The following is a 111171-nucleotide window of genomic DNA, read 5'->3' as shown; positions in this document are numbered from 1 at the left end:
TCTGTTAGTTCAAAACCTACCCTGAGGAAGGCAGAGAACCAAGAGTGGGAGGTGACAAAAGGTATGCCTAGGTCAGAGCCCGGTGAGAAGGTGGTCCATGCAGGGTATGTCAGGTTCTGCTCTAGGTCTCTCCTTGAAGACTCCATTTTCCAGTGGGCCGCATCCCGGGTACAGATGACTGCATCTGGGGCATGGCCCTGGATCTGACGGGTTATTCACTGGCTCAGAAACCTTTGGAGAGAACTTTTCCTGGTAACCTCCACTCAAGTGTTATTCCCAAGATGCACACTAGATGGCAGCAGAAAAGAGCTTTTCCCTGCCTTAAAAGCTCTGCTCACGAAGGCAATGGCACCCCGCTCCAGTACGCTTATAGCCCATGGACGGAGGAGCCTGGTAGGCTGCAGTCCATGGGGTCGCTAAGAGCCAGACACAACTGACCGACTTCACTTTCACGCATTGGAGAAGGAAATGGCAACCCACTCCAGTGTTCTTGCCTGGAAAATCCCAGGGACGGGGGAGCCTGGTGGGCTGCCGTCTATGGGGTTGCACAGAGTTGGACACGGCGGAAGCGACTTAGCAGCAGCAGCAGCAGCAGGACGGTCTCTCTGCTTTAGAATGAGAATCCAGGCCCACTGCTCCTAAGCTCTTTTGCCCAATGTGTGCGCTCAGTCATGTCTGACTCTTTGTACCCTTTGGATTGTAGCCCGCCAGGCTTCTTGTTTATAGGATTTTCCAGGCAAGAATACTGGTGTGTGTTGTCATTTCTTCCCTTAAGGGATAGTCCCAAGTCAGGGATCACAACCTTGTCTCCTGAGTATCCTGCTCTGCAGGCAGATTTTGTACTGCTGAGCCACTGGGGAAGTCCTAGTTGCCAGAGGAGTCTGGGTCAATTATTAACCTCATTTTACAGGTATTTAAACTGAAGATTTATTGTAACCCAGTTCTGGGACCAGAACAAAGACTTAAATCGACCAATATGGAACAGAAGGGCATGCACACACAGCATTCTGGACAAACGTGTGTGCTTCGTTGCTCCATGCAGTTGAGTTTAGTTGTTCATATGTGTCTGACTCTTTGTGACCCCATGGACAGCAGCACACCAGGCTTCCCTGCCCAACATCAACTCCCAGAGCTTGCTCAAACTCATATCCATCGAACTGGTAATGCCATCCAACCATCTCATCCTCTGTTGCCCCCTTCTCCTTCAGCCTTCAATCCTTCCCAGCATCAAGGTCTTTTCAAGTGAATTAGTTCTTTGCATCAGGTGGCCAAAATATTGGAGTTTCAGCTTTAGCATCAGCCCTTCCAGTGAATATTCAGGACTGATTTCCTTTAGGATTGACTGGTTGGATCTCCTTGCAGTCCAAGAAACTCTTAAGAGTCTTCTCCAACTCCACAGTTCAAAAGCATCAATTCTTTGGTGCTCAGCTTTCTTTATAGTCCAACTCTTACATCCATACATGACTACTGGAAAAATCATAGCTTAACTAGATGGATATAGTTGGCAAAATAATGTCTCTGCTTTTGAATATGCTATCTAGGTTGGTCATTAACTTTTCTTCTGAGGAGCAAGTGTCTTAATTTCATGGCTGCAATCACCATCTGTAGTGATTTTGGAGCCCCCCAAAATAAAGTCTGTCACTGTTCCCATTGTTTTCCCATCTATTTGCCAAGAAGTGATGGAACCGGATGCTATGATCTTAGTTTTCTGAATGTTGAGTTTTAAGCCACCCTTTTCACTCTCCTCTTTCACTTTCATCAAGAGGCTCTTTAGTTCTTCTTCGCTTTCTGCCATAAGGGTGGTATCATCAGTGTATCTGAGGTTATTGATATTTCTCCTGGCAATCTTGATTCCAGCTTGTGCTTTATCCAGCCTGGCATTTCTCACAATGTGCTCTGCATATAAGTTAAACAAGCAGGGTGACAATATACAGCCTTGGTGTACTTGTTTCCGAATTTGGAACCCGTCTGTTGTTCCATGTCCGGTTCTAACTGTTGCTTCTTGACCTGTATACAGGTTTCTCAGGAGATAGGTCAGGTGGTCTGGAATTCCCATCTATTTAATAATTTTCCATAGTTTGATGTGATCCACACAGTCAAAGGTTTGGCATAGTCAATAGAGCAGAAGTAGATGTATTTCTGGAACTCTCTTGCTTTTTTGATAATCCATCAAATGTTGGCAACTTGATCTCTGGTTCCTCTGCTTTTTCTAAATGCAGCTTGAACATCTGCAAGTTCATGGTTCACATACTGTTGAAGCCTGACTTGGAGAATTTTGAGCATTACTCTGCTAGAGTGTGAGATGAGTGCAATTGTGCAGTAGTTTGAACATTCTTTGGCATTGCCTTTCTTTGGGATTGGAATGAAAACTGACCTTTTCCAGTCCTGTGGCCTCTGTGGAGTTTTCCAAATTTGCTGGCATAATGAGTGCAGCACTTTCATAGCATCATCTTTTAGGATTTGAAATAGCTCAATAGGAATTCCATCACCTCCACTAGCTTTGTTTGTAATGATGCTTCCTACGGCCCACTTGACTTCACATTCCAGGATATCTGGCTCTAGGTGAGTGATCACACCATCATGGTTATCTGGGTCATGAAGATCTTTTTTGTATAGATCTTCCACATATTCTTGTCACCTTTTCTTAATATCTTCAGCTTCTTTTAGGTCCATACCATTTCTATCCTTTATTGTGCTCATTTTTGCACGAAATATTCCCTTGGTATCTCTAATTTTCTTGAAGACATTTCTAGTCTTTCCCATTCTATTGTTTTCCTCTATTTCTTTGCATTGATCAGTGAAGAAGGCTTTCTTATCTCTCCTTGCTATTCTTTGAAACTCTGCGTTCAGATGGGTATATCTTTCTTTTTCTCCTTTGCCTTTAGCTTCTCTTCTTTTCTAAGCTATTTATAAGGTCTCCTCAGACAATCATTTTGCATTTTTTCCCCTTGGGAATGGTCTTGATCACTGCCTCCTGTACAATGTCATGAATCTCTTTCCAAGTTCTTTGGTACTCTGTCTATCAGATCTAATCCCTTGAATCTATTTCTCACTTCTACTGTATAATCATAAGGGTTTTTTTTTTTTTCAGAAATCTTTCAGTTTACTTATCCTTTATCATCTATTTGTTCTGGGGGCATGTTTGGTCCCTAAAGAAATATAGATAATCCCCCTTTCAACAAGATTTTATCACACATAATTCACTGTTTTTTTACTGAATATAGTTGATTTATATTAGTTTGCTTTTTATAGATTATACCCCTTAAAATTATTATAAAATATTGGCTATATTCCCTATGAATTTATTTCATGCATAGTAGTTTGTACCTCTTAATCTTATGCAATGATTTTGCTCCAACCCCTTCCCTCTACACTCTGGTAACTATTTTCCCTAGGTCTGTGAGTCTGCTTCTCTTTTGTTACACACATTCCTTTGTTTTATTTTTTCAGATTCCACATATAACTAATAACATACAGTATTGTCTTTCTCTGTCTGACTTACTTAACTAGCATGACACTCTCCAGGTCCATTTATGTGGTTGCAAATAGCAAAATTTCAGTTTTTCATGACTGAGTAGTATTGCCCATTCATCTGTTGATGAATACTTAAATTGCTTCTGTATTTCGGCAACTGTAAATAATGCTGCTATGAACATTGGGGTGCATGGATCTTTAAAATTAGGGTTTTTCCTTTTCTTCAGATATCTGAGTGGAAATGCTGGATCATTGATAGTTCTATTTTTAGTTTTTTTAATATCTATACTATTTTTTTTCATGCTGTACCAATTTACATACCTGAATAGTCTAGTGGTTTCCCCTACTTTCTTCAATTTAAGTCTGAATTTGGCAATAAGGAGTTCATGATCTGAGCCACAGTCAGCTCCCAGTCTTGTTTTTGCTGCCTGTATAGAGCTTCTCCATCTTCGGCTGCAAAGAATATAATCAATCTGATTTCAATATTGACCATCTGGTGATGTCCATGCGTAGAGTCCTCTCTTGTGTTGTTGGAAGAGGGTGTTTGCTATCACCAGCTCATTCTCTTGGCAAAACTATGTTAGCCTTTGCCCTACTTTAGTTTATATTACAAGGCCAAATTTGCCTATTACTCTAGGTATCTTTTGACTTTCTACTTTTGCATTCCAGTCCCCTATGATGAAAAGGACATTTTTTTTGGGTGTTAGTTCTAGAAGGTCTTGTAGGTCTTCATAGAGCCATTCAACTTCAGCTTATTTGGCATTAGTGGTTGGGCCATAGACTTGGATTACTGTGATATTGAATGGTTTGCCTTGAAAATGAATAGAGATCATTCTATCATTTTTGAGATTGTATCCAAGTACTGCATTTTTGACTCTTGTTGACTATGATGGTTACTCCATTTCATCTAAGGGATTCTTGCCCACAGAGGTAGATATAATGGTCATCTGAATAAAATTCGCTCATTCCAGTACATTTTAGTTCACTGATTTCTAAAATGTTGATGTTCACTCTTGCCATCTCCTGTTTAACCACTTCCAATTTACCCTGATATATTGACCTGCCTCTTGAGAAACCTATATGCAGGTCAGGAAGCAACAGTTAGAACAGGACATGGAACAACAGACTGGTTACAAATAGGAAAAGGAGTACGTCAAGGCTGCATATTGTCACCCTGCTTATTTAACTTATATGCAGAGTACATCATGAGAAACACTGGGCTGCAAGAAGCACAAGTTGAATCAAGACTGCTGGGAAAATATCAATCACCTCAGATATGCAGATGACACCACTCTTACGGCAGAAAGTGAAGAGGAACTAAAAAGCCTCTTGATGAAAGTGAAAGAGGAGAGTGAAAAAGTTGGCTTAAAACTCAACATTCAGAAAACTAAGATCATGACATCTGGTCCCATCACTTCATGGAAAATAGATGGGGAAACAGTGGAAACAGTGACAGACTTTATTTTGGGGGGCTCCAAAATCGCTGCAGATGGTGACTGCAGCCATGAAATTAAAAGACACTTACTCCTTGGAAGGAAAGTTAATGACCAACCTAGACAGCATATTAAAAAGCAGAGACATTACTTTGCCAACAAAGGTCTGTCTAGTCAGGGCTATGGTTTTTCCAGTAGTCATGTATGGATGTGAGAGTTGGACTGTGCAGAAAGCTGAGTGCCAAAGAACTGATGCTTTTGAACTGTGGTGTTGGAGAAGACTCTTGTGAGTCCCTTGGACTGCAAGGAGATCCAACCAGTCCATTCTAAAAGAGATCAGCCCTGGGATTTCTTTGGAAGGAATGATGCTAAAGCTGAAACTCCAGTACTTTGGCCACCTCATGCGAAGAGTTGACTCATTGGAAAAGACTCTGATGCTGGGAGGATTGGGGGCAGGAGGAGAAGGGGACGACAGAGGATGAGATGGCTGAATGGCATCACTGACTCGATGGACGTGAGTTTGGGTGAACTCTGGGAGTTGGTGATGGATGGGGGGCCTGGATGGTGCAGTTCATGGGGTTGCAAAGAGTCGGACATGACTGAGTGACTCAACTGAACTGAACTGAACTGAACTGATGGACCAATTACCTAACTTTCCAGATTCCTATGCAATATTGTTCTTTATAACATTGTACTTTATTTCCATCGCCAGGCACATGTACACCTGGGTGTTATTTTCGCTTTGGCTCCATCTCTTCATTCTTTCTGGAGTTATTTCTCTGTTCTTCTCCATTAGCAAATTGGGCACCAATCAGTTGTTCAGTCATGTCCAACTGAATGCCTAAGCATACACTTTTGTACAGGATACTAATCCTTGAAGCTAGTTCTTGAAGCTTTGGGCTGAATCTTGGTCATTCTATTTGAATAAAATCTGCATAATCCATTTAAACTAATGATCCATTTTGTCTTGCCCTCACCCAAGGCTGTTTTTGGGGCAGTACTCAGGGAGGCAGTTAAGGATGGAGACAGGTAGGGAGAGAAATGAGCTGACTCTTTGCATGAGTACAAGCAGCACCAGATCCCTTGAGCAGGGACTTCCCCTCTATTCCCTGCCTGTGTGCCAGCCTTCTGAAAGCTGCTCTTCAGTCCAGAGCACAGGTCTGCTTTTGCCCATGTTTTTTCCGCTGAGGTCTCAACTGAGACTTAACTTCCGCTCAGAATGGAGTGTAGAATGGAAGTCTCCTTATGGTAGGGGGAGCACCAGGCAGGAGCAGAGCTGACTTCCTGCCCACCACCTACTAGTCGTGTGAGTTTTGGGGAAGAAATGGGAGCTCAGTGTCCTAGTCCATCCTGCTGGCAGGGTGGGTGAGCATTAAGTACACATTAGCTGGATCAACATGATCAGCACTGCCTCCCACGAGCCTTCTCAGTGGGCTGTCTGCTTCTTGTACCTCTCTCAGCCAGTCCAACCTCCTCACTGTGACTAGCTTGATCTTTCTAAATTAGGAATCTAATCCTGTCATCTCCCATGCTCAAGAACTACCAACAACTTCTTCCTGTCTAAAGAATAAAGTCTCTGTCAAGTGCCAAGACCTTCCATCAGGCCCTAGTCTCTTCTCCTGCTCTCACATCTATCGTTCCACTCCAGTTTGGTTGCCAGGTACCCCAGTGGTCAGTGCTAACCTCAGACATGCCAGCTTTTCATATAGGATCCCCAGATGTCTACCATCATATGTCTACATCTTCCTATAATCTGAGCCCCTGCCCCATAGCAAATAGTGCTTTAAACAAGACTGTCTCCATTGATCCACCAGTCTGTTGATCTCCAGTTGATCCTACCCATCCACCCCTAATTTTATAAACTAGGTGATTCACCCTTGAGTGGAGCAGGCCTTTGAAGTCAGGTGCAAATGCTGCCTGAAATGTTAGAATTTGCTTGTCTTTGAGCCACACAGTTTATATAAAAAGGAATTTGGGGTCACTTATGCTTTAGTGCTTAGCCCATGAATTGCTGTTAGACCACTCTTCCTAACAGCAGTGACCACTCTGAGCCCCCTAGAGGAGTTCCTCTGGTCTTCTCTCTGAGCACACTCTGAGCATTCACCACCACGTCTAATACGCCTGCTGGAACAGGTAAATCCTCAACCCCTATGCAACCCGGGACCCAGCTCTGTTGGTGGGCCCACAGGACTGCCCCAGCATTATCCACCTCTGACTGTGCCACACCTCACCTGGAGCCACGGAAACCGAAGCACTATTGTCTTTATCTTGTTTCAACTATGAAATCTACCACAGGAGCAAAAGAGTGTTTAAAATATGAATGTTCAGTATCTTCCAGAAATCAATCACAGGAGGTAAGGAAACAACATTACCAGGAACTTTGAAGCTACTCATGGGCCCCTCTTTAGTAGCACACTCTTCTAGCTGGACTTTGGTTAGTCATTCCTTCTTTTTTGTTAGTTTTACCAACTGTGTATATGTTTCTAAATAAGATATTGTTTAGTTTAGCCATTTTTGAACTTTAAATAAATAGAAACATACGTGTGGTACCTTCTGTGGCCCACTGAGTATGCTCCCCAGAGCTGGAGCCCAGTCTTCTTCACTGCTGTGCAGAAGTCCCTCACATGACTATACCACAACTTATACACACTGCTGTCAATTGGCATTTTGGGTTGCTTCCAGCTTTTGGCCAGTGTGGACAATACTGGTATGAACAATACTGGTGTGAACAGTCTTGAGCATGACTTGTGATGAGTGTGCATAGGGTGTGTCCAGGACTTAATCGGACCTGAGGCATGTTGAGCATGGCTTTTGATGAGTGTGTATAGGTTGTGTCCAGGACTTGACAGCACCTGAGGCATGTTGAGCATGACTTCTGATGAGGGTGTGTAGTGTGTGTCCAGGACTTTATAGGACATGAGGCATATTGAGCATGACTATTGCTGAGTGTGTATAGAGTGTGTCCAGGACTTGATAGGACCTGAGGCATGCATAAGTTCATTTTTACTGGGTGCTGGTGAATGTTTTTTCAAAGTGATTATACAAATTTTTCCCCCTATTGAAAAGTTTACATTGCCTTCCATCCTTTCTACCAATCCAAGAGGTGCAAATAGGTATCTCACTATGGTTTAAATTTGCATTTTCATGACTACTCATTACTTTACCATATTTTCCTGTATCTTAAGCTATTTGTATTCATTCTTTTGTGAGTAGAGTGAGTGTCTCTTGCCCATTTTTCTGTTGGGTTGTTTGTCTCTTTCTTATCAATTGTATGAGTTCTTTACATATTTTGAACACTGATCCTGAAATCTTTACAAGTTCGACTATATTTTCTCCCAGTTTGAGGTTGGCTTTTCATTCTTCTTGTGTGTGCTGGTTGCTCAGTTGTCCAACTCTTTTGACCCCACTGACTGGATGAAGCTAGTTTCTTCTGTTCTCGGATTTCTCCAGGCAAGAATACTGGAGTGGGTTGCCATTCCCTTCTCCAGGGTATCTTCATGACCCAGGGGCCAACCCGGGTCTCCTGCATTGCACTCAGATTTTTTAGCATCTGAGCCACCATGCAAGCTCCATATCTTGGTCCCCCATCTTGGTAGATGGGACAGTAAATCCTTCTGTTTTCTGTTTCAGGAATGTGTTGGCTATTCTTAACTCGTTCCATGTACATGTTAGAATCATTTTGCCAAATTTCATTAAAAATTCTGTTTAGGTTTTAATATGAACTATATTAAACTTATAGGTTAATTTAGGGAGAATTTGTATTTTTATTGTTTTCTATTCTAAAGACATGGTATATCCCTTTATTTAGTTTTATCTTCTAAAAGTAGCTCAATAAAATTTTGTAATTTTTTTCATAAAGATCTTATACATTTCTTATGATACTTATTCCTAGGTTTTTAATTTTTGGTAAATTTTATCATTTTTAAAAATTAAAGTTTTTCATTAATTGTTGCTAGTGTATAATAATGTCAATGATGTTTGGATATAGATGTTATGCTCAGAAACTTTTCCAATCTTCTTGTTAATTTCAGTGATTATTCTGCAGAAAGTTCTATGTAGACAATCATATCGCCTCCATGAATGTGTTGTATATTATGAACCTTATGACCTTTGTTTAATTTTCTTTTGTCTGCACCCCCAGTATGGTGGTAAATAAAAACAGTAACAGTGGGCATCTTTATTTTGTTTCTGGCCGGATAGATGTTTGCAACAGTCAATCTTAAGTATGCTATTTATTATAGGGTTCTTGTAGATCCCTTTTATAAGACAAAGGGAGTTTCTTTCTATTCCTAATTTGCCGAGAGTTTTCATAAGAAGGGCTGTGATGCAAAATAAATGAGTCACCAGCATGAAATGTACAGTGTCAATAACAATGTTGTATCTTTGTATGGTGACATATCATAACTAGACTTATTATATGATCATTTTGAAATATATGGAAATATCAGATCACTATGTCACTTAATGGGAACTAAATTAGTGTTGAAGGTCAATTATACTTCAAAAACACCCCAAACAAACTCACAGAAAAAGAGTTCAGATTTGTGGTGTGGTTTTCAGGGGCAGGGCTTTGATAAGATGGTGGAGTAGAAGGACGTGCGCTCATCTTCTCCTGTAAGAACTCCAAAGTTACAACACACTGCTGAACAACCGTCGACAGGAGAATGTTGGATCCACCAAAAAAGATACTCCACATCCAAGGGCAAAGGAGAAGCCCCAGCAAGATGGTAGGAGGGGCAAAATTGAGTTTTGAATCAAACCCTGTACCCATCAGAGACTCTCAGAGGGCTCAAACAAAACCTTGTGCTCACCAGGACGCCACAGAGACTGAGCCAGACCTGCCTTTGAGTGTTTCAGAGTCTCCTGCAGAGGTACAGGTCAGCAGTGGCCTGCCACATGGGCAGGGGCTCTGGGTGCAGCAGACCTGGATCACACAGCATGTGGCACAAGCTCTCTTCAAGGAGGTCACCATTCCCCACCATAGAGCTGCCAAGAACACGACCCACAAACTGCAGAACAATTATACCAAATAAATTCTTGCACTGTTAAAAAAGTTCTAGGACCCACAACTGATTTCCCAACCTGGAGATCTGGCAAAGGGACTGAAAATTCCCAGGGAATTTGACATTGGAGGCTGGTGGGATTTGATTACAGAACTTAAACAGGACTGGGGAAACAGGCTTTTGGAGGGCACAAACAAAACCTTGTGCACACCAGGACCCAGGAGAAAGGAGCAGTGAGCTCACAAGAGACTGAGCCAGACTTGCCTGTGAGTGTCCAGGAGTCTCTGGCAGAGACATGGGTCGGCAGTGGCCTGCTGCAGGGTCGGGGGCACTGAGTGCAGCAGTGCCTGCATGGGACCTTTGAAGGAGATCACCATTCTCTTCATTACCTCTGCCATGGTTTGGTCTCAGGTCAAACAACATGGAGGGGACACAGCCCCACCCATCAACAGAAAACTGAATTAAAAATTTACTGAGCGTGGCCCTGCCCATCAGAACAAGACCTAGTTTCCCCCACAGTCAGTCTATCCCATCAGGAAGCTTCCATAAGCCTCTTATTCTGATCAGAAGCCAGACAGAATGAAAACCACAATCACAGAAAACTAATCAAACTGATCACATGGACCACAGCCTTGTCTAACTCAAAGAAACTATGAGCCATGCTGTGTAGGGTCACCCAAGACAGATGGGTCATGGTGGAGAGTTCTGACAACACATGGTCCACTGAAGAAGGGAATGGCAAACCACTTCATTATTCTTACCTTGAGGACCCCACAAAAAGGCAAAAAGATAGGACACAGAATGATGAACTCCTGGGTCGGTAGGTGCCCAATATGCTACTGGAGAAGAGTGGAGATATAACTCCACAAAGAATGAAGAGACGGAACCAAAGCAAAAATAACTGTGAATGTGACTGGGGATGGAAGTAAAGTCCAATGCTGTGAAGAACAATGTTGTATAGGAACCTGGAGTGTTAGGTCTACGAATCAAGGTAAACTGGAAGTGGCCAAACAAGAGACGGCAGGAGTGACACCAACATTTTAGTAACCAGTGACCTAACATCGACTGGAACGGGCAAACTTAATGCAGATGACCATCATATCTACTCCTGTGGGCAAGAATCCCTTAGAAGAAATGCAGTAGCCCTCATAGTCAACAAAAAAGGCCTTAAAAATGCAGTACTTGGATGCAGTCTCAAAAATGATAGAATGATCTCTGTTCATTTTCAAGGCAATATCACAATAATCCAAGTCTATGCCCCAACAACTAATGCCAAAGAAGCTGAAGTTGAACGGTTCTATGAAGACTTACAAGACCTTCTAGAACTAACACCCAAAAAAGATGTCCTTTTCATTATAGGGGACTGGAATGCAACAGTAGGAGGTCAAGAGATACCTGGAGTAACAGGCAAATTTGGCCTTGGAGTACAAAATGAAGCAGGGCAAAGGCTAACAGAGTTTTGCCAAGAAACCTCACTGGTCAGAGCAAATACCCACTTCCAATAACACAAGAGATGACTCTACATATGGACATCACCAGATGGTCAATACTGAAATCAGACTGATTATATTCTTTGCAGCTGAAGATGGAGAAGCTCTATACAGGCAACAAAAACAAGACCAGGAGCTGACTATGGCTCAGATCATAAACTCCTTATTGTAAAATTCAGACTTAAATTGAAGAAAGTAGGGAAAACCACTAGACCACTGAGTTATGACCTAAATCAAATCCCTTATGATTATACAGTGGAAGTGAGTAATAGATTCAAGGGATTAGATATGATAGGCAGAGTGCCTGAAGAACTATGGACAGAGGTTCATGACTTTATAGAGGAGGCAATGATCAAGACCATCCCCAAGGAAAAAAATGCAAAAAGGCAAAATGTTTGTCTGAGGAGGCCTTGAAATATCTGAGAAAAGAAGAGAAGCTAAAGGCAAAGGAGAAAAGGAAAGATATACCCATTTGAATGCAGAGTTCCAGAGAATAGCAAGGAGAGATAAGAAAGCCTTCCTCAGTGATCAATTCAAGGAAATGGAGGAAAACAATAAAATGGGGAAGACTAGAGATCTCTTCAAGAAAATTAGAGATAACAAGGGAATATTTCATGAAAAGATGGGCACAATAAAAGACAGAAATGGTATGGACCTAACAGAAGCTGAAGATATTAAGAAAAGGTAACAAGAATATATGGAAGATCTATACAAAAAAGATCTTCACAACCCAGATAATCACGATGGTGTGATCACTCACCTAGAGCCAGATATCCTGAAATGCAAAGTCAAGTGGGCCTTAGGAAGCATCACTACAAACAAAGCCAGTGGAGGTGATGGAATTCCAGTTGAGCTATTTCAAATCCTAAAAGATGATGCTGTGAAAGTGCTGCACTCAATATGCCAGCAAATTTGGAAACTCAGCAGTGGCCACAGGACTGGAAAAGGTCAGTTTTCACTCCAATCCCAAAGAAAGGCAATGCCAAAGAATGTTCAAACTACTGCACAACTGCACTCATTTCACACTCTAGCACAGTAATGTTCAAAATCCTCCAAGCCAGGGTTCAACAGTACATGAACTGTGAACTTCCAGATGTTCAAGCTGGATTTAGAAAAAGCAGAGGAACCAGAGATCAAATTGCCAACATCTGTTGCATCATCAAAAAAGCAGGAGAGTTCCAGAAAAACATCTACTTCTGCTTTATTGACTACAACAAAGCTGACTGTGTGGATCACAACAAACTGTGGAAAATTCTTAGAGTGATGGGAATCCCACACCATCTTACCTATTTCCTGACAAATCTGTATGACGGTCAAGAAGCAACAGTTAGAATCGGACATGGAACAACACACTGGTTCCAAATAGGGAAAAGAGTACATCAAGGCTGTATATTGTCACCCTGTTTATTTAACTTATATGCAGTGTATCATGGGAAATGTTTGGCTGGATGAAGTGGGAGCTGGAATCAAAATTGCCGGGAGAAATGTCAGTAACCTCAGATATGCTGATGATACACCCTTGTGGCAGAAAGTGAAGAACTAAAAAGCCTCTTGATGAAAATGAAAAAGGAGTGTGAAAAAGTTGGCATAAAATTCAACATTCAGAAAACTAAGATTATAGCATCTGGTTCCATCACTTCATGGCAAATAGATGGGGAAATAATGTAGACAGTGACAGACTGTTTTGGGGGGGCTCCTAAATCACTACAGATGGTGACTGCAGCCATGAAATTAAAAAACGCTTGCTCCTTAGAGGAGAAGTTAATGACCAACCTAGACAGCATAATACAAAAGCAGAGACATCACTTGGCTGACAAAGTTCTGTCTAGTCAAAGCTATGGATTTTCTAGTAGTCATGTATGGCTGTGAGAGTTGGACCATAAAGAAAGCTGAGTGCTGAAGAATGGATGCTTTTGAACTGTGGTGTTGGAGAAGACTCTTGAGAGTCCTTTGCACTTCAAGGAGATCAAACCAGTCACTCTTAAAGGAAATCAACCCTGAATATTCATTGGAAAGACGGATGCTGAAGCTGAAACCCCATACTTTGGCCACCTGATGCAAAGAACGAATTCACTGGAAAAGACCCTGATGCTGGGAATGACTGAAGGCAGGAGGAGAAGGGGATGACAGAGGATGAGTTGGTTGGATGGCATCACTGACTCGATGGACATGAGTTTGAACAAGCTCCGGGAATTGGTGATAGACGGTGAAGTCTGGTGTGCTGCAGTCCATGGGGTCGCAAGGAGTCAGACATGACTGAGCGGCTGAACTGAACTGAGTGAGGCAGGGATGGGGGAAGAGGGAATTAGATGAAGACAGTCTAAAAATATAAACTTCCAGTTATAAATAAGTACTGGGGATGTAATGTACAACATGATAAATACAAATAACACTGCTGAATGTTACATATGAAAGTTTAGAGAATAAATCCTGAGTTTATCACAAGGAAAATATTTTTTGTGTTTCTTTAGCTTTGCACCTATATGAGATGATATTCACTAAATTTTTGTGATAATTGTTCCATGGTGTCGATCAAATCATTATGTTGTACACTTGTATACAATGCTGTATATCAATTATATCTCAAAGCTGTAAGAAAAAATCTAAGGAATAAAGCTGAGACATTGTAATGTTCTAGAAAATAAGTAGAAGGGCTGTGAATTTTATCATATGGTTTTCATTTATAACACTTTTTGCTTTTATTCTCTTAACATAGTACATTACAGTCCTCAGTTTTCTCTCTTAAGCTCATCTTGCATTCCTAGGGCAAATCTGAGTCTTGATAGCTTACAGTTTTGTATATCACTGGATATGGTTAATATTGTGTCTCGTGTTTTTGCACTTATTTATTAATGAATAAGATGGGCCTGTACATTTTCTTTCTTACATTCTAGGATGTCCTTGCCATCTCTTGCTGCCTTCTAGGCTTAAACTGAATTTTGCTAAACTTATAAAATGAGTTGGAGAGGTTCAATCTTTCCATTCTCTGAGTTTCATTGAAGGACTCATCTATTTCTTGAATGTTTGTGCCATACTTTCACAGAGGATGATTTGTAACTGCTAATTAAATGTCTCTTTGTGGTTACAGGACTGTTGAAATTTCTAGTTTTCCTTTAGTAGATTGATGGCTGAAACTCTATTATTCTCTGGGCCAAAGTTCTCCCCTTCCTCTTCAGTGAATCTAAGCGTTGTATCTGGTGGCATTAGAGCCTGCTTTTATTTACTCAGAGTACAGTATCCTGTGCTTCTGGTACAGCCTTCATTTGAGATAAAGTTGGGGAGGTTACTGGTTCTCTCTTTTTCCCATCTGTCCCTCCCAAGTGGCCCTGGAGAGGATTGGGTCAGGTTGCACACCCATAATCTCAGAAGTCAGTGGGGTGGACTCAGATTGTTGAAGGTCCCATGGACAGTTACAAGTCTCCTGGAAAGGCAGCCCATCTAGACACACCATCCTTACCTCCTCCCACTAAAGAGTTCTCAGATACCCCCAGGGATCTCCAGGGGGTTCAGGCTCAAAGAACTAGCTTCCCCTATGCCTCTCTGCTTCCTTCCTTTGCCCTGACCCCAACCCCTACCCAGAAGGCAAAGGCCTCTGGATGCCACTCTCCCTCCAGTGTAAGACCTGGGAAACACTTGCAACCCTTGACCCTAGGGCCTGCTATTGATGAGTTTGGGGAAAACTGGAAGGGATTGTGGCTAAGGGATCAGCACCATGAGAGCTACAAATGGAGAGGTATGGAAAGGCATTTTAGATAGAGCTGCCTCTAAGAGGCTAGCGGAGGCCATATCAGGAGTTGGGGGGTGCTAAAGGACCCCTGGACACCCCTGCCATGTCATGCTGCCAGGCAGCTAGTAATACAGTACTTCTGCTAAGCATCTTCACTGGATGCCACCACACAGGTCAGTGTGGAGTCCCTTCTAACAAGCACTCCTGGAGTTCATTCCACCTTTCTCTGCTGTTAAGAAAACCCATTTCCTCCTGTTCAGATCTTGGTGCAAAGTGAAAATAGCCAGTCATATATTAATTAAGCCAATAATTAACTCAGTCATTCAGACAAAAAAGTGTTTTTTAAATACATCTCAAGTAGAAAAGCATAGCTTCTGAAAGCTGACTGTTCAAATTCCCTTGGGCCTTGCCTCATTTTATTTAGCACTGGGAGTAGGGAGAAGAAAACACACAGACTTTCCTGGCACTCCCCTCTCCTCCTTGGCCCCCAACATACGGCATGTGAAATCTTGGGCGTTTGGGATGGCCGCACCATCATCCACTTCAGACTGTCTTTGCTATTTCCAGCTGTTGCCTGAGCCAATAGCAAACTGACAGCTCAAAGCAGCCGGGAGCCCAGGCTTAGCTGAGGATGTCCTCCCAGTCCTCCCATCCTCTCAGCCCCTTCATTTCCTGGAGACCATGCTCCAAGAAAGGACACCGAAGGGGCAACCTCAGAAGGAGAGGCACCTGGATGAAAAGGGCAGAGGGACTCAGTGTCCATAACTTCCATCATCACTGTGACTTGCCCTTGGCTTTCCTCTGAGACAAAATAGCTGTGGTACTGGGGAGCCAGACCAGTCTAAACCAGCCCAGACCACAGGCCTTGGGTCTTGTTTTCCTTAAGGTCCTTCCTAGCATTAAATATGAGAGCCTGGAGCTATAGTAATAATTCACGCAAGCTTATTTGGACCTCTGTAGGTCTGGAAAACTTCACCCTATTGATTTTTAAAGTAAGCCCTCAATTAACACTCTTGGCTTCTCTGTGTCCATGTGTAAGTCTTGGGCTCCCTTCCAGTGTACAACCCAAGGCTCCTTCACTCACCCTTGGCCCCCTGAAAGGCAGACTTCAAATATGAGGAGCTCAGACTGTGTAACACGAGCCAGGGCAGGATTTGAAGCCAGACATCTGGAACCCCTAAAGTCAGAGTACGGAGAGATTGTCACCCCGTCTTGTTCCTACCACTGTCACCCAGACTGAAAAGTGACTTGATAAGGCAGAACGTATACTAGGCTTTACCTCGGCCTCCCTGTGTGGCCTTGGGCAAGTCACTTCTGATCCTGAGTCATTAGTGTCCTGCTGTACAGCGGGTGGTGAGACTTACTGGCCACAACCAGCCACCACCAACCACCGAACACCTCTTCCCAGGAAACAGCATGGGGAGGCCAGAACCTCCTTTTGGCTTAAACATTTCCCCCTCACTCTGTTCTCCCAACTGAAAGGCCACTTTTAATATAAGTCTTGAGCTGAATGTTGGGAACATGCCCTGTGAATTTCTCCTACACACACACACACACACACATGCATAGGAAATTTGTGCTTCCTTGGCCAAGCAAAGGAGCTGCAACACTAGAATGGGGATTTTCCATTGCCCTTCATGCCAGAATCTGTCTTAACATATTTCTCAGGGTCTCCATCTCCGCTAGCAGACTTCAACCAGGCCTTCCTTGCCCTTGCCTCTGCCCTGTTCCACATCTGCAGGGGCAGCCTCAGAGCCAAAGCCAGCCAACAGCTGAGCATAATGTTCTGGCTGTGCTCCAGAGCATCCTTGGAGTGATTCAGAGGTCACTGGCCTCTGGGGGACATCCAGACCTCCACTCCCCAGTGGTGGAGCGATCTCTCAGCACACCAGTCCTCAAATGCCTTGAAACAATCTCTCTCCAATCCTTTAATCCAGGAGGTTGGACCATTTTCTATTAAGAGACAGTGACCTCAGTGGAAACAACAAAACATCCGTGGGTCATATAATCACATAAAATTGCTTAAGTTAGGTGTGGATGCTGCTGCTGCTCCTTTTTAGCTTAAAGAGATGTATAAGCATTAAACACACCTAATTTTAAAAGGTAAACAAAGCTATACTAAATAATCAATGTTTTTAAATACGTCTTTAATCTAAAGTTTGGTTAGTTGAAACGATACGACTTGAAATAATGTGAAGGAAAGCACAAATAAGAAATTTGTGATGGAAGAAAAGAAAGAAAAATAAAGGGTAAGAAAAAAGGTGAAGCAGTGAGAAAAGTCAGGGAGGAAGAGGGAGATGGAATTAGAAGAGAGCAGGGAAGACTTGTTAGGACAACTGCTAATAATGCCTCACCTTCTGAGCTTCATGTTCCCAGTCATCCCTAACCTTATTAAGCTTGTTTCTAAATTACTACCCGGATTATAATTTACCATTCGTAAAGAGTCAACATGGTAGATGCTTATTTCTATCATATCATTTAATTTCATAAAAATTCTAAAAATGAGATCTTTTACAAATGAAGAAATTAAGACCCAGAAAATTTGTCCAAGTTCACACACCACTAATAATTAGAATCAGGACTCAAATTCATCCTTTGTTTTAAAACTCTATATACTATGCATCTTTTATGGGCTATCTCACTATCAGCTCCCTATTGAACACTTGTTTCCCATGACACAGTTACTCTCCCCTCCCTCTAGTCCTCACAGCCTTTAAACTCGCTCCGTCTCTTTTCCCGAATTCCCCAATCTCAGAGCTTTGTGTTCCCCCCTTCACGGACTGCTCTTTTTGCCTTTCTGTGGCCACTCATGCTCATCCTTCAGGTCTTTCCTTAAGACCCACTTCTTCAGAGAGCCCTGGCACTCATTTTCCAGTTACACTATCACATCATTCTGACTTATTCTTTATCATGGCACTTACCACTAACTGATGTTTTCCTTGCTTATCATCTGTTTCCCTGGGTGAGAACAGAATCTCTACCTGAGTAAGAACTTAGCAGTCTTATTACTCTATCTCCAGCATCTAACATGATTTCTGGCACATGGAAGATACTTAATAATTGTTTGTTGAATGAATGGATGGGTGAATGAATGAATGAATGAATGGATGTTATCCCTTTATATACTGCTTTTAGCAGAGAGATGAATTTTTCCCAGAGAACCAATAAAATTAAGTCCTAGGCTGCATTTCCCACATCATTTCAAGTTTCCCCCTACAACTTTAATCAAAACTCACCCATTCCACAAACTTTACAGGATCTCTGCTAAGACTGTGGATGGAGATAAATGAGATTTGGGCCCCAGACACAGGGCTTGATCTCCTGGAGTTTATAGAACTAGAAGGGGCAACATGCATGCCTGAAGCATTATACTCCAAGATTAAAATGCCAGAAAGAATGAAAGAGGAACAAAGTAAACATGTTCAAAGGGAAGAGAAATTTTCTTTGGTTGGGTGCTGGGTGAGGGCTTTAACAGAGGTGCCAGCACTGAGACTGAGCCTTGGATGTGGGTTCAGATCCTCCTCAATCTCAGAGGCAGAGCATTGCCCAAGCAAGGACTGAGTGCCAGGATCCCCAGGGCACAGCCAGACTGACTGGACATGGCACACGCAAAGGAGGCACACACAAGACAATGATGGAAGTAGAGGTTGGGGCCAGATTGTGCAAGGTCGTGGACTGGACCTAGCCAGGGGGGAGTGAGCCACAGTGCGCCTTGACCTAGAAGCAAAGCGAGCAAGTGCAGCCAGGTTCCCTTCCCCCATCAGTGGATGGGTGGGGGGAGGGTGGGCAGAGGAGGGTCTTCACTTGCAGTCATGCAGGGGCTGAACTGGCTTCTCTCTGAGAAGTTCAGTGAGACACATTTCTCTTCTTCAAGCAGTGTGAAAAACAAGCTGGTCGACATACACGATTTCTCAACAGTAAGAAATTAAGCAACAGTTTTTGAGACAACATCCTGCCTTGAGAGAGGGCAAGGTGCCAGAGTAATTTTGCTCTGTAGTCAATCCTGTTTTTGAAAGCAGTTTTCTTTGTAAAGGGTGCTAGTCTGTCTGGGAAGGGGTGGAGACCTGGGGCTGGAGACAGGGATGGAAACTAAGAGTGATCTGTATGGAGTTGGCATGGACAGTGGGCATTCTGGTGGAAGAAGACTAGGGTGTGGAGGGCGGGGGAGAGGTGAAGTTGATGGTGAAGTTGAAGTTCAAGGAGACTCGGGGAGTCTCACGGGAGATCCACCAGATCAGGAATAATTCCAAGCCTCTGCATCCTTTCTCTTCACCTTCCAGAGGCTCATGGCCCCTCCCATAGACTCAGCCACACTCCCAGTTTCAGAGACCAGCAGACATTTTCAGCTCCTTCTCCTGGGTCCATCTCTACAACTGCTTTACCACATTGTGCTGTAATTACAGGTTCATACACATGCTCACACGCACTGTGAGCTCCTGAGGGCAGGGGCCGTGTCCTCCTCCTCTGGTGTCTCTAGCATCTGTGCAGCCAAGCCTGTAGGCTGGACAAAGTGTTTGGCTGAATGAAGTGGCTCCAGCTGCACCTTCTGGGCGCTACTATCTCTGCCTGATCTCTAACCATCACGGGGCTTGGACAAGGGCTGGCTGCCCTTCCATCCCTGGAAGATCTCATCCATTCTCATGGCTTTAAATAGCATGTTTATGCTAACGACACCCATACTTCTATCTCTGTAGTCCAAGGCTCCCCTCTGAGCTCCAGACATATATATCCATAAGCCTTCATGTTATTTCCACCCAGAGGAAGTGTAAACAGCTCATCTTTACCATGTCTGAAACAGAACTCTTTACTCTAAAACCTATCCTCACCCCAAATATTCCTCACTTTAGAAAATTACCACAATCCTCTCCAAGTTGCTAGAAGTCCAAGGTGGTTCCTGATTCCTTCTTTTCCATCATCCATTTACATCCAACTCATCAGTAAGTTTGTTAATTCTCCTCCAATAAATGTCTAGAATTTGCCCACTTACCTCCATTTCCATCTCTACCAGCCTGGTGCAGGCCTTGATGTCTCTTGCTTCGACTCTTTAATAGCTATTTATGTTCTTACCTCTTTCCACTCTATATCTATTCTTTACAGAGCAACAAGAGTGGCTTTTAAAAACACAAATCCTACCACATACCTCTTTGCTTAAACATTCAGTGTCATCTGATTGCACACAGAGTAAACTCCCCCCATGGGTTACAAGGTCCCCCTGACCCAGAGCTTCCTCTCTCTCTCCACTGGGCTTCCTGCCTCTGTGCCCCTTGGCTCAGTCTGCCATAGCCACAGTGACTGTCTCTTTCTCTTACTTAAAAAATAAAATATCAAAGCTGTTTCTCACTCCTGGGACTTCACATATGGTATTATCTACCTAGCTCACTTTCCCATTTCTTGGCATGGCTAACTTCCTATCCCTCAGATTTAAGCTTAAGCTCACCTCTCCAGAGAGACCTCTCTGGCCATGCAGGGTAAAGTAAGTCCCTCCACGCACTCATCACTCCTACCCACCCTGCTTAGCCCAGGACTTGGCATCTAATAGGGCTCAGCAATTACTTCCTGAAAGGATGGTAGGTGCAGCCCTGGGTCCCATCTCCTGTGAGTTCTTTTCTTCCTCCTTCCATACCACCAGGGATTCAGCACTCTCCCCCACATTTTTACAGTTTCTCAAACCTGCCCACACAAGCACCATATTGTAGGATTTCTTTCTCCTCCAAAATTAGCTGCAAAATTGGACAAAGACTCCTTTGCTATCTGCTTCCTGGCCGTCACCTTCAGTTTCAGGTTTAAAAGCTAGTCACTGCAGGGAAACAGTGGGGAGAATGGAAAATCACCAACAGGGAGAAGTGGCTGAGTCCAGAGCCCGATGCAGTTCCCGGAGACGTGGTCGTGCTCTATAGTTAGCTCCTGACTGCCTCTCTTGGCAAGACCCCACCAGTTATCTAGGACAGCCCTGATTTCCACTGATCTGTTCTAGTGTTTGACTATGTACCATGAGCCTTCTTACCATGCGGTCATTCTAACCTTTTCCTGCTCTTCTCCCAAGACAGCAGGCTTTCTTAAACCACCCCCACTCTCAGTAGTTGAAAGGCCACAGTCTGGTCCAAACCCTTGTTCTGCCACATTAAAATCTGCATGACTTTGGGGAAATTACTTATCCTCTTCATGTCTCAGTTTGCTCATTTGCGAAACAAGGATAAGAACAATACCTCCATTCCAGGAAGTGCCAAAGCCGTGACTGGCATAATAAGTGTCAAGTATTTGGAACCCATAAAAGTGCCCCCATTTCCCTCAGAATGGATAAATGGTATGACAGAATCCTAGGCTCTAGTGAACACTTTAGTGCTTTGACCAGTGTACACATGATATGGCATTGGATGACTGTTACATTCCTGCGGGCTGGGTTGTGAGCCAGGTCACGTCTATAGGTCAGGAGTTCGGTCTCTCTGAGGAGAGGAAGAAAGTGTGGGGACTTTTTCTTCTAGGGACTCAGGTTTGCACTTTAGTGGGGAAAGGGCAAATCTTTATTGGAAATCAGAGCTCCTAAGACTGGTCTTAGGCAGACAATAAAGGATCTCCAGTCTTTTGGGCATGGTTCTCTTAACCCCAGCTCAGGAACAGGGGTGCATCCCTGAAAAGTGGTTGTGAGATGGCACCCTTCCTACAGCATCAGCGGGAGACCATAGCTGGAAGGTCTTCTTCCTGTGGAATCCATCGCTTAGTGCTCACTTCCCTTTGACACCCCGGAGCCGCCCCTAACGTCTTAGTTGAATCCAGTGGCTCAGACCCAACTCTGCAGAGGGAAGGCGTGCCACCTCCTGGGCTAGAGTATTCATTGAGGGACAACCAGTGTCCCAAGTCCACTTTGCTGATAGCCTCTCAAGGTGGGATCACGTGGTCCAGTTGCCCTTCCCGTGTATGAATTCTTCCAGCGCCAACTCAGGCAGTCCTGTCTGAAGTTTGCTTTTATTAAGGGAGCTGCAATGGCCCCTTCAACATTCCAGGGGCATTCATTTCACACTGCGCAGGTTTTACCTCCCAAGGCTTTGCAGGAGAACCCTCACTTTCAGGCATGGCCTCATAGTCCCTGAGCTCAGGTCTGCTTTACGCTGTGCCTGTTGGAACAAAACTGAAGTCTGGGCTCTAGGGCAGGCTCTGTCACAGCGGAGGAATGACCTGGGAATTCACCTATTCTATTTCCTTGTTGCTAGTTGGAGAAAACAACCTCTGTGTTAGTTTCCTACTGCTTCTGTAACAAATTACCACAAACTTTAGTAGCATATTTATTCTCTTACAGTTCTAGAGGTAAATTCTGTGGTGCTAGAATCAAGGCATCAGCAGGACTGTACTCCTTCTAGAGGCTTTGGGGTAGAATCCATTTGCTTGCCTTTTTACTGTCAACAAGCCACGGCATTCCTGGGTCTGTGGCCCCTTCCTCCATCTTCAGAGCTGATCACTCCAACCTCTGCTTCCATCATCACATCCCCTTTTCTGTGTTTGAAGGATTATTATGATTACATCAGGCCCACCCAGATAATCCAGAGTAATCTCCCCATTGCACAATTCTTGATTTAGACACATCTTCAAAGCTCTTTTTGTGTGTAAGGTGCTGTATTCCCAGGTTCAAGGATCAGGACGTGGGTATCTTTGGGGAACCCATATTCTGTTTACTGCAATGTCTTAGTGTATAAGCTATTCTTTTCAAACTTCATCTATTTCCCAGGCTCCAAAAGAGATTTTGTTATCTTAGTCCAAAGTGCCTGGCTTAAGATTCTAAGAATGGAGGATCTATCTGATGCTGGGAGGGATTGGGGGCAGGAGGAGAAGGGGACGACAGAGGATGAGATGGCTGGATGGCATCACTGACTCGATGGACGTGAGTCTGAGTGAACTCCGGGAGTTGGTGATGGACAGGGAGGCCTGGCGTGCTGCAATTCATGGGGTCGCAAAGAGTTGGACACGACTGAGCGACTGATCTCTGATAGATGTTTCTAGTTGCCTGTTTTAGTGTTGAAAGCCCTTAAAGGAACCATCTCCTGGCTATGGTATAAGAGATCCATGTAGCTCTGCATTCACTCTCTCACACAAATGGACTGAATATTGTACTTGGATGAAAAAGGCTCTACAATCCTACCCCATCTTTTGATTAACCAGAACCATGTAATCTTATTATTACAGATGATAGTTTATTAATCATAATTACAAATTAGTTTTCCTTGTGTCTACTAAAGGCCCCTGCTATAAGCTGAAAAATCAGAAATTCAGTCTTCTGAAAGAAATAACTAACAAAGGAACGTCAATAAAACAAAACAAAACCCTGAATCTGGTTGGTACTCTTGACTTGAACCCCATAGGACATACACTCACAGGTACAGTTCAGTTCAGTTCAGTTCAGTTGTTCAGTCGTGTCCGACTCTTTGTGACCCCATGAATCGCGGCACGCCAGGCCTCCCTGTCCATCACCAACTCCCAGAGTTCACTCAAACTCACGTCCATTGAGTCAGTGATGCCATCCAGCCATCTCATCCTCTGTCGTCCCCTTCTCCTCCTGCCCCCAATCCCTCCCAGCATCAGCGTCTTTTCCAATGAGTCAACTCTTCGCATGAGGTGGCCAAAGTACTGGAGTTTCAGCTTTAGCATCAGTCCTTCCAAAGAACACCAGGGCTGATCTCCTTTAGAACGGACTGGTTGGATCTCCTTGCAGTCCAAGGGACTCTCAAGAGTCTTCTCCAACACCACAATTCAAAAGCATCAATTCTTTGGTGCTCAGCTTTCTTCACAGTCCAACTCTCACATCCATACATGACCACTGGAAAAGCCATAGCCTTGACTAAACAGACCTTTGTTGGCAAAGTAATGTCTCTGCTTTTCAATATGCTGTCTAGGTTGGTCATAACTTTCCTTCCAAGGAGTAAGCATTTTTAATTTCATAGCTGCAATCACCATCTGCAGTGATTTTGGAGTCCCCCAAAATAAAGTCTGACATTGAAACAGTGTCACTTCTATGAAATGATGGGACCAGATGCCATGATCTTCGTTTTCTGAATGTTGAGCTTTAAGCCAACTTTTTCACTCTCCTCTTTCACTTTCATCAAGAGGCTTTTTAGTTCCTCTTCACTTTCTGCCATGAGGGTGGTGTCATCTGCATATCTGAGGTTATTGATATTTCTCCCGGCAATCTTGATTCCAGCTTGTGCTTCTTCCAGCCCAGCGTTTCTCATGATGTACTCTGCATATAAGTTAAATAAGTAGGGTGACAATACACACCTTTTTATACACACCAAATAGGAAAAGGACGTACTCCTTTTCTTATTTGGAACCAGTCTGTTGTTCCATGTCCAGTTCTAACTGTTGCTTCCTGACCTATGTATAGGTTTCTCAAGAGGCAGGTCAGGTGGTCTGGTATTCCCATCTCTTTCAGAATTTTCCACAGTTTATTGTGATCCACACAGTCAAAGGCTTTGGCATAGTCAATAAAGCAGAAATAGATGTTTTTCTGGAACTCTCTTGCTTTTTTGATGATCCAGCAGATGTTGGCAATTTGATCTCTGGTTCCTCTGCCTTTTCTAAAACCAGCTTGAACATCCGGAAGTTTACAGTTCACGTATTGCTGAGGCCTGGCTTGGAGAATTTTAAGCATTACTTTACTAGCCTGTGAGATGAGTGCAATTGTACGGTCGTTTGAGCATTCTTTGGCATTGCCTTTCTTTGGGATTGGAATGAAAACTGACCTTTTCCAGTCCTGTGGCCAATGCTGGGTTTTCCAAATTTGCTGGCATATTGAGTGCAGCACTTTCACAGCATCATCTTTCAGGATTTGAAATAGCTCAACTGGAATTCCATCACCTCCACTAGCTTTGTTCGTAGTGATGCTTTCTAAGGCCCACTTGACTTCACATTCCAGGATGTCTGGCTCTAGACCAGTGATCACGCTATCGTGATTATCTGGGTCATGAAGATCTTTTTTGTACAGTTCTTCTGTGTATTCTTGCCACCTCTTGTTAATATCTTCTGCTTCTGTTAGGTCCATACCATTTCTGTCCTTTTTCGAGCCCATCTTTGCATGAAATGTTCCCTTGGTATCTCTAATTTTCTTGAAGAGATCTCCAGTCTTTCCCATTCTGTTGTTTTCCTCTATTTCTTTGCATTGATCTCCCTAAATAAATGGACATCCTTACCATAGGCCTATCAGGCTGAGCCAAGTCACCAAGTCAGACTTTCTAGAGTGACTTTGGTCTAGATTTGAATAAGGGTCAGCAAATTATGGCCCTTAGGAGAAATCCAACTAGCTGTTTGTTTTTGTAAATAACACTTTTTTGGAACATAGTCACGCTCATTGAGGGGTTTTCCTGGTAGGTCACTGTTAAAAAAAAATCCCCCTACCATGCAGGAGTCACAAGAGATGCAGGTTCCATCCATGGGTAGAGAAGATCCCTTGGAGAAGGAGATGGCAACCAACATGATTATTCTTACCTGGAAAAATCCCATGGACAGAGCAGCTTGGCAGGCTACAGTTCATGGGGTTGCAAAAGAGTCAGATAGGACTTAGTGACTGAACAACAACATGCTCGTTGAGTCACTGTTATCTATGGCTCACTTCCCACAACAGCAGAATTCAGTGGTTACATACAAGGTATGCAACTCACCTAAAAGTATAAAACTTTGTAGAAATAGACTGCTGCTGTGGCTAAGTCACTCAGCAGCAACCAACTCTTTGCAATCCTATGGACTGTAGCCCATCAGGGGTCCATGGGATTCTCCAGGCAAGAAAACAGGAGTGGGTTGCCACTTCCTTCTCCAGAAATAGACTACCTAACCCCAGATCAATAAAATTAAAATGAATTACCTACAGTTAAATAGACTAAAGGGACTGATCTCATATTATTAACATTTATATTAATTGGCATAAGGATAAAACCTTTCTTTTTAATCTATTTATTACCCTCAACTTAGAATATACTTAACTTTTAAATAATATACTTTATTTAACCCTATGTAATCCATAATATTAACATTCCAACATATAATCAATGCAAAAAATATTACAGATAGCCTATATTTTAAATTCTCTGTCTTCAGTTTTATTTTAAATCTAGTGTTTATTTTTATACTTTAGAGCCTACTGAATCACATTTTGAATGTCATTTTGTCCCAATTGAACTTTCAGATTTCAAAAGGAAAAAAAATAATACCTGACTTATCTTAAAATAGATTATAAGCTGATATATCATTAGCACAATTTAAAAAGAACAATGTTGTAAATTATAATGATCTGTATTGATGGGGCTTGTCTACAGAACAATGATAACACAGGTTAAATAGTATGGAAAGTGCCTTTACTGATTTCCTATACTTTTCATGGCCAAATTCCGTATTTTATAAGTTTGAGGCAATGTAACCAAACTGATATAGCTTATTTACCTTTACAGAGAATTAATACTTGTGATCATGTAGATTATTTATATAGGCTCAGTAAGAATCTATCCATTTTTCCTACCAGAATATAATTGAATATTGACTATGCCAAAAATTCCACTTAATTAGGTGTGATAAGCCCTTTTTAAAGGAACAAAGATTATATTTTACATGTAAGGATGACATGAAGTCTTCTCAGGAAAAGTTTTCTGGGACAGCTTTATGGTTTGTGAAATTCAAAAATTTCATTTATTGGCAGACATATTAACAAATATGGGAATTTAAGAGAAAAAAATACTAATAAGGATGGTAAAATTTCTCTGACACATAAAAGTAATTCCCAGCCTAGGAGTTTCACAAGCCTCCAGACAGAAGTTCATTATATGGATATAAATCAAAAACAACAGGCTATCCTGACTGGTTTCAGACTCCAAAATAGTAAATTCTGACTATTTCTCATAAATATGGACTTTGGACAAAAGCTATTTTCTCCTTGATTTTTACCATGCTAACAAGTGAAGATAAACTGAATAAGATGGACACTTAAGAAAGCTGCTGATTTCTACTATGAACATAGTAGCCTTAGTCATCTTTTTTCACTTTTTAAATACTTGTTGCAATTTGTATTCAATAAAGCTTTCTTTCTTAAGTTACTTTTGCAATTGTTTACTTGTCCAGATGTTTCTGTGTCTGAGTCTTTGATAGCATTTACTACGTGCTGGCACTAATACCATGCTGGAGCCCAGGATTTGGAAATGAATTTGAGGAAGAGACCTGCCTATGAATAAAGAACTTCCCCTCAAATACTTGGTAGGATGTTAACATCACCTTCATTTGTTCTGACGCTCCATGCAAAAGGAAAGGATCCTCAAAACAGTTATGCCTGAGAGGCTATCCCTGGGATCCAGAAAGTTGTCCTCTGACATGGTTCTGTCTGCCCACAGCCTCCTGATCCAGCCTTATCTGTGCCTCCCTTGCCCTACTTTGCTCTTCAAAGTGAAAGAAAGAAAGCGAAAGGCGTTCAGTAGTGTCCTACCCTCTGTGACCCCATGGACTGTAGCCTGCCAGGCTTCTCTGTCCCTGGAATTCTCTGAGCAAAAATACTGGAGTTGTTATGTTAGCCACTCCCTTCTCCATGGGGTCTTTCTGTCCCAGGGATCAAACCCAGTTCTGTATTGCAGGCAGATTTTTTACTGTCTGGGCCACCAAGGTGCCTCCCTTACCCTACTTCGTGCTTCAACCTCTTAAATCCATGCAGATCCTGGAACATGGCAGCCTCTTCCCATCACAGGCTTTTTCTGTTTCTCCTGCCTCATATGTTTTTGCCAGGTTAGCACCTGTTCTTCCCCTTCCAACTGAAACATCATTTCCCAAGGAAGACTTCCCTGACCACCCACAGCATTTGTAAACTCTCCTAACCCTCAGAAGTACTTTGTTGAACTTTTCACAGTTGTAATAAATAACTGATTTATATGAGCCGCTGTTTAATGTCCATCTTCTTTGCAGACCACGTGCTTCATGAGGACAGGCGCTGATTCTCTGATTTCACTGTTTTCTGCCTCCACCGCCTCCCACAGTACAGGGCAACTGTAAGTGCTCAATTAGCATTGGTTGCACGAGTAAATGAAGGATAAGAGCAGACGATTAGAATGACTGGATCAGGGAAAAATTGTCAGGGTGCTTTCTTTGGGTTTTCATTGTACCTCCCGAGTTGGTTATTCACAAGGTGACATAACTATTGAAAAGATGAAATTTCTAGCACCTTCGGTTCCAAACTCAAAGCAGAAGAGTTTGGAGTTTTGTACCATCCTGAGATCATTTTTTCATTTATCCAGTCACTTAATAAATACTTCCCTAAGCATCTACTATGTGGCAGGCACTAGGGATGAACACAAACGTGAGTAGAACAGGACCCCGTCTTTGCCTTTACTGAGTTTATAGACTGGTGAGGGAGGCAGACATCAATGACATCCGCACTCACACACAAGACGTAAGATTATAACAGAGTCATGTGCTAGGAGGAGAGGTACAAAGTACTCTGACAGCCCCAGTAGGGATCTTCCCTCACAGGGGAATCTGCCTTTTCTGAAGGTGCTTGCTGAGCTGCAGTCTGAAGGATGCGTAAGTGTGTTAAGTTGAGAATATGCAGATTATGACCTGCAGACCGAGGAGGCATGAGCCATGCACACAGGGTGGGCAGGAGGCTCCTTCACTATCAGCTACGACTTTGGGGAAATGAAAACCCTGGGGCTGTTTTGATTGAAGGTACGGTTTCAATACACAAAGAAAGTGAAGTGACAGGATTACTTACAGACTCCAGAAACAGAGGAGGGAGGCGTGCAAGGAGCTGGGGCCAGTGCAAGGAGCAGTGATCCGTCCTAGGTCACAAGCCGGCAGGAGACAGAGAGCAAGCACCTTTTACTTACAAGGTGGTTGAGGAGCACCACTTACTTTTTGAGGGCTCAACTTTAAAATTTTATTTTAAAAGCTGCCCAGGGAAATGCAAAGCAGGACCTTGTGGCTGGAATCCTAAACGCAGGTTCTTATCTAAATTGCCAGATTCTGGGTGTGAGTAGAGTTGTCATACTGTAAAATGCTTAGGCAGCAACTCAAATAGCTGCCTCATCACAAGAAATGATGCAAACATGGAGTTCATGCTGCTTGTTGTGACATGAAAAGTCCTTTGTCTCTGCCCTAAGGTTCTGTGTCTTCTGCCGGAATCCATAAGACTGGCTGTCTATCTCATTAGCTTGCAAGTAGTAGAAAATCTCAGGCCCTTCGTCGTTATTGACATGCAAGTAGACGGCATATGCAAAAGCTGTGTGGTGGATGAGAGCAGAGCAAATATAAGAAAGTTCAAGAAGGAGGGCATCGGGACTTCCCTGCTGGTCCAGCAAGGAAAATTCTGTGCCTCCACTGGTTTCGAACCCTGGTCAGGGAACTAAGAGCCCACATGCCACGTGGCGCGGACAAAAAGTAAAAAAAGAAAGATGGAATGAATGGATGGGTTACAGGGGCTGAAGCGGGCAGGACATGAGATGAGGTTGGGAGGTGCTCTGGGACCCTCGGCCAGTCATGCTGGGGCAGCCCCAGGCAATGTCTTGGCCTCTTCTGGCCACATTCATGCACGACATGTGGAACCGATGAACTGGGTTTAGGGGAGCACAGGATAAAGCTTGGGCCAATCTAAGCCTATGAAATAATTTTTAACAAAGGAGGAGAGTGAAAGTAGGTGTTTTCTTAACATCCTGCACCCTGTTATGAAAATTTTTACATACCTACCACTGTAATATTTCTATTAGACTTAGAAGAAGTCTATTTCCCAGTGCCCCAAACAAAGAAAGGTTATTATGAACTATCATTTCTGTCAATTATCTAGGGTACAAAAGAAGGCTATTCACCTTAAGAGGGTGAAGCAATGACCCTTTAGTGTTCATGAGTATGACTCTGGACAAACTGCTCTCTGATCGTTTCTTTCAGTGAAGAGTTGTTTCAGTTTTACAGAGAGAGGAAGGAAGAGAAGTGCACAGAGAGATAGACCTCACCAAGAGAGGGCTGTGAAACCAGTGTGGCTAACATCAGATTAGTACCGAATGTTAGTGTCAAAGTAAAGGTATCTATTGAGAAGCCCTCTGACCTCTTCCAGCAACTGGAGTTCTGAATTTTTCACTCCCTGCCTATTAATTCATTTGTAGCCTACAAAGAATGGAGTTGTCTAGGATCTTTGGATCAAAGTGTATCCACAAATAAGACAAATCATGCAGAGCCTTGTTAAGAAGCTTTGTTCTTATCTGAAGAGTGACCAAAAAAAAAAAAAATCACCGAGGGATCTAGAAAGGGGTGGTATCATTACACTTGGGTTTCAAAAGAGAGGAGCTGAGGGAATGGGGGTTATTGATCTTCTGAGATTATCTGCTCCTGGGGGAAACTGAGTAGTCTGCATTTTTACTTCTTGGTACTTCACCGAAGCCCCAGACTTGCCAAATTCTTTCTCATTCATTGTAACTGGCATTTCAAAAGGAGGGAAAGCAGCAGCAGGTCTCAGAGTGCCACTCAGCACTTCCTACTCCTCTCTAGCTTTTCTTGTTAAACAATCAGCATGTCAGTTGCTGAAAGGCTCTCTGGCCCTCACCTTGACCTTCAGGCTGCTATGGGAAGCAGGCTTGGAGAGGAGGAGAGGAGGTCAGGCAGGGTGATGCTGGGGTCAGGGAGAGAAGAAATAACAGCCTTGTTTAGAGGTGCTGCGGGTTGCAGAATTCAATTGTGCCCAGTTTCAGCCTGGCCAAAGGCCTGGACAGAGGGCTGGAGAGGCAAAGGTAGGGGTTGCCAGAAAAGCAGGGGAACTGCTGACTTTTGGAGAAAAGTGAGTGGGAGGCTGAGTCACTGGGCCCAGGAGCCCCCAGATCATCCCTCTAATGGCTGTTCTACTGGCAGATGCCTCAGGAAGACTTGGCCCAAGTTTTCAAGACTCTCCAGGGTTTCCCAATCTGCCTCTCGTGGCCCACAGTGCTCCTCCCCCGCCACTTCACAGTCTGCCAGTTCCTTCACTGACACACAGCTCAGTTTCCAGTAAAGGGAGGATTGCGGTGCAGGGGAGTGGAGAAGGGTACGTATAAGAGGAAGCTGGAGGCCCAGGAAGCGTCCTGCTCAGGCAGCTGGGGAGCAGGAACCTGAAGGCACAGGAAGAGGCCGCGCCATGCCCTCCTCTGCTGCAGCCAGGATGGGGCTGAGGGCGGCTAAGACAGGTCTCTGGGTTGGCCGCAGAGCTACTGCTTGCAGAGACTGGCCTCCTACCTGCTGTGGGGAGAGGCAGTGGGCGGGAGAAGGGGTGGTGCAGAGCCAGGGGGGAGAGAGGAGGTGCCTGGTGTGAGGAGGCCCTGGATTCCATGGTGGTGGCGGGGCGGGTGCAGGGAGCAGGAGGGAGGACCAGAGGTGCTTGCAGGGGGTCTCATCCTGGATTTCCCTTCAGGTTTTGTGGTCCTGCTGCTGCTCCAGAGCTGTAAGTAACCTTCTTTTAACTCATGGAAGGTGGGGGTGTGGTGAGGGCTATATGGAAGGGAACTTGGCACTTTTCCCCAGTTTCTTCTGTGATGCAAATGGCTCAGAAACATTAGCATTTGTTAAACCAAGGTGATGAGTATATAGATGTTTATTATACTACTCTCTACTTTTCTGTATATTTAATATTTTTCAAAATTAAAAACTTTCAAAGGCTCAGGTTCAATGAAGGCTTCAACCAATAGCCTAGTGGGAACCACTAATAGGAGCCCAGGAACAGTGTGCATGAGTGATGCCCACTCCAATCAAGAGGGCAGAAGAGGCCTGCTCTGCAGCAGCAGAAATTAGAAAAAGAAGAGAGCAGGAACTTTCCAGTCCACTGGGTTATTGTGTCTCAGCTAGGGGGATGGACTGAGGGGCCGGAGACTGCCATTCTGGGTGGGTTACAAGTCAGGGGTACCTTCCCCATGAAGGCAGAGAAGAGACAGGCCAGAGCCTCTCAGATCAAGGACTCCTGAAAGGCAAAGGTCTTCTAACACTGGCTGTTTGGAGCTAGGCCACTCCTTTCCTTCAAAGCCTCCAGGGAACCTTCCTTACTTGTACCAAGTCCCATCTCATCTTTATTCATTAAAGCCTCCTCACTCCATGCAGTGTTCTGTTCTTAGTCTGCAGTATATTTATATACTTTGATCTTTCCTAAGCATTTTCAAAATAGGTTTTATTTTCACCAGACAGAGAACTCCCTTGAGCCAGCTGCTTTCACTGAGAACTTTAACTATGCTCACAATTCTACCCATCCATCCCACCCCTCCCCAAAACCCCACTGGTGCTCAGCTCAGGGCCCCAGCCAGAGGGTCCCTGGCTCAACTTGGCCCAGGGCTCACCCTAGCCTTCTCCTCAGGTGCTGCATACAAGCTGATCTGCTACTACACCAGCTGGTCCCAGTACCGGGAGGGTGATGGGAGCTGCTTCCCAGACGCCATCGACCCCTTCCTGTGCACCCATGTCATCTACAGCTTTGCCAACATAAGCAACAATGAGATCAACACCTGGGAGTGGAATGACGTGACGCTCTATGACACACTGAACACGCTCAAGAACAGGTTAGGCCACTGACTAGCCAGGGCAGGAGAAAGATGGAGGTCAGGAGGGCTGGTTTCAGGGTAGAGTGTGCCTGCTCAAGGGGATGGGCAAGGTCTCCGGGACTCACTTCTGGGTAGAGAATTGGAGGGCCTTGGCTCAAATGGGAGGAAGTGATGAGGGCAGAGGTCAGGGTATAGAAGAAGCCTGCAGAAAAAGGCATAGATGAACTCCCCTGGGAGAAGGAACTCTCTCTGTCCCCTGTGGGTGCCTCTCCACAGAGAAAATGTTCATGGTTCTATTTTGCCATATCGTGGCTTCCCACTGGAGGGAACAAAAATGGGCAACACATCTCAGAATACATGCCACAAATACTTAGAAAACCTTAGAATAGTGAATTTCAAGGTTGGAAGGGCCTTGGAGGCCTGATTCAGCCTCTACCCAAAGCTAGAAGCCTACTACAGCTTCCTAAACATGGGGCCACCCCATATCATGGCAACTTCACTCAACCCCAGCCTTCCTGCCTCTCTGTGCCCCACAGGAACCCCAACCTGAAGACCCTCCTATCTGTTGGAGGATGGAACTTCGGTTCTCAAAGGTAGGATGCATCCCCCAGAGGATGATGGGATAAGAGGAAGCATAGGTTTCTCTACACCCATGGGATGAAGGTCACAGGGACCCCAGAATGGTCAGGCACAGGGACGTGAATGGTTGTCAGGAGTTTGCATCACGTGCAATCATGAAACCAGAGCCCAGAAAGGGGAAGGAACTTGCCAAGAGACACACAGCAAGATGGCAGTCAATGTTCTGATTGCTTGCCAATGCTCTTTTTACTACTTCTCAGACATGAAAACAAAGAAATTTGAGGGGATACTGTCCTAAGGGTTGGAAGGAGCAAGATGGAATGATGGGAATTTGGGAGTGGAGACCCTGGGAGGACTTCCTGGAGTGGGTAGAGTTGGAGCAGCTTTAAAAAGAGTTAAAGTAATGGCTATAACAGCTCTCATTTATTGAGTGGTTGCTATGTGTCAGGCATCCTGTCCAACCACTATCACATGTAATCCTCATAATAGCACTGTGAGATATTACATTTATGCCTGTTTTACAGATGAGGAAACTAAGGCTCAGGTTATAATCTGCTCAAAATGGCTTGGCTACTAGGTGATAGAGCCAGGGATATCTGATTATAATGCACATGTTCTTTCTATTAATAAGATGATTAGAAGTGGGTCCTGTCCAAACCATGCCCTCCTATAGCTGTGTGAGTTCAGGCTCCCAGCTGCACATGCCCCAGAGACCACTCCAAGGGGCCAAGGCACCCAGCATTTTGGTGCTGAGCACTCTACTGTGGTGATTTTGGTTCTAGATTTTCCAAGATAGCTTCCAAGACCCAGAGTCGCAGGACTTTCATCAAGTCGGTGCCACCATTTCTGCGGACCCATGGCTTTGATGGACTGGACTTAGCATGGCTCTACCCTGGGTGGAGAGACAAGCGGCATCTCACCACTCTGGTCAAGGTGCTGGTCGGGTCGGGGAAAGGGGCAGGGAGGTGGGGAGCACCAAGGAGTAAGGAGGGCAGAAGCTATCTTTGGGCATGTTCTCCTGAGGCAGGCAAAAGGAGACTAAAGCCTCCTTGCTGCAGAGTCCTGAGATCTGGACCAAAGGTAAGACAAACAGGCCTGTGTCCTGAGGTCTGACACAGCAGGGAAGACATCCGCTGAAAACAGGGGAGGTGGGCTGGGGTTCTAAGAGGCAGCGTTCACTAACCAGGGCACCTACTCCTCACTGCCACTTAGTCGAGCATCATTGTCCTCTATTCATTCTCAAACTGACACTGCGCACTCCCGAGCATGCACTAAATCAGGGATACTCAACTCCATCTGGGGGCAGCCCAAGCATCTCTAGTTACCCTAGGGGCAGAGCAATCAAACAAATTGTTTACAGTATCAGTAACATTTGCTGGATCATAGAGAAAGCAAAGGAATTCCAGAAAAACATCTACTTCTTTTTCATTGACTACAATAAAGCCTTCCACTGTGTGAATCATAACAAACTGTGGAAAACTCTTAAATAGATGGGAATACCAGACCATCTTACCTGTCTCTTGAGAAACTATGTGGGTCAATAAGCAACAGTTAGAATCTCAACAACTGACTGGTACAAAATTGAGAAAGGAGTATGACAAGGCTGTATATTGTCACCCTGTTTATTTCACTTATATGCAGAACACATCATGCAAAATGCTGGGCTGGCTGAATTACAAACTGGAATCAAGATTTCTGGGAGAAATATCAACAACCTCAGATACGCAGATGATACCACTCTAATGGCAGTAAGCAAAGAGGAACCAAAGAGCCTCTCGATGATGGTGAAAGAGGAGAGTGAAAAAGCTGGCTTAAAACTTAATATTAAAAAGAAGAAGATCATGGCATCCAGTCCCATCACTTCATGGCAAACAAAAGGGGAAAGGTGGAAGCAGTGACAGATTTCCTCTTCCTGAGCTCTAAGATCACTGTGGATGGTGACTGCAGCCGTGAGATTAGAAGATGGTTGCTTCTTGGAAGGAAAGCTATGACAAACCTAGACAGTGTATTAAAAAGCAAAGACATCACATTGCCGACAACGGTCCATATAATTAAGGCTATGGTCTTTCCAGTAGTCATGTATGAATGTGAGAGTTGGACCAGAAAGAGGGCAGAGCACTGAAGAATTGATGGTTCAAACTGTTGGATTGGAGAAGACTCTTGAGAGTCCCTTGGACTGCAAGGATATCAAATCAGTCAATTCTAAAGGAAATTGATCCTAAATATTCATTAGAAGTACTGACACTGAAGCTGAAGCTCCAATACTTTGGCCACCTGATGTGAAGAGCCGACTCAATGGAAAAGACCCTATGCTGGGAAAGACTGAAGGCAGAGGAGAAGGGGGTGACAGAGGATGAGATAGATGGATGGCATCATTGATTCAATGGACATGAACTTGGGCAAACTCCAAGAGATGGTGAGGGACGGACAAGCCTGGTGTGCGGCAGTCCATGGGGTCGCAAACAGTCAGACACAGCCTGGTGACTAAACAGAGTAGAACAACAGACTGAACAACAATCAATATGAACCACTTTAACTTTGTGTTCTCATTTACTACCTTAAACAAAGCAGAGACCAACAGGCAAATGTCTTCCAGCTCTATCTGTGGACTAAGCGGGATGACTCTTTATTCTCATGGTCCCTGAAGGACAAAGAAAAATGGAATATTGATGAGTACACACGGGGTGTAGGGATGAGATCGGCCCGAACTGTTTTTAGGAAAAGGATGGGTGAGCCTGCAGATGGGACCACTTTATCATTCCCACTAAGCTCCGGTCTGGTTGGAGATTACAGCAGACAGGGAAGGCCAATGACATCCTCAAAGATCTTTCTCCACAAGGCTTGTTGTCACTCACCTGCCTCTCTCCCAACCAGGAAATGAAGGCTGAGTTTGTAAGGGAAGCCCAAGCAGGCACAGAGCAGCTCCTGCTCAGCGCAGCAGTGCCTGCAGGGAAGATTGCTATTGACAGAGGCTATGACATCGCCCAGATATCCCGGTGAGTCTCCTGATCTACTCTGCCTTAGCAGTCTGTGTACAATCAGAATACTGGGCTTTTGGTCCCAATTTCTCCAGAGATGAGTGACTTTGAGCAAGTCACATCACTTCTCTGTGCCTCAGTCTTCCTATCTGTCAAAAGGGGTATAATAATCCCTATCTTTCCTTTTCACTTGGGATATTGTGCTGACCAGTTGAGAAGATTGCTATGAATGTATGTTTGTGGGAAAAGAAGTAGAGAGAGTTATACAAATGAGCCAGTCACTAGTCTCTGGAAGGGCAAAGCAGCAGTTAACAATACCTTTCATTTCTAGGCTGCTGGAGAGTCCTCAAGGGACTCTGTCTTGCAGAGACTCCCCTTTCTTGTCCACCTGTCCCTTCTCCTTGCCTTGCCTCCTTATGCATGTGGCGATGAGCAGTCTCGAGCCAAGCAGCTTGATTTCTTGGTGGAACAAGACATGGATCTTAGGAAACCCAAGAGTAAGAGACAAAGACTCTTCACTCTGACTAGAATCTTCTTTAGGGTCTCAGGCACATGTAGATTCATTGTTTTAATTGCTTTAATTGATCACTTCAGTTCAGTCACTCAGTCGTGTCTGACTTTTTGCAACCCCATTGACTGCAGCATGCCAGGCTTCCCTGTCCATTACCAAACTCAGGTCCATCAAGTTGGTAATGCCATACAACTATCTTATCTTCTGTTATCCCCTTTTCCTCCTGCCTTCAATTATTCCCAGTATCAGGGTCTTTTCAAATGAGTTAATTCTTCCCATCAGGTGGCCAAAGTATTGGAGCTTCAGCTTCAGTGGCAGCATCTGTCCTTCCAATGAATATTCAGGACTGATTTCCTTTAGGATGCACTGATTGGAACTCCTTGCAGTCCAAGGGACTCTCAAGAGTCTTCTCCAACACCACAGTTCAAAGGCATCAACGCTTCAGCACTCAGCTTTCTTTATAGTCCAACTCTCACATCCATACATGACTACTGGAAAAAAACATAGCTTTGACTAGATGGACCTTTGTTGGCAAAGTAACGTCTCTGCTTTTTAATATGCTGTCTAGGATTGATGATAGCTTTTCTTTCAGGGAGCAAGCATCTTTTAATTTCATGACTGCAGTCACCATCTGCAGTGATTTTGTAGCCCCAAATATAAAGTCTCTCACTGTTTCCATTGTTTCCCCATCTATTTGCCATGAAGTGATGGGACCGGATGCCATGATCTTAGTTTTTTTAATTTTGAGTTTTAAACCAGCTTTTTCACTCTCCTCTTTCATTTTCATCAAGAAGCTCTTTATTTCTTCTTCCCGGGTGGTGTCATCTGCATATCTGAGGTTGTTGATATTTCTTCCAGCAGTCTTGATTCCAGCTTGTGCCTCATCCAACCCAGCATTTCACATGATGTACTCTGGATATAAGTTAAATAAGCAGGGTGACAATATAGAACCTGACATACTCCTTTCCCTATTTGGAACCAGTCTGTTGTTCCATGTCCAGTTCTATTGCTTCTTGACCTGCATATAGATTTCTCAGGAATCAGGTAAGTTGGGCTGGTATTCCCACCTCTTAAAGAATTTTCCACAGTTTGCTGTGATCCACACAGTCAAAGGCTTTGGCATACTCAATAAAGCAGAAGTAGATGTGTTTCTGGAACTCTCTTGCTTTTTCGATGATCCAACAGATATTGGAATTTGATCTCTGGTTCCTCTGCCTTGTCTAAATCCAGCTTGAATATCTGAAAGTTCACAGTTCATGTACTGTTGAAGCCTGGCTTGGAGAATTTTGAGCATTACTTTACTAACGTGTGGAATGAATGCAGTTGTGCGGTAGTTTGAACATTCTTTGGCATTGCCTTTCTTTGGGACTGGAGTGAAAACTGACCTTTTCCAATCCTGTGGCCACTGTTGAGTTTTCCAAATTTGCTGGCATATTGAGTGCAGCACTTTCACAGCATCATCTTTTAGGATTTGAAATAGCTCAACTGGAATTCTATCACCTCCACTAGCTTTGTTCATAGTGATGTTTCCTAAGGCCCACTTGACTTTACACTCCAGGATGTCTGGCTCTAGGTGAGTGATCACACCATTGTGGTTATCTGGGTCATGGAGATCTTTTTGTGTACATCTTCTGTGTATTCCTGCCGCCTCTTCTTAATATCTTCAGCTTCTATTAGGTCCATACCATTTCTGTCCTTTATTGTGCCTATCTTTGCATGAAATATTCCCTTGGTATCTCTAATTTTCCTCAAGAGATCTTTAGTCCTTCCCATTCTATTGTTTTTCTCTATTTCTTTGCCTTGATCACTGAGGGTGGTCAAGTGATCATTGATCACTTAGAGGGTGGGAATGAGGTGGCTCTCAATCATTTGCCCCAAACACCTAAAGCTCATATTCATGCAATCCACCTGGAGACCCCTAATCTGTGTGTGTAGAAAGCTTACTCCGTATTACAAGGAATCATAGTTTCAGGCCATCCTTTGGTCCTGCTCTTTCCCCACAAGGCTAGTTACTGATGATATTAATCTGCTTTCTCGAAGATGAATGTGGCTGGAGAGCAGGGATTGAGATGTGCTGGAGGGCAGCTCCCAGTTGTGTCCTGGGTGCAGACAGGAAGAGCCCTGTTCTTGCTTTGAATGCTCCTGTGGGACCCTGAGCAGGAGCCTAGGTCCAGCAGCCTAGTCTGGTCACTGGGTTCTACCAGATTTTGGATTAATGACTGCCTGTTCTTCTTGCTCACATCCTGTTGGGGTGGTGTGCTTTTAAACTTTTCTCCTTGCCCTGCATCCACTCTTCTATAGACACCTGGACTTCATCAGCCTTTTGACCTATGACTTTCACGGAGCCTGGCGCCAGACAGTCGGACATCACAGCCCCCTGTTTCGAGGCCAGGAAGATGCAAGTTCTGACAGATTCAGTAACGCTGTGAGTGTCCCAAAGGAGGGAAGGCTGAGAGGGGGCCACAAATGCCTGCCGCCTGCCAGAGCTCACACACCAACCTCTCCACTGCTTGGTAATCCTGTAAGGGAGGGGTTAGGGGCCCACTTCACAGATGAGGATCTGAGGCGCAAAGTTCATGCATCCTCCATGGCTCTGGGAACTGAGGAGGTGATATGTACATACAGAATCAAGATACCTCCTGACGGGCCTACAGGGTGAAGGCACAGGGCAGGTGGGAGAGAGCAAAAGAGGGCTGGGGGCTGAGAACCAGGAGTCTAGTCTAGCCCTGCCATTTGCTTGCTGTGAAATGTGAGCCAGTCACCTGATTTCTGCAACTATGAAACAGCATCTTCTCCTATACCTAAGAGGATTTCTTTGAGATGGAAACTGTACAGTGCTTTTTAGACTGACATTATAAGTTCCCGGAAGGAAGGGAATTCCAGGTGCATCTAGATCTGGAACTCCCTTCAAGGCAGCAATGGGAATTGCACGACCTTTTCCCTCCTAGACTAACTGCTCTAGACCCTTCCCACACCCAGGACTACGCGGTGAGCTACATGCTGAGGCTGGGGGCTCCAGCCAATAAGCTGGTGATGGGTATCCCCACTTTTGGGAGGAGCTACACTCTGGCCTCTTCCAAGACAGATGTGGGAGCCCCCATCTCAGGGCCAGGAATTCCAGGCCAGTTCACCAAGGAGAAAGGGATCCTTGCCTATTATGAGGTATGAGCTAGGAAGAAGGTAAGATTTCCCACAGCATCGGCAGCCCTGGGGAAGGTGACCCTCCAAATCGTCCTCATTTTACTCCTTTGAAAATTAAAAAAATTAAAAAAAAATTCCAGCAGACTTAGCACTCTAGAGAAGAGGGAGGAGGAGGGCAGGCATATCACGTCTTCATCCCCTCTGGCCACCAAGTTGGGGCCTTCCTTTTAGCCCAGGAAAAAGCAACAGCCAAGAGGTGGGTTTTGTTTTGTTTTGACCCAACTTCTGCTGCTCTGAGTTGCCTTGGCCAGTCCTCAGTGTCAGTGGAGAGCAGCCACAGAACCCCGGGATATTTGCATCTATTTTAAGTAAAGTTGCGTGAAATCTGCAGGTTCTAGGGGCAGTGCAACCTGCAGGATGAAGCAAGGGGCTGCAATAGATTTGGGGGGTAACATCCCCCCAGTGACTGGCAACGTCTCAGCACAGCTCTCCAGCCACCCCTGCCCTGTTCTCTGCTCAGATCTGTGACTTCCTCCACGGAGCCACCACCCACAGATTCCGTGACCAGCAGGTCCCCTATGCCACCAAGGGCAACCAGTGGGTGGCGTATGACGACCAGGAGAGTGTCAAAAACAAGGTATGTTCACAAGGCCACACCCCCCAGATGAAAAGCGAGAGGGACGCCCCCTGCACCGAGGGTGGGACTTGGCTACAGGGGTGTTTCGGGTCCCAGTGTCGTCTAGATAGCATGCCCCCATGTGCACCCTGGCACGGGAACCCAGCCACGCCCGCCTTGGGTCTCCCCACCAGGCACGGTACCTGAAGAACAGGCAGCTGGCTGGCGCCATGGTGTGGGCCCTGGACTTGGATGACTTCCAGGGCACCTTCTGTGGGCAGAACCTGGCCTTTCCTCTCACAAGTGCCATCAAAGATGTGCTTGCTGAGGTGTAGCCTTCTGCCCTTGGGCTCACAGTGGGGCAGAGACGCCTCTCACACTTGGCTCTGACTGACCAGAAGCCTGATCTCCTGCCCTGCTGGGGCCCCGCTGAGCCTCAGCCTCCCTTCCTTGGGCCCATGTGAGGGCCATGGCTCCGCAGTCTGAGCTCAGCTCTGGTTGAGGGGCAGGCCGGGGTGGGGCTGTGGGGCCAGCACAGCGCACAGTGCAGGGTCAGCATGTACCTGCTGACGAACAAGAATGCTCAGCAGCGCCAAGCCCAACACCGGGAGATTTCTTCCCCTTGCTTACTCTGGGGCCTGATGCCTAAGGACGCCATTTTGGCAAGCTCTGCTGCCACACAGCCTTATAAGAAGCAGCAACCACACTAATTACACTGTCTGCAAGGCCTGGCTTGAAACCTTTTCCCGGGAACATAACTGTATCTCCATCCCACTTCCCCTTGCTGGTTCTGGATCTGCTCAATAAAGCACCAGGGTTCACCCGTTGTTGGCGCTTGCTTCAGTATCTGTGGCCCCACTGGGCTCACCTCCCACCTCTCTTCTGGAATCCTTTCTCTCAGACTTGGGAGCCCTGAGGTGCAGAAAGTGAGACCACCCTGTCCTCTGCTGCCTCCAGGGCATCCCCCAAAGCGGCAAGCATCACCAGATTCATCGGTTGTGGGCTTAACCCAAGAGTGCTGGAGGCCTTCTAGATCTTAAATTCATTGTCATCCAGACTTCTCTATATGGTTCTTTGTTGAAAGAAGCCTTTTCTGTTTCCAGGGGCTAGCAGGCACTAGGAAGGAAACCCTTTAATCCCAGCCCTTCATCTCTTCTCACCCTGGGGAGGGGTAGGAGCCAATATAGGGCCAGGTTAGAGACAGCCCTGACCCTGGACTCAGAGGTAGGAGACACCAATGTTACCTCACACACTGTCCCACAATCACTGGTCTAGAGTCTCTGCAGATCTTGAGAGCTGGCCTTCTAAGCTCCCCTCACACTCTCAGTGAGTAGTTGCTCATCACCTTAGAAGAGCCCTTTTTATTGCTGGACTGAAATTGGTCAGATGTCATAGGGCTGTAGCCTAGCCCTCTGTCTCTCTCCTCTCAGGACACACTTAGCCCTCAGCCCATGCAGAAATCAAGGCTCCTTGGCCCAGCCTGGGACACGAGGTGGGGGCCAGATGAGACAGTGTGGGTCAGATAGGATGAGCTCAGATCAGCCAGGCTTCCAGTCTTCATGAAGTAGAGATGCTCTTAACAGTTTCTGCACACTCCAAGAGCCTTGGACAAGCTTTGTATCCCGAGTTCATCTGCATGCTCCAAAATCAAAGAGAATTTATTCATGGATTCCCAGCTGTTTGAATTATCTGTGACTTGGCCCAGTGGTTTGTGGCACTACTTTGAGGTGTGGGGAAAGGAAATACCTATCGGCCTCCCTGAAATCTGAACTAGCTGGAGCAGGGCAGAAGCAACTAATCCCAAGGTCACTGCCAAGCTAAAGGCAAAGAGTGAGAACTTGGCCAGAGCTTCAAGGTTGCCTGGCATTTCACTGCAGGCCAGTGGGCCCAGCATTCCCAATCTGTGCCTACAGCCCTCCCACCACACTGGGGTCTTTGAAATGCCAGGAGCTGTGAATCCTCCAGTGCAGCTACCCCCCTCCCCATCTCCCCCGGCCACCCTTCCCCCATCCTGGGACAGGCTCTGCAGGGCTGACTCAGGGTCCCACAGAGTTAGTCACATTCACTTATAGCTGCAGAGTCAGAGCCCAGGGATGGGGATCGGGTCTCGGACCTAAATCCCGCCCGGCAGGACTCTGACTCACCCAGCAGAGGGCTCGGGCACCCAAGCAGGGCAGGATGAAGAGGCTCCTGAGGCCCTCCACTGCCTTTCCCAACAAGGACAGCCACCATGGGACGTGGCCACCACACTCCTGTGCCCTCAGCGCTGGGGAAGGGGCAGAGTGTGAACGCGACTGATGGCTTGAAATAAATTACACGGGCATTGATTTTAAAATGGTAGGATATATCATACATGCTGAAGAGTGCACAAAATGTATTTTCTATTTTTTAATTTAAAGAATTACTATATAGTGAAAGGCTGTATAACTACTACTCAGGACAGGAAACAAGACCTCATTTGTGCCTCTGAAACTCCATATCTCTGTCCCTCCACCCAGAGGCAAGCACTATCCTAATCTTCCTTGCCTTCTTTTGTGGTCTTATCACCTAAAGATGCCCACTGAAGAAGAGAGCTGGTGCTGCCCGTGTTTGAATTGAGTATGAATGAGGTCGCATCACTCTCTGTGCCCAGCTTCTTTCACTCCCTGTTATGTCTGTTAGATCAACCGAGTAGCTGAAGTTTGCTCATTTTATTCCACTTTTGGTTTATAGGTGCACATATACGCCACTTATTTATGCATTCCTCTGTTGAGGCAGAGCTGTGTTCTCCAACTTTAATGTTATACACAATGCTGCTGTGAATGTTTACATGCATGTTTCTAGGACTGTAACTGCTGGGTCACACACTTTCAGTTTGACTAGATACCATCTCACTTTTTTCAAAGAGATTGCTCCCATCTACACTCCCGCCAGCAACAAATCTTAATGTTTTATTGGATGAATGACTCAGTGACTAGAAATCTGGCCATACCTGCCTCATTTCCCCCGTGGCACACAAATGTCCATGCCATGTTCTGCTTCGAGGACTCTAGAAGTCTCTGAGTGCTGTCCTCCTCCAAGATCGCTTCCAGATCTGTCTTACGACTTGATTTCACCCCAAGGGCTAGGGGACTGTCATAGTGTCCTCTGTAACAGACAAGGAAACTGAGGTCCAGAGCAGGAATTTGAGAGGCTGGGTAACCTGGGGCCTTGGACTTCCTTCCTGGGGTCCCATTGTTAGAAGACTTCCTGCAATCCAGCCCACTTTGGGCATCTCAGCTCCCTCCCTCTCTAGGCCCTCAGCCTCATACAGCCCAAGTGAAAATTCCCAGGGAATGTGAGGGCTAGGGGAGTGTGGGAGCCCAGGAACACAGTTGGGAGTGCTCTAAGAGAAGGCTGTTGCAGGCTGTGTGCACCCAAGCCGAGAAGCCCTGAGCACAAGTGGCCCCACAGAGGCCAAACACACAGAGCCTGATCTGGGTTCATTATCCAGATGGAAGCTCTGGTTCCCAATGCCCTGACCCCTGGCACAGCCTCCTGGCAACGTCCCATCTCACTGATCTGTGCCCTCCTCCCATCTGGGCACAAGAACCCTGTCTCTAAGATTCAATCGGGATGATGGACGAGGTTGTGCGCTCCTCAAGGGACCCTTGCAGTTCCTCCCCCAGAGCTATTCCTGGCCTATGCGCCTCCCTCTCCCTTCAGTCCCCCTGCCTGACCTGACCCCACAGCTGGGAACATTTGCTTGGGGGTGGGGCAGCCCCCTGACTATATAAGACTGAACCTAGGTAGTCCCAGGCACCCTGGAAGCACAGCTCCTCCAGTGCTAATCCCTGCACACTCCAGCTTGACCCTCCAGCGGGCACTGCAATGACAGAAAAAGCCACCTCGGAGGCCCCTGCCTGTGGTCTGGAGGAGACCACCTCTGAGTCTGCACATGTGCCCCTTACAGAGCCCTCTGGAGACACGGCAGCTCCGCAGGCTCCTGGGGGGGAGCAGGCTCCCAGGGGACAGCAGGCTTCTGACCCACAGGAGTCTGCCCGTCAGCCTCCTGACCCCGCAGCCTCTGCAGCCCCCGCAGGCCCTGCAGCCACTGACCCTGCACTTCCACGTGAAGGTGATGAGAGCTGGGGCGGGCGGAGGGGGGAGGCAGTCATGGCAGGGAGCGGCGGGGGGCGAGGTCTCGGCTGCAAACCCCTTCACCGCCCCCTGCTTCTCCCTCAGATGTCCCCAGTGCCCCGCTGCTGCTGGCCGTGGAGGATGTGAGTGACAGCTCGGTGACTGTGAGCTGGGAGCCTCCAGAGAGGCTGGGGAGGCTGGGGCTTCAGGGCTATGTGCTGGAACTCCGTCGAGAGGGAGGTGAGCTCCGGGTTAAGCCCTCATATACGGAGGGGAGGTGGGCCTGGGGGGCAGAAGGGACAAGCCCCCAGACTCTGCAGTTGAGTCAGAACAGAGGGAGACGCAGAGCGGGAGTGGAGGCAGTCTGCTTAAGCCTCATGGACAGCGTCTTGCTCACCTACACATCTCTGAAAGCAGGAGGGCATCCAAGGGGCCTCAGCAGGTGCCTTGTCCTCCAGCTTCAGGAAGCCTTTGAGTAACAAGGGTAAAATGGTCGGTGACACTGCGGTTCTCCTCTGTAAGAATTAAGGAGGTCCTGAGTCTCAGAGGACCCTGCTTGTAAAGAAGCTGAGGGAGAGGGCTAAGTTAGAACAAGAGACAGTGAGGAGAAGGAGCGGGGCTGTGGCCAAACTCCTGATGCCGCCATCTTGTCCGCTGCCGTCTTGTCCACCTCCGCGGCAGGCAAGTTCAGTCTGCCTCCGCCTTGCTGTGTGACTTGGTGAACGTGTCCAAGCCTCTCTGGGCTTCAGGAAACCCGTTTCTGGCCACCACTCAAAGGTTCTGACACAAGGTGTCTTTGATGCCATTTGATACATGAGAAGTCAAGGAGGGACAGCAGAAGGAAAATAAGGCCCGGAAAGGGAGGCCAGCTTCCCCAGACCGTCAGTGAGAAGGGAAGCCCCACTGAGAAAGGGTGCTGGCGGCCATGGGGCCAGGCAGGACCTTGTACTGTCTTCATTCCTCTCAGCCTTGGACTGGGTGCCTGTGAATGCCCGGCCCATGATGGTGACCCAGCAGACCTTGCGGAACCTGGCTGTAGGTGACAAGTTCTTCGTGCGCGTGGCTGCAGTGAGCTCTGCAGGGGCTGGCCCACCGGCGGTGCTGGAGCGGCTCATCCACATCCAGGAGACCATCGGTAAAGCCCATCCCTGCTCCCCAGTCCTTCCCAGGCATCTTAGCTAATGGATGGAGAAAAGGAGGCCAATGGATAGAGTCGCTTCCCCACACTCACGTGCACAAGCCACCTGCTGGCGCCATCTTGCCTTAAGAAAGTTCCAGGTTCCTCAGCAGCAAGGAGTCTCTGGAGGTCAAAGAGGTCAATTTTCTGGGTGGTCCGGCTTGCAAGCATTGGAGGAAGGGCTTCCCGACCCCCAGAAACGAAAGCTCACGCTGCCCCGGTCACCTGCTCAGAGTCCCAACACTTAAGAGTCATTTCATTCTTCCTATCTAATCGTAATCCCTTCAGCAGCCATAGAAGCTCATTTTCTGCTCATTTCATATGACCTGGGTTCCAGATTCTCCCAAAGGTTTTGGAACAGAGAAAAATCTTTGTTTGCCTCTTACTGTACCAAGTCCCTAGTGGAAAGAAGACGAACACCCTGCAAAAGACCTGTTAAAGTTTCTCCATCCCCAGAGGCCAGTGCTGAACTGGAAACCTGGGAGGCCAGCTGCTGTCTCCTTGCTAAGATTTCTATTTGTAGGGTGCATTAGCCTCAAGCCTACCCTTGCTCCCCTCCCAAGGCTGGTCGGGTTTCAGTCTGTTAATGGCAGTGAGTCATTTGGTCTGATCCAAGGTCTCTGGGGACAGCCCAGAGCCCCAGAGTGACAAGAGACATGGGCCAGCAGGTGGCCTGAGGCCTGCTCCACCTTCCTGCTTGTCCTGCCCTCCTCTCTCCCAGAGGCAGAGGGGCACCCCGCAGCTCTGGACAAGGCCACCAGAAAGAGGGGGCTTCATGGCCACAGAAGGGAGTCAAGTTTGGATTCAAGGAAATACTTTCCAGCTTTAAGGCCTGAGAAATGTGGGAACCACAGGGCTAGGCAATATAGAATTATAGATTGTCATGGCTGGTCCATCCAAGCCAAGACACCCCAGGACTCCCTTGAGGTCACCCAAACTATTAGTGGCAGTTCCAGAACTGACTCCCACAGAGGACCATTCCTGTCCCACCAGGTGGCAAGCAATCTCTTCTGGTGAATTTCAAAACCAGAGGGCATGTCCATCCTTTGAGTCTGGGTGAGACATGGTCCCACCTGGCAGCTCAGTGTGATTCTAGCCTGGAAGTGGTGGGGAGACCTCCTGGTTGGGAAGGGGGCGTTGGCAGGCATCCTGGACCCTCCCTGATGGCACAAGGAGTTTGGACTCTGAGAGCTTGTTGGGGCCAGGACCTTCGACTTCAAGGCCTAACGTTGGAGGAGTCGGCTAGACTCGGCACCCACTACTCCATTAAAATTCCTTTGGCAGGAAAGAAGGGGATTTCCTGGAGAGAAGCGGGCAGGAGGAGGTTGTGAATAAACAGGGAGCAGCCAGGCCCTTCTTAGGGGCAGGGCAGGGTGGGGACCCTGTATAGAGTCCTCAGCTGCTCAGCTGTCCCTCTTCAGCCACCTGGAGCTGCCAAGCATTCCTGGCCCCCTGCAGCTGCCTCTGGAACATTCCACCCCGGGTGCTCCCAGGGCCAAGTGCCTGCGCAGCTAGTCCTCAGAGACACCGTGTTCCTTCTCACTGTCCCCTGCCTCTCCGCCCTGCACGCCACTAACCACCTGCTGCCACCTGTTTGTCACTGAGGGGCCTCAGCCACCCCCACCCCCACCCCGCCTAGGCAGAGAGTTGCGAGGGTGTTGCAGCTCCCCGTGGAATGCCCAACAGCTTCAGTGGTTGCACCTGATGAGGTGATGGTCAGGAATGTGGTTCTCCACTGGAGCACGGGTCGGAAGTAAGGTGTCAGGAAGGACCTCCCAACCGCAGACTGAAAGGTAGTGGGAGGGAAAAGAGAAGGAAGCGGGTATGCCTGCTCTGGCTCCCTTTAGCAAGGGAAAGACCCCAGTTCTCTCACCTGGACTGGGGACAGAACAGTGTGCAAATGGGTCTCACGGGGCGTCTCTGAAGGCCTGGGCTGGTGCGAGGCAGAAGGGCAGAGGCATTAGGAAGGAGACAGTTGGCCATCCTTCTTGGGAATGCAGGCGACAGGTGCACACTCACTGCCCACCAGGGGGAGCCCGGGAGCCAGCAGGGCCCATCTGGAGTCCAGGAATGCCAGGGCTGCAGGGCAAATCCCAGCCTGGCAGGGTTGGAGCACCAAGGGAGTGCCTAGGATGCCTACCAGTTCACACCGTGGAGGTCCTGCCCTCCTGGAACCTCCTGTCTCTCAACTCCCCAAGGGCCTCAGGGGATTCTGGCCCCTGAATCTGGGGAGTGAGCTTTGCCCTGCCCACAAGGAGGCAGTCTCAGAGCATCCCAGGAGCCCTCCTGCGGGGCGCAGCCTCACTGTTTGTCCCGTCCCCTGCCGCAGAAGCCTCTCAGCAGCCCCCCTGCTGTGCTAAGCCTAGACTCTGGTTCTAATGCAGAGGCCCCCAAGATCCGTGTTCCCCGCCACCTTCGTCAGACCTACATTCGCCAGGTGGGAGAGTCGATTAACCTGCAAATCCCCTTCCAGGTGGGTATGCCTCCCTCCCAGGGTAAGAGCATGGGTGGAAATACAGGGCCCCGCCTGAGGTGTATCGGAGGAGCCCAGAAAATGTCAGGGTTCCCTTGGAGGTCTGCTGAGACCCACCCATCAAGATGCGCGTGACTCAGTCGATTCTCCAGCTGGCGAATAGGACAGGTGGCCCCGGGGCCGGCTGGACAACCGGATGATGAGGGTCTAGGAAGCACCTGTGGCTCTAGCCGCTGCTGCCCTTCCTAGGCAAGGCTGGTGCGGCCAGCTCCCTTGAGCACAGCTCCAGAGAACCCTGGAGCGGTGGTGGGGGCCTGCCACCTTCTGCTCCCATTCAGAGTTTCTCCCTCCCAGGGGAATCCCAAGCCTCAGGCTTTGTGGACCCACAACGGTCATGCCCTGGACAGCCAGCGGGTGAGCGTGCGCACTGGGGACCAGGACTCCATCCTCTTCATCCGCTCCGCCCAGCGCTCTGACTCAGGCTGCTATGAGCTCACTGTGCAGCTGAAAGGCCTGGAGGCCAAGGCAGCCATCAACATCCTGGTGATTGGTATGGGACCAGGGGAGGCAAGGGCTGAGGTTCCCCTGCCCCAGGACTGATGGTCAGGGGGGTCAGGCCAAGAGAGAGCGATAGGAGCCCGATCGTGTTGAGGGAGGGGTTGCTGCGAGCCCAGCCCTCCTCCTTACTCTGTGGTCCTGCAGAGAAACCTGGACCCCCCAGGAGTATCAGATTGCTGGATGTCTGGAACTGCAACGCTACCCTCGAGTGGACACCGCCCCAGGACACAGGCAACACAGAGCTCCTGGGCTACACGGTGCAGAAGGCAGACAAAAAGACAGGGGTGAGGCCTGTTCGAGCAGGGTGTTAGGGAGGAGGGTCTGACTAGAGGTGGCTCTGGGGGAGAGGAAGTGGCCGAGGTGGTGGGGAAGGCCTGTCCACAGAGAGTACAGGAACTGAGGCCTTCTGGTCTGCCCACTGCCATCCTGACTCGCTGTGTGGGTTTTGGCAAATCTCTTTAAACTCTGGACTTCAGTTTCCTTCTGAAGACTGCAAGGACTGTTCTCTGGGGCCCTTCAAGCTCTAAAGCAGTGCTTCTGAAAATGTAATGTACATGTGAATTACCTAGGAATTTTGCTAAAATGCAGGTCTTAATTCAGTGGGTCTGAGGTGGGGACTGAGATCCTACACGTCTCTGAAGGTCCCAGGTGATTCTTTGCAGGTCATCTGGCCACACTTGGACCAGTAAGGTTCTAGAATTCTCTGAGGTCCCCAGAGAGGTCGCCTTCTCCCAGGAGTTGCTCCTCTGCACTCCAAGCCCCTCAGAGGAGAAGGCCCCAGGGGGCGCAGGGAGGGCGAGGGCATGGGGAATGAGGACAGCTGGGCCGGGCTCTTGCAGCAATGGTTCACAGTGCTCGAGCGCTGCCACCCCACCAGCTGCACTGTCTCCGACCTCATCGTGGGCAACTCCTACTCCTTCCGAGTTTTCTCAGAAAACCTGTGTGGACTCAGCGCCTCAGCAGCTGTCACCAAGGAGCTCGCCCACATCGTAAAGACAGGTAGGTCTGGGTCCAAGACCAGAAAGCAAGCCAGGCATCACCATGCCCGTCTCTTCCATGCCTTGGAGTGTCAGCACCCCTCCCTGGGTGCATCTCACGGGAGTCCACTTGCCAGAACTTTGGCTGCTTCTCCACACCCAGGCCACCGCTATGCAGACACACACATTCACAGAGTGACTGTAAAAGATGGATGTGGTTGACTGATCGTAACAAACACATCAGAGTAAACCACGCAAATGAGCAGCACCCCTTGGGAGACTGCACTTATGCTAAAGATGCCATGTGGTTGCCAACATCATAGCAGTCACTGGGTCTCATGTACAGCGTCCCAAGAGAACCACTTTGAAGGACAGTGTGTGTGTTTAGGTAGACTGGCGAGTTTGCTAAAAGCAAACTCCCAACCCTAATATAGCACCACGTAGATGGACAACAGAGATATGGTTATTTACTGTTTCTACATAGACACATTGTCCTCTTGCGTCAAATGTGAAATTCCTGGTCCTTTCTCCCTGTCACCTTGTGTGTCACCTGGACGTTGGGCCTAAGGGCCCCACACAGTCCGTGTGGGCCACAGAAAGCACACTCTTTTAAACACCAGCCTAAGTTGCACAGAATTAGGAAAAAGGTTTTGTTTAAAAATAGAAAGCCAGTAAAGTCTCCAAAGACAAAGAGAAATAACATGTGGACTTGCTGGGTTTTAGTCCCCACCCTCAGTCAGCCACCCCCCTCCCTGCCTCCCTGTGACTCTCCCAGCCATGGTTTTGGCTTTCCTCTGCCTCTCTGAGATACTCTGTCTTTGCTCCTGCATGTTGGCTGTGCCTGGCTTCCCAAAGATCTCAGGAGCCTGGGGTCCTGCCATGGGGCTCCAGAGGTGGAGGCAGGGGTGAAGTGGGCTGTCGCCTGCCCTCAGCCTTCCTCCAGACCACTGGCTGTCTGCTCAAAGAGCCACGACCAGCACGTGGCCTTCCACCTCTTAAGCCACAAACTCACTGTGTGAGATTGGCAAGTCCCTCATCCATGAAGGGTCTTAGTTTTCCATCTGTTAGCTGGGGTGATAAACGTACCCTTCCAAAGGAATGCTGTGTAGATTAAATGGGATACCTAGGTGTAAGCTATAGTGATTATTTCAGGAAAACAGATGAGGTCAGTCTTAAGAGGTCTCGTCCTGTAACCTCAAACTCATCCCCTCTTTCTCCTCTGAAACCAGATATTGTTGCCAAACCTAAAAGCTTTGTTGAGCGAGACTTCTCAGAAGCCCCCTCGTTCACTCAGCCCCTGGCTGACCACACCTCCACCCCCGGCTACAGCACACAGCTCTCCTGCAGTGTCCGAGCTTCACCCAAGGTGAGGTGAAGAATCTTTCCAGACAACTCTGCCTAAGCCTGAGGGTGGCCTTCGGGGGCTTCATCCTGGCCCACACCCTTCCCAGCTCTCTCTGACCTTGCCCCCAGCCCAAGATCATCTGGATGAAAAACAAGATGGACATCCAGGGTGATCCCAAATACCGAGCTCTCTCTGAGCAGGGTGTCTGCACCCTAGAGATCCGGAAACCCAGCCCCTTCGATTCCGGAGTTTACACCTGCAAGGCCATCAATGTGCTGGGGGAGGCGTCTGTGGACTGCCGGCTGGAGGTGAAAGGTGAGGCCTGAGAGAGGCTGCTTTTTAGGAATCTTCTGATGCATGGGAGACCAGGAGAAGCCATCTTTTCTCCTGCTGGACTAGATGAGGCTGAGCGCTGAAAATCAAGGCAAGATGAGGAAGTAAAGATAGAAGTCAGGCTCTCAGGAGGACTTTCCAAATGTGGGAAAAGGAGGGCTGGAGTCTGCCTCTCAGACACACGGCTCACTGGGTGAGGGCTTGAGACTCACTACCTCCCACCCTGCACTTGGGTCCCCAGCAGACACCCACCCCCTCCCTGAGCTCTAACCTTCAGGTCTCTCCCAGCCTCAGCCACACACTGAGGAGCCTCTGGTGGAAGCTGTGAAGAGGAGAAAGGTAACTGCATGCACCCCCTCTCCTGCCTCTGGGGGTGGAGGCCTGGAGCAGGGGTGGGCTTAAGAAGGGAGGGTGGCAGTCAGCTGAGTATAAATCTGCAGTCACAGGCAAGATACCTGCACAGTCCTGGTGGTGCTCTGGAGACCCAGCACAGTAGGGTGATGCTGGCAAGGCCTGGAAGGCTTGGGCATCCAGGGGACGGGCACAGGACAGAGTCTAGTCCCGACTCTGAATGACCTTAGGCTGGGGCATCCCCATGGGATAATTTCCTCAGCCAGAAAAGTAGCAGAAACAACCATGCCCTGACTGCCCTTCCCAGGTGGATCTGAGGTTCTGGACGGGTGAGGGTATATCCTAGAGCTGCGGGAGGCAGAGCTGGAGCCCGGGCTGCGGGTCTAGGGCCTGAGGGGAGGGGGGCCGGGAAGGGAGGCCTTCTCCCCCTTATCATCTCTTCAGCAGGCGCACGTCTCCCACCTCTGCCTACCAGCAGGGCTCGTGAAACGTTCTTTGCCAGGTGCCACAGGCCTGAGGGGTCAGGGCTGCCAGGCCCAGAATCAAGCGCCTCAGAGGCCCGAGGTATTCACCCCACAGCGACAGTTGATGGGCTTTGCTCCTTGGTACCTGCCTCGCCTCTGTCCCTCCGCTGGGAGTGGGCCTAGCAGGCCTCTGGACAGGCTTCTAGACACCAGGAGCCCTGGAAGTTGCAAAGATTGGAGCTCTCCTGCAAAGAGTCGTATGCTGGGCGGGAAGCACTTGAATAAAGGTGTTTGGTGTTATGCTGCAGCGCCTCTGTGACAGTGAGAGTCAGCGTGACGGGCGCTGTGTCCCCAGGAGGGTGGGCTGAATGTGTCCCCATGATGGAGTCTCCACCTCTGACACTGTGAGGAAGGTCCAGTGGGAGGGGACCCGTGATCTCATGGAGGTTTTCCAGATATGAGATCTTTTAGGATCTTGTTTCACATTCAGTTTGCTGACCTTAGAGGATAACTATAGGAACAGACACACCCTTCTCTGGAACCCTCCTTGCTCCAAACGCCTCCATGCCCTCCTGATTCCCTTCATTTCTCCCCAGACACCACCACTGATTTCTATCTGTTGAGGTTGCCTGTTGCCCTCAGTGGTGGAGTGCATTCTCCATGAGGGTTGACGGTCTTTTATTAGTCAAGTGACCTCCCTGGGAGCCAGGGGACATTCCACCTGAGAGAGGGAAGGGCCTGGAATCAGCCCTGGAGTTGCTGTTCACACTTAGAACCTGGCCCCTCACTCCTCTGTATAAGGAGCTTTGGTTTGGGCCAGGAGTAGGCCCTTGCCGAAGGGTCTAGTCTAAAGGCCTAGACTCTGCAACAGAGCCTCAAAGCCCGTGAATATAGTACTAAGTGCCTGGGGTGCTTAGGGTACTTAAAATCCGGTAAGACCTTCCTGTCCACACACTCCAGAGGGGCATCTCCTCCGGCCTGAGCAGCCTGTCACACTCATCCCACGGTGCCCATGGCAGCCCACTTTCCCTTGTTCGTCTCCTCCCCAGGCAGGCAGCATGTTCCCAAGAGTTGACAGGTCTGGAGTTCCCCAGAAGCAGCAAAGAGGGGTGTCACCTAGGAGGGTGCCCAGCACAGAGGACTGGAGGAGCTGGTAGAGCTGGTGGCCCAGATGACAAGCCGCAACGCTTCATTCTCTTACTTGGGATGCTCAGGGCAAGAGTCAGGGCTCAATGCTTCTGCCTCGTGGCTGTCTGAGGCCGACACCTGCCATTCCACACTAATTCCAGGGAGCATGGAGCTCCCACTCAGGGACCAAGGGCTAGTGGAGAATGAAGCAAACACTGGAAATGATTTCTGGACCCGTTCTTTCTGCCTCTCACAAGTATAACCTTGGAATCCCGGGGGTGAGGAGAGCAGGCACCCTGGCAAGCATCATGGTCAGGAACACAGGGTTGTGGGAGGTGGGGACTAAAGGCTCCTTGATTCCTGCCTGTCAGTGGCTCTGGCCACCTTCTTCTGCAGAACAGGAGAGAAAACAAGGCCAGGACATCCACTTTCTCTCCTTCTCTCTGTCTTGGCAGGGAGCTTCTCTCCTTAAGCTGGGTCCCAGGGCTGCAATCCCAGCACCTGTCAGACAAGCCGCTGTCCTGCCTGCTGTGGGAGCTGAGCTTGCTCTTCTGGCCTACGTGGTCCCACGGCAGTCTCAGGGTCTCAGGCCCACTCAGGCCATGGCACTGGGCTGCCTTGGGTTGATCAGGCAGATGGGGAGGCCCAAGCCACTTTCCTCTTTCCCTCAGGTTACCTGGTTCTCTCCCCATAGACTGACCTCCCAAACCTCCCCCAGGACCGTGAGGGGCGGGTCACAGCCACAGCCCACAGCAGGGAGAGACCAGGGAGACGAGTGGGATAGCAGGGAGGGGAGCCCTGGGCTGAGACACCCCAGATGCGGGCAAGGGGGGGTGGCGGGCGGAGTCTAGTCATCGGGTCTCTCTGCTGGGGCATCCTCATCAACGGGGGGCGCAGGCTGGCAGCGGAAGTGGTCATTCCAGATCTTAAGGAAGGTCACTCGAAACTTCTGGATGCGGAAGGCGTAGACGATGGGGTTCATGGCCGAGTTGCCGTGTGAGAGGAAGATGGCGATGTATATGAGGATCCTGGGCATGTGGCAGGAAGGGCAGAAGAGGGTGATGCAGTTGAGGATGTGCAAGGGCAGCCAGCTGAGGGCGAAGAGGAAGAGGATGAGGGCCAGCGACTTGGCGATCTTCAGCTCCTTCCCATAGTACTTCTGCGGGTCTCCGGAGGAGGCCGACACCTTCTTGTTGAGCTGCTTGCGGATCAGATAGAAGACCTCCATGTAGATGAGGACCATGAGCAGCAGCGGGGGCAGCACCCACACGAAGAAGTTGAAGTAGACCATGTACTCCATGCTGATGACCTTCTCGAACTGGCATTCAATCACAGGCTCGCCCACGCTGCCATTGGCCAGCCAGTCCCGCTCCACCGCGCTCAGGTTGTTCCAGCCGAACATGGGCGTCAGGCCCACCACGAAGGAGAGAATCCAGCAGCCAGTGATGGCCACCACAGCCCTTCTAGGAGTCACCACTGTCTTGTACCTGAGGGAGAGGAGGGCAGAGTGTGAGGCCCCCTTCTCGGTTCACCCAGCCCCGGGGGTCTCTAAGAGAAGCTCCTTGCTCAGCCAGGGCCCAGTAAGTGGGGAGGTGCATGTCTTTGGCTAGAGGGCAAAGTCTTTGGGATCTAAAATTTAGGCCAGAACTTGCAATGCACTGGCTCATGTCGCCTGCTGAGGGTGGGAAAAATCTAGAAGGAAATAACAGATGAACTCCTTTAGGAGTTTTACTAAAATTACCAAAGTAAAAATTGTTCATATGCACTTGGAACACCCCCACTGGTGACCTTATCATGGCTTCATGACAGTCCCCACGTGGTAGAAAAGCACCACCAGAATGAGGGCCCATTTGACAGCTGAGAAGACTGATGTTCAAGGTAATCAAGTGTTCTTCCTGAGGCCACACGGAGGGTGCAGGCTATCCTGTGCTTCCTAGCTTACCACACAACAAAATGATTAACAAACCACCCCTCCCCTTGGGCCAGCTGACTCACTATCATAAAAAGCTCTCCCACACCCGCCTCCCATGGCTCCGTCCCATCTCCCCACCTCCATCCTAACCTCCCCTCCTTTTACAGTCATTGTACAATGCTTATCTCCTGAAGGGTTCATCTCAAGAACCAGCTGTCCTCCCCCAAACTAATTGGGAATTATTCTCAAGAAAGAGAACTGACGGTTCCTGAGGACTGCATGCAGGGGACCTCAGTTTAGGCCTGCATGCCTGGGCAAGGTCATCCGTTTTCTGAGTGCTTTCTGAGTGCCAGGTGTTGGTCCCTGTGCTGGGACCAAGATAAAGAACCCCTTCCTCTACACAGCTCACATTTTGAGTGAAGAAACAGAAAACATAAAAGAAAGAAAGAAAGAATACAGCTACAGGTTGTGATATGTCCTTTGAAGAAAATGAACAGGACCATATTAAGGGACAGAGCCCCCAACCCTCTTCAGGCCATAACATACACAGATATGAAACCATTAGGAGGGCCTTGAGAATGGACGCGGCTGCCCGTGGGCCATGCCTCTCTCTCTGCCACTGTCCCCACGGTGGAGGAGATGCAGTCTAGAGGGGCTCCCCACTTCCCTTTAAACCAATTCAGCCAGCAGCCGGCATGTCCTTGGCCCACGCACTGGCCTTGGGATGAGTGCCAAAGGCTGGGGCCTGCCTGGCTCTGGGCCAGCAGCTTGCCCAGTTGTTATTTTCCGATGCAGTTTCTGAGATGGATGGAGTGGCCTCCTGAGCATGTAAACAGCTACTGAGGCCCACGGGTGTGAAGGCGGAGGCCTCCTTCTAGCTCCATTTTCTTCTGTCCTCTGCCTGGAGAATCTGCAGCTTTGTCCTCCACAGCAATATTTACTTTACTGGAGTGGAAAGGGGGATGATTTGGGGGATGTGAGAAGCTGGACCCACTCCCACCCCGCCTAAAAAATGAGCACTAGAAGGGACCCTGGGAACCTCGTTTCCAATCTCATCATCCCAGTGGGGAAACTGAGGCCCTTAGAACACTCCAACACCACAGCGTGGTTCCCGTCCCCTACTCTGTAATCTTGTGTCCCCAGAGCTCTGAGGAGTCTTGAAAGCTGCCCAGATTGCTTGTGCCTATCTGAAGTTATGGTTTTTCCTGTGGTCATGTATGGATGTGAGAAATAACTTGGACTAGAAAGAAACCTGAGCATCGAAGAATGATGCTTTTGAACTGTGGTGTTGGAGAAGACTCTTGAGAGTCCCTTGGACTGCAAAGAGATCCAACCAGTCCATCCTAAAGGAGATCAGTCCTGGGTGTTCATTGGAAGGACTGATGTTGAAGCTGAAACTCCAATGCTTTGTGGCCACCTGATGGGAAAAAGTGACCCATTTGAAAAGACTCTGATGCTGGGAAAGATTGAAGGTGGGAAGGGAAGGGGATGACAGAGGATGAGATAGCTGGATGGCATCACAGACTCAATGAACATGAGTTTGAGCAAGCTCTGGGAGTTGGTGATGGACAGGAGGGTCACAAAGAGTTGGACACGACTGAGTGACTGAACTGAATCCTTGCATTCTTGCTGTAACTAAAGCCTATTTCTGCCTCTTGAATCCCCAGCAGAATAGCAAGCCTGGTGCATACTTTGGAGCCACAGATCCATATCTGAGTCCCAGGTCTGCAACCTACTTGGTCAATTCTTCCTCTGTAAGATGAGACTATGGGACCTACTTCGGATGAGTTAATATATGTGAAATGCTCTGTAAGCACCCCACCAACATTCCTGTGCCTGAGCTCCTACCCCTCCAAAGCTCCTGAAAACACACACACCTGGGAAACCCTGCTATCTTTAGATGTTCAGCAAACGTAGCCCAATGTGTCTGCAATCATCTGGCTCAGGATTTGTTTCTGATGAGCTCCAATTGCTTTCCCATGTGTCCCATGGTGAAAGAAGTTCTGGCAGAGTCTATGGGCTGTGACTAAAGGACTGAAGATCATTCTACAAAAGAGAAAGGCACTCTGTCACAGCTGTCACAAGCAGGGGGCAGGGCCCTGGGGTGAGCCTCAGCAGGGCCAAATGGGGCTGCAGCTGCAGAAGGAAGGGTGGAGGCAGGCGTTCCCTGTCACAGTTTATCACCTCTGTGTTCACATCACGTGTGCCACTTATAAGGTGCTTTCACATTCATGTCTCAGGTCATCCGCACGACCACCCTGCAGGCTGACTATGGGTTGTTTAGTTGTGGATGATAAGCAGATTCGGAACATCCCTTTCTGACAAGCTTTAAAATGCCTGTCCACAGGTGGTACTACCCGGAGAAGGAAGGGTAGACACGGTGAGCTCTGGTATTGCCATCCAGCCTGAGGACTGGAGGCGGGGTGCCTAGCCCAGGACTCACATCTGGGCAATGACCCACCAAGAGAGGACCTGAACTCTGACAGTGTCCCAGATGGGAGACAAGGAGGAGGCAGCTTCTGTCTAAAGAGGTGCCCCCCTTTTCTCCTTCCCGCACCTTTCTCAACTGCCTGGAGCCCTGGGGTTAAAGCTTTCCTGGGGCTCCTCCAGGACCAGGTCCCAGCAGACCCTGCAGCCTACGGTATCAGTTCTCATCTGTTTTTCTTGCTATTTTTTCCATAGTGGGAAAGGATTAGACTCAGAACCTTGGTGGGGTAGGGGCAGGCATTCACAGGAAGGGCTATCTCCCGGGGCTGGGAGAAAAACTCACTTCTCCTTACATGTGGGAAAGAGCAGCAGAGGCTGCAAGTTCTGGGGTGCACATAGAGTGGGGCATGTTCAATAGGACAAGTGCTTGTCCCCCTCAAGTCATGGTCTAAGGCCTCATCACCCCTGGGGCTGTGCTGAGAGCTAGTCAGAGAGATGACTGCCCCAGACAAAGGGGAAGCAATAGCGTCGAGGCACTGAAACACCATGTGGGGCCCCACCGCAGGCAAGCGGGGTGGGCAGCCCTTCGAAGACATCACTGAAGGAACCAGGGAGAGCCCTGCCCACCCCTGTAGCCTAGTGAGGGCAAGACACAGGGCAGGGCAGTCAGAGCTGTGGTCTGGGGGAGCCCCCTGGGCTGGGCAGGTCACATGAAAGATTTCAAGGTTTTGTTCTGGTGCAGGGAAAGCCGTTGTAAGCAAAGCAAGAATATAATCCAATTTCGGTTTTTAAAAGATACCTCGCGCTGCAGTGTGGAGTGTGCTTTGTGCAGCGGGGAAAGCAAGAACACCACAGGGAGCCTATTTCAGCTGTCCAGGCAAGAGGCAGGGATTCCCTATTCCATGGTGGCTCAATGGTAAAGAACTCACCTGCCAATGTAGGATACATGAGAGACGTGGTTTGATGAAAAGATCCCTTGGAGGGCATGGAACCCACTGCAGTGTTCTTGCCTGGAGAATCCCACTGACAGAGGAGCCTGGTGGGCTCCAGTCCATGGGGTCACAAAGAGTCGGACATGACTGAAGTGACTTACACGCATGAAGGCGAGAGGCGAGGTGGTGACCTCGGGTAGGTGACGGTGGGGGTGGGGAGGAGCTCCCGGCTGTCAGAGGTGTTGGGAGCACAGCCCACAGGACCTGCTGCTGAGTTTGGATGTCCAAGTGAGAGAGAGCACCATCAGGCTGAGACTCAGTTTCTGATCCCTACCACTGAGGGAACAGTGGTACCCCGCCTTGAGCCTGACCCCTCTCTCACCAGGGGCCCTTCTCCTCTCCCAACCCCTCAACGTGAATAAATACACGTAAAAATGGACACATGAATCCATATATCCATTTATTCAATCTTTATGATTTACGCAGTGGCAACCACATTTTATTCAGCAACAAATAAAAATGACTTATTTGACCATTCATGATTGATTGAGGACGAGGGCCTCTTCTGAGCGGTATGAGTGAGTGTCACCAGGCCGCCAGCCAGGCTCCAACACACACAGCAGTCCTGCTCCCAACACACAGTGAGACCAGCAGAGGCTTCCCCAGCCAGAACCAGTCTCCCCAGAGTCTCCCAGAGCATTTCCATCTCAAGCTAAATTCCAGCAGGAGCTATGACCATGCCTGAGCTCTGCATTGGCCCTTTGCATTATGAATAAGCCCTCTTCATGGGTTGGAGACCCGACTGCAGAGAGGCCTGGCCTCTGCCTGCCTACAGCGTCATAGGACGGCTCTTCAGGGACACCGTTGTGGACTAATTTTTAGGCAGACTCTGATACCATGAACAATAAGCTCCTTAGAACAGGAAAAGCTTAGAATGCCACCAGGTGATAAAGAGACCCGGGGACCTAGGCAGGAAAGATGCACTGGACAAAGAAGAGAGAAGGGAGGAAAACAGATCCTCAAAAAGTCTTTGGTGGACAAAGAACTGGCCAACAGAGCAAGGCGCTCAGAGAAGCTGCTCCAGCCCTGCACAGACAAGACAGGTGTGCTGTCCTCAGGCTGGGCACCCTACCCGCCCCACACCCCCGACCCTGCCCTGTTCTGAGTCACAGGGGATGGGGGCTAACTCCTGAAGCCTGCATCTCCCAAGGGCCTGGGTCACTCAGTTCATCGAAGGCATTGGACTGCTGGAAGGAGGAGATGGAAGGATGTTTCCACCCACCTCTCTGTCACAGGAGGGTCTCAGGCAGAGGTTAAATCTCTTCCTTGGCTCCACCTCCGGCTATCAGGCCCACTGTGGTTCCAGCTTCCACTAACCGCCCACAGCCCCTGGGTTCTGGGACCACCTCCTTTTTTGTCCTTCAGCCTAGGGGTAGCTTCTTTGTTGCTAATGTCTGAGTTACCTCACTATCCCCTCTTTGACTTTTCAGATGCTTCATGGCCTATGTTACCAGTTCCTAATGAAGGCATTAAAAGCCCTCGGTTGTAAACACCTAATACTTTCTGTGTTCCAGGTTAGATCCCAATGGTTCAGGAGTGAAGCTGGAGCAGGAGCAATTGAGTGTAGTTATCACAAAGAACTCCCTGCTAGAGAGACGAAAGACCTGGCCAGACTTTTAATAAATATGTGTTAACTCAAAAGAAGAGAGATAATCCAAAGAATGAGTGTGGAAAAGGCTACACATGGTTCTGTTTGGAGGCAGGGGTGACGAAGTGTCCTGTGAACTGCTGAGACCAGGGCAGGGTCCGCAGGCCATCGTCACCTGCTTCTCACCAAGGCCTTAGGCATGCAGACTGAGTAGGGGACTGGAAGGGGCCCACACCTTTCTGCAACATGCAGTTTGGATAGTCTGCGGCTGAATCCTCCATCTTCCCTTCCCTTTCTTGCCGTGTGAGAAGGAGTCATATTCCACAGCTCGGGTTACCTCCTTCCTTGCCTCCCTTCTTATCATAGATCTTAGCTACTTATAAATGGAAACTTGGATCTCAAGATCAGGGACGTAAGACTTTCAGACTACTAAACTACTTCCTGCAGAGAAATTCTCCCTTTCAAAGGAAACAGGAAACCATATACAATGAAAAGCACACTCCAGGGACAAAATATTTAATAGTAACATTCCCCCGGGAGTCTGGATCAGAAGCCCCAGGGAAGGACCAGGATGTCTGGGTCCTAATTATCCTGCCTTGAATATTGTTTGCTTTAGGCCCTGTGGCATTACCCACCACCTCTAAATATCAGTGTTACCAATCCCCAAAACAGGATCCATCTGAAACCCTCAGGGCTACTTTGCAGAGCTACAGACAGTGGGGGAAGACACTAAACTCCTTGAAAGAACAGAGCTGGATAAATTAATTATGCTAGTAGGGTAATGGACCTTGGAAATAACTCCTGGTCATGTTCTGAGGACAAACAATTCAACAGACCGGTAGGAAAAACAATTATATCTATGTATGTGACCCAGTTGGAGAAGGAAATGGCAACCCACTCCAGTGTTCTTGCCTGGAGAATCCCAGGGATGGTGGAGCCTGGTGGGCTGCCGTCTGTGGGGTCACACAGAGTTGGACGCGACTGACGCGACTTAGCAGCAGCAGCAGCAGCATGTGACCCAGTAACGTCCTCTATTCTGAAACAACTTCCCCCACCCTCTCTGCTTCAGATTCAGAGCTTCCTTGAATCTGGGAATGAGTGGAAGACACATGCTATTCTCTGCCCCAAGGGAACTCCCCTTCTGACAGGGGAGGTATAGCTCCTAAATCTCTGATGGAAGAGCAGTCCAGGCTAAATAAAACACACAAGGCCAATAAAAGTTCCTGGCCTCAGCCCCAGACTCAAAAGCAGTCCAGATAACTGACATCACAAGCTCCTCTAGAGGCCTAGGAGCCTGTGACAAAGCCCCTCTCCTCTCTGGCTGTGTCCTCTCATCCTCACGAAGAGGGGTTGGGATTTGTTCAGAGCATCTGATGCGGAGGACGCTGCAGGGGGTAGGGTGATTCAGGGAAGGCATGCTCTCAAAGTATGAAGGTGAAAGTGTTAGTCACTAAGTCGTGTCCTACTCTTTGCGATCTCAGGAACTGTAGCCCGCCAGGCTCCTCTCCATGGGATTCTCCAGGCAAGAATACTGGAGTGGGTTGCCATTCTCTTCTCCAGGGGAATCTTTCTGACCCAGGGATTGAACCTGGGTCTCCTGCAGTGCAGGAAGATTCTCTACTGTCTGAGCCCCCAGGGAACCTTGCCTACATCCCCAAGCCTTTCCTGCAGTCCAGGGCATATCAGAACATCCCTACACAAGCAGCAGGAGACCCGGGACTGTGCTCTGACACAGTCCCCTGGGTGACTTTGAGATGCTGTCACTTCCTCCCCAGCCCAGTACTCTGACTCCTGAGACCAGTGAAGCCCCACATCCCAGGAACAGGGTGGTCTGCAGGGAGGAGAGTGTCTTACCTGAACTTCAAACTCAGGAAAACAGGACCCAGACCTCAGCATTCCTGGCCATTTCCTGCTCTCAGATTTGATTGTCTCCAGTTCTTGGGGGTAAGTCCAGGATGGTGAAAACATCAAGGCCAGATAGCCCCACCTGCTGTGGGAGACTTTCTGACTCATTCGGTGGCATGGAAAAAAAAAATCCTGTCTGCATATAGATTTGATGACCTATGAGTGGTTGGCACGGTGAGGCCTTTCTGGTTTGACCACGGTGGTAAAGGGTGTCAAATTCTTTTCCAACAGAGTGGAAATACCTGATGTTATAGGAAAATGGAGCTGAGTTCTGGTCCAGGCTTTGCAGGAGGGAATGAGCTTGGGTGAAACTCTTTTCCAATGAATGAAGAATGCTATGGAGTCAGATCTGAGTTTAAGCTTTGGCACTACCAGTTAACAGTCTGTGGCCTTGGCCAAGTAACAATTCCTTGAGCCTTGCTTTGTCCTCAGCACACTGGCACAAGAGGACCTACTTGGCAAGCTCACTGTGACCACAAGGCCCCTCTGTGAATAGTAGCAACTGGTGCCTCCTCTTACCACCGCCCCTCTCCCAAGGACACCCCTGGCTCTACCAGAAAACACAGTCAGCTCCTGAAGAGAAACAAATCAGGTTGCAGCAACTCAGAGCAACAAAAAGTTACTTGTTTCACTTCAGCTCCCCTCCTGAATTCAGCCTTGGTACAGAACTAGTCTGTGTCCCCTGATCTGACTAGTGTCTGAGTCTTTGGGTGGGGAATGGACGGGCATGGGGAACTTGCTGAGCCCAGCACTACACCCCACACAAGGCCCTGGAGAAACCTTAATTCCTGGCTAAGTCCAGTAAAGCTCTCACAAGTAAGCGGCCGGTGCAGAGAGTGGAGACGGGGGGACAGTCTTGGGGGGCTCTGATGCTGTCTCCCACCCTCCTCTGCTCATCTTCTAGTCTGTCTGGAACTGTAGAGTACTCAATATCTGCCTGAAGGCCTGTTTCCCTCAAGGGGCCATGACCCATCCTGGGTAGAGAGACAGTGAGCAGAGTCAAGAGCAGCCCAAAGGGGGTAGCCCACTGAGACCAGAGAGCAGACCAGAGCGTGGAGTCACAGGGGCGCCCCCCAGGCCTCCCCTGGCCTGGGGGTGGTGGTGCTCGCCCTGCTGAGGCCGCTGCTCTCAGAGGACTCGGGTCCTTACTCTGCTTTAGCCTCCTGGGCCTCATTGGTGTTGTTTAGTCATTAAGTCACGTCCAGCTCTTTTGTGACCCCATGGACTGTAGCCCACCAGGATCCTCTGTTCATGGGATTTCCTGGGCAAAAATACTGGAGTGGGTGGCCATTTCCTTCTCCAGAGGATCTTGCCAACTGAGGGATTGAACCCAAGTCTCCTGGAGTGCAGGCGATTCTTTACCAGTGAACCACCAAGAAAGCGGCTTTGGCTTTCAGGGTCCCCTAAGTCACAGCATCAGCCCTCTAGGAAAGACGCAACAGATGTGGGAGGAGGACAGGAGAACAGGGAGACCCTCCTCTGTGGAAATCTTTCCAAAGAGAGGTCCCATCTCACCCACAGGCCTTTATTCCATAGCTTGTACTTTTACACCAGAAAGTCCTACCCAGGATCTAACTTCAGTCCCTCCTGCTGTATCCCAACCCAAGGAAGTACTGCTCTTGGGACCTGGAAGAAGCTGCAGTCATATTTTCCCAGGTCCTGTCCTTGCTCCCGCCTCACGTTCAGGTTGGTGGAAATTTGGAGCCCCAATTACAGCAGTAAGAACTCCAGCACCCAGCAGCTTCCCATCGTCCCTCCTTTGTGCCTCTTCACGCTTCCTTTGTCTTGAGCCCCACCACAGGCCTACTCACTGATCTCCGCAGTGTGCAGGACATTCACACGAAGCTGCAGGCCAGGCCCAGTCCCCGAGCCAGCGCAGCCACTCGGGCAGCAGCACACAGCAAAGTTCAGCAACGGCTGCCAGCCCTGAGCCCTGTCCCACCCTGCCTTTCCGACTTTTTGGACTGGAGGCTTTTCTCCTCTTTTCTGTAGCACCTCCAGAGATGGGCTGGGGAGAAGGAGGGTCCTGATGCAGTGAGAGACGGGGAAGCACCCAGCATTGCCCAGGTGCCCTTCCCAGGCCTTCTCGCAGTCGGCTCACCTAGATCAAGGTGGAGGCTGATACCGTCCTCTTCGCCATGCGGGGCAATCACTAAAACTATGTTTTCCTCCCTGAGCATATAACTGCAAGTTCCCCAGTGACGGGAGTCAGGTCTGGTTCAATGTTGTATTCCTAGCACCGGCCATGGTACTGGTACACAGTAGGCACACAATAATATTTTTAGAAAGGAAAATAGATTCACATAAAATGCTCAATTAAAACCAGAGACGTCAGAAAAACAGAAGGTGGGAGAGAAACAACAAACTCAGTGAATAGAAAACAGGCACTAACATGGTAGATATGTTATCATGGTAGATATGATATCATTGGCCATTTTAAATGGGAATAAAGCAGGAAGGAGAGGAAGAGGAAGCTGCTCTGAGGCTTTCTGCTTCTTGCCACAACATCCCTTCTGCAAGGAGAAGAACAGAACATGCACCCAGCCCACCAGCTGAGGAACCTCCCATAGACTCCTTGAGATTTCCAATCCTAAGTTTCTGCCCCAGTTACTCAGCCCACTTTCCATTCTAAGTCACCCAGCGTAATACATTAAGCTACTTAATTAGGTGATTCTAGCCTATTTAGAGTCTAACTACACTTCCTCCTGCTGCAACGCTAGCCTTTCTCCTTACAGCTGCTCCTGGGTGGAAGCAGGGGACAGTCTGTTCTCAGCAAGCTGGCCTACCTCCCCGTGACTTGCATCAGGATAATGGAGCAGTATGGAGCCACTGGCAGCATCCCAGAGCAGGGACCTGGTGAGGCAGCTTCTCGGAGCCTTGATCAATGACCTCATTTTCAGTCACTTCTGCCACTTCTGCAAAGCCTAATAAATCACTTACATCTGCCACAACCCTGGATGAGGGAATCTCACATTATGATGTATGTGGGAGAGGAGGAAGCTTATTAAAAATCAAAGCCTTTTTTCCTGTCTACCATTCACAAAAACTTCAGAGTGCTGGCCTCAGAGCCGCAAAAAGTAAAGGCAGATTGTGGGCAATAATGGACCCTGGGGACTCAACCAAGCAAGGATTAGGTGGGAGAGGCATACCAGGCACGTGGCGGGGACCCCACAGTGGCTTCCTCTCCCAGCTGATGTTGATATCAACAGTCTGGGCCATTCGAAAGGTCCAACTCAAGTGCCCCACAAAGGGACCTGACCACCCACTACTCCCCCTCTCCTGGGGAAGCCGCTACCAGTATCTGCAACAGAGTCACACTAGTTGGCCAGGGAAGCAAGAAGCTCAAGATAACAAAGCACTGGCAGGCATGTGACAGGCATCAGAGGGCCGGGGTTCGAGTCAGACTCAAACCTGCTGTGTTAGCAGATTGCATCACCTCTCAGAATCTTAGCAAGGCAGATATCAAACGGAGCTGATATCTCCGGAGCTGCCTCACCCACCTTCCAGTGTTTCCACAGTAACTACTTGGCACTGAGCCTTCCGTGCAGTCTCTCCTTTCCCCTTTTCAAAATCCTCCTGGGAAGAAGGCAGCATCTGCACAGATGAGACTGGGTACTCTCTCAAAGTCATACAGCTGGTGGTCAGAACTGGGATTGCATCTCAGGCCAGCTCCCTCCAAGACCAGGGTTTGGTGTCTCACACAGTCATATCCCCATGAGGCAGGGCAGACCCTGAGAGCAGGGACTGTAGCCTTATGTCCCCAGTGTCCCTCACCGTCCAAGCTTCTCAGACTTCAGTGTGTGTCGAAGGAGCAAGGCCCAGTGGTATTCAGCCGAATGGTTGGCACAAAAAGTTACCCTTCCCACCCTTGTTTGTGCAAAAGCCTGTCTGAGGAGCCCAGGAAAAAGAAAGGCATATGTCTTGGATCCTGTAGGAAATAGAAACTCAAATCCATGCCAAGTCGCCTGCAAACCACCAGTGTGACTTGCTTCTCTTTATGGAGAGCCACCTCCACCATATAGAGGGAGCAAAGGCAGGGAGCCAGAACGGGAGAAAGAAGGGCAAGAGGCTTCCACCTCAGCGAAATGACAGTGGGGCGGAGCACCTCCAACCAAGGATCCTCCCTGTTGCACACATTATCTTGTCTGACCAAAAGGATAGCTTTTGTTGTTGACATTTCACAGGTAGGGAAACTGAGGCCTAAGAGGGTTCAGCCATGCAAGGCTGGTATAAACATCATTTTGACAAATAAAGACTTAACCAGGTTCCTCTGACTGTGGCCCAGTGCTCTTTACAGGGTTCCTGCTACCAGCGGGTGGCAGAGAAAGTTTCCCAGAATCTCTCACAACACTAAGCCCTAGGACCAAGCCCAGCGTCTGCTGGGCTGCCTCTTTAGCCCATCTCCTCCATCTCACTTCCACAGACCTCACTGGACTATTTCTACTGCCACGAGGCTAGCAACACCTCCTGATTTAGCTTCCTTGCACTTGTGATTGAAGTAGCTGTGCAGATGAGCACACGCAGGCTCTGGAACCTGAGAGAAAGCAGACAGGGCCTAAAGGAAACCAGACGGTGGGTCAGGCCAGGCCTGTGCCCACTGCTAGCAGCCCCTGTCCCGGAAGTCTCAGCCCTCTCAGCCAGTTTCTCTTATCTGAAAAATCTTGTGTGTTCCAGCTCCGTCTCAGCCTAGAAGCTCTCTGAGGACAGGGACTGCGGTTCCCCTGGAAATCCCTGAGCACAGTGGCCGGGTAAGTGGGTGTATCACAAATAGCATTCACTTTGGTGTCTGGCAGGCAGGTGTTCAAGCTCCACTTTTGCTAATTACTAGTTGGATAACAATTTTCAAGTTCCTTTACCTCCTTGGTTCTCTATTTCTTTATTTGTAGAAATGATGTTTATACCAGCCTTGCACAGCTAAATAAAATTGAATATGCTGCCAAAGAAGTCACTCAGTGCTGCTCCTGACATTGAGGAGACACTTAGCACGCAGCTGCCTCCCCTCCCCTCAAGATCACACGCCTCCTTCCTCGGGACCCTTTGTCAGACAGCCTCGGGGCTCATGGAGGAGCTTCAGGCAGAGGGAGGAGCCCTGGGCACTGTACCCAGAACAGTGACGGAGCACCACCTCACACTCAGCGCGCCTCCCAGCCTGCCGCAGCCACCTCCCCAAGGTAAAGACGGGACGCTTGTGAAGGAGCCCTCAAGAAACAGTGGTGCAGGTGTGTGTTAACTGTCCACCCCGTTTGCAACAGAGACAGACAGACAGACAGACAGACAGACAGACACACACACACACACACGCTGCTATCCATCTATTCTCCTCCCTTCCATGAAACAGCAGGAAAGGGGAAGAACAAGCCCTGTGGTACCAGAGAAAGATGGTGGGTTTATATTATTTTCACGTGTAATCCTCTCAGCTGTTCAGTGAGGTAGATATCCTTATGTTCATTTTTCACATGTAGGAACTGAGGCTCAGAGAGTTCTGCCAAGATCCCAGAACAAGTGAGCCGCAGAGTCAGGACGAGGAAACCAGCCCTGCCAGCCTGACTCCTGAGACACATAGTTCTGCGCCCCTCAGCTTGCCTCCCTTCTTCAGACTCAGCACACGAGCTGCCCCCTGGGTCCCTGCAGCCACTCTGAGAGGTCAGTAGGGGCTGCGATTCCCGGCTCCTGGTGGGGATGTGGGGCTAGAGAAGTGGGGCGGCTTGTTCAGGTGGTGCAGTCTGATGGGTGCAGTCTGATGGTGCAGTGTGATGATAGGTGCAGTCTGATGGGTGCAGTCTGATGGTGCAGTCTGTGGGTGCAGTCTGATGGGTGCAGCCTGATGGTGGGTGCAGTCTGATGGGTGCAGTCTGATGGGTGCAGTCTAATGGTGCAGTCTGTGGGTGCAGTCTGATGGTGCAGTGTGATGATAGGTGCAGTCTGATGGGTGCAGTCTGATGGTGCAGTGTGATGATAGGTGCAGTCTGATGATGGGTGCAGTCTGATGGTGCAGTCTGATGATGGGTGCAGTCTGATGGTGCAGTCTGATGGTGCAGTCTGTGGGTGCAGTCTGATGGGTGCAGCCTGATGGTGGGTGCAGTCTGATGGGTGCAGTCTGATGGTACAGTCTGATGGTGGATGCAGTCTGATGGGTGCAGTCTGATGGTGCAGTCTGTGGGTACAGTCTGATGGGTGCAGTCTGATGGTGGGTGCAGTCTGATGATGGGTGCAGTCTGATGGTGCAGTCTGATGGTGGGTGCAGTCTGATGGTGGGTGCAGTCTGATGGTGCAGTCTGATGGTGGGTGCAGACTGATGGGTGCAGTCTGATGGTGCAGTCTGATGGGTGCAGTCTGATGGTGCAGTCTGATGGTGGGTGCAGTCTGATGGTGCAGTCTGATGGTGCAGTCTGATGGGTGCAGTCTGATGGTGCAGTCTGATGGTGGGTGCAGTCTGATGGTGGGTGCAGTCTGATGGGTGCAGTCTGATGGTGCAGTCTGATGGGTGAAGTCTGATGGGTGCAGTCTGATGGTGGGTGCAGTCTGATGGTGGGTGCAGTCTGATGGTACAGTCTGATGGTGCAGTCTGATGTTGGGTGCAGTCTGATGATGGGTGCAGTCTGATGGGAACAGTCTGATGGTGCAGTCTGTGGGTGCAGTCTGAGTTCCAGCCTCAGGGCTGCTGGCTCCCAGCCTCTCTCTGCCCTGGGAAAATGAAGGAATCAAGTCTCCTTGGTTGGGGAGGGGTTCCCTTATCCTTGATTCTCCTCCCAAGTGTTTCCCTTCTTTTCTTTAAATCAACAGTAGACTGAGCTCAGACTCAGGCCATGTTCTGACCGGAAGACAGGGGCCCAAAGAGTGTCCCCTTCTTGCCTTTGTGGACGTCAGCAGTGGGAGGTGACAACCACTCCTGTCCAGACCCTTGAGGCCCTAGAGCTGCTCAACACTGAGGACTTCAAGCTCAATGCTAGCCTGCACGTCCAGTGGCTGAGTTCCCCCCACCAGCCCCAAGGTGCCTGCTGACCTTGTGTGGTCAGGGAGTTGTTGGTGTGGAGCCGCCAGTCCACTGTGCTGGAGGTGGATGGCCCTCTCCCAGCAGCCAGAAGCTGTGTCAGCTCTGGTGAGGGGGAGACAACACGGCATAACACCCAAGAGGGAAGAGGTGCTCTTTCTAAATGTCGGCTCCAGAGACACGCGAGGCCCCAGCCAGGCACGCGGCAGCACCCGCCTCCTGCCTTATCGCCTCCCAGCGGCAGCTGTGTCGGCCTCACGCGTTCCTGTCCCCTCGCACAGCCATTGCCCTGCTGCCAGCGTTAGCTCCTCTGGCCCTTCTGTGAGCCCGGCTGCCCAACTCGTGGGTCTTCCTCTGCGCTGCAACCAGAGGACAGGTGGGGCTGGAGCACTGGGGGTCCTGCCTCCCCCCAGACACACCCAGAGCCAGCTGACCCCTGAGCAAGGAGCCTTGTCCTCTTCTGTTCTGAGAGCACTGCCTTACAGACAGCTCTCTGCAGTATGGTTAGCAATTGCACCCATTCTATATATGTGGGAACCGAAACCCAAAGAGGTAAGTGGTTTATCCAAAACCACCCAGCACTAACGGTGGAGTCAAGGCTCAAAGACAAGTCTTTTCATTCATCTGTTCAGTTGCTCATTCAACAACCCCAGTTACACTTTGCTGCTCTGTGACTAATATCAAGCTGTTTAACCTCTCTGAGCCTTAGCTTCCCCAGAAAATGAGGAAAACAAGAGAATCCACACAAAGCATTTAGCACAGGGCCTAGCAAATATTAGGTGTTCAAGAGTCATATTATAACTTTATTGACTATAAAAAATACTATTAGCTCCTCTTCATAAAATTGTGTAAGGATTTAAACAAGAGAATCCACACAAAGCATTTAGCACAGGGCCTAGCAAATATTAGGTGTTCAAGAGTCACTTGCTACTATTACCATTCATTTATTGATCAGGTATTGGATACCAAAAATGGGCAGAAACTATGCTGGACACTGTGAAGGAGACACTGAGTGTCCTAGGCGGGGGAGTAACCTTGGCCCTGTGTGCTTGTGTGTGAACCAGGCTGCTCAGGCCTCCTGGTGCGTGCAACTGGTAAACTGCCAGTCTTACCCATCAGCCTATGGGGCTGTGCCCTTGGGGGCAGGACTTGTGTTGTCAGAAAACATTTCTTGACTTGAACACATTGTATTTCCACATCAGAAAGGTGGGGGTGAGGCATGAGGATTGGGTGGGGGCACAAACAGAAAAGAGATTAGCTTGCTGGGCCTCTCCCCTAGGCCTTGAATGAAGGACTGGAATGAGAATTGAATGAAAGGGCTGCAAATCCAGAATAGAATTTCTTGGCCTTAAAAAATAAAAAGCTATAGCTCCCTAAACACACACACACACACACACACACCACTAAGAGCCTAAAACCACCGGGGCCTCCTGTCATGACTAATGGTGATGACGGCAGGGGTGTCATGCCGTCACACCCCTCGCTGGTGTGCTGGCTGCGCCCAGACTGTCAGCCCCTGGGCCTGAGTGGTGACGGTGTCTCTCTCGGGCCCTACTGGACCATGCACACGAGGCAGCACCAGCAACCCATAACATGGGGTGCGGGGTTGTGTTTCCTCCACAGAGGATAGGGAACCACATCAGGTGCATCTGCTGAGCACAGTGGGCCTCTAACACACTGAATGTTTTCCTCCCCAGAGAGGATTTATGGATCTGCCGGCCCCCAGGGGAGCCCTTACGGAAGCTCCCTCAGAGGCCAGCCCTCCAGAAAGGGAAGGATGAGGCTTTGGGAAGGTAAACGGAGCTCAGGAGGGACTCTTCACACCCTTTCCTTATAGAAACAGGAGCATGGAGACCAACGCGAGCTGAGCTGGGGATCAGGAGGCCAGAATACTCCCCCTAACTTGCCAGATAAGCTTGATGAGACCCTGTACTCCTCTGATCTCCTGGGGATGTTTTAATAAAATAATACTTCACTCTCCAATACCTGCATTTGCACTCTGCAGGTGAATATAAAATATCCAACTGACTTCTCAATCTAGCTACTCAGTCTGCCCCACTAACGCTTCCTTCCCCCACCAAACACTGATCCAGCCACCTACTAAGTGCCAGTCAGGCATGTGTTGTTCAGTCCTAAAATACAGTCAGTGAGGCAGGTGAAGAGAACCAGGTCCTTCTCTCACAGAGCAGGCAACACGTCTCAGCAAGAGCTTCCTCCCTGTGGGGCCACAGTGGCCGCAGAAGAGCAAGTGGTAAGTGAAACCAAGTTTGGGTTATTTGACGATAGTAATAGCCACCATTAATCAGAAAGGCTGAGTAGTTAACCTTAATTAACCTTAAAGTTAAGTAACCTTAATCAGAAAGGTTAAGTAGCTACTCCAAGATGACTAGTTCTAAGCACCTGAACTATCTGTCTGGGGATACTGCTCTTGCCCCTCATTCTGCTCGTGTACCTCCATAAAGCAGAACCAGAGAGATGTTTCTCTGAAAAGGTGATCATTAAAAATATCTGGGATAGAAGCTGTGGTATATATATATACAATGGAAAATCACTGAGCTATAAAAAGGAATGCATTTGAGTGCATTCTGAGGTAGATGAACCTAGAGTCTATTATACAGAGTGAAGTCAGAAAGAGGAAAGCAAATATCATATATTAATGTGCACATATGGAGTCTAGAAGGACGGCACTGATGAATCTATTTGCAGGGAAGCAGTTGAGATGCAGACATAGAGAACAGACTTACGGGCACGTGGGGGGCAGAGGGGAGAGTGGGATGAGTGGAGAGAGAAACATGGAAACATACACACTGCCACACATAAAATAGCCAATGGGAATTTGCTATCTGACTCAAAGAACTCAACCCGGAGGCTCTGGTACAACCTAGAGGGGTGGGATGGGGCGGGAGGTAGGAGGGAGATCCAAGAGGGAGGGGATATACGTATACTTATGGCTGGTTCATGTTGATATATGGCAGAAACCAAGACAATATTGTAAAGCAATCATCCTCCAATTAAAAATAAATAAAATTAAAACAATACAATAGTATAAAGCAATTATCCTTCAATTAAAAATAAATAAAAATTTTAAATATCTGGGGTAAAATAAGTCATGGGAATGTAATATACAACATAGGAAATATCATCAATAATAGTGTAATAATTTTGTATGGTAAAAAATCAACTAGACTTATCCTGGTGATTGTTTTATAATGTATACAAATATCAAATACTATGTTGTACACCTGAAACTAATATAATATTGTAAATCAATTATACTTCAATAAAAAATGAAATATATCTGGGCTAAGAGGCTCTTTTCCAAGAAACGTTTCCCTCTGGTACCCCCAAGAGAATCATGGCCTGATATGTTCCCATTCCAACTGGGTAGGTATGTATCAGAGCACTTGGTTCCACTGGGCTAGAAAAACAGGACTAGGAAGTAACTCTTGCCCTCCTGTAGTCTTTGTCCCTGCTTTCCCAGGGGTGGGAAGCAGAGAACCGGAAGCCTGTGGACTCTAAGAACAACTGCATGGTGCCCTCAGGGCTGGCACCAACCCCACAAACTGTAATGCAAAGCTTTCTCTGCTACACAAGGCTAAAGGAGATTGTTTCTGCATAGAAGAGTTAACAGTGCTCCACCAAGCAGTCCATGGCGACAGAGACCCTGTCCCTGTGTGGCCTATGCCAGCCTGGGGCTTTCCCCAGCCCTCCTGCTCTGCCCACTAGGGCTAGTCTAGAGCTGATAACTGCCTCCTTACTGGTTGACCATCTTCTTTACTGTGTTAGCTAAAACCAGGCCCCCAGTGCCCAATATAGCAGCTGTGAGAGGACCCTGCTGTGGAGTGGGAGAGGAACAACCATTGTGCAGAGGATTAACACAGTCCACACTGCCAGACCTGGAGAAGAAAATGGCAACCCGCTCCAGTATTCTTGCCTGGAGAATCCCACGGACAGAGGAGCCTGGCAGGCTACAGTCCCTGGGGTCGCAAAGAGCTGGACACGACTGAGTGACTGGGCAGCAGCAGCACAGTGCCTGGTCACTGGCGGGTTCCAGCGATGAGGGTGGGAAATGAGGCCGTGGACACAGAGTATCTGCGGAGAGCGCCCGGCTGACTGAGGATGGGCAGAGGCTCGAGGTGGCCTTCGCTATCACAGAAACCACTGTGCCTCATTCTAAATAAAGCCTGGCAAGAAGGACAAACCCCCAACTCTGCCACCTCCTTCTGGAAGCTTTAGGGAATCCAAAGTCGCATGTCCTTATTTCTGGGGTTTCAGCCTAAGACAGCCAGTCTCCCCCTGAGAATTGAGGTGGGAACAATACACGCAGCAGCTGGAGGCACCCGGGAAGCTTGCTCGATGTTTGAGGGACTCCTTAAAGAAGGCGGTTTGAGGCCAAAAGGCTGTTTGTTGGACCACATGAAAAGGACAGAAGCTGGTGAATCAGCAAGAGAGAGACCAGCACCAGACCTGCCATTGCATCAATTCCACTTGAATACCTACTAGGATCTGAGTCGCCCCCTCTCCAATTCCTCCCTTCCTCACCATTCCCTGTCTCCAGAAATGGCACCACCGTCCACCCCGTGGCTTCAGCCTTCATCTGGGGGAGTCACACTTGATCCCTCTCCTACTTTGCACATCCAGTTCTTTACCAGCTGGTTCTAATGCTAACATGCCTGCAGTCTCTGCAGCTCTCTCCATCGCCACTGCCTCCTTGGCTACCTGCCTGCCCCAACCCCCGCCTGAGCCATGGTCTCTTACTGTCTCCTCTTATCCGCTCTAAACCATTCTCCACACACCAGGCAGAGTGACCTTACAGTACTGTGGTAAAGATACTCATTTTTTTCAAATGTTAAACCATACCTGAATACTTGGGATAAAACCTGTTTGGTTGTGATATATTACCCTTTTTATGTATCACTGGATTTGATTTGCTTCTCTTTTGTTAAGGACTTGACATTTTAAAAATGTAATCTGGACTATGTCATTCCCTGCTTCAAGCACTCAAAGGCTTCACTGTGCACCTAGAATCCAAACCAAACTCTTGACCATGAACCACCTGGGGCCTACAAGATCCTGCCTTAGTGCTTGGACCCCGAGTGAGCTGGACTGACACGAAGTCTGCAGAAGCCAAAGTCAAGTGCCAGCTACAGTGGATTCCAGGATGGCTTCCTTCCTCAAATTCTTTTCAAGTTGCAATTGTAGCTACCTGCTTGTGTTTGCTTTTTAAATTTTTTATTGGCGTATAATTGCTTTACAATGTTGTATTAGTTTCTGCTGTACAACAAAGTGAATCAGCTGTGCAAGTGCAAGTTGCTCAGTCATGTCCAACTCTTTGTGACCCCATGGACTATACAGTCCATGGAATCCTCCAGGCCAGAATACTGGGGTGGGTAGACTTTCCCTTCTCCAGAGTATCTTCCCAACCCAGGAATTGAACCAGGGTCTCCTGCATTGCAGGTGTATTCTTCACCAACTGAGCTACCAGGAACGCTGAATCAGCTATATCAGCTACATGTATACATATATCCGCCCTTGAATCTTGCTCCCACCCCATCCCTCTAGTTTGTCACAGAGCACCGAGCTGAGCTTCCTGTGTCATACAGTAGCTTCCCACTAGCTATCTATTTTATACATGGTAGTGTATATATGTCAATGCTACTCCTCAATTCGTCCCACCTTCTCCTTCCCCCACTCATACCCCATGTCCACAAGTCTGTTCTATACATCTGTGTCTCTATTCCTGCCCTGCAAATAGGTTCATCTGTACCATTTTTCTAGATTCCACATATATACGCATTAATACTATCTGGGTCTTGGTTCACTCCCACTAGTCTCTAAATTCCACAAGGGCAGGGATCAGGGCTGACATCTTGGCCATTGTAAGATACACAATGCCTGGCAAGGAATCTGGCACTTCTGATTAAGTGAAAGAATGAATTGTTCACCTGCTCTATGCCTGTGCCCATGCAGCTGAACACTCCTATTGATCACCATGAACTTCAGGTGGGCCCTTAATGCTGCCTCCAATTGTACTAGATTTGCTGAATCTAGTCATTTTCCCATTTCCTAAAGAATTATTTCACACTTTCTACTCTCTCCATCACCTCCTCCCTCTCATCTGATGACCTTGCTTCCCACTGCTAAGAAAACCGAAACACTCAGAAAAGAACTTCACCTACCAGTGCCCACACCCTGCCTTCCTGCCAGTTAGATGACCCCCATGCTCCTCTAAAGCCAACCCCTCAGAGTTTGCCCAGGTCCCAGCTCTGTTCGTCTGAACAACAACATCAATCCAGAAATTCTCTTCTTTATCTTACTGTTAGTTTTGCACTCTCTACTAAATTGTCTCAGTAAGTACACAGACATACCAATGTCCCTCCTCAGCAAAAACAGAGCAAAATGCCTCGCTCCCATTTCCCCAGGCAACTCCTGCCTCCTGCCTTTGCGCTCTGCAACAAAATTCCTCAAAGGAGTAATCTGTGCCAGCTGCCTTCGATTCCGTTCATCTTCTCTCCTGAGTCCTCTTCAATTAGACATTTTTCTCCCACCATCTATTAACATTGCTCCTGCTAATGGTAATTCTCAGTCTTCGCCTCCCTTGCCACACTGGCAGCATGTGGCAGCCAGCCTCTTGGTCCCCCTTCACCTGCTGTCTCTAGCTGGCCTTTGGGACACCATGCTAGGGACTCAGGGTTTCTTCCAATATCTGTGGCTCTCCTTTAGTCTCGGTTGCTGGTGTCTCATCTCCCCAACCTCTTAATGCTCAGTCCTTGGTCCTTTCCTCTTCTTTTTTAAATTAAAAAAATATACTTATACAATTTTGAAAGGTTGCTTTCTATTTACAGTTATTACAAAATCTTGGCTCTATTCCCCATGCTGTGCAATACACCCTTAAGCCTGTGTTACACCAATAGTCTGTACATCCCACTCACCCACCCCTGTGTTGCCTTCACCCCGCCTGCTCCCCACACTAGAAACCACCAGTTTGTTCTCTGTATCTATGAGTCTGCTTCTTTTTTGTTATGTTCACTAGTTTCTTATATTTTTTAGATTCCATGTATAAGTGATATACAGTATTTGACTTTCTCTGTCTGATTTATTTCACTTAGCATAATGCCTTCCAAATCCATCTATGTTGCTGCAAATGGCAAAATTTTGTTTCTCTTTTATGTTTCAGTAGTATCCCATTGGGTTTCCCTGGTGGCTTAGACAAAAGAATCTGCCTGTAATGCAGGAGACCCAGGTTCGATCCCTGAGTCAGGAAGTTACCCTGGAGAAGGAAAGGGCAACCCACTGCAGTATTCTTCCCTGGAGAATTCCATGGACAGAGGAGCCTGTTGGGCTACAGTCCATAGGGTCACAAAGAGTCAGACACAACAGTGACCAACACTTTCACTTTCAGTATTCCATTGCATACACACACACACACACATCTTTATCCATATCTGTTAATGGACACAGGTTATTTCCATATCTTGGCAATTGTAAATAATGCTTCTATGAATATTGGGATGCATGTATCTTTCTGAATTAGTGTTTTTGTTTTTTTCAGATAAATACTCAGTACTAGAATTACTGGTTCAAATGGTAGTTCTATTTTTAGTTTTTTAAGAAACCTCCATACTGTTTTCCACAGTGGTTTCACCGATTTGCCTTCCTACCAAAATGTAGGAGGATTCTCTTTTCTTCACATCCTTTCCAACATGTGAAAATCCAACATCAACAATGGCTTTTTTGATGAAATCCATTCTTACAGGCAAACGATTCAACATCACAGTAATCCAAGTCTATGCCCCAACCACTAATGCCAAAGAAGATGAAGTTGAATGGTTCTATGAAGACCTACAAGACCTTCTAGAACTAACACCAAAAAAGATATCCTTCTCATTGTAGGGGACTAAAATGTAAAATTAGGAAGTCCAGAGATATCTGGAGTAACAGGAAAGTTTGGCCTTGGAGTACAAAATGAAGCAGGGCAAAGCTAACAGAGTTTTGCCAAGAGAACGCACTAACCATAGCAAACATGCTCTTCCAACAACGAAAGAGGTGACTCTACACATGGACATCACCAGATAGTCAATACCAAAATCGGATTGATTATAGTCTTTGCAGCCAGAGATGGAGAAGCTCTATATAGTCAGCACAAATAAGACTTGGAGCTGACTGGCTCAGATTATCCACTCCTTATTGGAAAATTCAGGTTTAAAATGAAGAAAGTAGTGAAAACCACTAAACCATTCAGGTATGACCTAAATCAAATCCCTTATGATTATACAGTGGAGGTGACGAATAGATTGAAGGGATTAGAAGTGGTAGACAGAGAGCCTGAAGAACTATGGACGGAGGTTTGTAACACTGTACAAGAGGTGGTGACCAAAACCATCCCCAAGAAAAAGAAATGCAGGAAGGCGAAATGGTTGTCTGAGGAGGCCTTACAAATAGTTGAGAAAAGAAGAGAAGAAAAAGGCAAAGGAGAAAAGGAAAGATATACCCATTTGAATGCAGAGTTCCAGAGAATAGCAAGGAGAGATAAGAAAGACTTCTTCATTGATCAAGGCAAAGAAATAGAGGAAAACAATAGAGTGGGAAAGACAAGAGATTTCTTCAAGAAAATTAGAGATACCAAGGTAATATTTCATGCAAAGATAGGCTCAATAAAGGACAGAAATGATATAGACCTAACAGAAGCAGAAGATATTAAGAAGAGGTGGCAAGAATAAACAGAACAAAACAAAAAAGATCTTCATGACCCAGATAACCATGATGGTGCAATCACTCACCTAGAGCCAGACATCCTGGAGTATGAAGTCAAGGGGGGCTTAGGAGCATTACTATGAACAAAGCTAGTGGAGGTGATGGAATTCCAGTTTAGCTACTTCAAATCCTAAAAGGTGATGCTGTGAAAGTGCTGCAATCAATATTCCAGCAAATTTGGAAAACTCAGCAGTGGCCATAGGACTGGAAAAGGTCAGTTTTCATTCCAATCCCAAAGAAAGACAATGGCAAAGAATGCTCAAATTACTGTACAACTGTGCTCATTTCACATGGTGGAAAACTCAAAATCCTTCAAGCTAGGCTTCAACAGTACATGAATAGAGAACTTCCAGATGTACAAGCTGGATTTAGAAAAGGCAGAGGAAACAAAGATAAAACTGCCAACATCCACTGGATCATAGAAAAAGCAAGAGAATTCTATAAAAATATTTACTTCTCCTTCATTGACTACACTAAAGCCTTTGACTGTGTGGATCACAGTAAACTGCATATAATTCTTAAAGAGATTGGGAATACCAGACCACTTTACCTGTTTCCTGAAAAACCTGTATGCAGGGCAAGAAGCAACAGTTAGAACTGGACTTGGAACAATGTACTGGTTCAAAATTGGGAAAGGAGTACAACAAGCTGTATATTGTCACCCTGTTTATTTAACTAATATGCAGAGTACATCATGTGAAATATCAGGCTGGATGAATCACAAGCTGGAATCAAGACTGCTGGGAGAAATATTAAGAACCTCAGATATGCAGATGATACCACTCTAATGGCAGAAGGTGAAGAGGAACTAAAGAGCCTCTTGATGAAAGTGAAAGAGGAGAGTGAAAAAGTGGCTTAAAACTCAACATTCAAAAAACAAAGATCATGGCCTCCAGTCCCATCACTTTATGGAAAATAGATGAGGAAAAAGTGAAAACAGTAACTCATTTTCTTAGGCTCCAAAATCACTGTGGAAGGTGACTTAAGCCATAAAATTAAAAGACACTTGCTCCTTGGAAGTAAAGATATGACAAACCTAGACAGCATATTAAAAGGCAGAGACATCACTTTGCTGACAAAGGTGTGTATAGTCAAAGCTATGGTTTTTCCAGTAGTCATGTATGGATGTGAGAGCTGTACCATAAAGAAGGCTGAGCATCAAGAATTGATGCTTTTAAACTGCTGTGCTGGAGAAGACTCTTGAGAGTCTCTTGGACAACAGGAGATTAGAACCAGTCAACCCTGAATATTCATTGGAAGGACTAATGCTGAAGCTGAAACTCCAATACTTCGGCTATCTGTTGTGAAGAGTTGACTCACTGGAAAAGACCCTGCTGCTGGGAGAGCCTGAAGGCAGGAGGAGAATGAGCAACAGATGATGGGATGGTTGGATGGCATCACTGACTCAGTGGACATGAATTTAAGCAAATTCCAGGCAACAGTGAAGGACAAAGAAACCTGGCATGCTGCAGTCCATGGGTCGCAGAGTCAGACTTGACTTAGCAGCTGAACAACAACCACAGCATTCTGACAGGTGTGAGTTGCTGTGTCATTGTGGTTTTGATTTGCATTTCCCTGATAATTAGTGATGTTGAGCATTTTTTATGTGCCTTCTGGGCATCTGCATTTCCTCTCTGGAAAAATGTGTATTCAGTTCTTCTGCCAACTTTTTAAGCTTTTTTTTTTTTTAACTTTGAGTCGTGTAAGCTGTTTATATATGTGTGGAATATTAATCCCATATTGTGTCATACTGTTTATAAATATTTTCTCCCCTTCAGTAGGTTGCTTTTTCATTTTGTCTATGGTTTCCCTTGCTGTGCAAAAGACTTTAAGTTTAATTAGGTCCCATTTGTTGTTTTTATTTTTATTTCCAATACTCTAGGAGATGGATCCAAAAAAAATATTGCTGAGATTTATGTCAAAGAGTGTTCTACCTATGTTTTTCCTCTAGCAGTTTCACAGTATCCAGTCTTACATTTAGGTTTTTAATCCATTTTGACTTTATTTTTGTATGCAGTATGAGAGAATGTTGTAATTTCATTCTTTAACATGTAACTATCCAGAAGGCAATGGTACCCCACTCCAGTACTCTTGCCTGGAAAGTCCCATGGATGGAGGAGCCTGGTAGGCTGCAGTCCATGGAGTCGCTAAGAATCGGACACGACTGAGCGACTTCACTTTCACTTTTCACTTTCATGCACTGGAGAAGGAAATGGCAACCCACTCCAGTGTTCTTGCCTGGAGAATCCCAGGGACGGCGGAGCCTGTTGGGCTGCCGTCTACGGGGTCGCACAGAGTCGGACTCGACTGAAGCGACTTAGCAGCAGCAGTTTTCCCAGCACCACTTGTGAAAAGATCATCTTTTCTCCATTGTTTACTCTTGCCTACTGTGTCGCAGATTAACTGACCATACGTGCATGGGTTTATTTCTCGGATCTCTGTTCTGTTCCATTGATCCGTGTGTGTGTGTTTTGTGTGACTACCATACTGTTTTGATTACGTAAGGCAAGGAATGTGATTCCTCCAGCTCTGTTCTTCTTTCTCAAGATTGTGTCAAGATTATATTCTGTGTCTTTTGTCTTTCCATACAAATGTGAAAAGTGACATTGGTATTTTGACAGCGATTGCACTGAATTTGTAGATTGCCTTGGGTAGTATAGTCATTTAAACAATATCAATTCTTCTAATCCAAGAACATGGTGTATCTTTCCATCTGTTTGCATCATCTTCAGTTTCTTTCATTGATGTCTTACAGTTTTCAGACTACAGATCTTTTGTCTTTTAGGTAGGTTTATCCCCAGGTATTGTATTCTTTTGGGTGCAATGGTAAATGAGATTGTTTTCTTAATTTCTCTTTCTGATATTTCATTGTTAGTATATAGAAATGCAGCCGATTTCTGTATATTAATTTAGTATCTTACAACTTTACCAAGTTCATTGATGAACTCTGGTAGTTTTCTGATGGTGTCTTTAGAATTTTCTATGTATAGTATCATATCATCTGCATCCTCTTCTTTATTTCCACTTTCTCTCTTGGTGAGCTCATCTAGCCTTATGGATTTAAACACTATCTACATGCCAATGGCTCTCACATTCACATCCCCAGCCCAGACTTCTCTCCTGAACTCTATCCTCGTATATCCATCCAGCTGCCTGCTCAACATTTCACTGAGGTATTTAATAGATACAGACAATTCAACATGTCTAAATCTGAACTCCTTTTACTGCTCCCACAACTTGTATCACCTATAGCCTTTTCCACCTTGGAAATGCACATTCCATACTTCCAGTTGCTTAGAACTAAAATCTTGGTCATTCTCAACTCTTCTTTCTCTCACACTCCACATTCAAGCCATAAACATATTTTTCTTTCTTCCAAATATATCCAGAATTAAACAGATCATGGCATATTCATTCAATGGAATTCTAATAACAATGAGAAAAAAAAAAAAAAAAAAGCAAAACCTACTATTTCATTCAATAGTACAGATAAATCTCAGACACAATTTTAAGCTTCAGAAGCCAGACAGAAAGGAGGGTATACTACTCAATTCCCTTTATAAAAGTTCAAAAACAGGCAACATCAATCTATGGGGATAAAAGAATAGTGATTATCTTTTGGAAAGTACCTTAAGGGTGCTGAAATTGTTCCAAATATTGATCTGGGTGGTAGTTACATAGATATATCCATATGTGAAAAAGTTTATTTAGCTGTACATGTAAGACTATGTACTTTATTGTGTGAATATTTTATCCCAATAAAAAGGGTGTGCTTAGTCCCTTAGTCATGTCTGACTCTGCGACTGTATGGACTGCAGCCCACCAGGCTCCTCTGTCCATAGGGATTCTCTAGACAAGAGTACTGTAGTGGATTGCCATGCCCTCCTCCAGGAGATCTTCCCAACCCAGGAACTGAACCCAGGTCTCCCTCATTGCAGGCAGATTCTTTACCATCTCAGCCAACCAGGGAAGGATACAGTAAAAACAATACAAAATGTTAAAAATTGAAAGTGTACACCCAGAATTAATCACTTCTTACCATCTCCTCTGCTTCCTATTTTACCATTCTGATTCAAGTCACTTCCCTCTTCTCTTGCCTGAATTTCTGCTTTCCACTCTATTTCCACACATCAGTCAGAGTGAGCACTGAAAACCTAAGTCAGTAATATCATATCACTTCCTTGTTCTAAACCTGTAATAGCTTCCCATTTCCCTCAGAGTAAAAGCCAATGTCCTTCCAGTGGCTTCCAAGCCAGCAGTTTATAAACTTTTCAGCCTTATCTTCAACCACTCTCTCCTTTTTCTCAGCTGCACAGACTTCCTTGCTACCACTTTGGGTACATTTCTTCCCCAGAAACTTTGCTCTAATTATTTCCTCAGCGTGGATTATTCTCCCAATATCTGCATGGCAGAGTTCCTCATCCCCAAGTTTGTGCTCAAACAGCATCTTCTCAAGAAAGCCTCAATTATCACTCCATTAATAATTGCAAAACCAACACCACCACCACCACCCCCAGCCCGCCAGCCCCTATCCTGGCATTTCCAATTTCATTTGCCCTGCTCTTTTTTCTGTTTTAATTGGAGGAAAATTGCTTTACAGCGTTGTGTTGGTTTCTGCCATACAACAATGCGAATCAGCCATAATTCTATACACATCCCCTCCCTCTTGAGCCTCCCTCCCTCACCCCATCCCACCCCTCTAGGTTGTAACAGAGTGCCAGGCTGGGCTCCCTATGTTTTACCTTCTAACACTCTACATATTAGGTTTTATGTTTTTTATTTAGCATCTGTCTACCAACCCAACTAGCCTGCAAGCTCCATGAAAATCTTTGTTCTATTAATGAATGTATTTCAAGTGTCCATAAAAATGCCTGGCACATAGGATGCCTCCTATGAATGAATGAACAGATATCTCTAAATTAGGGCCCTGTGTGGAGACAAATTCAGTTCAGTTCAGTTGCTCAGTTGTGTCCGACTCTTTGCCACCCCATGAATCACAGCACGCCAGGCCTCCCTGTCCATCACCAACTCCCAGAGTTCACTCAGACTCACGTCCATTGAATCAGTGATGCCATCCAGCCATCTCATCCTCTGTCGTCCCCTTCTCCTCCTGGCCCCAATCCGTCCCAGCATCAGAGTCTTTTCCAATGAGTCAACTCTTTGCATGAGGTGGCCAAAGTACTGGAGTTTCAGCTTTAGCATCATTCCTTCCAAAGAAATCCCAGGACTGATCTCCTTCAGAATGGACTGGTTGGATCTCCTTGCAGTCCAAGGGACTCTCAAGAGTCTTCTCCAACACTACAGTTCAAAAGCATCAATTCTTCAGTGCTCAGCTTTCTTCACAGTCCAACTCTCACAACCATACAGGACCACTGGAAAAACCATAGCCTTGACTAGATGGACCTTTGTTGGCAAAGTAATGTCTCTGCTTTTGAATATGCTGTCTAGGTTGGTCATAACTTTTCTTCCAAGGAGTAAGAATCTTTTAATTTCATGGCTGCAATCACCATCTGCAGTGATTTTGGAGCCCCCCAAAATAAAGTCTGACACTGTTTCCCCATCTATTTCCCATGAAGTGATGGGACCAGATGCCACGATCTTCATTATCTGAATGTTGAGCTTTAAGCCAATGTTTTCACTCTCCTCTTTCACTTTCAGCAAGAGGCTTTTTAGTTCCTCTTCACTTTCTGCCATGAGGGTGGTGTCATCTGCATATCTGAGGTTATTGATATTTCTCCCGGCAATCTTGATTCCAGCTTGTGCTTCTTCCAGCCCAGGGTTTCTCATGATGTACTCTGCATATAAGTTAAATAAGCAGGGTGACAATATATAGCCTTGACGTACTCCTTTTCCTAGTTGGAACCAGTCTGTTGTTCCATGTCCAGTTCTAACTGTTGCTTCCTGACCTGCATATAGGTTTCTCAAAAGGAAGGTCAGGGGTCTGGTATTCCCATCTCTTTCAGAATTTTCCACAGTTTATTGTGATCCACACAGTCAAGGGCTTTGGCATAGTCAATAAAGCAGAAATAGATATTTTTCTGGAACTCTCTTGCTTTTTTGATGATCCAGCAGATGTTGGCAATTTGATCTCTGGTTCCTCTGCCTTTTCTAAAACCAGCTTGAACATCTGGAGGTTCACGGTTCACATATTGCTGAAGCCTGGCTTGGAGAATTTTGAGCATTACTTTACTAGCATGTGAGATGAGTGCAATTGTGTGGTAGTTTGAGCATTCTTTGGCATTGCCTTTCTTTGGGATTGGAATGAAAACTGACCTTTTCCAGTCCTGTGGCCACTGCTGAGTTTTCCAAATTTTCTGGCATATTGAGTGCAGCACTTTCATAGCATCATCTTTCAGGATTTGAAATAGTTCAACTGGAATTCCATCACCTCCACTGGCTTTGTTTGTAGTGATGCTTTCTAAGGCCCAATTGACTTCACATTCCAGGATGTCTGGCTCTAGGTGAGTGATCACACCATCAGGATTATCTGGGTCGTGAAGATCCTTTTTGTACAGTTTTTCTGTATATTCTTGCCACCTCTTCTTAATATCTTCTGCTTCTGTTAGGTCCATACCATTTCTGTCCTTTATTGAGCCCATCTTTGCATGAAATGTTCCCTTGGTGTCTCTAATTTTCTTGAAGACATCTCTAGTCTTTCCCATTCTGTTTTTTCCTCTATTTCTTTGCATTGATCACTGAGGAAGGCTTTCTTATCTCTTCTTGCTATTCTTTGGAACTCTGCATTCAGATGCTTATATCTTTCCTTTTCTCCTTTGCTTCTCGCTTCTCTTCTTTTCACAGCTATTTGTAAGGCCTCCTCAGACAGCCATTTTGCTTTTTTGCATTTCTTTTGCATGGGGATGGTCTTGATCCCTGTCTACTGTACAATGTCATGAACCTCTGACCATAGTGGAGAAAAATTAGGGTTAACAAATCAGTTACCCTCCTCTCCTGAAGAACAGAGTTCTGAAAGCAGGTGGTAGAAAGATAGTCCCAAAGGCCCTCTCTACCATGACCGGGGCTACAGACAGTGGATGTGGAGTCAGGCCCAGACAACTAGCCCAAGCACTGCAAAGGGTCAGGGGCTGGATTCCAGCTCTCCAGCTACCCCTACTCCCACCATAGACAGGTTGGGATTTTCTACTTGGCCACCTTGGCATATAGGAATCCACAACTTCAGCAGCATCTAAGCACCCCCAGACAGAGATAGAGACCAAACCAACCCACCCATCTCTGTATCCCCAGGCCCCACAAAGTACCCAATAAATGGTCAGTACAAAAAAGTATGTTTATGAAATAGACAAATGGATATAACCAGCTCCCTAACTGAACAGCTCCCTGTGATCCTGCTAAAGAAAAAAAATTCCAAGGTGAGGAACATTGCAAGATAAGATGTCTGATCTCCTTTTTTTGGGGAAGGGGTCAGGGAAGTCCATTGCCAGCTTCCCCACTCTGTCTGCCCACCCCCAAGCCAGTATTTCCAAGGAGATACGAATACCAAGGCCCACCTACCTGTCTCTCCTCTGTATCCCACCCCACCTTCGGCTGCTAGCCTTTTCTTTCTTCTGCAGCAGCTGATAGCCTCCTCTGGGCTTGAGTTAAGAGACTGAGGCTAAAGAGGTGATTCATGCAGTTCAAGGAGTCAGGTACCCTTCTTCTTTTCTGTCCTGTGCCCACCCTGCGGATGAGGCCAACCAAGAAGTACCATACTCCAAGCCCCTCTCCTCTAGGGGGTGCTCTCCTGACCAAGACACAAAGAAACAGGATGCCCAGGCCTCCTGTGGACTGGCCTTGGGGCCCAGTCATTCCTGCCCTACCTAGCCCAGAAGGGCAAATGAGCAGAGCAATGCCACATGCAGCTGTGGAGATTTGCAGTTTTCATGAAACTGGGCAGGAGGAGCAGGGAGAGTAGGAGGACAAGGAGTTGGGGAATATGTAAACTTGTAAAATCTCTTACAGGTAGAAGCTGTGCCATTTACTAGGAGGCACAATCCAGAGTTCTAGGCTTGGCCCTGATCCTACAAACAATGTGAACTGTGGATATCACTGCAGTGTCATTTGTAAAAATTTAAAAATCAATAATAATCTAAAAAGTCAAAATTATAAGAATGAATCAACAAAATGTGATAATCATTTATTTAAAAATGTTTACAGCATGGCTATTCTGTGCCAGGCATGGGATAGACATCAGTATGTGAGCAGATGTGTTCCTGCCCTTTCGGTGCTTACTAAATCCAGAAAGAACTACCTGGGCCAGGAGAGATGGGAAGGAGAAATATATCCAACCTAAGTAAATAACAGAGGAAATGAAACTGGGTTAGCTGAGGAGGGGGCCAGAGAAGGCCTCTCTATGAAGGTGCTGTTTTAGCTAAGACCTAAAAGATGAGTAAAAAGCCAATTCAATATTATATCATTATAAAAATCCTTAGAAAATATTTTTATTGATGGGGAAATGCTTATAACATTAAGTGAATAAAATAGGATATAAAAATCATTGATGTACTCAACTACATAAAAACATAATTATCTATCTATCCATCTATCATCTATGTGGGAAAATTTTCTGGAACACCAGAAAGTTAACAGTAGTCATGTGCAGGTGGCAGAATTACTGGTAATTTTGGAGACCTGAGTGGCTCAGATGGTAAAGAATCTGTCCACAATGTGGGAGATCCAGGTTTGATCCTTGGGTTAAGAAGATCCTCTGGAGGAGGGAATGGTTACCCACTCCAGTATCCTTGCCCAGAGGACTCCATGGACAGAGGAGCCTGGTGGGCTACAGTCACAAAGACTCAGACATGACTGAGCTACTAACATTTTATCATCTTTATTCTTTTCTATATTTCTCAAAATTTTTACAATAAATATGGATTGCTTTTATGCTTGGAAATAAATATAAAATGTCAGGGCACAGCCTCTAAAACTCTACCCCATGATCTCTGGGTAGAGGGGTTATCCAGAAGGTATCTTGGCTGTTCCCTTGCTTCCAAGCAGCATTTCCACCAGGGTATCTTGCTCCTAAAGCACTTGGAGGCTTCCTAGATGCCATTCCAATGCCAGCTAGCGGGAGCTTTCACCACTGAATCTAATCCAGAGTGCTTAGCACGATCTTTAACATAACCCATCTGAAGGCTATCCCTAGTCCAAGCAAAGACACTACTTTTTTAATCACAAAGCTGACATCTCTCCATCACTTTTCCTTTCTAGACCCATCATGAATTTGCTGGCAAGCTGTAGAGGCTGAATTTCTCTGTTCTAGTCCTTGAGGACGATTGCCTTTTACATCAGAGGCTGGGGAACAACAGTCAGAATGAGGAGGAGAAAACAGCCTGTGGCTGAGTGACCTTGAAAACGCTGGAACTCTGTGCTTCTGTTTCCTCTTCTCCACATGTGAGGGAGTTGGGCTTCAGGGTTGCTGTCACTCCTCTTCTGTCTCAGACACTCTAAGCCAAGGACTAACCCATCCTTAGACAGAGGAGCTAGAGGTGACCTATGTCTACTGAAAGCAGATGGTGCCACGGAAGAGCAATTATTCTGGGACCCTGAGGCCACAGATGAGCCTGCTGGTTCAAGAACAGGAGGCACTTAACCTGTCCAGAAAAGCCCAGGGTAGCTGGAGAGTTGGGGTTGCCTAAATTGATGCCTAAGAGCAAACATACCTTAATCTATCAAATTTCTTTCCCTGTCAGAGCTCTGGTCCAGTAATCTGGCCTCCCCCACACTCTGCTGTACTTCCCTGGTCAGCAGCCCAGTTGGGCAGGCCTCCAGCTGTGGACAGAGGCAGGGCTGCCAGAGGCTCAAATGCCCACTGGAGAAAAGGTGAGGAGGGAGAGAGAGCTGTCAAGCATGGGCTGGAGCAGAGTGTAGAGTCCATGGTAAAAATAAAAGGAGCAAAATCACCCCCACTGACAGCCTGGAGGCAACTCCTCCTTAAATCCTATAGCTTCTAGAGGCTGATTCAAAATACACATGGGCTCACTAGTTAAGGGCTTCCCAGGTCGTGCTAGTGGTAAAGAATTGGCCTGCTAATGAAGGAGATATAACAGATAAAATGTGGATCACTGGGTCAGGAAGATCCCCTAGAGGAGGAAATGGCAACCCATTCCAGTATTCTTGCCTGGAGAATCCCATGGACAGAGGAGCCTGGTGGGTTACAGTCCATAGGGTCACAAAGAGTTGGACACAACTGAAGCAATTTAGCATGCATGCATGCATGCACTAGGCCTGGATTCAAATCCTCTCTCGGCTCCTGATAAGATATTTGAGCAAATTACTGAAATGCTCTGAGCTTTAGACTTTAGTTTATCTATAGAAGTATCTAGAATGGGGATAATAATCTCTACCAGCAAGAAACTATGAGCATTATGCTTTATCTCATTTAATAATAATAAAAAAAATATGACTACTTCACAGGGGGCCGGTGGTAAAGAATCTGCCTGCCAATGCAGGAGATGCGGGTTCAATCCTTGGGTTGGGAAGATCCCTTGGAGGGGAAAATGGCAACCTGCTTCAGTATTCTTGCCTGAAAAATTCCATGGACAGAGGAGCCAGGGAGGCTGCAGTTCATGGGGCAGCAAAGAGTTGGACATGACTGAGCGGTTGAGTGCATGCACACACGCGTGCACACACACGCACACACACACACACACAAATATAGTACTGTGTGTAGCTCATCACCACTAGGAGCTAAAAAACACAACACAATCTTCCTAGGATTTCAACAGAGTATTGGCAGGAGTCATGATGAGAAATAACCATAGAAAGTTAGAGGTGAAAGGAACCTCAGAGACCTCAAATCCAGAATGCAGGTAGCAAGGGGCGGGGTGGCAAAGAGGAGGCTCAGAGAGATCAAATAGCTTATTAAAGGTTGCACAGCTAGTTTGTAACACAACAAGGTTCAAACTCATGTATTTCTTACTCCCAAATGCCCATCACCCCTTCCCCCCACACCAACCCAGATGACAGACAGATTGTGCTCAGATCCCCTTTCCACAGAGAGGGCTTTGGTGGTTGGGGAGTGGCACTCCTCACCATAACAAGCCCCTGGTGTAGGTATCAAGATGACACAGTGCCACCAAGAAAATCCAGGGGTTCCCTAGAAGCAGGAAATGAGGGGGATAGGGTATCCATTGCCAAACATGTGGAGGTACTACACAAATAACCTGTAAAATACATGTAAATAACCACAGGTTATTGATGAATCAACAATTTAAACTTTTTAAAATTGCTGTTACTTCCAAATGGAAAGAAATAAAAGTTCTGGTTGACTGGTCCAATCATGCCTTGCTTAGTAAGGGGTCCAGCTAACTCCTGTCACTGAATGCCCCATACATGCTTCACCAATGCTTAGGCAATGCTACTCCCTGGCTCCCAGGGTCCCATCCGCCTCGGACTGGCTTGTCAGGGCAAGCAATCAGGTACGTGGGGGCCTCTGGCTGAGAGGTATTCTCCCAGCCCAGTAGCCTGCTGACTCCAGCTGCCCAGAGTGGAGCCGTGCATGCTGTTCCTCCTGCAGGAGGGACCCAGGCAGTGACCAGCAAGGACCTGGAGGAGTCTGTCACTTCAGCCCAGCCTCTGGGATCCCAGCTTTGGAAGCCAGGCCTGGCAGCCTTTTTCTCGCAGGCACTATTGATACGTGGCTCTGAAGCAGCTGCCTGAGCTGGTATGGGCAGCTGTGGTCCTGATCCTGAGGTGGGAAGCCAGGAAGACAGGCCACAGCAGGATGGTTAGAGGTCAGACCCCTGGGAGGCCTGCCTGAGGCTTCACCGTGTGACTCTGAACACTCATCCAATTCAATTGACTTTCATTGAGTAGACATTTGCTATGTGCCAGACACTATGCTAGGCATTTTAGAGAATCTGTAAGAATTAACAAAATGTGGTCACTGCTAGGTTGCCGCCCTTGAGGCATGACAATCTAGCAAGGGAGAAGAAACATGTATAAATATAGTTTCGTAGTAGTTTGACACCTCCCGGGAATGTGGTGTGTTGTGTGTGTGCACATGTGTGTGTGCACATGTGTGTATGGGCATATGTGTTATATATAAGAGCTGAGCGTGTGGGGCGTGGGAGTACAGGGCTTGCCTATTCAGACCCATATGTTAATAATGATAATAAAGCAACAAAAGAAACCTACCACTTAAGGACTGCATATAATGCTAATTGTATAATACAGTACTAAGTGCTTTATATGTAGGAATTTATTATATTCTTCCAAGCACCCTAGAAGGAAGGTACTATTATTAATGTCTCCTTTTATTGACATGGAAATTAAAAATGAAGGAGGTGAATAAGTGACTTTCTTAAAGTCATAAAGCTAGGAATTCATAGCAAGGATTTGAACCCAGGCCTGCAGTCTTAGCCTCTACGCCAAAGCCTCCGCTTTGGCCCTCCAATGATAGCCCCTAAAGACCACCACCTCCCCCGCCGCCACTCTGCCGCCTCAAGGCTGAAGCAAGGAGTGGCAGAAGCTGCCTTCTGCAGGAATGAGCCTGCAGTTCCTGCCAGCACAGCCATCCCCACCCCCACAGGACAAGTTGGGCACATTCTGTGAGTCTGTGATCACTGTTACATCACGGCCAGGCCTTTGTCTCACCTTGGCACCCACTCAGTAGACCACATTTCTTAAGCAGCTTTCCTATATTCACACATCTGCATGACTTTCCGATTGTGGCAACACTTTGTTGTAATGGCCAGGCTCAGAGGCCCAGACCACTCTAATGGACTGAAACCAGGTTCGTCAGCACAGGCCAGCCATGACCTGGGGCTGATAACAGCATGAAGGCCCCTCAGCTCACAGGCTTTGTGGGCTGCCTTCCCCTCTTGCTTGAGCAGCAGTCTTCACCTTTCCTAGAAAACTCGGGTGTTGTGAGGGGGGTAAGCAAGGCAGAGAGCACGGCATGGAGGGGCAGGACACGGCGGGTCAGGAAGGAAGGGAGGCTGTGGGATTAAGGCTGCGTTCCCAGCCAGCCCCAGGAGAGCCTCTGGATCTGTTTCCCCTTAACCAGGTTCCACTTCACCTCCCTCACAGAATCATGTTGAAAAGAGGTGGAAAAAATGGTGCATTAAAGAAGCTTTGAAAAATTAAATGTACAAACAGGACAAATGTGGGTGCCTAGGCTTGCTTGGGAAAATTATCAAGTGAGGCCAGGGGCCCCATGTCCCACGTATGGAAGCTACTTCAGGGATGGCTGGTGACAAAGATGGCTAGAACTTCACAGTAGAGAGGGAATCTACCAGTGAGAAGATTTAAGGAGGAGGCAAGCACGCCTCACAAGAATGTCCCAGCAAGGCAGCACTGGCAGTGTGCCCAGGCATTTGCTGGCACTTGGTGGCCCAGGCACTGCCTGGTGATGAGCCTATGGCCTGGCAGGCCCAGGGAAGGAACCCCAGTGTGGGCTTGACACCTGCGTGAGAGGACGGCCATTATTGGGCCACCCACTGTAGTGCTGCCTGGACACAGCGTAAGGACCTCTGCTGTGACTGGAGAAACACCCGTTTCACAACAGAACGGGATCATTAAGAGCCTGTCTCCTCCTCCCTGCAACAGAAGATTCCGTAAGTGGGAGTTGGGCAGAGGTAATCAGACTGCTTAGGTTCGACAGGACAGCCCTGGAGCTTGGAGCTGGCTAGCGCAGGGGTATCTGGAGAACAGGAGAGCTATGGAGTATCTTTAGGAAGCCTTCCCAGGTCTGGCTAGAGAAGCAGCATCCCTGTCTGCAGTGCGTCACCCTCAGCCCACCCGAGCAACCTGCTCTGCTCTTTCTACTTGCCTCAAACAGGTGGAGTTCAGCTCCACCACCTAGCCCCTCCCCACCACCGCCTCCGCGGGCCGGACAGGCAGCCTCAGGTGCCCTGGCCGGATCAGGAGAGCAGCAGCAGCTTCAGCTCTGGGGGCCCAAGCACTACTAGGTTCACATTCTTCCAACCACCCAGCCCCTTCCTGCTTCAACTTCAGTTCAGCTTGGCGCTGCAGAGTGAGAGCTGGGGCATAACGGCCCCAGGAAAGTCCGGCTCACGTGGGGTTTTATGTTCTACCTTTTATCCTCTTCACATGGCCCTCGAGCCTCCCGGTATGGGGTACCTGCAGCTGCTCTAAACTCACCTGAGTGGGATCTTGACACGGAGGTAGCGGTCAACAGCAATTGCCAGCAGGGCCAGGATGGAGCTCTGAGTGAGGATGAGGACAGGGCAGGCGACCTTGAGGCAGGTGTGGAAGTAGGTCCGCGGCCCAATGTTGATGAGGATGGCGAGCGGGATGACCAGCGCGCCCACCGCCACATCAGCCACTGCCAGTGACGCGATGAAGCAGAAGGTGGCATCCCGCAAGGCCTGATTCACCTTCACCGCCCAGATCACCAGCACGTTCCCAGGCACAGAGACCAGGGCGATGAGCACCTCGATGCCAATGTATGCGGCCTGGAAGGCCGAGATGGAGGGCGGCATGGTGGGCACAGGCTGGGCACATCAGCAGACAGGCGCCAAGGGGCAGGAGGCAAGCACCTGTGGTCACGGAAGCCTAGGGTGGGAAGGCCTGCCTGGGGGGAGGGGAGCCAGGCAGCTCTGGAACTCCAGCTGCCCTTTGGAGATGTGCCCCACTTGGCACATCTAGTGCCTACCCAAGCCGATGGGATACGCTAACCCTTTCTCTGCCTAATCTCTGTCCCCTCTCCTTGTCAACCCCAGAGGATCCATTCAACAACTTAAAATAGCAGCACTCACTCCTCCACTGGCTTTTTTTTATCAGGTGTGAGGCAGTTCCCAGCACACACACAACCCACAGGGCTCCCGGTGCCTGACTCTACCTACCCATGCTCATAGAACAGGATGCAGGGAGCTCACCATCCTGTCTGCTGGGGGCCAGCGAGTCCCAGAGGCGGTGCTCAAAGTTCTGGGCACCTGGTGCCTCCTGAGGCTAGAGGCTGCGCCAGACTGGGCTGGGCTCTGGGCTCCGCGCAGCGGTTCACCATCCTCCAGGCTCCCAGCCCTGCCTTTCAAGCAATCACATGGTGCAGCAGAGGCTCAGACTGGACGCTTTTAAAGAGGTAGCGCCCCAGTTTCGCACCTGGGACTGGTCTGGCAGACGCGGGTGTGGAGGACTGAGCCCAGCAGCGGCCAGGGTGCGGGGATCCCCGTCTCCCACTTTGCCGCGCATGCATGCCATAGGCACCCCCCCTCCCACCTGAGACACGGCTGGCTCCTGCTTCCTAGCTGTCCCCAATCCCGGTCCGGCTCTGCCAGGGACCCTCGTAAACATTCGGTCCCGGGGTGGGGGGGATTCTAGGAGTCCCTGTCAGCCCTTTCCTTCATCCCCACTGGGGATGACCGGCAGGCGAACGAGGTACAGACTTACCAAAGCTGGCAGAGCTCCGAGCCACCTGAACGGCTCCGTCCAAGCGCCCTCCTACCTCCACGCCGTGCGCAGTCGCTCGCTCCAGGGATGCTTGAAGAATCCAGAGGGAGAGTAAACTGGCTGAGACTCAACTCTGGCGCCCGGCGCCTCCGTCGCCCGGCGCGGGAGCGAGGCTGCCCGGCTCCGCACAGCCGGAGCGGCGGGGGCGGCCCCGGCCCCTCCCTCCTGGGCCTCTGTCTCCTCCCTCATCCCCTCCTCTAAACAAAGGCCGTGATTCCGAGTGAGAGAAGACCTTTCCGTAGGGTCTGATGTGCGAATCCAGGTCACAGCAGGGCATGGCACCTGCGAGTCTCTAGGACGCCCCTTCTCCATTTGCCTCAACAGTCAGTTGGAAGCCCTGGCACACTCTCCTACCCCTCAGAGCTGAAACCCTCCTTTCCCATGAAACCAGCCCCTGCATTTTCTTAGGCGCTAATGTTCTTCCAGTTGACTCATTGGAAAAGACTCTGATGCTGGGAGGGATTGGGGGCAGGAGGAGAAGGGGACGACAGAGGATGAGATGGCTGGATGGCATCACCGACTCGATGGACCTGGGTTTGGGTGAACTCCGAGAGGTGGTGATGGACAGGGAGGCCTGGCCTGCTGTGATTCATGGGGTCGCAAAGAGTTGGACAGGACTGAGTGACTGAACTGACTGAATGTTCTTCCAGCACACGTTGCTTTGAAGGCTCTATCCTGAGTCAACACGTTCGCTTTACCTCTATCTTTCAGAATACCTTTTCATCTATTAGCAATTCCCATTTTTCAGATGAGGGCACCGAGATGCAGACAAGTGACCTGGCTTCACAAGGTCATTTCCATCAGTGCCACCTCCTCTTGTGCCTCGTTTCTTTTCTCTATCTCCCTCTTCATAGCACAGTACGTAAACCATGGGTATCCAGTCCAATGTCCATGTGTTATTGATAAAGAAGCCGGCCGGTGGAAGGAAGAGACTTTTGTAAGTTACCATAGCGAGTCCTAATAGAACTGGAGTAAGAAGCCAGGCTGCTGACTCCCCGCACAGTGCTCTCTCCACTCTCCTCCATCCGGACCCCTCTCTTGGCAATCTCCTGCCACAGTTTCAGTTTACGTGGGCCACTGGTACTGCCTCAGGACCACCCCAAGGAAGATGCTCACTCAGACCGGGTGCCTTACAAAGATCCCGACCTGAGAAGTCCTTGCTCATGGATATTGGAAAAGAGCTCTGAAAGGGCAAAGAGTCAAGTGGGGGGAGCCCAATGCCACCTGGCCACACCCCAGTCCCTGAGGTCACTGCACTCTTCTTGGGTTTCAGGATGTCAAGAGAGGGGTTCTGTTGCGAGGTGGGTGCCTACTAAAACTGCCGTTTGCCATCTGCCTCTACGAGGGTTAGGTCACTAGCCACTGCAGTCACTGACTTTCAACATAGGAGTTCGGGGCAGAGATCAAGAATAAGGCACTCTAATGAGTTTTATATTGTAATACTTGATTCATGGCTAAGTGTTAAAATGAAGCTACGTGATCTCTGGTTGTATCTGTCTATATGTCTGTTAATATCATCTAACTTTGGATGATATTAGTTCTACTTAATTGGCTTAAAGAAAAGAGCTTATATAAATTTCTCAGAATAAAAAATTTGCCAGAATGAATTTTGTACTCACATGAACTGGGAAATTTTTAGTATTAAATTAATACCTGGTATTAAAGTTTTGAGCCACCAGGGAAGCCCAAGAATACTGGAGTGGATAGCCTACCCCTTCTCCAGGGAACCTTCCAGACCCAGGAATCCAACCAGGGTCTCCTGCATTGTAGGCAGATTTTTTTACCAGCTGAGTTGCTGTCAAGTCGCTTCAGTCGTGTTCGACTCTGTGCGACCCCATGGACTGTAGCCTACCAGGCTTCTCCATCCCTGGGATTCTCCAGGCAAGAACACTGGAGTGGGTTGCCATTCCCTTCTCCAATGCATGCAAGTGGAAAGTGAAAGTGAAGTTGCTCGGTCGTGTCCAACTCTTAGTGACCCCATGGACTGCAGCCTACCTGGCTCCTCCATCCATGGGATTTTCCAGGCAACAGTACTGGAGTGGGGTGCCATTGCCTTCTCCCACCAGCTGAGTTACCTAGTATTAAATTAATACCATCTAAAATCACTGCAGATGATGGCTTCAGCCATGAAATTAAAAGATGCTTGCTCCTTGGAAGAAAAGCTGTGACCAACCTAGGCAGAATATTAAAAAGCAGAGACATGACTTTGCTGACAAAGGTCTCTCTAGTCAAAGCTATGGTTTTCCCAGTAGTCATGTACGGATGTGAGAGCTGGACAATAAAAAAGGCTGAGCACCAAAGAATTGATGCTTTTGAACTGAGGTATTGGAGAAGACTTTTGAGAGTCCCTTGGACAGCAAAGAGATTAAACCAGTCCATCCTAAAGGAGATCAGTCCTGATTATTCACTGGAAGGACTGATGCTGAAGCTGAAGCCCCAATACCTTGGCCACCTGATGTGAAGAGCCAACTCATTGGAAAAGACCCTGATGCTGCGAATGAAGGCAGGAGGAGAAGGAGATGACAGAGGATGAGATGGTTGGATGGCATCACTGACTCAATGGACGTGAACTTGGGGGAAATTCTGAGAGATGATGAGGGACAGGGAGGCCAGGCATGATGCAGTCCACGAGGTTGCAGAGTTGGACACGACTGAGTGAATGAACAACAATAAAGCTTGTTGATTAATTAATATGGACATGTCTTTAGAGACATCGATATTTTAGTGTAATACTCATATTGTACCTAAGCTTAATAGAAGTCAAATAAGGTCTTAACATCTATTGCAAATTTGTCAGCAAGAGAAGTAACTTGGTATGATGAAATTTTTATAAGTAAAATATAAACAAGATAAGAGCTTCTGGGTGAACTCTTTAGGAGTAATTCTGTTTTAGGAATATCTGTGCATGTGTATGTGTGTTCAGTCATGTCATGACTGTAGTCTGCTAGGCTCCTCTGTCTGTGGAATTTTCCAGGCACAATACTGGAGGAGGTTGCCATTTCCTTATCTAAGGGATCCAGGGATTGAACCCACAGCTCTTGCATCTTCTGCACTGGCAGTCAGGTTCTTTAGCAGCTGAGCACCAGAAAAGCCCCCCCCCCCCAGGAATGTTTACTTAAAAATAATCTCTCCAGGTATTTGGTAACTTAAAATTTTAGAGTTGTGCTAAGTTAAATGATAGAAGTTTATCATTCTTACATAAAATAAGATACTGAAACTTTAATTACTAAACATCGGCCTCCTTTCACAGAGAAACCAAAGGTATTCACTACTATTAATACATATATTTGGTGCCATACTGAGATAGTTGATATAAAAAAGTACATGTTTTTAGCAATTGTTATTGATATTTATGCTTTCCAGTCTACAGGATGTTAATGTAGTAGACAGTTCACAATTGCTTACTTTTTAGTTTTCACTAGAAATTAAGGTTTTTAAGAGTTGAGGATTCTAATTTAAATATCATTAAAGCTACTGGAAATAATAAAAGTTTCAGTATGCAGTAAGAAAGTAGGATGTATGTTTTCAATAAAAGAAGATATGAAGAATGGAATTGCATTTCATTAAGGAAAAGAAATTTTGTCCTAGAGCTGGTTGTTTCTGGATGGAGAAAATAAGGGATAAACTAATATGGATATAGAAAGTGATGGATAAGGAGCCTTGAGAAGAGATTTGTGCATGATTAAGATGGACTAAATTTTGAATCAATTTTAAAAGTAAACTGTGGAAATTTAAATTTGGCTTTTCTCTCTGTTAAGAGAACAAAGTTTTCTTAAAATGTTGATCTGCTTTGATAGCAGATTTTAAGTTCTTTATCTTTTAATTGATTTGCCTCTGTATTTGCCTCTGATATATTTTATTGTCACATTGGTTAAGTGAATAAGTATTTTTTCACAGTGACCTATGATCCTATTTGACCAAGAATTTTAAAACTTCTTTGATATTTTTTGACCAACTCCCCAAATAAAATTCTAATGAAGTTTAACATCTAGCTTACTTTGGGATGCTTTAAGGGGCCCTGAAACATCCCAAAGAAAGATATTTAATTAGGTTCATTTGGAATGTTAATTAATGGGAAGTAGTGTCAAATGGGTAATAAATCTTAGGTTATATTGTATGGGTAGTCCTTTTTTAATGAGGGAAACCTCATCTTTTAAATTTTTTATTTATTTTATTTTTGGCTGTGCTGTCTTTGGACTTTCTCTAGCTGTGAGCGAGGCTTGCTATCTAATTGCATTTCAAGGGCTTCTCGTTGCGGTGGCTCCTCTTGTCATGGAGCGTAGCCTCTGGAGGAATGGGCTCAGTGGATCTGGCACACGGGCCTAGTTGCCTCCAGCATGTGGAATCCCCCCGGACAAGGGATCAAACCCTTGTCCCCTGAATGAGCAGGCAGATTCTCAACTGGTGGACCACCAGGGAAGTAATGGGTTACTGTTTTAAATATAGATATTTTAAAAATTATATAGAATTTCTAAAAATATGGTATGTTCTGATAAACTATTATCAGTCATAATTCTAGTTATTATCTTAAAACATTGTATGTAACCGAGTTACTTAGCAGTAACCGAGTTACTTAGCAGTAACCGAGTTTCTTTGTCAATGGCATTGTATAATCAGGCACTTAACTGTACCTTCTTAAGTCTTTTTTGTATTCATAGATGGTCATTGTTTTACACTTATGCCTTTGCAAAAATGTTTCCTCTTGAAGAAGACTCATAGCAATAACTTTTAAAAATATGTATCTATCTATTTATTGACTGCATCAGGTCTTAGTGTGACATGTGGGATCTTAGTCCCCTGGATTAGAAGGTGGATTCTTAACCACTGACCATCAGGGAAGCCCCTAGCAAGAACTTTTTGACAAGTACCAGCAAAGCTAAATTTTTAAAAAGCCTATATGATCAATTATATAAGTAATCAGGCCAAGTTTGTTGAAACCAGACTTATTTTGCAAACAAATTAGTCAATTTTGCAGTATTTGTTAGAAATGAGGGTAATTCTAGAGAGAGAAAGATGGTGTTTCAGTTGATATTAAATTCTAGATTTGTTAATTGAGGTCTGTATTTACTGCCTAAGACTCACGTCACACACAGCTGTTTGCTATTATGCTATATTCTTGTAAAGCTTAATTGAATTATTAAAGGGACACTCTAGGTTTATTTCTGAAGGTTATCTCATTAATGTATCTTTGGATTAAGATCAGAGGCCCTGTGACCTGAAACTAGGGGAGTATGCACACTTGAAAAGATGTCATTTATTTATTTATTTATTTTTAAATTTTATTTTATTTTTAAACTTTACATAATTGTATTAGTTTTGCCAAATATCAAAATGAATCCGTCACAGGTATACATGTGTTCCCCATCCTGAACCCTCCTCCCTCCTCCCTCCCCATACCATCCCTCTGGGTCGTCCCAGTGCACCAGCCCCAAGCATCCAGTATCATGCATTGAACTTGGACTGGCATCTCATTTCATACATGATATTTCACATGTTTCAATGCCATTCTCCCAAATCTTCCCACCCTCTACCTCTCCCACAGAGTCCATAAGACTGTTCTATACATCAGTGTCTCTTTTGCTGTCTCATACACAGGGTTATTGTTACCATCTTTCTAAATTCCATATATATGCGTTATTATACTGTATTGGTGTTTTTCCTTCTGGCTTACTTCACTCTGTGTAATAGGCTCCAGTTTCATCCACCTCATTAGAACTGATTCAAATCTTTTCTTTTTAATGGCTGAGTAATATTCCATTGTGTATATGTACCACATCTTTCTTATCCATTCATCTGCTGATGGACATCTAGGTTGCTTCCATGTCCTGGCTATTATAAACAGTGCTGCGATGAACATTGGGGTACACGTGTCTCTTTCCCTTCTGGTTTCCTCAGTGTGTATGCCCAGCAGTGGGATTGCTGGATCATAAGGCAGTTCTATTTCCAGTTTTTTAAGGAATCTCCACACTGTTCTCCATAGTGGCTGTACTAGTTTGCATTCCCACCAACAGTGTAAGAGGGTTCCCTTTTCTCCACACTCTCTCCAGCATTTATTATTTGTAGACTTTTGGATCGCAGCCATTCTGACTGGTGTGAAATGGTACCTCATAGTGGTTTTGATTTGCATTTCTCTGATAATGAGTGATGTTGAGCATCTTTTCATGTGTTTGTTAGCCCTCTGTATGTCTTCTTTGGAGAAATGTCTATTTAGTTCTTTGGCCCATTTTTTGATTGGGTCATTTATTTTTCTGGAGTTGAGCTGTAGGAGTTGCTTGTCTATTTTTGAGATTAGTTGTTTGTCAGTTGCTTCATTTGCTATTATTTTCTCCCATTCTGAAGGCTGTCTTTTCACCTTGCTAATAGTTTCCTTTGATGTGCAGAAGCTTTTAAGGTTAATTAGTATGCAAGGATTCTTCAATATCCACAAATCAATCAATGTAATACACCACATTAACAAATTGAAAAATAAAAACCATATGATTATCTCAATAAATGCAGAGAAAGCCTTTGACAAAATTCAACACCCATTTATGATAAAAACTCTCCAGAAAGCAGGAATAGAAGGAACATACCTCAACATAATAAAAGCTATATATGACAAACCCACAGCAAACATTATCCTCAATGGTGAAAAATTGAAAGCATTTCCTCTAAAGTCAGGAACAAGACAAGGGTGCCCACTTTCACCATTACTATTCAACATAGTTTTGGAAGTTTTGGCCACAGCAATCAGAGCAGAAAAAGAAATAAAAGGAATCAAATTGGAAAGAAGAAGTAAAACTCTCACTATTTGCAGATGACATGATCCTCTACATAGAAAACCCTAAAGACTCCACTAGAAAATTACTAGAACTAATCAATGACTATAGTAAAGTTGCAGGATATAAAATCAACACACAGAAATCCCTTGCATTCCTATACACTAATAATGAGAAAACAGAAAGAGAAATTAAGGAAACAATCCCATTCACCATTTCAACGGAAAGAATAAAATACTTGGGAATATATCTACCTAAAGAAACTAAAGACCTATATATAGAAAACTATAAAACACTGGTGAAAGAAATCAAAGAGGACACTAATAGATGGAGAAATATACCATGTTCATGGATTGGAAGAATCAATATAGTGAAAATGAGTATACTACCCAAAGCAATTTATAGATTCAATGCAATCCCTATCAAGCTACCAACAGTATTCTTCTTCAGAGCTAGAACAAATAATTTCACAATTTGTATGGAAATACAAAAAACCTCAAATAGCCAAAGCGATCTTGAGAAAGAAGAATGGAACTGGAGGAATCAACCTACCTGACTTCAGGCTCTACTACAAAGCCACAGTTATCAAGACAGTATGGTACTGGAACAAAGACAGAAATATAGATCAATGGAACAAAATAGAAAGCCCAGAGATAAATCCACGCACATATGGACACCTTATCTTTGACAAAGGAGGCAAGAATATACAATGGATTAAAGACAATCTCTTTAACAAGTGGTGCTGGGAAATCTGGTCAACCACTTGTAAAAGAATGAAACTAGAACACTTTCTAACACCATACACAAAAATAAACTCAAAATGGATTAAAGATCTAAACGTAAGACCAGAAACTATAAAACTCCTAGAGGAGAACATAGGCAAAACACTCTCTGACATACATCACAGCAGGATCCTCTATGACCCACCTCCCAGAATATTGGAAATAAAAGCAAAAATAAACAAATGGGACCAAATTAACCTTAAAAGCTTCTGCACATCAAAGGAAAAGATGTCATTTAAAAGACTATCTCCAATCTAGATGGAAGGACCCTTATCAGGTACTCTTAACTAGCTCATACACAGGAAACTGAAGAGAATTGACTCTAGGATTACTATTTCCTCTTAGCAAGTGCCCCTGCATTGGACTGGCCTATAGAGAGGACTTCTGACCTTAAAATTACTTTAAATCAATGTTCATACAGAGAAGAAACTACCAGATCAGGATAAGAGGAAGACAATAACTGAAGTAGACAGTGGACCCAAGATGCTGGACCAGGCCTGTACGCCAAAACTTTTGATAATTGCTCACATCTTTGCTTATGAACCAAATGTCTATCACAATCTTATGCAGAGTTAAAGTTCATCCAATTATTAGGCTTATGGTCAGTTACCTATAATTGGGTTGCATTTGTTGATTTCTCTACCCCAAGGCTCTAATCGGAAGGCCCTTAGGAAATCATTCTAAAAGAAATTGTAGTTCTGTTCAAGCCACTATTCATATTATTAGGTAGGTTCCTCTCACCTGGCCATTTAATAATACCTGCTCTGACTCTGACCATAAATAGGAATTTTCTTCTAAAGTTAAACTTGTCAGAGTAAAATTTTAGCCAAGGAATATAACCTCCCTCAGTTGTGGAATAGATTTATATGACTAACATCAAGATATAATCATTTAAGTTCAAGGTCCTCCTTAAGTTGGGAACAATCAAACCATACTAAGGATTAAAAGTGAAGAAGAACTAAAGAGCCTCTTGATGAAAGTGAAAGAAGAAAGTGAAAAAGTTGGCTTAAAGCTCAACAATCAGAAAATGAAGATCATGGCATCTGGTCCCATCACTTCATGGCAAATAGATGGGGAAACAGTGGCTGACTTTATTTTTCTGGGCTCCAAAATCACTGCAGATGGTGATTGCAGCCATGAAATTAAAAGACGCTTACTCCTTGGAAGGAAAGTTATGACTAACCTAGACAGCATACTAAAAAGCAGAGACATTACTTTGCCAACAAAGATCTGTCTAGTCAAGGCTATGGTTTTTCCAGTAGCCATGTATGGATGTGAGAGTTGGACTGTAAAGAAAGCTGAGCACCAAAGAATTGATGCTTTTGAACTGTGGTGTTGGAGAAGACTCTTGAGAGTCCCTTGGACTGCAAGGAAATCCAACCAGCCCATCCTAAAGGAGATCAGTCCTGAGTGAATAATGATAATATATAATTTCTGTTAAAGATACGATTGGTACAGAATAGAATAAGTCAGATGACCTAGGGATATACTGGAAGTTCTTGGCATTATACTGGATATAATGGAAGTTCTTGGCATTTTTATTTTCCCTGATTTACAAAATTGTTGTTTCTTGCACTACCAGATGTATGGCTGAGCCTCTGATAAAATAATAAGTAGACGACTTGAAGCAGTTGACCACTTATGTAGTAATATATGAATGATTGTAATAGTATAACTTTAATATGGAAAAAAAGCAATAGGGAATTGGTTCCTGGACCATAACAGATTAGTAAGACAAACTGTCCAGAGATTTTTGGCTACCATTAATAAGGTCTCAGTTCAGTTCTGTCGCTCAGTCATGTCCAATTCTTTGTGACCACATGGATTGCAGCATGCCAGGCCTCCCTGTTCATTAGCAACTCCTGGAGCTTGCTCAAATTCATGTCTATCCAGTCAGTGATGACATCCAACCATCTCATCCTCTGTCGTCCCCTTGTCCTCCCACCTTCAATCTTTCCTTTCAATCAGGGTCTTTTCCAATGAGTCAGTTCTTCACATCAGGTGACCAAAGTATTGGAGTTTCAGCTTCAGCATCAGTCCTTCCAGTGAATATTTAGGTCTGATTTCCTTTAGGATGGACTGGTTGGATCTCCTTGCATTCCAAGGGACTCTCAAGAGTCTTCTCCAACACCACAGTTCAAAAGCACCAATTCTTGGGCGCTCATCTTTCTCTATGGTCCAACTCTCAACATCTGTACATGACTACTGGAAAACCATAGCTTTGACTAGACAGACTTTGTTGGCAAAGTAATGTCTCTGCTTTTTAATATGCTATCTAGGTTGGTTATAACTTGTCTTCCAAAGAGTAAGCGTCTTTTAATCTCATGGCTGAAGTCACCAGCTGCAGTGATTTTGGAGCCCAAGAAAATAAAGTCTTTCATTGTTTCCACTGTTTCCCCATCTATTTGCCATAAAGTGATGGAACCAGATGCCATAATTTTAGTTTTTTGAATGTTGAGTTTTAAGCCAGCTTTTTTCACTCTCCTCTTTCACTTTCATCAAGAGGATCTTTAGTTTTTCTTCATTTTCTGTCATAAGGGCTTCCCTCGTGGCTCAGATGGTAAAGCATCTGCCTGCAATGCGGGAGATCTGGGTTCAGTCCCTTGTTCTGGAAGATCCTCTGAAGAAGGAAATGGCAACCCACTCTAGTACTCTTGCCTGGAAAATCCCATGGATGGAGGAGCCTGGTAGACTGCAGTCCATGGGGTTGTAAATAGACAAAACTGAGCGGCTTCATTTTCACTTTCACTCTTTTCTGTTATAAGGGTGGTGTCATCTGTGTATCTGAGGTAATTGATATTTCTCCTGGTGATCTTGATTCCAGCTTGTGCTTCATCCAGCCTAGCATTTCATATGATGTACTCTGCATATGTTAAATAAGCAGGGTGACAATATACAGCCTTGATGTACTCCTTTTCTGAATGGAACAAGTCTGTTGTTCCATGTTGAGTCCTAACTGTTGCTTCTTGACCTGCATACAGATTTCTCAGGAAGCAGGTCAGGTGGTCTGGTATACCCATCTCTTTAAGAATTTTCCATAGTTTGTTGTGATCCACACACTTAAAGGTTTTCCTAGTCAATAAAGCAGAAATAGATGTTTTTCTGAAACTCTCTTCCTTTTTTGATGATCCAGTGGCTGTTGGCAACTTGATCTCTGGTTCCTCAGCCTTTTCTAAATCCAGCTTGAGCATCTGTAAGTTCACAGTTCATGTACTGTTGAAGCCTGGCTTGGAGAATTTTGAGCATTACTTTGTTAGCATGTGAGATGAGTACAATTGTGCAGTAGTTCGAACATTCTTTGGCACTGCCTTTCTTTGGGATTGGAATGAAAACTGACCTTTTTCAGTCCTGTGGCCACTGCTGAGTTTTCCAAATTTGCTGGCGTAATGACTCAGCACTTTCACAGCATCATCTTTCAGGATTTGAAATAGTTCAACTGGAATTCCATCACCTCCACTAGTTTTGTTTGTAGTGATGCTTCCTAAGGCCCACTTGACTTCACATTCCAGGATGTCTGGCTCTAGGTGAGTGATCACACCATCATAGTTATCTGGGTCATTAAGATCTTTTTTGTGTAGTTCTTCTGTGTATTCTTGCCACCTTTTCTTAATATCTTTTGCTTCTGTTAGGTCCATACCATTTTTGTCCTTTATTGTGCCCATCTTTGCATGAAATATTCCCTCGGTATCTCTAATTTTCATGAAGAGATTTCTAGTCTTTCCCATTCTATTGTTTTCATCTATTTTTTTGCACTGATCACTGAGGATGTCTTTCTTATCTCTCCATGCTATTCTTTGGAACTCTGCATTCAGATGGGTGTATCTTTCCTTGTTTGCCTTTAACTTCCCTTCTTTTCTCAGCTATTTGTAAGGCCTCCTCAGACAACCGTTTTTACCTTTTTGTATTTCTTTCTTTTGGGGATGGCCTTGATCACTTCCTCCTGTACAATGTTATGAACCTGTGTCCATAGTTCTTGAGGCACTCTATCAGATCTAATCCTTTGAATCTATTTGTCACTTCCACTGTATAATTGTAAGGGATTTAATTTAGGTCATACTGAAATGGTCTAGTGGTTTTCCCTACTTTCTTCAGTTTAAGTCTGAATTTTACAATTTGGAGTTCATGATCTGAGCCACAGTCAGCTCCTGGTTTTGTTTGTGCTGACTGTATAGAGCTTCTCCATCTTTGGCTGTAAAGAATATAATCAATCTGATTTCAATATTGACCGTCTGTTGATGTCCATGTGTAGAGTTGTCTCTTGTGTTGTTAGAAAAGAGTGTTAGCTAGGACCAGTAAGTCCTCTTGACAAAACTCTCTTAGCCTTTTCCCTACTTCAGTTTGGACCACAAGGCCAAACTTGCCTGTTATTCCAGGTATTTCTTGACTTCCTACTTTTACATTTTAGTCCCCCATGATGAAAAGGACATCTTTTGGGGGTGTTAGTTCTAGAAGGTCTTGTAGGTCTTTATAGAGCCATTCAACTTCAGCTTCTTTGGCATTAGTGATTGGGGCATAGGCTTGGATTACTGAGATATTGAATGGTTTTCCTTGGAAACAAACAGAGATCATTCTGTCATTTTTGAGATTGCACCCAAGTACTGCATTTTGGACTCTTTTGTTGACTATGAGGGTTACTCCATTTCTTCTAAGGGATTTTTGCCCACAGTAGTAAATATAATGGTCATTTGAATTAAAGTCACCCATTCCAGTCCATTTTAGTTCACTGATTCCTAAAATGTTGATGTTCATTCTTGCCATCTCCTGTTGACCACTTCCAATTTACCTTGATTCATGGGCCTAACATTCCAGGTTCCAATGTAATATTGTTCTTTACAGAATCATACTTTACTTCCATCACCCATCACATCTACACCTGGGTGTTGTTTTTGCTTTGGCTCCATCTCTTCATTCTTTCTGGAGTTATTTTTCCAGTCTTCTCCAGTAGCATATTGGGCACCCGTCAGTTGCTCAGTGATGTCCAACTGAACGACTAAGCATACACATTTTTCCAAGATACTAATCCTTGAAGCTAGTTCCTGAAGCTTAGTGGTGGATCTTGGTCATTCTATTTGAAGAAAATCTGCATAATCTACTTAACTTAATGGTCCATCTTGCCATGCTCTCACCCAAGGCTGTTTTTTGGGCAGGACTCAGAGATGCAGCCAAGGATGGAGATAGGTAGGGAGAGAGATGAGTTGACTCCTTGCATGGGTACAAGCATGCAAGCATGGCTACAAGTCATTAAGATCTTTTTTGTATAGTTCTTCTGTGTAGTCTTTCCACCTCCTCTTCATATCTTCTATTTCTGTTGAAAAGTGAAAGTGAAGTCGCTCAATTGTGTCCGACTCTTTGTGACCCTGTGGTCTGTAGCCTACCAGGCTCCTCTGTCCATGGGATTCTCCAAGCAAGAATACTGGAGTGGGTTGCCATTTCCTTCTCCAGGGGATATTCCAGAGCCAGGGATCAAACCCAGGTCTCCCACATTGCAGGCAGACACTTTACCTTCTGAGCCACTAGGGAAGCCCTACTTCTGTTTGCTCCCTACAATTTCTGTCCTTTTTAGTCCAGTAATATCAAATTGAGTGACCTATCAATGAAGTCCTCACCTGACCTAGCACCATGGGACAAAATGGTCATGAAAAGCCTCCAAAAATCATGGCTGAATTTATAACCATGAGGGAGTACCTGCCAACTAAAAATTGTCACTTGCCATCTGCCTCTACAAAGATTAGCTCACTAGTCACTGTAGTCACTGACCTTCAACTCAGGAGTTCAGACAGAGATCAGGAATGAAGTACTCTGTGCTCTGGGAAAAACTGGCCAAACAGCCCTTCAGATAGATATTTTCAGAAGAAGATTCTATGAGCCCAATTTCTTGCAACTTCTCATATCTAGAAAATCACTAAAATCATTAATGGAGGCATTTGCTTCTTATAACTAACAGCAACCCTCTACCAAAATGGGTGCTTGTTTGTATATATCCCCCTTCACCAAAATCACATATATACTGACTTCCCCCCACCCACCTCTTTGAAGCAGTTCCTCAGAGCTATCTGAGAAGCTGTTTACCAGGCTATGGTCCTCTTTTTTGCCCCAAATAAAACATAACAGACAACTTTCACGTTGTACATTTTTTCAGTTAACAAGTGTGAGCCCATAGCTTCTTCTGGAAATCTGTGCTGAATCACAGTGAGGCCTGAGGTGGGGCTAGAACCTGAATAGCTTGGAGGAGAAGGGGAAGGGTAGATTGAATCTCCCAAGAGGAGGAGGAAGCCCAGCATGGGGAAAATTAACTTCCATTTCTACCTTCAGGGGGAGCAAGGAATCTATGCCTCAAGAGCAAAATTGCAATCTTTCCCTAGGACCTAGCTGGAGAAACTGGAACATGTCAACTTTCCTACCCTCATCCCCCTCCACTTCCCCTACAGATTTCCTTCACATTCCTGAAGGTCTGCTTACTCCCCATGCCCTGTGAACATACAAGCCTTGTGTCCACACACCTGTGTCTCAGACCTTTCCTTGACTCAAATTCTTTTTGATTCAAGGCTTTCTCTTAATTTTCATTCAGCTTCCTAATTTTCATTAATCTAGCTGTCATAAAAAGCTGCAAAAGACCTAGCTTGGGGTGGATGGTTGGGTCACCCTATTGAGACTCCAGCAGCTGCTTCAGTCCTGGAGGCAACTGAGCACCCCCCACACACACACACACTTTCATCTGCAGTTCTCACCTCACCATGGATTTTTGACATGTAATAGATACATTTGCATAATACCTGTAGGTAATTTGTTTGTTCTTCATCTCTGGGTAAAATAAACCAAAATAATTTTCCCTTCTTTCCTCCCCAATCCTTCCCTCCCTCCCTCTACTCCTGCCTGTTTCCAGGGTCAAGTGTCCTGGGGGAATAAACTGGCCTTTTTGAGAACAGAGCTGATTCAGTTAGGGTCCATCCTGGAGAACTCTGGGAAAAGCACACGGTCTCCTCAGAGTCTCCTGGGTGGGAGATGGTGGGGGTGTCAGTGGTGAACTGTCTTTGGCAGCAGGGCCCTTTGGTGCACTGAAAAGAGCACTTGAGAGTTAGCAGAGCTGGAAGCTGGCTTCTAGTGACCATACTCTGCCACTCACTAGCTGTGTGGCCTCAGCCAAGTTACTTTTCCTCTGCTGGCTTCAGTTTATACATCAGTCATCTCAAATGATTGACACCTACCATCCTGTCCTGCTCTGACAACTGGTGAGTACATTCCAAGGTGGAAAAGATGCCAAGATGGATACGGAACCCATGGGCACTTGGATTTTCCATATAAGTGAAAGTGGCTCAGTCGTGTCTGACTCTTTGTGACCCTGTGGACTATACAGCCCATGGAATTCTCCAGGCCAGAATACTGGAGTGGGTAACCATTCCCTTCTCCAGGGGATCTTCCCAACCCAAGATCAAACCTAGGTCTCCCACATTGCCAGTGGATTCTTTGCCAGCCAAGCCACCAGGGAAGCCCATTTTCCATCTAGAAAACTTCTAAATCCAAGCTACTTAATCTAAGGCAGATTTCAGGGCTGAGAGGAGGGGAGGTTTGTGGTGGGAGAAGTAGAAAAGGGGGACAGAGGTCTATAGTGGGCAGAGGATGGTGTAGAGAGGTGTTAGCTGAACTAGTGGAACCAAGGTGTCTGGAGTTTACACTGAGAGAAAAACTCTGGCTTTCACAATATGTCCAGGGCACCCTAATAGATGAACATGCCTCTCACCAGGGTCCACTTATGCTTTGCAGACCTCCAAAGCATAAATGACCTCCATGCTTACACCAGCCTCGAACAGCTTAGCCTTGGTTTCCTTATCCATAAAACTGGCATAAGAATACCACCTCATTGCACAGTTATGAAGGCTTAATGAGCTGACTTGCAGAGTGTCTAGCACAGATATTTTATCAACAATGCAAGTAGATAGCACCAGGCAGGTGGAGTAGTGGTGGTAGAATGAGTAGCGAAGTGAAAAATTCTGGAATCTGCTCTGTGCAGCCAGTCATGCTAAAGTCCCACAGGTACCAGGTTTGGGTGTCCTTAAAATACCCGATGAAAAGCTTATATTTGGCATGTGGCTCTGGGAGCAAGATGACATCACCATGGGTCTACAGGTCCCCAAGGCCTGGCCCTCATCCCCTTCACCTCTTGGTCCTGCTTCTGTCCTCCCAAGGCCCCTGTCCTGGGTTTCTCCCTGACCCTTCACCCTCACAGTCTCAGCAGTGGGGGAAAGGGTGGATAGAGGAGAGGGGGGCTGAGGTGGAAGCACTATTGAGGGGCAGCTCTGCATTTCTTCCTTCCTGGAGTTTTCCAGACTGGGTTAGACTCCCCAAGTCAGGAAGGGCCCCCCAGGGAGGCTGAAGCCATCCCAGTCACCTCCCCCCACCAGCCGCCACCAGGATACCAGCAGGGAAGGGGGCTGTCAAAGCTTTGTTTAGCTCTAAGGGGACTAGGTGGGTAGATGAGGTTTTAGGGTTCTCTTCCCAACAGCAGGAGGTTATTTCAGTTCTTGCCTTATTTTTAAGATTGTTCTGAGTATCATGTGTACAAGGAGGAGGAAAAGGAACAGGACTGGGCAAGGACAAGCAGTTTGGAAGGAAAAAATTTCTAGATGGCGGGGAAGCCCTGGCCTTTCTCCAGTGGGGCCCACCCCAAGCCAAGCCTGCCTTTGCAGCGGCTTTCCTGAAGTTCCCTTCCTCTCCTTCTTTCTTCTACCCTCCTCCCTTTAGATCTGGAATCTAGGTCTTCCTGCCTCCTTCTCCCTCCCTCCTCCTCTCTCCCTTCTCTGGGATCAGAGGCTCCATTGTTTGAGATGCTGGGTCTATGGGAAGGAGACAGGTGGAGAATTCCCTGTGGCTCGGTGTGCTTGTGAGGAGAGGGAGGTGTGGTGTAGGCCAGGGCCAATTAGTCCCTCCAGACAGCATGGAACTCTTTCTAAATCCTGAAATGAAGATGTCACTTTCATTTCTTCTTAAACTCATTGCTCATTCATTCATTCATCCATCCACTTGATCTATTCTAGAGAGGGTTATTGAGCTCCTTTTGTTGTATCAGTGAGCTGAGCACTGCGGATATAGAGATAAGAAAAGCTCCCAGTCAGGAGGGGGACAGAAGGCATAAATGACCCCCAATACATAGGACTTGGCAGAAGAGGCTCTAAAGGCTGGGAAGGAGGGTCAGGTGTTGGGGCTCAGAGAGCTGCCCCTGCTTTAGCTGTTCTGACTTATATTACATATGGGTTGCTGATATAAGATTTTATTTAAACATAAGATTTGGAAGTGTTTTTCAGGTTGTAAATCACTAAATAGATATCGAGGTCTCTTCTATTGGTGACAGGAAGCTTTTGTAGGTTTTGAACAGGAGACTGACAGATCTGAATGAAGCTTTGGAAAGATAATTCTATGACCCTGTGCAGAGGGAACTGGAGGAGGGAGTGGGTAAAAGCAGGGACACCTGTCAGAGGTAACAATGGTCTTGGTCCAAGAAGATTAAAAGTCAAACATAAAAGAAAGCCGTGAGAACAGAGGAGATGAGCAAGAGAGATGTGTGGGATTCCTGGGATCCTTGGACAGTCAAGCAGAACAACCAGGCAAAGATGACTCTTGTGTCAAATCAGGAAATGCTGAAATAGATATGAGAGCTGGGGAAGGATGGGAATCCGCTCTGGACAGGTTGGTGGGATGTGCCAATAGGGACACTCAGGTGCAGGGTCCAGTGGGCTTGTGGGACAGGCCAAGGGCACAACTTGAGCTCCATCTGAGTCATCTCAACTGAGGTCTTGTAGAGAAGAGATCACTCAGAAGAGCAGCTGCAAGGAAGCAGGGCTGTACCTATAGCACCTGGGAAGGGGAGCAGCCAAAGTGAGGAGCTGGCTTGGAAAGATGTTCAGGCCTGGAGATTGGTCTGATGGGGGCACCCTAAGATTTGGTGACAAGAAAGGGAGGACTGGAGGAGGAGGGCAGGGAAATATGGGGTGTAGGTGCAGATGAGGCTTTGAAACAGTTTCGCGGGGGAGAGAATAAAAGATGGACTGCCAGCTGCAAGAGACTGGCATCAAAAAGAAGTTGGTTTTACATGGGGAGACCTGAGCATGCTCATAGTGAGAGGGAGGGAAGTAGTGGCAAGGAAGAGATGAATCAGAAACTGAGAAGACACCTTACTTGTCAAACTTCTAAGTGATTAATGACTTAGGACTGCTGGGCATGAGGTTCTGGGTACTCAGAAACCTGGAAGCACTAGTGCTCCAAGGCCGTCTCTCCCAGCCCCAGTGAATCTTGAGGGGAAGCTCCC

General features: G+C 46.9%; 3 protein-coding genes across 9 annotated transcripts; 2 read left to right on the top strand and 1 right to left on the bottom strand.

Moving 5' to 3' along the window:
* Window positions 1–31156: 31156 nt before the first annotated feature.
* Window positions 31157–41268, top strand: CHI3L1 (chitinase 3 like 1). 3 transcript variants are annotated; one of them, XM_070384516.1, is made up of 10 exons: window positions 31157–31284; window positions 31509–31538; window positions 32439–32640; window positions 33159–33215; window positions 33984–34134; window positions 36076–36197; window positions 38992–39115; window positions 39670–39852; window positions 40352–40468; window positions 40642–41268. In XM_070384516.1, exons 1-10 carry the CDS (start codon window positions 31236–31238, stop codon window positions 40780–40782), a joined length of 1176 nt encoding a protein of 391 aa, XP_070240617.1. In that variant the 5' UTR covers window positions 31157–31235; the 3' UTR covers window positions 40783–41268. The 3 variants fall into 3 exon arrangements, with proteins under 3 accessions (XP_070240617.1, XP_070240619.1, XP_014332517.1); XM_070384518.1 differs by having other exon boundaries at window positions 39776–39852; window positions 40642–40781; XM_014477031.2 differs by lacking the exon at window positions 39670–39852.
* A 2946-nt stretch (window positions 41269–44214) lies between these two features.
* Window positions 44215–52523, top strand: MYBPH (myosin binding protein H). 3 transcript variants are annotated; one of them, XM_005891880.3, is made up of 11 exons: window positions 44215–44543; window positions 44651–44785; window positions 45513–45680; window positions 48107–48195; window positions 48550–48745; window positions 48898–49037; window positions 49593–49752; window positions 50960–51096; window positions 51204–51390; window positions 51697–51747; window positions 52262–52523. In XM_005891880.3, the coding sequence occupies exons 1-10, from the start codon at window positions 44297–44299 to the stop codon at window positions 51711–51713; spliced, it is 1476 nt and encodes a 491-aa protein (XP_005891942.1). In that variant the 5' UTR covers window positions 44215–44296; the 3' UTR covers window positions 51714–51747; window positions 52262–52523. The 3 variants fall into 3 exon arrangements, with proteins under 3 accessions (XP_005891942.1, XP_014332519.1, XP_070240616.1); XM_014477033.2 differs by having other exon boundaries at window positions 52207–52523; XM_070384515.1 differs by having other exon boundaries at window positions 52204–52523.
* A 1113-nt stretch (window positions 52524–53636) lies between these two features.
* On the bottom strand, window positions 53637–93682 carry ADORA1 (adenosine A1 receptor). 3 transcript variants are annotated; one of them, XM_070384519.1, is made up of 3 exons: window positions 93272–93682; window positions 92024–92456; window positions 53637–54838 (listed from the first exon to the last, which is right to left on the bottom strand). In XM_070384519.1, exons 2-3 carry the CDS (start codon window positions 92362–92364, stop codon window positions 54199–54201), a joined length of 981 nt encoding a protein of 326 aa, XP_070240620.1. In that variant the 5' UTR covers window positions 92365–92456; window positions 93272–93682; the 3' UTR covers window positions 53637–54198. The 3 variants fall into 3 exon arrangements, with proteins under 3 accessions (XP_070240620.1, XP_014332524.1, XP_005891940.1); XM_014477038.2 differs by having other exon boundaries at window positions 92024–92421; XM_005891878.3 differs by lacking the exon at window positions 93272–93682 and having other exon boundaries at window positions 92024–93230.
* Window positions 93683–111171: the final 17489 nt, after the last annotated feature.

The sequence above is a fragment of the Bos mutus genome, chromosome 16 (assembly GCF_027580195.1).
Source record: "Bos mutus isolate GX-2022 chromosome 16, NWIPB_WYAK_1.1, whole genome shotgun sequence".
NCBI lineage: Eukaryota > Metazoa > Chordata > Mammalia > Artiodactyla > Bovidae > Bos > Bos mutus.
The sequence above is the reverse complement of the archived record's forward strand: the minus strand, read 5'-3'. Positions and strand labels throughout refer to the sequence as shown.

Bases quoted from the DNA above. Each gene is read 5' to 3' on its own strand.
- ADORA1 (XM_070384519.1), bottom strand. From the start codon at position 92,364: ATGCCGCCCTCCATCTCGGCCTTCCAGGCCGCATACATTGGCATCGAG. The intron at 54,839-92,023 runs GTGAGTTTAGAG...CCTCTCCCTCAG, and splicing joins CGTGTCAAGATCCCACTCAG to GTACAAGACAGTGGTGACTC.
- MYBPH (XM_005891880.3), top strand. From the start codon at position 44,297: ATGACAGAAAAAGCCACCTCGGAGGCCCCTGCCTGTGGTCTGGAGGAG. The intron at 44,786-45,512 runs GTGAGCTCCGGG...CATTCCTCTCAG, and splicing joins GGAACTCCGTCGAGAGGGAG to CCTTGGACTGGGTGCCTGTG. The intron at 51,097-51,203 runs GTGAGGTGAAGA...CCTTGCCCCCAG, and splicing joins GTGTCCGAGCTTCACCCAAG to CCCAAGATCATCTGGATGAA.
- CHI3L1 (XM_070384516.1), top strand. From the start codon at position 31,236: ATGCCCTCCTCTGCTGCAGCCAGGATGGGGCTGAGGGCGGCTAAGACA. The intron at 31,285-31,508 runs GTCTCTGGGTTG...ATTTCCCTTCAG, and splicing joins GCTGAGGGCGGCTAAGACAG to GTTTTGTGGTCCTGCTGCTG. The intron at 33,216-33,983 runs GTAGGATGCATC...TTTTGGTTCTAG, and splicing joins TGGAACTTCGGTTCTCAAAG to ATTTTCCAAGATAGCTTCCA.